This window comes from Lygodium microphyllum, chromosome 14 (genome assembly GCF_053477565.2).
Source record: "Lygodium microphyllum isolate KBCC chromosome 14, Lygodium_microphyllum_v1.1.10, whole genome shotgun sequence".
NCBI lineage: Eukaryota > Viridiplantae > Streptophyta > Polypodiopsida > Schizaeales > Lygodiaceae > Lygodium > Lygodium microphyllum.
In genome coordinates, this window is record NC_141148.1 from 48,583,216 (window position 1) to 48,727,394 (window position 144,179).

The 144,179-nt window shown below is 40.5% G+C and overlaps 1 protein-coding gene across 1 annotated transcript; it reads left to right on the forward strand.

The window, feature by feature from the left end:
* The first annotated feature begins 25,207 nt into the window (after positions 1 to 25,207).
* LOC148025580 (cytochrome c oxidase assembly factor HCC1-like) lies at positions 25,208 to 112,522 on the forward strand. The gene is made up of 9 exons (XM_087692792.1): positions 25,208 to 25,391; positions 31,539 to 31,653; positions 31,820 to 31,881; positions 87,240 to 87,419; positions 107,807 to 107,897; positions 111,018 to 111,221; positions 111,304 to 111,393; positions 111,483 to 111,615; positions 111,695 to 112,522. Exons 1-9 carry the CDS (start codon positions 25,350 to 25,352, stop codon positions 111,801 to 111,803), a joined length of 1,026 nt encoding a protein of 341 aa, XP_087548918.1. The 5' UTR covers positions 25,208 to 25,349; the 3' UTR covers positions 111,804 to 112,522.
* Positions 112,523 to 144,179: the final 31,657 nt, after the last annotated feature.

A 144,179-nucleotide genomic window follows, 5' to 3' on the forward strand; every position in this document is an offset into this window, starting at 1 on the left:
GGCTATGGTAGTGTGTCATGAACCTCCTCATGCAACAGAAACTGAGTCTCTAGCAAATTTATATGTATGTACAGCCAACAGTATGGGTTGTTATAAGTCTCTTTCGGCCATGACTAAGGCTGACAGAAAATATTTATGTCATGTAAAAAGGGAGCTAAAAACTTATGACATGATGGCTGAAAATGAAGATATTTCGGGCATTTTTTTGGACTAATTACTACTGACACATTGGTTGAAATATATGCAGCTACTCATGCAGAAAATCAGGCTGACAATCAGTCCATAGAAGTATATACATTGGATTTTTATCAAACAATTCAATGAACAGGAAGACAATGATTTACTCAACAAGGTTGAAGCACAAGGGGAGACAAAATACAAGACAATGGATAAGAAAGTCAAACCTTTGGCAGTCCCACTGCCTCCTAAAAGTGAAGGGCTCACTGATAGGGCAGCAAATCAGCCAAGTCTTCATGATCCTTCCAACATTGGTCACAAGTTCACATCTGAAAGTATAAAAGATCTCAAAATAGGTGAAAATTCTTTCCTTTCGCCGGTTGAAAAACACTCTTTTATGCAAATGCTAATGAAACATGGAAAAGCTTTTGCTTTTCAACCAAGTGAAATAGGTTGTGTGGATCCAAATATTGTGGTTCCTATGGTCATTTTTACAGTCCCACATGTGCCTTGGAACCTCAACCCCATTCCCGTTCCAAGGGCACATCTGCCCAAATTATTGGAACTTCTAAATGAGAAGATCAAAATGAAGATTTTAGAACCTTCTTTAGCACCTTACTCAAACCAATGGTTTACTGTGCCTAAGAAAAATGGATCTTTATGATTCATTCAAGATCTACAGCCTATCAATCATGTCACAATCTGAAATGTTGGTTTGGGTCCAATTGTTGATGAGTTTGCTGAAGCTTTTGCAGGTAGAGAAATTTATTCTATGGGAGACCTATACTCAGGATATGACCAATTTCAGCTTTCATTAGAAAGCCAAGACATTACCACAATGAAGACGCGTCTTGGATTGATCCACATGTGCACTCTACCACAAGGTGCAATAAACTCTGTGGTCCATATGATGAATGCCATGCACAAAGTCTTGAGGGACTTTATTCCACAACTTACTCTTCCATTTCTTAATGATGTACCTATCAAGGGATGTGAAGTCAATGAAAAGAATGAGGAGCTTGACAAATATGGTTGCAAGACATTTGTAGTTAACCATATTCAAGATTGTGACAGGATTTTGACAAGGCTAGAAGAGGTACATCTTACCCTTTCTGGAGCTAAGTCGATTTATTGAGTAGAAGAAGTCCTAATGGTCGATCATCTATGTGGCCCCTATGGACGCAAACCTTCTCCAATCAAGATAGATGTCATCAGGCAGAATGCAAGAAAAATGCACAAATGTTTTAGAGGTGAGAAGAGTGTGTATTCTATCTCATATGGATACCACATTTTTCTCATGTAATCGAAAATCTTTATCAATTATTAAGAAAAGGCCAAAGATTCTCTTGGAATAAAGAGCATACTCTCACTATGCGTAAATTAAAGAAGCTATTATTTTCAGCCCCCACTCTCAAAAGGGCTGACTATTCAAATAGTTAACCCATCATCCTTACTATGGATACAAGTCCCATTTGGATAGGATGGGTTGTTGGCCAAGAGGACCTTGAAGGTAACAAGTATCCAATTCTTTTTGGAGCAAAAGTTCTCAAAAACGTCAAAGAAGGTATGCACAAGTAAAAAGGGAATTGTGGGGAGTTATAACAACATTAAAGTGTGATCATGAATATTTTATAGGTGCTTCCGTAGTGGTAGAAACTGATTGTCTTCCACTCTTGGGCATGATTTTCAACTGCTCTATACCCGACATTGCTATGCTAAGATGGATTGCATATATTAAGTCACTCAACCCCGAATTAAAGCATATTGCAAGAAAGGCAAATCCAGTTGCTGACATGCTATCACGTGCAAGATATGACAATGAAGAAGAGCTGATGGAAGAAGATGAAGCTAAAGAATCTACACTTTCTGAATTTCATTCCATGGCTACTAAAAATACATTTTCAGTTATTGCATATACTGGCCCAAAGCTGAAAACAACATGATGGTCAACTAGAAGCCAGCATGCTCATTGCATTGCTCAAGTTCTAGTTCATTTCCTTGAAGAATATTATGACGAAGATTTTGGCTAAAGATCGGCCAATATTTGAGCACAATGAAGAAGAAGGAGACTTGGACTGATGAGGAGTTCAAACATATCAAGAGGAAAGCTCATGGCTTTTTTCTTAAAGAAGGACATCTATGGAAGCACGCAAAGAAGAAGAAAGGAGCGCTTGTCCGAGTTTTAGGTAACAAAAGATTGCAACAACAAGTAATGAAGGAATTTCATGAAAGCCTATGGACTGGCCATAGAGGCATATGGGGAACCTTTAGTAAAGTCAAAGAAAACTATTGGTGGCAAAACATGTATCGAGACATAGCACATTTTGTTGAAACCTGTTATGTGTGTCAAATGTATTCTATGGTCAAGCATCAAGATGGGTTACAACCAACTTATCCTTTGTCTATACATTATAGATGGGTTATTGATCTTGTAACCATGCCTATAGGAATATGGAATATGTGGTATTTAGTTCTTGCAAGAGAGGATCTAACCAATCAAGTTGAAGGCAAATCCTTAACAACCAAATCCACTCAAGCTATTTGTCATTTTTTACTTAAAGAAGTGTTTTGTAGATATGGTTGTGTGGGGAAAGTAACTGCAGATAGAGGAGAGTTGGATGCTGATGAGGCAGGCAACTTCTTTGCTCAATTGGGTATTAAGTTGGCTTTAACTTCATCCTACAACCCTGAAGGCAATGGAAAGAGTGAGAGAGGCCATCAATCTATTCTCAAAGCTCTAGCAAAGTCTTGTAGAGGAAGTACAAAGCAGAATGAATACTGGCTACCTTTTGCATTATGGGCTAACCGGACTACTCACAGTTCAGTGACTGGCTATATGCCAGCTGAACTTATGCATGGACAACAACCAATTATGCCAATTGAAGAATCTATTCTCACATGGAGTCTTCTACCTTGGGAGAAAGGCATCGATAGAGAAGAGTTGCTGACTTTGCTCATATGGTAGCTAGAAAGAAGGCCTGAAGATGTTCAAGCAGCTATTGAGAAGCTAAAGACAGCAAGACTAAAGAACAAAAGAATATTTGATAAGTGACATCGACTTCGGCCAAGAGTAATTCAAGAAAATGATTCGGTGCTTGTCTATGACAGCAGCCTAGACAATCAATACAGTGCTTCTAGGAAGATGGTAAAGCGTTGGTTTGGCCCATATGTGGTAAAGGTCGTTCATGTTAATGCCACATATTCATTGGCTGAATTGTATGGAAGCATGAAGATACCCATAGCTGGAAAAAGAATCAAGCTCTTCAAACAAAGAGAAAGTTCAACATATGAGCTAGAAGACTTGAATATAATTCAAGAGCATGAAGACATAGAGGAAGAAGAAGAGGCAGAAGATGAAGACATTGACATGGCAGAAGATACTTCTTCTAACACTGCAAATCCGCAAGACTTTGGCACATGCTAGAGGATGTGCAGGTTAGGAGGGGGTGAATGTCGTGCCGTTATGTGCACACCGTGTAAAAAAAAATCTAGAGTGTGGCTTTCTTTTAGATTTAGAGAGCCAATGCCATTTTAGACATTAGTATTAGTGTCCATGGTTCAAAATATTAGATTTTTTTGGACAAGGTTTTAGTCAATTTTTGATATTCTAGATATTATTCTTGTAAAAATCCATAAAACTATAGGTAACTTCTAGATTAGGAGGACATGTAAAAGAAAGCATGTAGCTTTCAGCCAATTTGAGAGGATTTTATGTAAAAAAATAGATTAGAAAAATCGCGCAACGCGCGATCGCTGTTTTCAGCCAGTGAACAGCACTCTGAAAGTGGGAGATGAAGAAGGAGTGATCTAACAGGATTCTGGTCAGGTGTCCTCCTATTTAACCCCCTTTCAGAGTCATTGGAAGCATCAGATTGGCGATCTGAGCAACATAGAGGAAGGTATTATTTTGTACACGTTTTTTACTATTAGAGTTATATTTTCTCATAATGCTGAAAGAAACTGACAGGCTTCATCTCTGTTAGTATTATTATATATTTTCTGATTCTTTTTGTGAGTATTGTTCTACATCTTCAATCTCTTTGAACCCCTTCTCTTCCATCTACTCCTCTCCTTGAATCTACCTACACCTTGATGTCTATTATCTATCCCTCAAATCAAATGGGAATCTATTAGTGTGGACTTTGTAGTTGGGTTACCTTCAGTTCAATAAGGGTATAACTCAATCTTAGTGATTGTGGATATATTGAAAAAAGTTGTGCATCTTATGCCAGTCAAGACCAACTACAAGGCTACAAATAATTGCAAGGCTCTTTATTAAGGAGATCTTCAAGCTTCATGGACTTCCAAAAAGGATCATCAGTGACCTTGATTCTCTTTTCACTTCCCATTTCAATAAGAGCTTATTTGAGGCCATTAGAACACAACTTTTTTAAAGTATAGCTTACCATCTCCAAATTGATGGTCAAATAGAGTTGGTAAATCAAGTCGTTAAAGACTTAGAGCATATTGTTGCAAAGAACTTAAGTAATGGATACATTATTTACCCTTGGTAGAATTTTCTTACTATGCATCCTATCATCAAAGCATTCAGATGACTCCATTTCAAGTATTGTATGGAAAACTTTGTCTTACACCACTCAACTTTTTCGATCCTACCCTAAAGGTGGAATCTTCTAAAAATATGTTAGAAGAAATGGATGAGCAAGTTAAAATCATAAGATAAGATATCCAAGCTACCAAAGGATTAGCAAAAAGTATATGTTGATCTACAAAGGCAATAGTGGATTTTCAAGGGAGGAGACATGGTCTTTGTCCATGTTGGCCCTAGGAAGAGTTCTTTTTTTTTGGAAGATTTTAAGAAGCTAAGACGAAGGTATTGCGATCCATACAAGGTTATCAAGTGTCCCAAACCCAATGCATACAAGCTATAACTCTTTGAACACTTGAAAGTTCACAATGCATTTCATGTTAGCCTATTGAAAGGTTATATAGTCAATCTTGATCGTGTTCTTGATGATCAACAAGTTGTAATTCCAAGCCAAGCAGTCCTTGAGTTTTAGCCTTATAGGATACTTGATGTAAAAGAGAGAACCATGAGAAGTAGGATCCTTAGCAAGCACCTCATCTAGTGGAAAGAATATCTTGAAGAGGATGCCACATACTGACAAGGAAGCACTATGTGTGCAATATCCCCAGTTTTTTCAAGATGAGGATATCTCAATTTCTCCAAGGGGAAGAGGATCTAGTATCTTAGGTTCCCCTCACTCCTTGTGTGTGAATGGGGCTTTGAGGGGGGGAGGGGATTCACAAGAGAAGGGGAAAAAAAAAACTCACTATTTAACTATTTTTGTTGCATTGCCATCCACCTAATTGTCATTTCCAATTGCTTCCATGCACCGACCACATGCCACAAGGCATCTTGGCCCCCCCCCCCACTCATTACACGATGTGACTGGCACCTCTTGCTATGTGATCACACGCATGACATGTTTGATGATTACAAGATAATGAGGAGGATGGGAAATATCTCCCCCCCCCCCCCCCCCCCCCCCTTCCCCCCCTCTAAGAATATAAAAAGCCTTATTCTTAAGGCCATTGACATTGATTATTGGGGATTGTAATGCTAGAGAGAGAGAGAGAGAGAGAGAGAGAGAGAGAGAGAGAGAGAGAGAGAGAGACCTCTTGGTTGTCCATTTTCCCATTAAGACAATAAAGATAGTCACCCCTCCACAACCCCCTCTTAGTTTTTGAAAGAAAGAAAGAGATAGTTCAAACCCATTGACCTCCATCATCACACAAAGGAAAAGGTTAGAAGGACAAGTTACAAGTACAAATCTAAAGGTTTCACTTAGACAAGTGCTCAAAACCTTGGAAGCTCAATTCATTGATAACTTTACACTCTTCTTGATTTTTATATAAGAATAACCATCTCTCATCACCCTATTATCATACCCTTTTACATTGGGACTCTACACATCAAATAGTAACACCTTTTGCTAAAAGATTGGGGAGTAAAGCTTGGATGAGGAGATTTTTATGTGGAGTTGAAGCATCAAAGGAGCATACAAGGAGTTGAGGCCTCAAAGAGTGGATATCATGGCACCCAAGAGACATAGAAAAAAAGTGGGATGAGAAGTAGTGCATGAAAACGATGCCCATATTGCACCAAATCGAACTCAGGTGCCCTTCCTTACATTTTAAGGATAACTTTGATATGATGGAAAGGATAAAAATACATCCATTTCATGGTTTAGATTAAGAGACTAAGGGTGATATTAATGCTTGGGAAGTATTTACTTTATCCTTAGTATGATTTGAAGTGTAAACTCATACTTAAAACACTATTACTTGTAAATGCATCTCCTAAGGGCAAGGACTATAAGTGCTTTTAAGTATTGAGTTTCCTAGAATTTTTTTATTCTTAGTGTAGAAAGTAGTGATGTGAAATGTTTCTTAAGGAATGCATGATTGGATTGTTATGTATAATGTGTTATGGAATTGCACTCTTTAGAGGAATGTGTCAATAAATTCATTATCCCTTTGTGTGGATAGTCAAAAGTGACTAGTTGATTGTTGTATGGAAAAGAATTGCTATTCCTAGTTGGATATAAGCTAGTTTTTACAATTGAATTAGAGGGAAAGAGGGCATTTTAAATAGCATTCACTAATGATGAGATTAGTGAATAGGCCAATGAGACACTGCCATGTGTGGTCGCACGTAACATTTGATTCTCTATTAATTCGGCCTAATTTCTTCTAAGACCCCAGTAAAAAGTGAAAAAGAACCTCTAAACTTATCCTAACAAGGCAATTCCAACTAAGTAGTTTGTCCTTGACAATGACTTTTTTGGGGGGTCATTTTTCTTGCTTTTAGCCCATGGATGTGACCTTTTGAAAAGTGTACTTTAAAGTTTCCTGAAGATGATAAAAGTAGATTACTTTTAATTATAAGTCAAAGCAATATATTATTTAGAAGTTTTGTAGTTCTTGTCTTTTTATATGTATTTATCTTGTAGCTATCACTATTTTATTGTCCCAACTTCTCTAAACTTTGTTTTGCAATATTCCTATTCTATCTCAACCTCCTTTCTGGTCAATACATTAGTATTTTTCTTTCATGGTTTCTTCTCTTAGTGCTTCTTTAAGATAGGGATCTAACTCCATACATGCATGTATGTGCTACAATACAAGAGAGGATAATCTGTGGTATCCATCAACACACAAGCTACAATATTGGATAACAATGCTTCCATCTTGTAAAGGTACTCACAAGATTAAGAAACTAAAAAGCAAAAATGTGAGCTTTTATTGGAAAGGAAAAATTCTAGTGTTCAAAATAGAGGATAAAAAATGGTATGCAAGGATTCAACATGTGTATACTACGAAGGATCTACACTTAGCACCTTCCATGCAACAATAATTCCCAATATAACATTATCTTCTTGAAGGACTTTTTAATTTAGTTAATATGGTTATTTTAGATATTGGAGAGTAAGTTTTAGTTTGCACAGATGTATTTACATCAACAAGCATGGAATGGTAGCCATTAGAATCCTTGATAAGTACATATTATGTAATGCATGTTGAAATAGGAAACCTTATTTTCCCCAATCGCCCATCCTCCTTTTTCATTGATTTGTTTCTTTGTAAATGTTTGGAGGTACTTGGTTATACCTTGTCATACAACATTCCAAAGTAAACCCTACATCTTTCTTTCTAGTATGGGAGGTGGAAGAAGATAAAATGTGCACGGATACCTTTAGAATCTGATGAAAGCAATGATAACTTTAGAGTGACTCAACCATGGTTTGTGTATGTGGTCAGTGAGTGACCTATCTTACTTCATAGTCATGTATTAGACTTAGTGATTCTCTGCATCATGGAATAATGAAGGAATGAGGCTACACTGCTCTTTGTTCTTGATGGCTCCATCCTGTGTCTATCTCTCTCCCTCTCTTTGAACATGGTATCGGAGTAGGCTTTGCAAAGAGTGAGAGTTGGGGAGCTTGGCCCCACCTTTAGCCTATGGAAAAAAACCTTGAAGACATTGGTAGCCATGGTTCTTCCTTCTTGAGGTGAGCATTCATTCCCAACCTACATTAGGTTTGTTTATGCCTGTTCTAAGGATTATGGAGGCTTAGTTGAGCACCATGGAGTGCATTGTTGAGATCATATAGCTCAAGGGGATCACTAACATTCTCTATAGCAAACACATAGACTACACTTGTCTCTCAGGCTAATTTAGACAGCTCATTGGCATTGTTTTTGGTACTCTTGGCATCATTTGGTCAAATTCAAATATCTCTTGGATCCCTTGGCATTGCTTATCTTCCTTCCCGGCATCGATAATTGGGATTAGGCATTGGATTTGAGTTCCCCATTAACTATCAAAATAGGGTAGGTTTTATATGATACATACAAAGACAACATATATCTCACTCCTAAAAGCTCATTGGAGCTCATATTGATGTCTACTCATGCTTGGACACTTGGGGATGTTGTGTGGGATGTCTTGACGATAGTTTGCTCAGTTTAGAGAAAGTTTATTATTGGTTATAGCAGGCTCTTGCTGATTAATGTATGTGAAAAGACTATCTTCCATGTTTACATGATATTTATGCTACCATTGATGCCCTTGTGGATATGTCTCAATCCCCAAATGATACGGCAAAGGTTGTAAGATGTCTTGCAAGGTTATGGAGCTAAAATAATTTAGTTAATGCATAGATTTTACTACTAATTACTCCAAGGTTGAACCTATTTTGGTTGGAAAGATATATGCCTATAGTACTTGACTGCATTTCAGACACTTTGAGTGATGAATCGATGTATGTCAAGGTTGTTATGAGCTGCGAATATACTTGAATCATTGAAGAGTTTGTTTGGTGAGAAAAATCTAGTGAAAATTGTTTAAAAGACCTTTGGTTTATGTCTTTTTGAACAAGTGAATGCATGTTTACAGTGGGCTGAAATTGAAGTACAACCAACTTACTTGCTTCTACATATCTTGAGTAGTTGATGCTTGTTGAAATCTTGCTTGTGAAATATTTGTAGTTGCAGTTAGCAAACTATGATAGATCCTTACAGCTTGTTGAAGGCATTGCTATTACCTAAGTGGATAGCCCTTTTACTATTTTGAGTTGAGTACAATATCATGGCAAATGCAACATGTACTAACAATATTACTTAGATTGTGGGGGAAAAATTGGACAATAAGAATTTGGCCTTATGGAAGTTTAGAATGCAAAACTTCCTAATTAGAAGAGGTTATTGGAACTTAGGTACTGAAGATGAAGTTGAATCGAGATTTCCAGATGGAAATTCTACTCCTGAGAGCAGTAGAGAGCTCATAAATAGTGGATGAAAAGAGCAAGTAAAGTTCCACATTGGTTCTCATTACGCAAATTAGATGCTATGACCATGTAGAACACTGACTGTCGGTCTCAAAAAAATATTGGGAAAATTCTAATGAAAATTTATGGGAATATAACATATGCAAGAAAAATTTATCTTAAGCACTAGTTTAATAACATGGCTAGAAATGGTAGAAGCATATAGGCTTATGCCACTTTAAAACCATTGTTAATTAGGTTACTTCCATTTGATTGAACGTCAAGGATGATGATATGATTGCAGTTACCTTCAATGGTTTGGGCAAAGAAGACAAGGAATTTATTAATACATCTATTTTTGTAAGATCAGAAGCCCCTGGATGAGCTGCTTGCATTATTGCTGCATGAAGAAGTCAAGTTGGGCTTGAATACAAGATCTAGTACCAGGGGGGTCCACCTATAAGAAATCATCTATATAACGTTGTCAAGTATTCTTTTGAAAATTGAAAACCCCTAGTCAAGTTGTAGTTAGGTTTGATTTTTGCTAACTTAGTTGTTTGTGTGACTGTTTGCTTTGTTATTTTGTAGTTGGATTTTTTGTGTTTGTCAAGCTTAGGTTTTGTTTTTGTCATTTTTCTTGGTTGTTGAGTGTGGAAACTTGATACCCTTGCACTACAAGGCTATAGAGGCATAGCGACGATGCTTTTTGACACAAATTAGCGGCATCGCTATGCGATGCAAATAACGATGCAAATACTGACACAAATAGCGATGGTATTGAGACGAAAAAATGCAGGCCAAAACGCCAGCACATTATTTTGCGCAAATGAATGAAAGAGAGAGTGAAAGGGAGAGCGAACTCCATCTTGAATTTGAGAGGGAGAGGGAGAGAAAGAGAGAAAGAGAGAGAATGAAAGCTTCTCACCATCGCTGTCGCTGTTTGCGAAGAAGAGGAGGGAGTGTATGGAGGGCGAACAGGAGCCGCCATCACAAAGAGGAGCCACCAAATCCATCCTCGGGCCTTTGTGGTGAGTACATTGTTCCCTCTTGCTTTGTTTTTGTTTTTCTTCCTTTTCTTTTACTTTTTTTGCTAAAAATCATGTGTATTGAGAGAGAAAGAGAGGAAATGAGAGAGGGAGAGGAAGAGAGAAAAGGAAAGAAGGAATGAGAGAGAGAGGGAGAAAAAATTAAATATAATAGGGAAAGAGAGAAAGAGAGGGAGAGGGAGGAATGGAGGGAGAGAGAGAGGAACGGAGAGGTTATTATTATTGTTGTTGTTTTTTTATTTCTTCTTCTTTTTTCTTGTTTGTTGTGGTAGTGGTAATAGTAGCGATAGTTGTTGTTTAATTTCTTATTTTCTTGTTTGTTGTTATTGTGGTAGTCGTAGTCGTAGTAGTGGTAGTGGTAGTGGTAGTGATAGTAGTAGTAGTTGTTGTTTAATTTCTTCTTTTCTTATTTGTTGATGTTGTGGTAGTCGTAGTCATAGTCGTGTTTGTAGTTGTCGTAGTCATGGTTGTAGTAGTAGTACTAGTAGTAGTAATAGTAGTTTTCTTATTTGTAGTAGTAGTAGTTTTTTTCTTTTCTTGTTTATTGTTGTTTAGTTTTCTTGTTTGTTTGTAGTAGTAGTAGTCGTAGTAGTAGTAGTATTTTCTTCTTTTCTTGTTTGTAGTAGTAGTAGTAGTAGTAGTGAGTATATCTACCCTTTGTGAGGATTCTACGCAACTTACAAGAGGCACCCAAAAGGCATCAAGGCACGAGTTCTAATTCTTCTAAGTATGCATCTAGGTGAACTATTTGAGAAAAATTAAAGTTTGTGAAAACCATTATTGAAATACCTCTTTTTTTTGCTAATAGATGAGTCAACGAGCTTTATTTGATATGCTTGGAAAGGGAAAACAAAAGATAGGTATATAAATATAAATATAAATATATTTGATAGGTTATATAAATATAGATATATATGATAATAAATATACATATGGATATAGTTATATCAAACACTGCCTCCATTGACTCGACGAGCTCCGAGTTTTCATGCTTGTTTCTCCCCACACAAGATAATTACCAAGATCTTCTATCTCATGGTGATGAGTCACGAGTCATAATTGTCCATATTTCCCCAATTCCATATTTATAAGGATTGCAAAGTGTGGTATGAGCTGGCTTCCACTTGTGCTGAGTGGGTATCAAATTTATAAGGATTCATAAGTCCAACTAAGGGATCATATACCTTTCCAACTATGTTGCCATATCATGTGGCAAGATCCCCTAGCTCCTTTTCCTCCAATGCAGCCAATTGCTCATTTAACATGCTTGCTCTTGATACTTCAAGCTTGCAATTGATAGTCTGAGTGATCTACACCTATAAAAGCACAATGGTTAACCAAGAGTCATGGATCAACATCACATTACCATACCATCATTCTATTCCAAATTCAACCAACACAACACCATATCCACACCCTAGAGAAGCAAGTGACCCATCATTTACATTATATACAAGCTTTCCTAAGTATCGTTGCATAAGTGGATACCATGGATCGACCCCTCTTGAAAACCTATTTCTGATGTTGTTACATTAATCAGCTCATCATAATGTATGGAAGCCATGAGTGCATGTGTGATTAAACTATTGAAAAAACACTTCACTATTATATTAAATGTTGAATCACACTGCAAAAAAGATAGCAAATATAAAACCTACTAGTTCATTTGTTGGAGACTTGAAAAAAGTGCAATCTCACTAACCCTTGTGGGGTTAATGAGAGTGCCGAGCACCCTACAATGCTTTGCTCTTGTATTCACAAAGCTCACTGCCAATTGTAGCCATGCAAGCAACAAACTTGTGATTCCCCTCCTAAACATAAAGCATCTTTCCTAATAGTAAGTGAAGCTCATTCTTGGATCTTATCTCTCTCTCAAACTCTCCAATGATTTGATGTCAAATGGCATCCCAACTCCCCATGACATTGTCATCCACCATGGTCATTTTATTATCGCAAATGCACAGTAATACAATGAAAGTACATTTTTCTGGAACATACCCCTCCTTGATAAATGCATGCTTCAAACTTGCAAATACACCCCAGGGTGGTTACAAATCCAAATCAACGGGCAAACATTATTAAAACTGATATAAATGCAAACACAAACATGAGATATCATCTCATAGCCCCCTAACATGAGCATAAGGGATCAACTTGCATAATGGTATCGATGGGCAATGAAAATAACTCAATAATCAAATCATTTTCATGATGTCCTCCCCTCTATCCATGTAAAGCTTAACATCATTCGTCAGATTGTCTAACAAGCCAACCTCAGCTGTTAGAAAACCTAAGGCACTATCTACATGTTACCTTCATCTAAGCACCTTCATTTTCATTATCATATGCCTTCTCATTTGCCTCATAGTCAATATGTTGAATCTCAACCTCATGGCCCAAATCATGCATCTCAACATGTTGCAATAAGACCTCCACCATACTGATTTGGTCGGTTATCTCATCTGACAAAGCCACATTCTTCCCTCTCTTGTGATCACATGTTTATTCGACCTTGGTGGAGGGGCTATATCATTAACAAATCCATTACACGTGAAAAGGAAGATTAGAACTATGCCTGAAAAGAATTGAAATCATGAAAGGAGGAGTCTGAGCCCCTCTACATGGACGGTCTAAATTTGACCAATTTTCTTGTTATTTTTCTACAATTTATCATGCCAAGAACAAAGTCCCAAAAAATCTTAACCCATAGTAATTTTCCTAGAATTTTTCTCACACCTTTTTCCCTCCAAATCGGCACCCGAAAATGGCATAAAGTTGGCCTTTAAGTCTTAAACCAAGCTAGTTCACTCTCGACAATGTGAATAGATCAATCCGTGAACTACTTTCACAAAAAACTAGTTCAGTCCCTTGCAGTGTGAACATAAGGCTTCCAAATAGCTAGTTCACTTCTTCTTAATGTGAACACAAATCTGAACCAGTTCATTGAAGTAACAATGTAAAAGGAGATTTGGTTTGGGGGTTAGTTAGCCCTTTACCTAAGCTTTTAAAAAGCTTAGTTATGATTTTTTTCTAGGATGACGACATTGTTTTGAACAGTGCATAATCGGTCAAGTCTCATATGTGCACTAACTTTGTTTGATTTCATCGTCAACATCCTCTTGTACATGATGATTAGATTGAAGCTTTAAGCATTTTCTTCTATGAGCAATGACAAGCAATTTTAAAAAACAATCAACTCTCTCTTCTTTGCTTTGTCTCTATCAAAACCCCTACTTTTTTTGATAAGCAAACCCTATGGTTTTTCTATAAGTAGGCCCTGAGCTTCTCTTCAGCAACAAGCATGTCCCTTGATTAAGCTAGGCATGAGCTTAAGCAACCCCTTTGCTTTTGACAATCAAAACATGAGCTGATATGTACCTAAAAACCCATTAACCTTGCTACCATACATCATTTCTAGCCTCCTTTGGCTTCCCAATACATTCAAAGAAGAGCACCAATGCCTGAAATTCAAGCCCCAATCACTCTACAATCCGATGTACTTGCTTTGATTACATTAGTCGAAGATTAGTACTTGATTTAATGGCGGACATCAAGCTTTTAACTCAATGTAGACCTCGATTTGACACATCCTTGATCCAAGCTTTTGATCTCGCACTTTGCTCTAATACCAAATGACAATAATAGAAAAGGATCCGCAAAGGAGGAAGCAAAGACAAGAGAAATTGAGGCCCAATATTTTTTCTTCTTCATCATCTTCATTTTCTTCTTCTTTCATCTTCATTTTTGTTATTCGTTCATGCTCAACTGATTATACCACAAGTATCCTCTAAAGAGATAGATACCTTTTGACATTTTAGGACTCTTCACACATAGTCTACTTTATTTGTGTATACATAGGCTATAACTTATCATATGCTTTATTTCTCACTAGAAGATGAGAAACAAAAGATGGAGAAGCACACACACACACACACACACACAGAGTTAATTAATTGATTGATTTATTAGCATTAAAGTAATTGATTAATTATTAAGTACTGATTATCATTGGTATGCAGTTAGTTTTAACATGATATTAACAAATGTTATACTTAGAATTAATGTAGTTTACTCATTCGGTTTTGTCTCATCATTCTAAGATCACAAAAATTATGAAACAACAAAGAGACATGTGCCAACTCTTTGACATGTTGCTTGTATAGCATATTTATGTGTTTTAGTTATAAGTCAATTCTTACCCAAAAAAGAGTGAAATGTGAAAGCCACTACATCTCAATCTTTGACCAAGTACCTTTTTGGTTTTTAGTTTTATGTTTTGCAAAGTACTCTTCATCAAGATGTCTCAAGTTGTACTATAAATTTCCAGCCAAATGTGATATAGCTTCAAATACTTGTGAGTATTATTCATCTCATGTATTTTTTAAAAGACACATATTCATTTTAGACCACTCATAATATTTATAAAATATTTTATATTCAACTATTATTTTTCACTAATAAAAAGTAAAGCACGCACTTTCAAAAATGTTCAAAACCAACGACTTGGATAAAAAATACACAAAATACCACTACTTAAATCTAATTGCATGTGCCAACCTCGTTTTATAAAGTTTGATGTTGTCCCTGTTTTCTTGTATTTGCCCCTACTGGCACATATAACCATGTTATTTAGTATCCCTTGTTTATAAGCCGATTCAATTATGTGTTCCCTTCAGCTGTTCATAATTCTATTGAAGGTCCATAGTCTCTCTTTGTCTCCATTTTAGCTCAAACTAGACACATTTCATGCGCATGGCAGCTTATGCCGGGGCTTAGCTCTGGTGCACGCAGGTGTGCAGTGATTTTGGGTATCCCTTTCTTACAGCAACAAAAACTCGTGAATAATAGTAATATAAAATGGACCAGTTGGGGGTGTCATAGCTAACCCGACATTAGTGACGAGACACACTTAGAGAGAGAGAGAGAGAGTAGTTTTCCTGTGATCTTGGCTTTTTTTTTTTGGCATAGTGGCCAGCATGGAGACATAGTGTTTTCATACTCAAGGTCGAGATTTAGGCGCATCTTCACATTCTTGATTAATAGAGAGATAGAGATTGTGCTTTTTTTGGTGAGATCAAGTTCCAAGTACCATTCCACTACCATGGTAGTTGCCTTTCCTCTTAGTTTTTTTGTCGACATCCATGGTTTGAGTGTGAATTTCTTTCTCCATATGGTAGATTTAGGTTTTGGCTTTTGTCTTTTTTGTCTTCAACATTGACATGCTTTTCTTGTTGTATCTACTTTTGCATTATATCCATTCTTCTTTTGTCGAAGGGTGCTTGGGCAAGTGAAAATTTCCCTTGTGGGACGGTGCTATTGAAGTGAAATCCTACTTCATGAGTATGCCCCTTAATGCATTCATGTGCATAGCAGTTTGTTTTATGATTTGGGTGCTTGGAACAAATGACAACTTGCGATTATGGGCGTCCATCCAAGCAAAGTGTAGCATGATTCTCTTTGACCTCATTGAAGAGCAAAGCATTATGAGCTTCCGTTGCTCACCCAAGATTTCAAGCAACTGTCCCATTCCTTGCGGCAATTAACCTCCTTATTGTAGTTACCATCTATCCCTTTACCTTGTCATACTTGTACGTAGGCACCCTTGATTGTGATTTTATACTTTGGTTAACCAATGAGCCAAGTCAATCATTTATTAATAAAACATAATAAAATTTGTAAGTCCCATAGGAGTCGTTGCCTTTGCATCATTGAAGGCCCTTGCTGTGGAGATGTGCTAGGTTTTGCAAAAGAAAACATTGAGTCTATGACTACAATTGAAACATAGAGAACTCAAACACAAACGCAAAATACAAAAACCACAATTAGAGAGGAAGGAGAACTTTGAAGTGAATAAATGAATGTTGTAAATGAAGGGAATAGTGTATAAGATGCTCAAGGGAAGAATTGTCCAATGGTCGGTAGCTCTTGTGTGATTGAGTTGAGGGAGGTGTCGATGTGTGTTGTTTATCAGAGATGGATTGCGAGTGCTCTAACCATTAGTCAAAATAGAGGCTATGAAGAAAATTATTGAGAACGCAAAAATGACATGTTGTAGATGATGGTGTCAGCAAGTTGGGGCAAAATGCAGCATGTAGGAGGTGCCAAGCCAAAGAGCGATGGCCAAAGATGACCACTACAATAGGTTGAATGAGGGGCTTGATGAATAGAGGTTGCGAAGAACTAGGATAACCTGTAAAACAAGGGATGAACTAAGTGGCTAGGTAGCCTCCTATTTATAGATGTGGATCCTCCTAAAGTTGGGGTCCTTGCTTATGGGACATAGAACTTTGGTGATAAAATTTGAGTTTTGGAGTTGTTTCATAGCAACATGAAATGGCCAATTTTGGGTTTTCCATCCCCGATCCCCATCCCTATTGCCCATTCCATGCCTATTCCATGTGACTATATAGCCACATGGAATGGCAAATCATGGCATTCCCCGTTTCCATTTCCCATTCCTTGTTTCTATTTTCTGTTTCATGTTGCTATGGGCTATTTTAATGAGCTAATGAAGGTTTAATGTGCAATGCATCTTTTTTTGCTTAACATTTGGGCAATCCATTGTGTCACAGTTGGTTTGATGTCATGATTTCATTGGGTGAGCTCTTAGGCACCTTAAGTAAAGATATCCATCCCTGTGTGATCTTGATAGATCCATGTGTAGTTAAAATCAGCCTTCTAAAGCAATCTAAAGGGTGGTGATCATAAGTTAACTTGCATACATGAAATAAATTAGCAAATAAACAAAAGAAGCATTGAATAAGAAAGCTAGAATGCTCTTGCATGACAGATGATACACGATAGGCCCCAAAGGTTAGTGAACCCTTTCGGTTTTTCATTACTATTATTCAAAGCTTGTACAAATCACAAGTGAGTTGCTACCACAAACTAGTACTTTCCTGATGCTAGTGGTTCCCGTATGCCTTGCTCTTGAATCAACCCAAACTTGTCTCCAACGCAATGTCCTTGGTTGATCTCACCAACCTTGACCAAATGTGTAATAATTCTGTCCATTAACACTCTAACAAGTGTAATGCATAAGAATACATGACGTTTGTAGTCCAATGATATGCAATATTGACATTCAAGGTGCAAAGCTAATCCCACATTCTTGCACATTGCAAACTAGCTAGGCTATTGATTTTTTGGACATATCTACTATAGAGACTCTCTCCAAGATTTGGACAAAGACTATACATACTTTTCGTGGGAGATGGGAGAGAATACATGGCAGCTCGGAGACAATGAGGAAGAAGAGAGACGTTTTTCTTAAAACATGGAATTCTGGCATCTTTTTCCTCTTCCAAACCCACATGGTTTGGCATTATAGACCTCCTGACTGGCTATTCACTCAGTCTTTGTAATAGATTTTTCCTTGTTATATAATTATTGATATGGGAGTCCCTTATAGGGCTTCTTTGTAATTGGTTTTTGCCTTGGGACATTTTGTTCTAAGGTGTATCAATAAAAATTTTACTTTTCTCTTTAAAAAAACAATGTAAAAAACATGCAAATATCAGTTTCAAACCGTTCCAATGCTCCCTTAACTTTACATATCCAATTCATTATCAAACTTAGTAAATTTAGACCTATATTTTAGATTTCCATTGCTACCAAAGTAAACCAATATTCAATTAATGCCTGAAAATAAAGGACAATTGCTTTGATTTGTGCAATATGCATTCCATTAGGTATTGCCTTGCATTTTCCTAATTTTCCATGCATTTCCCATGATAGAATGGCTATATTTCTACAATTTCACATAGCACAAGTGAACAATGACCTTATCATCTTCAATGTTGGCCTCTAACCAACTATAAATTGTTCAAATATAAGCATGTACACTTTAGCTTGCCAACTCTTAAAATGGTAGCTAGTATTTGAGCCCAATTTCATGAAGCATTTACTTAAACAACTATAATGTATAGATTTCATGCAATCCCACACTGTTCCTCTAAAGATTAAAGGGATTTCTTACAATGAAATTATGAGAAAATTCTCATTCTTCATGTCAAAGTTATCCAGAAAGTGTGCTAGGCTTGAGATCTTAGAGGAGAAGAAAGAATCTTAGTTTGTAGTGTTCTAATAATTTGTTTTTTTGAGAATGATCAATTTATGTTTCATGACTGAAAATTTCATTTTTTGCAACAAAGACGAGAAGAATGGTAGTCTCCAAACTTGTGCCTTCTCAAATGAGAGAGGAGGTAGCCACAATTAACTTATTGAATGAGTAATCGATTGCTCCTTAATCCAATCTCATTTTTAATTAAGGGATATTTAATGACTTGGCCATTAATCATAAGTGAGTTACTCATTGGACCAAACTTAATCTCAAGCCTCAGGGCCTGCTTGAACTGAAGTGTCCTAAGTGAGTTGCTTACTAGATGAAACTTTCAAATGATTGTTAAATCTAAGGTGCAAACTTTTAATTAATGAAAGTTTCACATTGCCCGTTATTCTATTTGGTTTTTTCTTGTATCACATAGCTTATACACTTCTCCATTGCATGTTTCGGTGTCAAATCCTTCATTAGTACAGTGGTCATCGTGCAAAGGGCTAGGTATACTATAAGCGCAATGAAGAACGTGAGAATGACAATACTTTGAACTTAACCAACGCAATCAATTATCACTATGGAAATTAGAGAGAGAGAGAGAGAGAGAGAGAGAGAGAGAGAGAGAGAGAGAGAGAGAGAGAGAGAGAGAGAGAGAGAGAGAGAGAGAGAGAGAGAGAGAGAGAGAGGGAGAGGGAGAGGGAGAGGGAGAGGGAGAGGGAGAGGGAGAGGGAGAGGGAGAGGGAGAGGGAGAGGAGTCCACACCACATTGAGAGGGGAACCAATCCTTTACATGAATTTATTGAAACAAAACCACGGGCACCAAGTGTTTGAACCATATACAAAAGGGTGATTTGTTGCAATTTTGAAAATCAAGATTTTGAAACCCTAATTTTTGCTAACTCGAGCAACAAGCCGATTTTCTTCTTTAGTGCTTGGATTAGATCAAACTAAGTAGATAGTGCTTCTTGGATGAGAGATAGATAGGTGGATACAAAGCATATGGCTGAAACGTTTCACTTGGACATCTCGTCAATGACGACCAAAGTATAATTATAGAGTGTTCTGGCCATTGGCCACCCTTAAATAGAAAGATGAATATTTAATCATATTTTGAAACACTTAAATAATAAAAATCGCCTTTCAAAGTATATGAGCATCAAATTAATTTGGAATCATTGAGGCAATATGTCTTGATAACAATTGATATCACGGTAACCACGAAATGTTTCACCCCCGAAACGTTGTGTTTCACCTCCAAGAAGGTCCCAAGTGAAACACCAATTGAACTATATGCAAGATTTATATTTTTATAAATATTACTACTCATGAGTCACTTTATAGTATTCTATAGAAGTACTTGAGAATCATGGCATGCAAGTGTCCAATTCACACTTATAAACAACATTTAACAAACTACAATCACAAAGCTAAAGAGTCGAGAGTCGAGAGTCTAGACACTGATTTGATATGTTGATGAATTAATCAATTGATGAGTTCAAACTTCGTATGCACCATGGATTTAATTAATTGAAGGCCCAAAGATACAAATCATAAACAATAGTTTGAGACTCTGATAGTCATCAACATCAAATGACAACTCAAGATAAAAGTTTTAACTTCCAAGCCAACACTTGAGACTTTGAGAGTCTTTGAGAATGTAAAATCATGATCAAATACAAAATACAATGCATACATCTCTTAAAAAATGAATGGTTCAAAATCCCTAATTTCTAGTTCTCAGATCTTAAAAGCACTACTCTCTAGTACTCTCACTAGAACTGCCATCACTTTCATTGTCACACTTAGATGAACTTGGAGTTAATCTCAAAGGCTTTGGGCCTTTCTATGGATGGCGATGAAGAACATGAGAAGCAATTGCAATAGATGCCTCCATAACTTCACGATGCCAACGTGAAGAGGGTTGGGTCTGGTGTTGTCAGGTGTTTTTGTGACATCCTAAACTCAAGCTATCCTAAATAAGTTGAAAACTTCTTCTTGCTGAAGTGAAGTTGGCACAAATCAGCATGTAAATTATGTATAAGGGATCAGTTTTTTTTCTATATTGTCATGTTTGCTAAGAGTAAAGCCTTAAAGATTTGAAAGATGTTTAAATGTAGAAGACTCAAATCTAGAAGTAACGTGCTCCGATGATATTTCAATTGAAGAGTGTGAGAACATGCCTAAGTTCCTGAGTGTGAAAAGAGTATAAAAAACCATTGCTCTAAAGTGGTTATAAGGTACAAGGGAACGTTGAGGAAAAAGATGGAAGGAAAGTTTTTATGTAAGCTTAATGAAAAGCTTGAAAAGTCTAAAAAATATTGGCTGCATTTTTGGGAGAGAGATTATATATGTGAAGTTAATGAGGAGGGGCGGGGAGACAAATGACAGGATACGTATAAGATTGATTGTTTTTGGGGCTACAAGGGGTGAAGATTTGAAACCCAGGCCCTTGAGATGAGACGAAGAAAGGTAGCATGATTTCACAACATCAAAAGCATCATGGTTACTACATATCAATTTATGACTACAGCACATATGGAAGATAGAAAATGGTTGCAATGAAGCTGGCTTGTGTTTTGGCCATGAAGCTCAAGAGCTTGTATTATCATGATTGATGAAAGTGGCTGCTTCTCTCGGTGGCTCTTTGGTCTAATGAAGTAAACTAATGAGCTTCAGAAGGAGATTTTGAAGGGTATTTTTGTGTGTTATGCTTGCATGTTATAGGCTTGGAGTATCAACTCATTAAATATTGTAGGGATATTTGAATAGAGAAAAAGTTTGAATGAAATAGAGTACCATGATTTGGAGCCTCACCAAAATAATTTTCATGTTGAAGTATATTGAGTTTTGTTGAATTGGACATTCTTTGGAAAGAGATATTATTGCTATGTCAGTTGAGGCACTGCTTTGTTATGTAAGGTGGATTAGTTCTTAACTCAAGATCTTCAATTCAAATTGTACAAGTTTTGTTTTAAATAAACTTAAAAAAAAAACCAAGGGTGGCTAGGCGGTGGCATTGGGATTATTTGTGTCAATCTATATTGTATTTTGTAGCTTTGAGATTTCTAGCAAGATTGTTGTGGCCAGAGTTTGGAGCCACTAACCAATATCGATTCTCCTTTTCTCTTGTGTCTTTGGGTTGTGTGAGAGGGTTCTCCTCGATCACTGCTTGTGATATAGCGCCTCATCCTCTCAATTTCCTCATGGATGAAGTCATAGACATCATCTTTAAGGGCTTGGGGTTGCAACATAGCAACATCTGCTCCTCGCACAACAATCTTTCTAGGGTGAAGCTCAACTTGCCGATCCCTCACTATCCAATGCTTCTATTTTCTCAAGCGCTCGAAGGTTGGCATTTTTGTATATGCCAACTTATTCAATTGGCTAGTGCTAAGCCTACAAACACAAAGGGCATATATATAAATTAAAATGTTTAGGATACTTCGTAAGTCACTACCTTATTTTGAAGGTTTATATTTATCATTATCTATTGCAATCTTTGGTGTGGATATCACTTGTAATGCTCCAAAGACACTCTGCTGTTGCTATTGAAGAATTAATTGGTTGTGATAATACTTCCAAAGCCACCATTTGAAGGATTGGAGTTAAATCCCCAAACTTCTCCCACTAAGATATTGGAAGAGCAAGAGTATCATCATCCTTTGCTATTTGTCTTGCAAATTGTGTATTTGCATTCCCCCTATAAGTTAGGAGGTCATCCTCAATGCTAGTGTGCATAGCAAATGTTGGATACACTCTCTCCAAGTATTGTGTCCACCCCAACATTAATATGTAAAAAAAAATCTATTAATAACACTTGAAAATCTCGTGAGGCAAAATACAAAGTGCAAGGAGTTCTATAAAGAGTAGCTAAGTGTAAGTTTTAACATCAAGATTCACAAATACAATGGTTGTATGAAGTTTGAACAACCCATGCCGTGGGCTGCTTGACATAAATGTTGGATTTGTATATTGAGAGTCTTTTCTCCACATAGAGTGGAGAATATGTGCAACAAAATTAATGGGACACCAAAACCAATCCCATGTACTCTCGAAGATTCGAGTCATTCGAGAGACCTTGTACATATAGTCAATAGATGAAAGACTCACGAGTCAAGAATAATCTCAATTTTCAAACTTAAGAGGTAGTTTGCGACATATGTTATAGAATTAAAGAACAACTCATATTTCCTTGCTTGTTAATTGACAATACAATGCAATCATGGATAGCATTATGAAGCCTTTCCATAAACTCACACAGAAGGCCCATGGTAGCTCCTTTACTATCACACATTTGCAACATTGATACTATAGGAAATAATGCACATTCGAGTCCATCTGCATCTCTTCAAAACCCAATGTTATAGATTGTGTGCATAATATTTAAGGCATCCGGAGTAGAGCATTTTGACCAATCCAATCACTCCTGATCCACTACCGTACGTCTCAATGCATCCTTGCACTTGACTAACTTGAAATTAACCATGTGTTTGTTAAGGGAATATGATACTAAGTTGTAAGTTATAAATCATGATTGCAATTTGCAATTTGTAATGAGGATAAGACGCATAATCCAATTTCACATAGTTGCACAAAACTAAAAAAATATAGCAAAATCTTATTTTGGCTGGTCTTACAAGCTCCCATTGGCAATGATGTCTAAATAGGCTATGAACAAATGACTTTCGAAAAACAAAGTTAGTTAGCCCTAAAGCCTTCTCCACAATAGATCCAATCTATGGAATCAATCCAATGTCCCCCATCATCAAGTCAATGGAGTGGGTGTGCATGGTGTCTACACAATGTGTGGGTATTTGGCCTCCAAATGTAACAAACCTTTTGTATATAAATTTTTACCAAGACATATTGGCTTAATGATTCTAAATTATTTTTTGTGCTCATATACTTTGAAAGGTGATTTGTATAATTTAAGTGTTTCAAAATATGAATAAATGTTCATCTTTTTATGTAAGGGTGGCTAATGGCCATAACACCCTATAATTATACTTGGGTCGTCATTGATGAGATGCCCTAGAGAAATTAAAAGTTTAGTCGGGTGGTGAGATTGACCAGAAAGCTCATGTGACTAAGACTTTTATACTCAAATAGTCACATTGACTAGAAGCCCATATAATGAGTGGTTTTAGAAAGTGAAACTAGATGCTCATGATTAAAGAAACAAACTATGAACCGGTGAACCTATATAATGAAGCTATTCAAAAGTTAAATTTGCCAATTTCTTAAATTTAGAAGGTTACTATTTTTAAAAGTTTCTCAAATGGAAATTCTATTCACATCAAAGGCTATGGAATTTCGCAAGAAACAATTTTGTCTTCAAGAGCTATCTCAAATTCTTAATCATTTGAGAGATTGTTAGAGTAGAAGGTTTGGAAGCTTCTTTCTTTAGAAAAGTGACATATGGCATCTAAAAGAGAACATGAGTCATTTTGAAGAGATAAGTGTCTCTACACTTGTCATTTTCAATAAACACTAATAATTTGTAATCTCTACTTTTCACTTTTGAGCACCCAACCCCCACATTTATATATTGGAGGTCTCTATCTCTCTTCATTTGGAACAAGCTCTTATACTGAAATTTTAGCCGTGCATACTTTGTACTCTACTATCTCTCTCTCTCTTAACCAAGAAACACTTTCTACTTAGCTTGATCTAATCTAAGATAATTTGGAAAGAGTGCCAACATTGAACATCTACAAAATTTAAGAAACGAGAAACTTGTAGATAATCCCCAAACTAAATTATGCAAAATTGGGATAGAGTTTTCAGATTTGAGAATGTTTAGAGATACAATTTTTAAATTTGGGATACAATTTTCAGATTTGGAAATTCGGATCAACTTAAGATTTGGGGCAAACTTTCAAAGTCCAAATTTGGTTCAAATTTTGGCCTAATTTCTAAATTTCATAAATTCGAGGCTAATTTAGATAGAATTGGATCAACATTTAGGTTGGGCAACGTTTAAATTGGGGCAAAATATTCAAATTTGAGACTTGGGGACAAAATTTCAGCATTTGGGAAAGAAATTGATATGAAATTTCAGATTTGGTATAAAAATTTTCACATTTGGAGTAAATTCAAAGATTTGGAGCAAAATTTCTCAAATTTGGGGCAATTTAAAGTAGAATTTGGGCCAATAAATAAGATTGGGCAACATTCAAATTGGGGCAAAATGTTCAATTTTTAGACTTGGGAAAAGAATTAGGGCAACATTTCAACATTTGGGGATTTTTTTTTAAAATTTGAGGTTCAAGAAAAATTGGACATAATCATGTAGTCTTCGGGCAAAAATTCCTAGAATTGGAACAAAAATCGCCATTAGTATTAATGTGGTGACACTAGGGAATTAGCATTAATTAATTGATTAATATTAGTTCTAAACTAATGTGTGCTTAGGATCACTTGGGTGATAATTTGGCCTAGCCAATTTAATTGTTGAATTGTAAGATTATTTTTTGAGTTATAAATAGTTATTAAATAAATTTTCAAAAAATTACTTTAATAAAGCTATATAATGTAATTTAAAAAAAAAGACTATCACTTGTCAAAAACTTGCCCATGCAAGTTAACAACGTTTTTGGGAGAGTGGGAAAAACATATTGAGAGAGAGAGAGAGATCCTCTTACTGCTGCTAGCATCGACTCTGGGAGCCCAAACGCGCAGGTGATCGCCACGAAGTTCGATCCAAGAGTCAGCAGCTCTAGGCGTAAGTCCAGGAAGGCTCATTTTACCGCACCTTCAAGCGCGCGGCGTGTTTTGATGAGTGCACCGCTTTTCTCTACGCTGCGTAACAAGTATAATGTTCGTTCAGTGCCTGTGCGAAAGGATGATGAAGTTAAGGTTGTAAGAGGAACCTTTAAAGGTAGATAGACGCAAGTGGGTTATTCATGTGGAGCGTATCACTAGGGAGAAAGTAAATGGGGCTACTGTCAATATTGGTATTGACCCATCCAAAGTAGTCATTGTGAAATTGAAATTGGACAAGGACAGGAAAGTTCTTCTTGACAGAAAAGGAAAGGGGAGAACTGCAGAGAAAGGCAAGGGGAAATTTACAGCCGAGGATGTTGCTACTCCCCTTCAAGAAGTTGATTGAAGTGTAAACAGAGAGATGCCTGAAGTTAGTGACCGTGTCTGAGCTCAAATATCACAGTTATCCTATGCCACATGAAGACCTTATGAGTCCCACTGTTGTTTTTATAGGTTTTGACAACCTGGGGTTGTGGAATTGTCTTCATGAGCTGTACTACCTCTTTTTGCATTGTTTTTGCAAACTACATTCAGATGTTAGTCGAAATAGGAGCTGTATAACTCTTCTAGTTGAACTTCTAACTTAAGATGTGTCATGAGGGAGCTATACTTAAAGAAGAAGAAGAGAGATCCTCTTATTTGAAACACTGGATTTTTAATGGCTACATGGGATAGTTGCTTGAGCACTTCTTGTTAGGCTTTCCAATGAGCGGCAATCGATCCTTTGAGCAATTGATTAGTAATGTGCAATGGGTTGCTCAACAATATGATATTCATCATGCATTCCTTTGTAGATAGTGACCGCATGCGATGTAGGAACACCTAGCCTGGGTTTGGTCATTGCTTCTCAAGTCTCAGATGATGCGTTTCTGTCCCCATTGGCTACAAGATTGGTCGATCTTATTCAACAGTTCTAGTTTAGATCTTACCAGTAAGCGAAATTGATATCTCTAACTGAAAATTTGCAAGATGCCTCTTGTCAGACCCATAAATTCTTTCGAGGTTTGCACTCTTTACCTATGCACGAGAATATGGTTAGACTCTAGGTGCCGGAGGGCAACATGGTCATGGATCTGTAGACTATTGTTCAAATGTGCAGAAGCTATTTTCTAGATCTTCTTGGCTCATCTCAGACCCCTTCTGCACATATCTCTCATGCTAGTGTGGCTTTTTATCACTTGGTTAGGGATCTTGTTTCGCTTGATATCCATGATGCCTTGGAAAGTGACATCCATGAGGATGATGTGATGGATGTATTATTTCATTTACCCATGTGTAAAATTCTTGGTTGGGATGGCCTCACTAATGAGTTTTTTGATACTTATGCCACTAGTCTAGTGAAACCCTTGACGGCGGGCATGTGTTAGCAAGTTTGGGAAATATGATTTATTCCATCATCATGGAAGGAGGGAGTCATTAAATTGATTCCGAAAGTGCCTTCTCCCTTCATGTTGAAACATTGGAGACCCATGTCTCTAATGGGTCAATGCATAAAATCTTCTCCAAAGTCTTGGTCAATCACCTCCACAAGCGCCTTCTTGACATTGTGTATCCCAACCAATATGGATTCATCAAGGGTAGGAACATATTGCATAATCATCTCCACAAGTGTCTCCTTGACATTGTGCACCCCAACTAGTATGGATTCATCAATGGTCAGAACATATTGCATAATGTACTGAATGTACGGATGGGGATTGACTATGTCGAACATTCTAATCAGAAAGTGGTCCTATTGCATCTAGACTTGGAAAAGGTATTTGATTATCCAGATTGGTCCTTCATTGCAAAACTTATGCATATTATGGGATTTGGGCTGCGCATGTCCCAATTGATCTACATGATTAGTGTTGATGCATCCTTCTGAGTGCTAAATGGCGGTGTTATTGATCCCATTTCCCTTTATTGCTCGGTTAGACATGGCTGCCTGTTGAGTCCTTTGTTTTTTCCTTTGGCAACTCATCTGCCGGTCCTTACTATGTAATCTCATATGGTGGCCATTGGGTAGTTATTTGGTTTGTGCCTTCCTTTTGGACAACATTTTATTTCTCAGTCTTTGGCCAATGACACCTTCATGATCCTTAATGCAAAAAGGGATAATCTTTGTAAGGCACTGGATGTGTGGAATCTCTTTGGCCATGCTTTTGGTCTTTGTGTCAATTCTGCGAAGTCCTCTTGTGTTAGCTACAATGAATTTGATCTTTAGTCCTTGGGATGGCAGGGGTTGATCATACCTCGTCTCATGATTAAGGATCATCATTGGTTGGTCGATAAAGCGAATGTGACTTGGGGCATGCATAAATCTAAGGTTTGGTGGGAGATGACTGTGATGGAGGGTTGGCTAAATAAGACACCCTTTAAATTCAAGGTCTTTCTTTGGTGTGCTCTTTCGAAGCACCAAATATCGAATGGATGTTGCTTCTTTTGCATGACCATTGTGGAGTCCTCATATCATCGATTTATCTCTGGTCCTTTAGTCAAGAAAATTCGGACTTTCTTGTCAAATATTTGGAGAATTGTGGTTGGTCCATTGCTGTGCCCCTATGATTGGGTTTTTGCCCGCGGCCAAACCCACTGTAGCAACATATGAAGCTCATGTTGCATTTTCTCGGATTTTGGGGTTGTTGGTATAATTGGATTACGTGGGAATGCTTTTGTCTTTGACTTAGCTGCAGGTATTCAAGGACATATTGCTAGAATTAAGGGTCTCTTGCATTGGTAACTAGATGTTATTTAGTATGTTGATCTTCTTCTCAAGAGGATTTGGTACCTTGGCATATGGTAATCTTCTTTGGTCAATTACCAACTTTGTACCTTTTTCTGCATGATGGCCTAGAGTCATCTTGGAGCTTATAATCTTGTAATCTTGTACTTTTTCCGTAATTAATACAATTATCTATTACGGAAAAAAAAGGAGAGAGAGAGAGAAGGTTGCCATTGCTATTGTAGTAGGTCATTTCGAGCCACTAGGAGACCATCTAGGAGTTGATGATATGTTTAGAAGGGACTACATCAGGAGATGACAGCAATTTAAGGGTTGTTTGTCCCAAGCAACATCATATTGAGAATGTTCTATTAGTGGAGATAGCTTTCATGACTATCTAGATAGGAAAACAACTAGTTTCTTCCATTTTCTCATGATGGAAGTCTGTTATTTCTCTCCAACCTATTCTCATCCTTCCTTAGCAATTATTAACAAAATCAGCCATTGGAGGTGTAGATTTTGACTAATCTATGTCGTAAACCATAATTTACAAAAAAAAAGGGTTTGACAGCTACCTTGGGAAGCATGCTAAAAAAATTGACAGCCAATCCCCAAGCAAACTAAGGGGAAAATTGGTTTGAAGGCTTATTGGTCATTTATCATAGCAAGAGACAATTGGAGAGTAAAGGAGATTCAAGAAATCTCATTGTATTCCATCCAGATTGCAATTCGAGATAAAGAAATACCGCAAGGGCTACATGTTTTGGGGCCAATAGGCTGTCCATTTTCCAAGATTAAGTGGTAATATTTGCATTTTTAGTTTATGTGAATTCTATGCTTGTTGTAATTGTTGATTAATTAAGTCATTGCCACCCTCTTAAAGAATGAAGGTTGGTTGCATAGTTCCATTGCTGGGATACCATCAATTGCCTTGAGTAGGTGGGCCCAAGGCACTTGTTTGTGCAAGTTAATGAAGTTGCATATTGCTGAAATTGTGATGAGACGAGTCCATTTATAGTAAGCATATCATCATACAGTGATTTGGGTTCAAGTCATGATGATGCTTTACCATCGGAACTTACACAAAGCAATAGAGAAAATGCAATATCTAATCTTGGAATGGGGGCATAGCTTAGGCAGCAAGGAGAAAATGTGGACTTAGAGGAAGAAGAGGGTCCCTCTAAGCTACTAAACTTTGATGATTAGCAAGAAGATAAGAATTTGATGACAATCTCATAGGCCATTTGAGGAGAGCAAATGACATGTTTACACAATTGGCAAATGACATGTTTACACAATCTCATAGGGCGTTTGAGGAGAGCAAATGACATGTTTACACAATTGGCAAAGGATCCTCAATTTACTAGGTTTTCAAATTCTTCCAAGAGGGACAACAAGGGCAAAAAGAGGAAGTCATTCTCTAGAGCTTTGAGATAGCAAGATGGGCCAAAGAAAATGCCAAAACCCTTTCAAGATGCTCCCAATGTTGTCAATGAGCAAAAGCAACTAGTGCCATTGGGGCAATACACACCAATGCAAGGCCATCTTGGTAGTGCTAATGGAATTTGGATAGTAAGGCATGTATGCAAGTATGGGGTAGCCAAGATACTTTGGTGGTGGTACTATACTTTATGCTATGGTGGATCAAGGACCACATATGGAGATGCATGGTACAACTCCTTATGGTATACAGTAACCAATGCATGGAATGCAAGGTCGAATGTATTTAGGTATAGCAAGTAGAATGCAAAACCCCATGTATGGTAGTATTGGCATGATGCTTGGGACACAAAGTGGCATGTATGGTAATGCATTTGCACCCCATGGTATGTATGGGGCTCAAGGAATGAATGTAGGTTATACAAATGCTTCTTATGGTGCTGGTTGTGATGCAAAGGTAGCATGTGCACCCTTTTTGCAATAGCTGGTTTATGATAATTTGATTCCTAAGGGGGCAGCAAAGGACTATGATGAGGATGGAAAAGAGATGAAGTTTGAGGCCTTCAATTGTGCACAAGATAGGTTGGAAGCTTTGACTTTCATTCAACAATTTGATGTAGCTTATTCGGGAGGCATTTTCATTGAATTCTCTAAGTTCGAAAGGCAACCACTTTCTTAAAGGGGAATGCATTGAAGTGGTGGTCTGCACTTCTAATGCAAGGTAGAGCACCGCCAACATGGGTACAATTTAAGCAAATGTTTGCTTTTAATTGATTGACGAGTATCTTTGAAGTGGATATTATGACTGCTTGGAATAAGTTGGGTGCATAACAATGCAAAAATTTGAAGCAATACACTTAGAAGTTTTGGGATGCGTTGCTACCCATTACTTCTTATGAGCTGCCCCTCTTCATGAGCAAGTGTAGAAGTGTTGTTGTGGGCTGCCTAAAGGAATTTGGGATTTTTGCATAAAGGCCATTGCGACTAGCATGTCACAACTTGTAGAGACAACAAATATCCATTTCATGGGTGTTTGGGCATTTATTAGGCTTTGTACTTGGTACCTTGTGGGCAGTTGGGCAGTTTGTTTTGGTTCTAGTATATTTGTCTTGGGTTTCTACCTTGTCTCTATTTATACTCCACTCCTCCTCCATTCTTGTTCTATTGAATCACATCCATCTAAAGAGAGGGAGTTTGCAGGTACTGCTGGTCGCCACACATGCTGTTCACCTGTATAGTTTGTATGGTACATCTCTTGTATTGTGTTGTGGATTGCATTGCCGGTTCATTCCTTGTTTGAGTTCTTGTGTTCTTTGCAGTGTGCTTCTATGTTCTTTGTGTTCTTGCAGTCTATTGCAGCAATGTTTCAAACTTGCATTGGTGCCCCCTATTTTGACACATTCCTTGTGCATGCTATTCAACTCTTACCATACATGTGTGAAGTGGAAGGGACGAGTACAAACAAGGTTTTATTGCTCTTATGACCACAATTTGGTGGCACTTTTGAGGAATTACACTCATTTATTATGGTGGTGACAAACTTGAGTATTGCTACTTAAGGTTGATTACTTAGGCAAGCAGTGAATTTAAAGCTTATGTCATGTATCTGCTATTTTAAAAATGTTTTGTATAATATTGGATGACTTCTTTAATTAGGTCGGTTGAAGAAGTATTTAATACAGATCCACAAGCTTGCCATGGCTATGCCTCTCTAGTGTAGGTTTTGAGTTGGAGGAACTCCTAAGGGATTGTTCAAGTGCTTGCTGTAGGGAAGTAAGGACAAAAGAATCTTAACTATCAGTCTTTCTCCTAAATTTATTTTTACAAATTCATTTTACTTGGAGAATCATATGTTAGTTGGAAGCTTATCATCTGGGTTGCTGGTAAAATTGGTTCTCAATTTGAAAAAGTTATATTGCATTTCTCTTTGAATTAAAAAGGGCAGGTGTTATGATAATCTTATCATTTGTTGATAATAGTGTTCGTGTCTAGTAGATTCTTGAAAAGTAGAAATCTTCCTGACCAGTTAGATTTTAATAATATTTATGTTGCCATAGGAGCTTCCAGGAAATTTCACAGCCATGGCCATGGTTGCTTGTGCTTGTGGTGCCGGGGTTTCACAAAGAGTGCGTACCTTTGCTCGCACTCTAATGTCTGGCAACTCACATTCAGGTAGAGAGAGAGAGAGAGAGAGAGAGAGAGAGAGAGAGAGAGAGAGGTGTGATCATATGACTAATGATTAATCAAATGCAGAATGGCGGACTGAATTACAGCACTAGAGAGAGAGAGAGAGAGAGAGAGAGGTGTGATCATATGACTAATGATTAATCAAATGCAGAATGGCAGACTGAATTACAGCACTATTTGCAAGGGTTGGACTTGAATTGGAGGACAAGAGAGGTCAGTATAGGCGTTTATCAGAGTAAACAGATACATCGTTTTTGAGAAAACATTGCAAGACATTGTTGCCTTTAAAGAAAAATGGTTCTCCATTTCTGCTTCTTCAGATGAATCCCATGGGAGTCTATTAATTTGGTGAGCAAGGATCTAACATCTTTTAGTAGGGAAGTAAACAAAGTTGGAGAGCCCTGCCCTCAATAGGCGTTAGCATTTGGAAGAGTAAACTTGGATTTTCCCTTACAAGAATAGAAAAATAGAAATCATCATGCTTTCTCAACGCCTGACTTTTCTCTCCTTGCTATTTCTTGTTGTTCCTTCTTGTAACTTTCTGTGTGCGCACATGTGTGCATGCACTTATATACATATATGCATACTTCTCATCGAACAAATTAAACTACAAGGGTCATACATCCTCTCAAGACTGTATGAGCAACTGAATGTGTGTTTGCTTATTCATCTACGTGTCTTAAGAGCATTGTATCAGAAAAGATTCAATGTTCATCATAAGTGATGCTTGTACTATGATCAACATGTCTTTGTTAATAGCATATTCCATGTGGATATTTTCTGGTTGAGAGTGCCATCACTTTGTCATTGGAGAACATTAGGAGCTCTTGTTTTATCTGACAACAGCTTAGTGATTGTGGGTGCAACCTATATATGCATTCATATTTTGATCAGCATGCATTCATTACTGTGATCCAACATTTCTAGGAGTAGTATGTTTTTCATACATGTGAGCCCCATGATCCAGTGTGGGACATTTGGTGCCTTGACTTGTTTTTGTTTCATTTAGACAAAATTTGCCACCTTTCCATTTCAGGATTTCCAACCATCTTAGGGCAGCCACATCATGTTAGTGATTTAATTTACCTCTACATAGTGTCATGGAAGCACTTTGTCCTAGGTGGGCTAGAGACTTTCTTCCCCAGTTTCCAACTGAGATGCTGTGTGACCAGCAGGGCAGCATTATGACTCGTAAATGACATTGTGCTTCTGTTTTTGAACAGCATTTGGTGTTTCACCTCCTTGGCTCTGACTTGCTGATTCAATCAGTTTTATGCTGATATCTTTTGTGTTCCTTAGTTTTCTCTCTTTTTTTGGGAGCTTATTTTGTGGAATTAGTGAAAGGTTTGCTGATGTGTTTTCAAGGTTTATAAGGAGTTTTTACTGGATGCGCCATGGCCCAAGGATGGTAGTTGAGCAAGTAGCCATCAACAAATCCTAAGCTTGGAACCATAACTAGTCATATGTCAACTTTTGTATCCTGAACAGCTTGCTCTTTTGTGAATAGCAACTAGAAGTGACTAAAGATGCTCCATCAAAAGTAACTAAAGATGCTGAAGATAAAGAGGAATTGAGTGCCTTGTCTAAGGTAGAAGTGTTTTTGTGCAATGGGTACTCTTAACACAACTTACTCAAGCATCCTCAGTTTGCTGAATTTATGCAGGTTTTTCCTCTGCCTAAGAAGAAATCTAATCAGCCTAATAAAGTTCATGGGTAGCTGTCTTGACCAATGTGTCTCAATGGATAGACTTCAGGAATGCCTAACACACAAGGAGCTCCATTTTAGTGGTCCACTTATGGGCAAGGGGCTTAGTTCGCATGGGCAATGTAGTAACTTTCAGTGTGCCCATTATAGACAGCCAACTATTTCACAACCTTGGGTACATGGGGAGTACTTTGGTGTGGCATGGTATTCCATGCTAAGGCTGGAAATGCTTCAGGTAGTCATGGAAGGAACTAGGCTGCTGGTTTTAGCTTGCTATGCAAGGTTTTTAGGGGTATATGTTGGGATCTATGCAGCCCGGGATGCATAATGGTATGTATGGTGCTTAATTTGCATGGGCAAGGTAGTAATTTTCAATGTGCAAATTATGAACAGCCAACTATTTCACGACCTTGGGCACATCCAAGGTACTTTGGTAGCAGTTTGGTATTCCATGCTATGGCTGGGAATGCTCGGGGTAGTCATGGAATGAACTATGCTGCTGGTTTTCAGCTCACTGTGCAGTGTGCACAGCTTTGGGGGAGTATGTTTGGGTCCATGCAGCTGAAAATGCATAATGGTATTGTAGCATAGTTACCAGGAACGGGGAACGGGAACGGGAACGGGACCCCTGGAACGGGGGGAACGCCCAAAGTGAGGGAACGGGAATGGAGGGAACGGTATATATATATATATATATATATATATATATAGAGAGAGAGAGAGAGAGAGAGAGAGAGAGAGAGAGAGAGAGAGAGAGAGAGAGAGAGAGAGAGAGAGAGAGTCAACACTTGTCTTAGAATCTAGAGAGACAGATCATCCACAAATTATAATTCATGAAATTAGACTCTAGGGACATAATAATCAAGTTTCAACTTTCAACAATAATAAAGATTCAAAACATTGTAACCAGCAATGGATTGTCGCATTCATAATTCAACATTGTAATCAACAATGTTGCATAAGTCCAACTGGCAACAAGTGTGCATTGCAAAAACACAAAATATGCACTAAACAGTAAACTTTAAAGCCTAAATAGTAAAGATCCAAGTTACAAGAGCTCCAATTTCCAAGTCAATACTCTAAAGTTCCAAAAGGCCAGCTACTAAGTGCTCTGATTCATGGAAGATGACTCCACTGTGCCTGAATGCTCATCCTGCTGAACAACATCCTGCCCATCATCATCACCATCATCATCATCGTCATCTTTTTCTCAACATATAAAAGAATCAGCCTTTGCAACTGATGTACGAGCTAGCAAGCGAAGATTGGAGCTCACATAAACTAGGTCATTCGTCTTCATTGTACCAAGACGATTTCTCTTCTTTGAGTGAATGTGATTGAATGAGCTCCATAGTTGCTCCAAACAAGAAGAGCGAATTGTTTGGCTAAGAATACGAATAGCCAAACTCTGCAACTCTGGAGCTTCTGCCCCGTAGTCCTCCCACCATAAAGCAGCCCCAATATTTGTCCTGTCCTCTAGTGCATCCTCTGTACCAAACATCCCTAATGTTTGCCGATATACAGAGAGCTGATTTTTAATTTTGCGTTGCATTTCACGGCTAGGATAAAGCCTTGCAAGCAACGTGTTCCAAGCCTTGATCACCTCAAGGTCTCTTTCTTGCATCTTTCCTTGAAACTTAGGATCAAGCACATATGCTGCAGCATGCATAGGAGAGTCATACTCATTCCATCTGCTGATGTATAACTCCTTGATCTGCTCATACCTATCTGCATTTGGTTCCAAACTCTCCAACCTCTCAATCATGCGATCCATACCTTCATAGATCTTCCCAATGCATGGATCCATGCCATTTGCAAGCCTCAACATGTGCATAATAGGATCAACCATTTGGTTGGTGCGATTAACCTCATCCCAAAAATCTCTATCAGAAACATATGCATTACATAACACAGCAGTAGCAGTGGCAGCCCCAGTCCAATTTTCATACTCATCACTAGCAAATAGCTCCCTAATTGCACCTTTGCAATAGTGCAATCGACCAAGCATAAGAAAGTTATATGCAAATCGTGTATCCGAGTATTTAAGAAGTTCTTTGTCACTTCTCTTGCGAAACTCAGCATGCAAGTACTGATGATTACATATAAATGTGATAATCTTATTGCCTTTCGCAACAAGAGATGCAATCCATGGCAAGTCCCCAATATCCTTCAACAAGTTATTCAAGCAATCCGCCATGCATGGACTAAAGGTGATATGTGGATACATTGCCATTAAAATGTTTCCTGCTGCCCTGTTTGTAGGTTCACCATCTGCCACAAACTGCACTACATTTTCTGCCCCAATAGCCTGCACTGCCTCGCATCACTCGGATGCCAATACATCTACACTCTTTCCAGTCTCTAAAGCATCATGACTACCAATGAAGTATACATCTCCACGAGAATATGCAACAACACCATGTATGGACCTATGGCGTGTGTCACTCCATCCATCTGCTATCAATGTCACTTCATTTCTTGCCCATTGATTGCGAATATTTGCTGTTGCAATCTCTATGGCTACTTTCTCCTTTTGAAGCAATATAGTCCTGATAGTTTTTGATGAAGGGGGCTTATATGTGGGTCCATACTCTGCAATCTTTGTCACCATATTTAAAAAATAAGGTGACCTGGCTGATTTGAATGCAATATGGTCATGGTAAAAAAAGCGTGCCACTGCTGCATCTGTTTCCTCTTTTTTCTTTGGTTCCCATGAAGTGTGCAATAAACTCTGTTTAGCACCACGACCTGTTGCCATTGATGGCCCACGAGAAGGTTGCGTGGCCACTGATCCTGGTGGTCTTCTGCATGAAGCACCATGCCCTGCTGGTCTTGGAGTCCATGTTGTTGGATCCACTGCTATATTTGGCATCCTCCTGGCATGTGAATTCCCCATAGATGTGGCTATGCGGTCAAGTAACTCCTGCCTTTTCTCAATTGATACATTGGTGCAAAAACGCACCTCTTTCCCCTCCTCATGTAGAAAATGGGCTCTCACTTTATCAGCCCCACTAGTGCGAGCATAAGGGCAAAGTTTGCATTTCCAAGGGCGAGCCCCTCCACCTCTCAATGGCACCCCTGCATCTACCTCATCCCACCATGACCAAGTAGTGCTTCGACTTCGTCTAGTTGTTGATGAAGTACCTGCTGAGGATGATGAAGATCCCATAGATGTCAATGCTGCCATCTATATAAAAGTGACAAATAATCAGTAAAGTTCAATAAAATTGCAGAAATTTGCAGCCAAAATTTCAACATGTGTGTGTTAAATTTTTAGCAATGCTAAAAACGCCAGAACTTTGGTGCTACTTCAGCCTGCATTCCTTTTACTGAAAATGCCACAAATTTGGGGCATTCTAGCCTGCATTCCCTTGCTGAAAATGCCCCAAAATTTGGAGTATTTTCAGCTCCCAAACTTGGGGCATGACTGACTCAAAATGCCCCAATTTTGGGACATTCCAGCTTGCAATTCCTTGCTGAAAATGCCCCAAAATTTGGCGCATTTTCAGCTCCCAAATTTGGGACAATGACTGATTTAAAATGCCCCAAATTTGGGGGCTCTTTTAGATCCCGGGATGATGGATCCTAATGCCCCAAATTTGGGGACATTGCAGCCAAATTTAAGTCCCAAATTCTAGAATCCAATCCTTGAGAAAGGCCCAAATTTTGGGGCAACTACCAACAACTGACGTCTAACCCAAAATGCCCCAAATTTGGGGGAGAATCGAGATAATGATCCTCGAGATTTCACTTGATCGCGGGGAGGAGTCACGCCAGGCAAGAGAGGCGGGCCAGGCAGGTGGGAGAGGTAGACGAGTCCCGAGAGCAGGTGGGAGTAGGGCCTAGGCAGTGGGGGTAGGCGGGGCAAGCGAGATAGTCGGCGGGACAGTTGGAAGGGCAGGCGGAGCAGGCGAAGCGGGCGGGGACAGTCGGTAGGGCAGGCGGAGTGGGCGGGGACAGTCGGTAGGGCAGGCGGAGTGGGCGGACCAGGTACTCGGCGGGAGTGCAGCGGCGCAGGCGAGCGGGAGCAGTTGACGTAGAGCAGGCGAAATGGGCGACAGCGCGGGCAACAGACGGGCAGTTTGAGACGAGCAACAGCGCTGGCAACAGACGGGCGAAACGGGCGAAAGCGCGAAACGCCTACAATAAAGTTAAAACTTAAAAGTTAAAAATTAAAAAAAACTATTGTGCTGGAACAGCCATTCCAGACAGGGAACAGCCCTGGAATGGCCAGGGAACGGATTGGAACGGGAGGGAACGGGCCAGGAAACGGGTTGGAACGTTTCGCCAACGTTTCCTTGGCTCAAACCCCTCGGAACGCGTTAATCCGTTCCTATGTGCCGGAACGGGCGTTCCCTGTCTCTATGTATTGTAGCCTTAAAAGCATAATGGTATTTGTGGTGACATTAGCATGTGGCAAGGAATGCAAAGTGGGATGCTTTGAAATTGGGGATGCCCAGCAGGGCTTTTTGCCATGCAAGATATTGGGGCTGATTTTTGGAAACCCTGTATGGATATTGTAGTTATTGCAAATATTGGTATGGTACCATCTGGTGCACCACTTTTGTAGCCATGTGTTTATTATAATCTGATGTCTAAGGGAAACATAAAGAATACAAAGAAGGTGGGGCAGCAGTGCAAGTTGAGTCTCTTGGGGCACACAATAGGCTAAAAGCTTATGCAACATTGTTTGAGAAGCTTGAGGGATAGAAGGAGTTTTGGGAGCTTTGCTATCTGTACCTCATTTCATGCTGTTCCACTTTGAGAAGTATTGTTAGTGGTTATCTAAAGAGATATATGACTATTTCACAAAGACACCTTTATGTAGTATTGCCCAATTGATTGAAAATGGAACTAAAACTGATGCATAGTTGAAAGGCAAGGAAAGGGCAAGAAGACAGATGATAGCAAGGAAGAGAAGAAAGACAGTCAGCCTAAGAAGAGCAGTGTCAAAATTGAAGAGGTGAATGTAGTCACTCATGACAGTGATAGTGGGAGTGATGTACTCATGTCTCTTCACACTTTGGTGCACATGCTTTACTTGTAGATACAGATGAGGATATGCATACCTGGATTCTTGATTCGGGTGCTTCCTTTCATGTCACCCCTCATCGAGAGTGGTTCTCTGCCTATATAAGGGGTCGACATGGTGTTGTCCATCTTGGGGACAACTATGCATGTGACATTGCAGGTATTGGTAGTGTGCAGTTACAGTTTCAGCATGGCTCTGTCTTTACACTTCAGCATGACACGTACCTCAGCTCAAGAAGAGCTTGATTAGCACAAGGCAGCTAGATGATGATGGTTTTCATACCACCTTTGGTGATGGATAATGGAAGATCTGTAAGGGATCTAGAGTGATTGCCAGAGGTTGCATGAGTGATACTTTGTATCCACTTCATGTATCTAGTGTGGGTGACCATGTTGTTGCCGTGACCGAGCAGCCAAGCGTTTCTTTGTGGCATGGCCGGTTGGGACACGTGAGTCAAACACGAATGAAAGTGCTTTCTCGTTTGGGTTACTTGCCTTGTCTTCGTTATGCTGATTGTGAGCATTGTGATCATTGTATTTATGCTAAACATGCACAAACATCTCATAAAAAGTCTCTTTCTTTGAAATCTTCTCCTCTAGAGTTAGTACATTTGGATGTATATCAGATGATGCGAGGATTATCTTTAGGGGGGAAAGAAATATTTTGTCACTTTTGTCGATGATGCTACACGAAAGGTATGGGTTTATCCTATTCGTAGTAGCAAGGATGAAGTGCTCGACAAATTTAAAAAATTCTTGGCATTGGCTGAAAATCAGCATTGGCTGAAAATGAGACAGATAAGATACTTAAGTGTCTTTGCTCTGATAATGGTGGGGAATATGTGATAGCAAAGGGATCAAGAGGGAGCTCACTGCCCCACATAATTGTCAGAGTGTAGTGGTGCGGAAGCGTAGGACTGAGAAAGAGAGAACGCAGAGAGAGAGAGACAGTGGAAGATGAAGATCTGCTGTATAAAGTGTGCTGTATACAAAGATACGCAGATATGTAAACGGGCGCAGTGCGCTGGACTGCGTGTCTCCACCTCGACGATGCAACCTGCTGTTCACCTCGAAGTCCGCTGCAGTCTGCACTGTCTCCTGTCAGAAATCTGCGAACAGAGACGGAATCTGTACGTGCCACCAGTCTGTAATCTGCGAGCAGAAAAGTGCGGGAGACTGCTGAGAACCTCGGCTATAAATAGCCAGGAAACAGGGCGCTAGAAAAGACCTGTCGGCTGCATTAAATGCAGCCGACTGACAGGACAGGTCGGACTGCCATGTGGCAGTCCGACTGTGCAGTCCGACTGCACCTGGACAGAAACTGTCTGACTGCACTTGGACAGGGTCTCTGACTGCTAACACCCCCTCTCAGAGCCTGGGCGGGGCAGAAGCCCGAGGGATCTGGAATGTCTCCGAAGTAGAGCCTGGGGAAGTGCCTTCATAAACAAATCTGCAAGATTGTCCTCCGTCTTGCAGTACTCCACAGTGATGGTCTCATCCAGAAGCTTCTCTCTGATGAAGTGGTACTGGATCTCTATGTGCTTCGTCCAGGCATGAAAAACAGGATTCCGTGCCAAGGCAATGCAACTCTCATTGTCACATTGCAGCAAAGTAGGACGAGTTTGGGAGCAGCCAAGCTCCTCCAACAATCTCCGAAGCCACACAGCCTCACATGTGGTGGAAGACACAGCCTGATACTCCGCCTCAGTAGACGAAAGGGCTACCGTGGGCTGCTTCTTGCTACTCCATGAGATAACACCTGTACCCAAGGTAAAACAGTAATCTGTAGTAGACCGTCTGTGGTCCACATCACCGGCCCAATCCGAGTCGCTCCAACCTGCAAGTACAAGATCTGAATCATCTGTTCCTGCTAGATAATGAATCCCTAAATCAGACGTCCCCCTCAAATACCGAAGTATCCTTTGAGCAGCCTGCCAATGCACCATCTGAGGTTCACTCATGAACCCTGCCAAGAGCCCAACAACAAAACAAAGATCAACACGAGTGTTGAGGAGCCAAATCAATGATCCAATCAACTGACAATAGCGAGAAGCATCCGCCATAGGAGAAGCTGAATGGGAAGTGGCCTTCCAGTTCGGATCCATAGGAGTAGAAAGGGTCCGACAATCCTCTATCGCAAAAGAAACCAAGAGCTCCTGTACATATCTCCGCTGAGAGATGAAGATCCCCCTCTGAGACTGATAAATCTCATGGCCCAAAAAGAAATGGAGTAGATCCAAGTCCGTCATCTCGAACGTCTGATGTAAAGTTGACTTCATCTCTTGGACCTGCTGTGCATGATCACCTGTGACAATCAAATCATCAACATACAACACAAAAAGCACACAACCATCCTCGGAAGTGTGAACATAAAGCTGCGGATTGGCCTTAGAACGCCGATATCCCAACTGTGACTGAAGAAACGAATCAATCATCTCGTTCCATGCACGCGGAGCCTGCTTGAGGCCATACAAGGCCTTCTTCAACCTGTAGACTTTCCCATCTGAAGATCCAAAGCCAGGAGGCTGCTCAACATAGATCTTCTTCTTCAAATTACCATTGAGGAAGGCCGACTTCACATTCAACTAGTAAACAAGCCATCTCCTATGGCCAGCCAAGGCAAGAACAGCTCTAATGGTCGCCATATGAGCTGTGGGGGCAAAAATATCATGACAATCAATCCCTGGGCACTGTGCAAAACCTTTAGCAACAAGGCGAGCCTTGTGCTTGTCCAAAGAACCATTGCTAAGGTATTTGGTCTTGAAGACCCATTTGACGCCAATCACCTTCTTATGCGGGGGGCGTGGCACGAGTGACCAAGTACCATTCCTCTCAATAGCCTCCAACTCGGCTTCCATAGCTGTCTTCCATGGTGCGGACTGTAAAGCCTCCTTCACGGAGGTGGGCTCTCGATCCTGCATAACACGGGTCATCAAACAATAGTTAGAGCAAACAAGCTCTGTTGAATGTGCCTGGTGCCTCTGTGACCGCCGCAGACCATCCTGCGGTCCCCACTCCTCAGGGATCCCCTCGATCCCTGAATCACGGAGTGTGTCACGGGTCCAACGAGGAGGAGGCCGGACCTCCCCTCGTCGGTCTCCATCAACTGAAGACTCTGGGATATCCACCGGTGGTAAGTCCTTGGGGGTGACCGGTGGAACAGTAGACTCTGTGTCAGAAACAGAATCAGAATCAAAAGGCACGGGGTCCAAAGGAACTGTAGCGGGAGCCCAACACTCCCCTGGATCTCCAAGAATGGGATGCTTCTCACCCGTGGATATGGCCGAAACCTCCATAAACCGCACATCTCGACTAGTGTACACATCCCGCTTGACGGGATCATACAATTGATAGCCTTGGGACTGGGAGCTGTAGCCAACAAATACATGTCTTCGGGAAGTTGCTTCAAATTTATCAGGGTGAGCCTTGGGAATGTGAACATAGGCATCACACCCAAAGACCCTAAAGTAAGAAATATCAGGCTTAGTCCCAAAGTAAGCCTCAAAAGGTGTCATCTCATCAACGGCCGAAGTGGGGGATCGATTAAGGATGTGGACTGCAGTAGCCACAGCCTCGGCCCACGGAACCTGAGGGGTCTGTTGGTGCTCCATCATGGTGCGCGCCATCTCGATCACACTGCGGTTTTTCCGTTCAAGAATGCCATTTTCTTGAGGAGTGTTGGTAATAGCAAACTCCTGGTGAATATCTTTATCTGCACAAAAACGAGCAAACTCATTAGAAACAAATTTACCACCCTTGTCGGATCGCAAGGTCTTCAATCTCCGGCCGGATTGGTTCTCCTCAAAGAGAAGCCAATCCTTAAAGTGGGAGAAAGCTTCTGACTTCAATGCCAAGAAATAGGCCCATGTCATCCTGCTGTAGTCATCTACGATCAGCATGAAGTACGAGCTTCCACGCAAGGACTCGTTCCTCATAGGGCCACATAGATCCGTAGATACAAGCTCCATCGGTGAAGTAGACCGCCGCGAAGCTATGTGGGGAATGGCATCCCTATGCTGCTTTCCACGAATGCAGGAGACACATGGCTGCTGGCTCACCACTATATCCGGCAACCCTCGAACAAGCTGTCCACGTGACGCCCTCCGAAGATAATCATAGTTGAGGTGACCAAACCGAGCATGCCATAACTCTGACTGTGTCTGAGAGGTAAGAAGAAGAGTAGAGAGGGCGGTGGAAGACTTCAATTTATAGATGCCGTTCTCCTCATATCCGGATGATAGAACCTTCCATGACCCACGATCAAGGACTCGCACCGAATCATTGTCAAACTCCACCAAAAGTCCAAGGGAGCAAATCTTATGAACTGACAGAAGATGATACCCTAAACCTGGTACATGCAAGACCTTGGAGGTATGGGTACCACCACGTCCATCTGGAATAAGCTGCATCTTACCCCGTCCTGCAATAGACACTGAAGAGCTATCTCCAATGAGAACTTGCCCCCGCGAAGGTCGCAACTGGGCAACACCATCTGATGAAGGAGTCATGTGCCAGGAGGCACCACTGTCAACGATCCACTCTCAAGCCTGGGGAGCTGTCATCGCAGCATCAGAAGCATTCGGTGAAGAGTTCTCAATGACAGCTAGATGAAGAAATGCAGCTGATGAGGGTGCAGCCACCGCTCCGGAATCCTTCGTGTCCTTGTTGGTGTCCTTCTTGTCTTTGTCAGGGCAATCCTTCCAATGGCCAGTCTTTCCATAAATATGGCATGTGGATTCTGTCCTTGTCCTTGTCCTTCTTTGACTTGTTATCCCCCTTCTTCTTCTTTTGGTCCTTCCCCTTCTTTTGAGAGGCTTGACCTGTCAATGCCTCCGATTTGGAAGCATTCTGTGCCTTAAGTTGTTCCTCTTGGTCCAAGACCATAGAAACCAACTCTTCCCACCGAAGAGTGGATTCCCACCCCGAAGCAATAAGGGCGGAGTAGAAAGTACTGAATCGTGGCGGCAACTGGGACAAGAGTGTGATCGCCATGTCTTCGGAGGAAATCGGCTTCCCCGCATTCTGAACCTGCATCTGACGCTGTCTTAGCTTGTTGATGTGCTCTCGCAACGAAGAAGACTTGTTCTCGGACAAGGTTTGCATTTGAACCTCCAAAGAAACCCGCTTCATTAGGGTCATCCGGTTATATATCTGATCAAGTTCCAGCCATATCTCTCGAGCCACCGTCAAGTGCTCGATGTGAGCGATCACGGTTGTAGTACAAGATAGAAAAAGAAAGGAATGAATCCTGGCATTCAGTTTGTCCCAGTGAGATTGAGCCTTGGCCAACTCCGCACAAGCATCGGAAGAGAGTTTGGACTCATCTCTTACCGAGGGCCGGTCAATCTCCTCCTGTACAAGCTCCGCCAAATCATAGGACTTAAGGATGGCCAACATCATGACGCGCCAGATGCGGTAGTTGTCGCCATCGAGCTTTTGATCTGTAGGAAGAGCCGGTAAGCACCTTCTGGTCCATAATTGTCTGGAATTCCAAGTCAATCTCTGTAGACATCTTCACCTATAATGCCTTCACAAACGCAAAAGCAGCCCCCTCTGAGCGTGAAAACTCAGCCTGCTAGGGCTCTTTCGCCTCCTGAAACTTCTTCACCCGCCGGAGGCGATGAAAAAGCAAAACCTGCACTTGAAAGTTGAAAACTCAAACTTCTCGTCAACCAGCAGAAAGCAGCAGCAAATCCACCACCTGGACTCCTTTCCTGCGCGCCCATGCTCGCTTCAGTCTTGTTCCGAGGCGCAGCCCTCCTGCCTGCCCTCAAATGCTGAAAACGCAACCTTGTATCGTGATAGAAACTCCTCTTCAGGTTGGTTCTGCGCTCAGTCAGCCCTTCAACACTGCTCTGATACCATGTTAGAGTGCAGCAGTGCGGAAGCGTAGGACTGAGAAAGAGAGAACGGAGAGAGAGGAGAGAGAAAGAGACAGTGGAAGATGAAGATCTGCTGTATAAAGTGTGTTGTATACAAAGATATGCAGATATGTACACGGGCGCAGTGCGCTGGACTGCGTGTCTCCACCTCGACGATGCAACCTGCTGTTCACCTCGAAGTCCGCTGTAGTCTGCACTCTCCTGTCAGAAATCTGCGAACAGAGACGGAATCTGTGCGTGCCACCAGTCTGTAATCTGCGAGTAGAAAAGTGCGGGAGACTGCTGAAAACCTCGGCTATAAATAGCTAGGAAACAGGGCGCCAGAAAAGACCTGTCGGCTGCATTAAATGCAGCCGACTGACAGGACAGGTCGGACTGCCACGTGGCAGTCCTACTGCACTTGGACAGAAACTGTCCGACTGCACCTGGACAGGGTCTCTGACTGCTAACAATAATCCACCCCAAAATAGAGTTGCAGAGCGTATGAATCGGACCATACAGAATAAGGTCCCCATGGTTTTTGGACAGAGGCTGTTATGACAGACATACACTTGATTAATTGGTCACCAAACAAGTCTTTTGGGGTGGGGGGGGGGAGATTCCCCAAGAAGCGTGGTTGGGCAAGCCACCTTCATATGCTCACTTGAAAGTGTTTGGCTGTGAAGCTTTTGTGTACATTCGTAAAGAAAAATGCAGCAAACTTGAGCCAAAGTTTTGTAAATGCATTTTCCTAGGATATGGTGATGAGGGTGAAATGGGGTATAGACTGTGGGATCCCAAGAAAAGGAAAGTGGTACGCAGCAATGATGTTATTTTCCGGGAAGATCGCATGCATAAACAGCCTGAAAAGATCGAGGATGTCCATAAGGTTGTATTCCGAGAAGAAATACCTTTTGGACAGCAATATGTGCCCGTTGTACAGCAGCAAATACTTGCTGTAAATGAACCTATAAATGCCGAAAATAATGCTGGAAATGATCAGCCAGCTATTGCCCATGATAATGAGCCACACATGTGCAGGAACAGCCAGGACAGCAAGTTGTTAATACTGATTTGTAGGCTGAAATGCCAGGACAGCATGTTGATAATGGACATTTGCAGGAACAGCCAGCAAACAATGATCATTGGGTTAGGAGATCATCTAGGGCTACTAGACAACCTGATAGATTTGTTCCTGGTGCAAACAGTGTGGCTGATTATGTCATGTTGACCGACTGTGGTGAACCGACTTGCTTCAAGGAAGCAATGGACGGAAAGGGCAGCAAGAAATGGTATAAAGCCATGTTGTCAGAGATGGAATCTCTTGAGAAAAATGACACTTGGGACTTGGTGCAGTCGTCTAAAGGACAGAAAACACTTCCATGCAAATGATTTACAAGATGGTCACTTCTGGTTCCTCACCAAAGTACAAAGCAAGATTGGTTGCAAAGGGGTACAAGCAGGAGCAAAGAATTGACTTTGATGAGATTTTCTCTCCTGTAGTCAAGATGACTACATTGAGAACCATTTTGGGCTCGGTTGCAACTAAAGATATGGAGCTTATACAGATGGATGTAAAGACTGCATTATTATATGGTGATTTGCATGAAGACATATATATGCAGCAGCCTGGAGGGTTTGTTGAAAAAGGAAAATAAAAGATGGTATGTAAACTCAAAAGGAGTTTGTATGGACTGAAACAAGCACCAAGAGGATGGTATCATAAGTTTGATACATTCATGTAGTCTCAAGGCTTTCGTAGAAGTCAAGTGGGTCACTGCTTGTACACCAAGAAGGTAGCAGATGACAGCTTGATTATCTTGGTTTTGTATGTTGATGACATGCTGATTGCTGGCAGGGATACTTATACATTGGATTCACTGAAGCAAAGTCTTCATGGCAGCTTTGACATGAAGGATCTTGGTGATGCAAATCACATTCTTGGTATGGGAATGCTCAGAGATAGGTCAAAAGGATTGCTCTATCTATCTCAGCAGGAGTATATCTTCAAGGTTTTGCAGCGTTTCAATATGGAGGGGGGAAAAACGATTGGGGTTCCATTGCCTCCATATGTGAAATTGAATGCAGAGGACAGGCCTACATGTGATGATGAGAAGGCTGAAATGGCCAAGATACCATATGCTTCAGCTATTGGCAATTTGATGTATGCTATGGTTGCTACACGTCCTGACATTGCCTTTGCAGCGGGAGTGGTTAGCAGATACATGGCCAACCTTGGCAAGAAGCATTGGGATGCAGTGATAGGTATTATGAGATACCTCAAAGGCACAATGGAGTTGTGCATTTGCTTTGGAAAGCAGAAGGCATTTGTTGTTGATTTATGGATGCAAACTATGCTGGTCATGCGGATTGCAGAAAGTTCACTTCTAGGTATATGTTTACTTTCGCAGGAGGAGCAGTCTCTTGGATCTCCAGGCTACAAAAGTGTGTTGCATTGCCTACTACAGAGGTAGAGTATGTGGTTGCCATCGAGGCATGCAAGGAGGCTTTATGGCTTTCATGTCTAGTGGGAGAGCTTGGCATCACAGAGTTACTTGTTCCCCATTGTGATAGTTAGAGTGTTATCATGCTAGCATGGAATCCTGTCTTTCATGTAAAGATAAAGCACATACAAGTGAAGTACCACTTCATTAGAGATGTACTTGATAGCAAGAGCATTGACCTTGTCAAAGTGCATACAGATGATAATCCTGCAAACCTTCCTCATGAAGGGTCTTCCAACAGAGCGGTTTGGTCATTGCCAACAGATGATGGAAGTTAGATAGATATATGTATTTCAGTTTTGTACATACCTAGACTTAGCTGATTTTTTTCTCCTCTTAAGGCACATTGTCTTTAGGTGGGAGGTTGTTGGGAATAAAGACCCTCGTGCCTTTAAATGTGCTCAGGTGTGAACACGCCCTTAGCACTTGTACTTACACATATATATCTATCTAAAAACCTAAAGTGGTACACTCGTCATTGTATCCACAATCGTGTATACTCTCTGCTTTGCTCTCTCACACTCTCTCTGTCTCTCCGTGCCTAAGGAACACTTACTGTCTCGATCTTCATGCCTAACCCGTCACTACATGTAAGTGTAAATCAAGATCCATATGAGAATCTTGTGTCCACTCTTAAGTAATGTTTCAAGTCTCTCACTTAAAGATATTGAGCACTCTCTTCTTGATGAAGAGAATAAATAGAAGAACAAGAATGCAAAAGATGGTATTCCATCATCTAGGGAAAATCTCTTATACACCAAAGGAGCTGTTGGACCCAAAGGAAGAGGTCGAGGATTCAACACCGACAACAAAAATCGGATGACATGCCATTATTGTGGTAAGACCGGCCATATAGCCAGTGAATGCTTCTACAAGAAAAGAGCACAGCAGATGCAAAATGATCAGCACCAGAACCAATTCATGAATGAAGAAGAAGAAGATGCTTCAGCTACCATCAACAACTCTAACAGATTATTTTAAAGAAATTATCTTTCCCATAGTGGATTTATTGTTTCCCTTAGTGGATTTGCTTTGTAAAACAAAACCCTTACCAAAGATGTAAAGTTTCAAGCTTTAACTTGACTAGGCTGCCTATGAGCTCGTCTCCTAGGCCATGTTATCATGTAGGGGGGCAAAAGCCAGCAAGTGCAGGAACTCATCATTTGAGGGGGGTGTTGAGAAATAGACAAATGATGTATGCCCCAGGAAGAGATGTCCTGAATCCCATATGCACAACGAGGAGAGTGGAACAACCCTATAAAGCATTGTACTTGACTATCACTTTTATATGGAATGAATACAATATTATGATGCTTTGTACTTTCACTTAGAGTTTTTGTCATTGTCAGTCCATTACACAAGATTGTCTTTATGAGTCCAAGCTGCCATCTTGGAACCTAATTCGCTTGTGTAACAGTTAGTCTCTCTTTGTCTATGCCAACATGAGTCTTGTCTTCATCTTCCATCTTCCATAGCTCTTGCCATGCTCTAGATTCGCATTTCTAACAAGATCAATATCTCTCCTCTCCAACCAGCTGGTTACCTGATTTCTTATGCTGCCACTACTATGTTTGGGTTTCCAATAGGTTGCCATGTTGTTCAGGTCATCCTTCACTGCTCCAACCTTTACACTTGTTGGCAGACAACTTTTCCATGCAGATTGCAACCTGTTGCAGCATGTCAACTGCTGCATTTTGCTTAACAGGAGGGTGTGCAGCTGCTGGCGTCATCATCATTCACTCTCTCGCTGTCTGAGATCAGATATAGCCCTACGTTCAGCTGCTATACGAGCTGCTGAGCATCTCACATCCATGTACAGCAGTCAACTTCATCAATAACCTTGTATTTTATAGTTTGGAGGCGTGTACCTGCTGCTGTTTTTGCATTTCCCTCTCTAGAACAGTCGCCTGATTGCAGCCTCTTTATTGGAGAAGTTAGCTTGCTTTGCATTTTTAATCATTCTACAATAGGATTCTTCCCTATAACTGAACACCTGCTTATCAAAGATGATCTTCATCACCAATAGCTCCTGAGGACCGTGTTTCACTATGTTTACTGCTGTCCATCATCACCCGATGTTTTCTTCAACATCCAATTGTGTTTCACTCCATCCACAGAACATTTCATCCATAGTTTCTACTGTTTGTTCAACTCGGATAGTGTAGTCATCTTCGAGCTCTAATCGCCATCATCGAATCAACTCTGGTCACCTCAATACCATTCTCAGAGACGCAAAACTCAAGGTTCCTCCATTGTATAAGCGTTATACATGATTCATTAGTTCATTCACCTTTGTGTGACAATGTTGGCTGCACACACTTGGTGTTCCTCCTTGCAAACCCTACCATTTCTTTACACAAGAATCACACAACTACGAATCTCGCCTCCTCCATGCTTTTTGCAAGGCTGAGCTTCTAGACCACATTTTATTGGAAGCTGTCCACATCTATCTATAACTTTTAAATTGGAGCTTGAAGGTGGCAAGTACTTTGCAAGATTCTGTTTGAGCCTTTTTATGGCAAGAAGTCATCTATTTCCCATCTCCACATCTTCATTATCTTTTTTTTTTTGTAATAGGTATCTATATTAATTATGAAAATAGTACAAGATGACATGATTACAAGATGCAATATTTAGATGTTGTGCCTATTGGTACTTTTGATTACAAGCACAATGAGCTCGAATCTGATCTACTTACCCTTGTGGGTTACTCCTTCAAAGGTCTATTGTATATTTGATCCCTGAATGGAAGATCTTGGTTTGAGGAAATGTATTTTGATGAAAGCAATATTTTCCACTCTTTGCTGCACACACTAGGTTCATACCCTTTTCTTATGCCTTGTGAGCCTTCTCTTTCTGTTCTGAACCCACTGAAATGCTTGAGCACAGATAGAGAAATGAGAAGTGTACGACAAACACAGGGTATAATGTGGAACTCAAGATGTAGGGAACTCAGAAGAATGAATGAGTGAAGAATGCTGATATGCTCATTATACTTGCGGCATTTCTTAACCTGTATTGCAATTGGATGAAGTACACTGAGATTGCTCTAATCTCCTTCGCTTTCCAATGCCTCTCACTGTCGTAAAAGACCAACAAGCCTTCAAATCAACTTACCCCTTGGTTTTTCGCTCCTTGGATGGCAAATTGAACCCCTAATCCAATTGTGATTGGCTGGCCTCTTGAATTCTTTGAAGTCCCTAAATTTGAGCGACTGGGTTTTGTAGTGCTAGGCCTCCAATTTTTGAGCACACTTTCCAAGGTGATTGGTAAACCAAACCCTAATCTTTGTTGTAAATTAGGGTTTATATTAGAAATTCTTCAATTACACTCTCTTGGGATCGAATTAGGCTGAGCTCTCTTGAGTAAAGTTGTGAATTGGCTGAGAGAATAGAGATAAAGCTGAGGAGAGAGAAAATACAAAGTTTCATTGCCAGATTTGGCTGAAAATCAATGTTGCCGTGTTGTGAATGCTTGATAACCAGCAGCCCAACCCACTTTGAAGTGCAACCAGTAGTTGCCAGTCCTTGTTTGCGCCTATTGTCGCTTGATCTTGTGGGCCCTAATTATGCTGTCGCTTGTTGCAAATTGATTCTCTCAGCAGAAAGTTGCCCAAACAGTAGGTGGCTGCAGCCAAACTCCTCTCCTCTCAACTTGGCACAATTGAAATCAGCCTTCTCTCTCTTCTCCAATCCCCAAACAACCTTTTTCACACTTTGCATGTGAAGTTTTGCCAAGTAGCAGTCTTTCTTATCCAATTTTCAGCCAAATTAAATTACATTTTTGAATTTTAAATCTAAAAATTAGTTTAGTTACCAATTCTTACTCAGAAAATTAATTGTGCTAGCCAACAATCAAATTGCCCTTTGTCACCTAAGCAACCCTAAGCATTTATTAGCCCTTGAACTGGCATTAATTAATTATTTAATGCCTAGTTTTCAATGTCACCATTGACATTAATGGCTAATACAACACCTGAGGCCATAGTCTGTCACTAGATACTGCCTAGTATATGATCAATATATCTTATTACAATTTTTGCCTTTGATAGTGCAGCGAGTGACATCTCGAGGTCCTTAGCTTGTCATTGTGACTTAACTGACTTGCACAATGTGCACCTCACATTTGGCATTTGATTAATAACTAAATTAAATGCTAAGCAAATCATTAAAATTTACTTTCCCATGATAGACCTTCCCTTGAAATCCTTGCATTGCCCTAGATTGCATTGCAATGCACAAAAAGCAAAATAAATTGCACTGGAATTTTCCATAAGGCATCAGTAAAACAACTTTGGTTATTAGATTTATTTAAATCCTTGTGTAAACACATGTTATTGTGTGTAAAATTGTGTGTTTAGGTATGAACATCTTTTACACCACTTAGCATTTAATAAAGGTCAAAGGTATAGGTAGATACGTCATCCTATATATTTGGGCTTATCACCTACACTTTCATCACAAACTATCTCATCAATCTATTTAGCTTATTGTGTACTTGCAAGAGCTCTCTCTCTCTCTCTCTCTCTCTCTCTCTTTCTCTTTCCACCATGGAGCTTCACCCTCCGTAGCTTGCTAGTCCATCTTCATGAGCTCCTTACCCAATTGTGATATCGGAGCAGGTTGGAGTTGTCAGAGTGAAGCAATGCAGAAGTGAGAGAGAGAGAGAGAGAGAGAGAGAGAGAGAGAGAGAGAGAGAGAGAGAGAGAGAGAGAGAGAGAGAGAGAGAGAGAGAGAGAGAGTCAGTCAGTGAAGCGTAGAAAATTTGTAGTGAAGAATGTTGTGTAAGGATGCAGAACTATACACAGGTGCAAAGAGAATATCTGTGTATGTCTCCACCTCAAAGATCTCAATCTTTGTTAGCCTCCAGGGCATTCTCCATAGTCTGCAGTTCGAAATCTGTGAAAACAATTTTGGAGATTGTTGAAATTAGGGCCAATAAATAGGCCATGAAAAATGCAAAAAATAATGCAAGTCGGCTGCATTTAGTGTAGTCGACTGGACAATAGCTATCCGACTATAGCAAACTAGCCAACTGTGCCACGTGGAGACGCTCCTTCACGCCTGCTGTATGGATTGAATCCATGTGGACTGCCTAAAGAAACTGCTGCAAAACTGCTCAGATCTGAAACTATGTGTCTAGGGAATGCCGATCTCTAATATTCCCTCTTAGATCTTGGACATGGCAAAATGCTAAGGGATTTGGAGTGCGGTCGAAGTAAAGCTTAGGGAAGTGCCTTGATAAACAAATTGGGAAGATTGTCCTTTGTCTTGCAATAGACCAAGGAAATGGTCTCATCTAGGATCTTCTCCCGAAAGAAATGGTATTGGATCTCAATATACTTCGTCCGAGCATGAAACATAGGATTTCTGGCCAAGGCAATGCAACTCATTGTCACACTGTAGAACAACAGGACCTGTGTGTGGGCAGCCAAGCTCCTTCAAGAGTGTTCGATGCCGCACTGTCTCACATGTAGTAGAAGATGCCGCCCGATACTCGATGATCCATATCACAAGCCCAATGTGAATCACTCCAACCTGTAAATACAAAGTCGGTAGCAGCTGTACCAGCGGGATAATAGATCCCAAGGTCACGAGTCCCTCGTAGGAACCGCAAAATCCTCTGAGCAGCTTGCCAATGCACCTTCTTGGGTTCACTCATGAACGCGATCAACACACCTACAACATAACATAAGTCAACACAAGTATTAAGAAGCTAGATCAAGGAGCCAACCAATTGCCTATATCAAGTAGCATTCACCAAAGGAGAATCGGAATCAGCTATGGCCTTCCAATTCAGGTCCATAGGAGTTGTAAGAGACTTGCATCCCTCCATCTCACGCGTAGTCAAGAGCTCCTGTACATACCATTGCTAGGAAATAAAGATTCCCATTGGAGTCTGATAGATCTCATGACCTAGAAAGAAGTGAAGAAGTCCCATATTTGTCATCTCAAACTTCTCATGAAGTGATGCCTTGGTGCCTTGGTCTACTCGACCATTTGAGTATGGTCACTTGTCACAATCAAGTCGTCCACATAAAGGACAAACAACACACAACCTCCACTTGAGGTGTGTATATACAAGCGGGGTAGGCTTTGGAACGTTGACACCCTAATTTCTCCTGGAGGAATGAGTCAATCTTCTCATTCCAAGCACGGGGAGCTTGCTTAAGGCCATAGAGAGCCTTCCGCAACCTATACACCTTACCATCAGAAGAACTGAAGCCGGAAGGCTGCTCAACATAGATCTCCTCCTTCAACTCCCCATTCAAGAAGATAGACTTCACATCTAGTTGATAGACCGGCCATCTCCTATGGCTAGTCAAGGCAATAACTACGCAAATAGTGGCCATCCGAGTTGTAGGGGCAAAAGTATCATGGAAATCAATGCTAGGGCGTTGTGCAAAACCTTTAGCAATGAGGTGGGCCTTGTGCTGGTCCAATGTGCCATCACTGTGGCACTTGGTCTTGAAGACCCATTTGACTCCAATGATCTTCTTATGAAGAGACTTTGGCACGAGATACCAAGTGCCATTTCTCTCAATCAACTCCAGCTTTTGCTCCATCGCTTTCTGCTAATGATCATGCTATAAAGTCTTCTTCACACAAGTGGGCTCTTGATCTTACATAACATGAGTCATCAAATAATAATTAGTGTAAACAAGCTCAATGTGGTGTGCTTGGTTCCTTTGAGAATGCTGTGGGCCATCTTGCGGCTCCCACTCCTTAGGGACCCCCTTAGTCCCTGCATCACGAAGAGTGTCACGAGCCCAATGAGGAGGAGGTCACAGATCTCGTCTCGTCGCTCTCCATCTGCTGAAGTTTCGGGAAGATCCACCAACGGCGGGGGAGTAATCGGTGAATTCGGTGGCTAAGATCTAAGCTCCACATTTGAGGAAGAGTCCTCAATGTTGTGTCAAAGTGCAATGGAGTGTGAGATAGGAATGAGTAGGAACAGAACTGAGAGTGAGTGAAGGAATTGAAGATGAGTGTGTTACGGTACACAAAGAAAAAAATATAATCATATGTTAGGATACAAGTAAAGGGTGTGTTCATACCCATAAGTTTATACACATGGGGATTAATGGGAGTTTACACCTAACAACCTTCCACTTAAAGGCTCAAAGTGGTACCTTTAAGCTGTCCAGCTTCTACTAGTTGAATTCAATGCTCATACTGGGCCTTTGCAAGGCTTTTAGTGAGAACATTTGTAGGGTTATCTTGGGTTTTGACCATAGTGTAACAAGACCATCATCCAAGACCTGTCGAATGAAGTGATATCGAATATCTATGTGTTTGATACATGCATGAAACATGGCATTCTTAGCTAGTAGACTTTCTAGTGTTAAGATCTCCTACCATGTCCAAATCACAGAATCCCTGCAACTATAGTGTACCCTTTCCATAGCATATACACTTGTCTTGTGTACCTTTTAAGTATCTAAAGGTACATTTCACTGCTTTCCAATGTGATTTGCTAGGGTTAGACATGAATCTACTAACAACTCCCACTGTATGAGCAATATCAGGACGAGTTGCAACCATGGTGTACATCAAAGAACCACAAGCTGATGCATAAGGTATGCCCTTCATTGCAGTAGCAACTGCATCATCTTTTGGGCAATCAACTTTACTAAGCTTTGTATATGGTAGTAAAGGCACACCAAGAGGCTTAGTATCAGCCATATTAAATTTGTCAAGTACTTTGCTGATGTACTTGTCTTGTGAGAGAAACAAGTGCTACCCTCTATCTCTTTTAATGCATATGCCTAAAATGTGTTTAATTGCTCCCAACTCTTTCATTGAGAAGGCTGAACTCAGCTGCCTTTTAAGAGCATGTAGAGTACTCTTATGCTTTCCTGCAATCAACATGTCATCCACATATAAAACCGGCACAATAAGGCTTCCATCATCAGCCTTTTCAGTGCATAAGCAATGATTTGCGTGATTGCATTTGAATCCATGGCTGAGCATAAAAGTATCAAACTTTTTATACCATTGTCTAGGGGCTTGTTTCAGCCCATATAAGCTTCGTTTCAGCTTACAAACTAAATGCTCTTTTCGTGGAATAGCAAAACCTTCGGGCTGTTTCATGTATAGCTCTTCATCTAGGTCACCATGAAGAAAATAGTATTCACATCCATTAGAACCAACTCTAAATCCAAGGATGCAGTGAGAGCAAACAAACAGAGTGTAGTCATCTTCACCATCAGTGAAAAAACCTCCAAGAAGTCTATGCCTTTTGTGTATAGTCCTTAGCAACCAAACGTGCCTTGTATTTGGGCTTCTCGTCAATACCTTTCACCTTATAGACCCATTTATTAGGAATAGCTTTCCTATCCTTAGGCAAAGGTACAAGATCCCATGTGTTATTCTCATAGAGAGACTTCATATCTTCCTACATAGCAAGCTCCCACTTTCTCTTGTTTTCACATGATTGTGCCTCTCTAAATGTCAAAGGCTCATCTTTATCAATCAATTAAATGCAATCCAAAGATGATTGAAACCTTTGTGGCTGCCTTTTGACACATGTAGATCTTCTTACCCATTGATTTGTATTGATAGGCAATGGGCCTACATCCTTAGGTATGTGCACACCATCACTTGGTGGTTGATTTTCAGCATTTTCTTGCTGCTTAAGCATGTTTTTAGCATGTTCTTCTTACTGTTTCATTCCATCATGTGCATCTATTTGCTATCCATTATCTTTTGGCTATAGCGCCATAGGTTGCTGCTCATTTTCAGTATCAAAAGGGACAAAGTATTCAGTTAATAGTTGTTGAATGCTTGGCTGTTCATGCTGAAATTTGACCTTCTGTTTGTGAAGTTCACCATGTGTAGCATTTTTCAGCAACTTTGCCTCATTAAATACTAGGTCTCGGCTGCATACCATCTTTCTATCCTGAGGAAACCAAAGTCTATATTCCATCTCTCCCTCATCTCCATATCCCATGAAGATGCCCTTGATGGATTTCATGTCTAGTTTAGTTCTCTGATTTACAAGAATATGCACAAAGGCATCACAACCGAAGACACACAGATGGTCATATGAAGCAAGTTTGCCAGACCAAACCTCTTGAGGAATGCCATTTTTCAATGCACGTTTGGAAGAGCGATTGCACACATGAACTGCAGCTTAGAAGCCTCTCCCTAGAATTGTTGCGGGAGATTAGCTATGGACCAAACCTCTTCAGGAATGCCATTTTTCAATGCACGATTGGAAGAGCGATTGCACACATGAAATGCAGCTTAGGAGCCGCTCCCTAGAATTGTTGCGGGAGATTAGCTATGGATAATATGCATCTGACTCTCTCACAAAGTGTACAATTATATCTTTCAGCCACGCCATTTGATGCAATATTGTAAGGGGATATCAACTCTCTTTTAATGCGATGCATCTCACAAAACTTTTTAAATTCATTTGAAACATACTCTCCCCCATTATTTGTTCTTATAGCTTTTAACTTAAGCCCTTTTTGTGTGGTAACGAAAGCATGAAAACTTTTAAAAGCATCCAACACTTCCTTTTTGCATTTTAATACAAACATCCATAACGTTCTACTGAAATCAGCAATACAAGTGGCAAAGTATCGTGCACCCCCATGTGAAATAATCCCCATGTGAATTAACATGCATAGTGCACACATCAGAGTGTGCTAAGTCAAGAGCATCGGACTTCTTAATGACACCAGAGTAATAAGTCGACTTTACATGTTTTCCATATATGCAATCATTACAAAAGTCTAGACTAGAGTCTTTTACATCAAATCTCCTTAAAGAGGAGAAACCCTAAAGGCCTTTCTAGCTCATATGGCGAAGTCTTTTGTGCCAAAGATCCATTTGTGAATGAACTTTAGCCATAGCCAAAAACTTGCCAAGTAATGCTTTACAATGCAAATAATACAAAGTCTCCCTTTAGCTGTTTTTAACAATCAGCATAGAGCCATTGTGGATCTTCCAAGATCCACAATACCCCCTTGCATCAAGCTGCCCAATTGATAGTAGACTTTTCTTTATGCCAGGTACATATTTGACATCTTGCAAAATCAGCTCTTGGCCATTTTCAAGGGCCAAGTGAATGGTACCTACATCCTCTATTTCAATGCATAATTGTTGCCCAAGTGAACCTTGCCTAGGCAATTTGTAGTGTATTCAGAAAATGACTCGAAAGAGGGAGTAACATGAAAAGAGGCACTGTTGTCCACTATCCATGATTGAGACAGCCCATCATGAGTTGAAAGTAAGGCATCAATTACCTCTTTTCTGGTGATGTGCATATCACCTGGTACTGCCATAACATCTACATCATTACATGAGGCTGTAACAAGTATCTCTCTAGTGTCAGAGAGCTCTTCAATAGCTACACTAGATGCAAAATTTGCCTTTGTAACTTCTTTTGAGAGAGAGTTGTTATCATCTTTCTTATCATCCTTCTTTTTCTTTCCTTGTTGTTTATTTCTTTCTTGCTCTTTCTTATAGTAATGACAATTGGGATTTTTACACCTTTTACATCCACATTGATAGCAAGTAACATCTTGTTGTTTACCCTTGCTTTTACTCTTGCTTTTGCCTTTATTTCTTGCATTACCCCTCCTTTTTTGACCTGTCTCTAAGATGATAGGCTGAACCATTGCTTTCTCCATTGGACTTTTCTTTAATCTCCTCATTGAGAATAGAGCCCCTAACATCATCAAAGGTTAAAGCAGGGTTGCTGCTCAGTGAAACAACCAGAGACTCCCAACTATCAGGCAAAGTTATCAACAAGAAAATAGCCTTCAATTTATCATTGAAGGGCTGCAAACTAGAGTCCTGCAATTGACTCCAAATCCTTGTGAAAGCACTCAAATGCTCCGATGATGGCTTAGACTCATCCAACTCCATGTTTACAAGCTTGCACATGAGATGCACTTGATTTATTGGAGTTGTATTTTCAAAAGTGTCCATCAACTTTTCCATATGGCATAGGTTGTATCAAGACGCTTAATGTCTATAAGTATATCATCAGATACAACCATTTTAATGTATGCAATGGCCTTCTTGTCGAGTCTAGCCCCAATCGTCATTTGTCATAGTTGCAGGCTTGACTTCCAAAAGAGCATCATCACAATCCTTGAGAAACAAAATGCCTTGCATCCTATCCTTCCACAAGTCAAAGCCAATGCCATCAAACCTTTTGATTTCAAGAAGGGATTTAGTGTCAATATTGCTAGAAGCATTTGCAGCCATTTTTCAGCAATACACCCAAAAATCAATACTGTCATTTATGACAACAAACAATGAGCTGAATATTCAGTTAATATCAGCCCAAACTTTAAGACAATAAGAGCAAGATTCAGTCCAAGTACATGTGCAGCAGTAGGACAAATGACTTTTAGCAGTATAACTGAAATTTCAGCGTATAATCCATGCATACATCACTGCTAGGTGACTCTCACTTTAGCAATATCACCAAAAAATACATCTACAACAATCCTAGATTTGCATGTGATCACGAAGACTGCCGCAACATGACTATTCAGCAATACATCAACTCAATGGGAGCTGTGCAACATGTGTACTGCATATATATGTGACCAAGTCAACTTCCGATACACAAAAGCACCAAATTTCGTGCAATTTCTTCAAAATCTCACAAGTATAAATCTCACTGCTTATAGCACCAAGATTGCTTCAACAATTCCCAATGTACATTTCAAACATTAATTTTGCCAAAATTCTCAAATTTCAGTGAAAGCCCCAAAATTTCATTGATTAATTTTCTCCGATTGCATTAATACATGATTTCGAGAGCATAAAATGGGCAAAATTAGCAAAATTTGCCAAAATCTTGCAAGAGCCCCAAATTTCTCAGGTTTAAATGTGCACCAATGTAAGTAAATTTGACTTAGCTCTAAGCAAAATTTCACTGATGTAGGAAAAGCCCCAAAATTTTCAATGCCAATGTGCACAATTTTTGTAATTTCCGGGTCAAATTGTCCTGTTTTAAATCACGGTTCCTGAATTCGGAAAAAGCCCTAAAATTTTCAGCCAAGATGGCACACTGTGCTTGTGCACACAAACACTCGATAAAGAAAGAAAAGAAAAATTGCAGATTATATAAAAAATAGACCTATCAAATCGTTGACCAGTCCTGTCATTGTCAGTTACCTGCTGGTGGACATGCCTCCACGATGTGATGTATGTTGTGATCTGGCGTTGTTGTCCTGGCTTGCGTCGTCACTGGCCTGAAACATGACAGTTTGCTCGTTGCGAACTGTGCTGGTTGCCTTCTCCCCCACGTCGTCTGCCGTCTGTAGGACTACCCCATTACCTGTCGACTTGCGACACTTGTCGAATGCTACTTGTCCTGCAATCTGACACACTTGTTGACTGTTGCTTGCCCTACGACCTAACACACTCTTGGAAAGCGCGAACACTGTAACCAATGCTTTGATACTAGTTTGTTGTGTCAGAGTGCAATGGAGGGACAGACAGGAATGAGCAGGAGCAGAGTTGAGAGTGAGTGAGGGAATTGAAGATGAGTGTACCAGTGTATTATGGTGCACAAGGAATAAAAATGTATTTATATGTTAGGGTACAAATAAAGGGTGTGTTCACATCCATAAGTTTATACACGGGGATTAATGGGAGTTTACTCCCGAAGGGACACTACACCCAGTACTCAAGAGACACAGTCTTTAGAGGAACACTTGTTGGCGCCCAACTATCACCGAGATCTCCAAGAACAAGGTGTTTCTCACCCCCTTGGAGGTCATAACTTCCACGAACCGAACATCACGGCTCGTGTAAACATCCCACTTAATATGATCATATAATCGGTAGCCTTGATACTTTGAGCTATAGCCCATAAACACCTGTTGGAAAGTTGCTTCAAATTTGTTACGTTGTGTCTTCGGGATGTGAATATAGGCATCACACCCAAAACCTTGAAATAAGCAATATCTGGTTTAGACCCAAAGTATGCTTCATATGGAGTCATATCAATAACAATGGAAGTAGAACGATTAAGGATGTGAACTGTGGTAGCCACAACCTCAATCCATAGACACTGAGGTATCTGACGATGCTCCATCATGGTATGGGCTATCTCAATCACACTGCAATTCTTCTGCTCCAAGATCCTATTCTCTTGAAGGGTGTTTGTATTGGCAAACTCGTGGTGAATACCACGATCTGCACAAAAACGAGCAAGCTCATTAGAAAATAAATTCTCCACCCTTATCCGATTGCAAGGTCTTTAGCTTTCGACCTGATCAGTTCTCCTCAAAGAGCAACCAATCCTTAAAGTTGGAGAAAGCCTTCAACCTCAGCTTCAAGAAATAAGCCCATGTCATCCTGCTGTAATTATCCACAATTAGCATGAAATATAAGCTCCCTCAAAGGAACTCTGTCCTCATTGGTCCACAAAGATTGGTAGAAATAAGCTCCAAGGGTGTTGAAGACCGCCTCGAAGCCTTATTGGGAATAACATCATGAATCTGCTTCTTATTACAGATGCAGGAGACACAAGGCTGTTGGCTCATCACAATATCCGGTAAACCGCAAACAAGCTGTCCCTTGGATGCCTTCCGAAGGTAATCATAATTGAGGTGGCTAAACCGAGGATACCAAAGCTCGAATTGAGTTTGTGAGGTAAAAAGAAGAGAAGTCAAGGGAGAAGAAGACCGCAACTTATAGACTCCATTCAACTCCATTTTTCTCATAACTTGAAGAAAGAACCTGTCTCAATCCATGATCAAGAATCTGAAAAGAATCCTTATAAAATTTGACCAAGAGGCCAAGGGCACAAATCTTGTGTATTGAAAGTAGATGCTACCCCAAGGCTGGCACATAAAGTACCTCGGATGTATGGGCACCACCACGTCCATGTGGAATAAGGTGCATGTTTCCCCGTCCTTGAATAGGAATAGACGAACTATCACTAATGAGAATCTGGCCATGCGAAGATCGCAAATGAGCAACACTTGTTGAAGGAGTCATGTGCTGGGAGGCACCATTGTCAACAATTCACTTGTGAGTGTATAGGGTCGTTAACGCAGCATTAGAAGCCGTCAGGGGCGAATTCTCAACCATCTCTAAGTGGAGGAAAGCAGCTGATGAGGGAGTAGCTACCACTTCGGAATACTTTGAAGATTTTTCCTTCTTCTCCTTGTCGGGGCAATCGTTCTTCTAGTGACCTCTTTTGCCACAGATGTGACAAGTAGACTCCTTTTCTTTGTCCTTCTTAGATTTGTCCTCCTCCTTTTGGTCCTTCCCCTTCTTTTGAGAGGAGTGACCAACCAAGGCCTCAGATTTAAAAGCGTTGGTCCCTTTTAATTGCTCCTCTTGATCCAAGACCATAGGAACCAACTCTTCCCATCGAAGAGTCTCAGACCACCTTGGAGCAATCAAGGTGGAATAGAAACCATTGAAACGGGGCGATAACTGTGAAAGAAGAGTTACTGCGATGTATTTAGAAGCAATCATCTTCCCTACGTTTTGAACCTGCATCTGGAGCTACCTTAGCTTGTTGATGTGCTCCTGCATGGAAGATGACTTGTTGACACTCATGGTTCGCATCTACACTTCCAAAGAAACACGCTTCATGACGGTCATTCGATTGTACATTTGATCAAGCTCCAGCCATATCTTCCGGGCCACCATCAAATGCTCAATATGAGAGATAATGGCTGTAGTACATGAGAGAAATAAAATCAAGCGAATGCGAGCATTGAGTTTATCTCAATGTGCCTGGCCTTTGCCAACTCCACCTTAACCTCACTGGAAGAGAGTCGAGGCTCATCTTGCGAAGAAGGATGATGAATAGCCTCCGTAACAAGCTTCACCAAATCATAGGACTCCAGAATGGCAAGCATCATGACCTACAAGATGGGTCAATTCTCGCCATCGAGCTTTTGACCTGATGGAAGAGCCGGTAAGACAAGCACTTCTCGGTCCATGATCGCTTGAAACTCTGTCTCGGCCTCAGAAGACATCTTCACTGTCAATCCCTGGACAAAACACAAAAAGCGGCCCCCTCTAATTGTGAAAATACAGCTTGCTAGGGCTCTTGTTCACTCGTCTCGCTCCTCCACCTACTAGAGGCAATGAAAATGTAAAATTTGCACTGAAGCCCCGAAACACAGCCTTCTTCCTTCTCTAACAGCAAAAACCAACAGTAGCTTCAGCAAATCTTCTCCTTTCTCACATGCCCGTGCCCGCCTCAGCCTTGTTCTAATGTGCAGCCCTTCTGCTGGCACTTGAATGCTGAAAATGCAGCCTTGTGTCGTGCTGAAATCTCCTCTTCTGTTGAGTCCACTCTAGGTCGGTCCTTCAATGCTTTGATACCATGTCAAAGTGAAGCAATGTGGAAGCGAATGACCAAGACAAAGAGAGAGAGAGAGAGAGAGAGAGAGAGAGAGAGAGAGAGTGAAACACAAAATCTGCATTGAGGAATGCTGTGTAAGGATGCAGAAATATACACAGGTGCAAATAGAATATTTGTGTCTCTCCACCTTGAAGATCTCAGTCTCCATCAGGCCCGAGGGCAGTCTCCATGGTCAGCAGCCTGAAATATGTGAAAAAAACTGTTGAAGATTGTTGAAATTAGGGCCAATAAATAGGCCAGGAAAAATGCCAAAAATAATGCAGGTCGGCTGCATTCAATGCAGCCGACTGGACAGCAGCTGTCCCACTGCAGCAAACTGTCCGACTGTGCCACGTGGCACTTGTGCTTCTTGACGCCTGTTGTACAGACTGGATCCATGTGGACTACCTGGAGAAACTGCTGTAAAACTGCTCGGATCTGAAACTGTGTGTCTAGGGAATGCCAATCTCTAACAGAAGTGTCATCTCAGCTTCTTGTGTTGGCTCCTCTGTTCTACTTTTTGGCCTTCATTCTTCTCCTTGTCCATGTCACAAGAAGGAGAATGTCTACAGCCCACGTGTTCCTGCAACAATAGAAGAGGAAGAAGTGCCTCGTACCAGTTGCTAGTCAGAGTTGGGCTCGTCACCTTTGCTTGACATGTGTTTCTATGTCCAGCGGTTGCCCCTCGTTAGTTCAATTAGTTGGTGCTTCCGTAGGTGCCATTCGTGACTTGATGAGCCGTGCCCTAGCAATTTGCGTCACGTGTTGACCCCTCACATCTTGGCGCGCCACATCAACAATAGCTCCTGTCTTGTCAGATTCGATTTGTCCCATCACCAACATGGCTCGTTATCCAAATTTATGCTCAAAATAAAAGCTTCAACTTTAATTAATTAAATTGAAACATTGGCTTGTTAGGGGTAGTTCACATGAAATTAGGGATTCTTGATTCTTATCAAAATTTCCCGTCATTTATCCAATAAAAATTGGGGCTTTTTAAATTTGAGCTTGCTTTCTTCAAATTTCTTCATCAAAATTTGGTCCTTTTTCAATTTGAGTTCTCCCCATGGCATCTACCATCGGGATATCGAGATATGGCATCACAATTGAAAAATTATCAGGTGTCAACTTCTCCATTTGGAAGACAAAGATTTAGCTCATGCTTATGCTAGAAGGCACATGGAGAGTCGTCTCCACTAGCGAGCCAGAGCACGTTTGGGGCAATGCACAACTTCATCAAGAATGGCTCGAGAAGAACGAAAGCGCACTTGCCATTGTCAGGCTTGGCTTCTCTAACAACCTTCTTTATCACCTTGATCTTACAAAAATGGCAAAAGAGGTATGGGATAGCCCTCAAACCACATTTGGGGAGGATATTAATAATTCCAAATTATTTATAAAGGTGCAATTGTTTAGTATCTCCTACAATCCTTTGGAGACTCTTAAGTAGCATCTCAATCATTTAAGTCTTCTTTATCCACAATTTACCACTCTCAATAGCCGTTTAGATGATGATGATAGTCTATACTTCTTAATAGCTTGATGAAAGAAGTACAATTCCATGAAACTGTGACAATTGGTGGCCTACTATAGTGAAAGCAGTTGAGATTTTCTTTTATTGGCGAGCTTTGAGACGTGATGTAGACCACTTTGTTCACACATGCATTGTATGTCAAAAGGTCAAGTTTGACCGATGAAAGGTACGAGATGTGTTGTAGTCCTTGCCTATTCTTGATATGCGGTGGAAAAACATAGCCATGGATTTTATCTTTGATCTTCCTAGGACACCTACAAGGAATGATGGCATATGACTCATTATTTGCAGGTTAAGCAAATAGTCTCATTTCATTCCACTGAGGAAAAAGATAAGTGCAGAATACATGGCAAGATTGTTCATGTAGAACATCTTTAAATATCATGGCATGCCATAGTTTATTGTGAGTGACAAGGATCCTCACTTGATGAGTTTCGTTTGGAGAGGCATTTTTGGAATATGGGTATCATTCTAAAGTTCTCGTTTTCTTTTCATCCACAGATAGATGGGCAATCAGTGCATATTTTCACCAGAAAGGCACAGTTTGAGATCGTGGAATGGAGAAGAAAGTCCCACCTATTTTACATACAAAAGATAATATCTTTGAGGCTGACAAATATGTTGAGAGTTTGGATGAAGCTTATATTTCAGTAAATATAGCTCTCCAAAAGACCCGAGTAAAATAAAAAAAAGAGGTTGATTGTCACCGCATAGCTTGGCATTTGTAGACGGTTTGAAAAGCCAAGTTAAAGAAAACGAAGTGTAAAGAGCATCTTTTCGCTAAACTCAGCATGAGGTATTATGGGCCTTTCCAAGTGTTGCAAAGGATCAATGAGGTGGCTTACAAGTTGAAGCTACTTGATCATTTGAGAATTCACAATGCGTTTCATGTGAGTCTTTTTAGGTCTTTCCATAGTGATGTGCATGACAGTATTAGTGATGAGATGCATGCAAAGGTTGAGGAACTTTATGAAATCTTGGTTTGTGAGCACATATTGGTACAAAAGGAAAGGAAGGTCAAGGGTAAAGTCTCCCATCGCTATTTGGTGAAGTTTCGGAACTATGCACCTCTTGATGCAAAATGGATGGAGGAGGACGATTTCATAGAATCACCTCATTCGTTGCAACTTTACCTTGATGCTTTTCAGTTGGAGCCGAATGCAGGCTTAGTTGGAGTGGACTTCTTTCCCCTAGGCTCAACAGAGTGTAGATTTGGAGCATGTAAAGAAATACCCTAACGTAGAAACACAAACAAAAACTGTACAGCAAAGCACAAACTAATAAAGGAACACTGTTAGGGTTAGGGTAACTCAGAGACAATGAACATAGAAAATAAATGAAGTGATATGACTGCTGAATAAACAATGCTCATGCAATAAACACACTATGGAGTGAATGAATACTGAATCTTGAACTCCTGTATCTTGAGGATCAGGGCTGCAGGGGTAATGAGTTGGAGAGTGTCGTACTCCGAACGGACCCCGAATTGCAGCAAGGCAGCCTCTGGATGTCGAACACTAGCAAATGCAGCCAAGGAAGGTTGGATCTGATGTAGACGAAAGTGCAGGAGAGAGAAAGACTAAAAACGTAGGTGAGGAGAGAGACTAAAAACGCATGCTGCAAGAGAGAGAAAGACTAAAAACGTAGGTGAGGAGAGAGAAATACTAAAAACGTAGGATGTAGGAGAGAGAAAATAGCAAACGTAGGCAATGGAGAGAGAAAATATGCTGCGACAAGCTGAGGAGAGAAAAACAGCAACGATAGCAGGGAAAAGAGAGAAAACTGAGCAGGTTGCAGTTGGAGAGTGATCAACAACAGTCACTCTGTTGTAAATAGTTGCAAACTGCGAATGGAAGGTTGGAAATAGGTGCCAGACTATAGACGACAGCAAGGGACAGTTGAGACTATGATGTCTTCCGTGAAAGGGGTGTGGACAGCAAGCTGAAAACATCTGAAACCTGCAAAAACAAGATATTAAGATGAATGAAGGGCAATATACTTATTTATAGAAAGTTTGGGCCCTCCCAAGTGGGTTTGTGCTTATGGGACACGAACACTCTCTAGAAACGGATTTCTTTTAAATAAAAACGATTACGTCATTAATTAAGCATGTTTTGGGGCTGTTTAAGTGAAGCTAATGCATTTTTAGCTCAACACCTCCTCATAGGCTCAACAACGGTGCCACGCCAAACAAGCCATTTTTCTTTTCTTTTAACCCTAGGCGTCGTGTTACAAGGACGTGAAAATTTGATGCTTTGCTTATGTTTAATTGACATTTGATTAAGTGCTACGAGAATGAAAGCCAAACAAGCCGTTTTTCTTTTCTTTTAACCCTAGGTGTCCTGTTACGAGGACATGAAAATTTGATGCTTTGCTTATGTTTAATTGACATTTGATTAAAGGATTAATCAAATGTGCAATTAAAAGATGCACATGTGTTGCATATGTGAGGTGCAAGCTACTTTTTCACAGTTGAAGGCCGAAGGACCTTGTGAAAAGATGGGTGTCAAAGGCAAAAGTTGTAACAAGTTATACTTGTTAGATTCTAGGTGAATTTTGGTGTCAGTTTGCCCCTAGGATCATTAATTGGCCATTAAGTGTCAGTGGTGACACTAGGGACTAGGCATTAATTAATGGATTAATGCTTGTCCAAGGGTCAATTAATGCATGGGACCACTTTGGGTTGTAAATGGCCTAGCCAATTAATTTTTGGATGGGCAAGGTTAATTTTTTGGGCATGGATTATGGGCTAAGAAAGCTGCCACTTGGCAAAACTTTCCCATGCAAGTGGGGGAAAGGCTAAATAGGGCTGAAGGGAGAGGGAAATTTCGTTTTTTCATTTTGGAGCTGTTGGGAAGAGGTGTTGGACTATTGCTGCTAGCTTTTGGGGCCATTTCCTAGCCATTGGAGACCATTTTGGTGATGGAGATTGCATATTCTTGACCTTGGGAAGCTGGCAATTGCTGCTGATGCACCTTCTCCTGAAGATCACAGTCTCTGATGCTCCTATTGTTGTTGGTGCATCCGTTTGGGGCTTGTACTGCAGGGCAGCAAAACTGATTTTGATCAGTTCTTCTCGACAAATCTCAAAATTCTCTCTTTACAGCATTCTCTCATCTCCTTCAGCCTATGCTCAGCCATTCTCAACCATTCTCAGCCATTTAGAGGAGATTTCAGCCATTTTTGGTGGGCTGATCTGTAATTTCTGCAGTAAACCCTAATTTACAACAGAAATTAGGGTTTAGCAGCCACCTTGGGATTCATGCCAGAGACTGAATGCTCAAGGGACTGAAATCAGAAGCTGATAATTGAAGATTATCAAGGGATTTCAGGAGCCAGCCCATCCTGAATTGATTTGGGACAGCATTTGGCCAGCCAAGGGTTAAATTGGAGAAGTCTTGGGTGAATCAAGGGGCAAATGACCAAAAGGCTTGTTGGTCATTTACGACAGCAAGAGCAATTGGTTAGCAGGAGGAGATTGAAGAATCTCGAGTTGTACTCCTTCCAATTGAATGAAAGCTAAAGAAATACCGCAAGGGGCGGCAATTTTGGGGCCAATAGGGTGTCTATTGTCCAAGAATCTTATGGTAAAGTGTGTATTTCATTTTATGTGCATTTATTTATTGATGTAATTAACTCTTAAATCAGGTTATCATCACCCATTCCAAGAAGAAAGGCTGGTTACACGTCCTACCCCAAAGCAGCCAGAGCATCGGACAAAGGGTGCATGTCGGCTGCCTAGTGGCCTACTAAGACTACAAAGGCGATGGCTATCTTACCAAGGGAGCCCAAGTGATCACCCTAGAGAGGACAGGGCATTAGACAAAGATGCACGTTAGTTGCCCAGTGGCCTACCAAGCCCTACCAAGGCGGATGGAATCAACTATGGGCTTTTTTTTTGTTTGGGGGCTTTTTAGATTTGATAGCATTTAATGAGAATTGCAAATCAGTTTTCGTCCTATTGAGTATGCGCGCCCCAATATGGGAGAGTGATAAGGGATGGTCAGACCCAAGACCTTCACAAAATAAGCATACTATCTCTACCATTACTGGGTGTCGGTGAAGAAGGAAAATGGCTAAGGTGTGGATATAGCAAATAAGTGAAGCAAGTAAGACAGGCAAAGCAAGCAAGGAAGCTAGGAAAAAACTGTCTTGGAGATTGCCATGTGCAGTGCCATGAATATGGTGGATCCAGAGTCGACCACTCCAAAAGATTGAAAAGGGATAAATGCCCACAGATGTATGTTTACATAAATTGAATGCCAATGCATGAGATAATGCAAAGGGAGATGCAAGGTGTGGATATAGCAAATAAGTGAAGCAAGCAAGACAGGCAAAGCAAGCAAGCAAGCTAGGAAAAAACTGCCTTGGAGGCTACCATGTGCAATGCCATGAATATGGTGGATCCAGAGTTGACCACTCCGAAAGACTGAAAAGGGATAAATGCGCACAGATGCATGTTTACATGAATTGAATGCCAATGCATGAGATAATGCAAAGGGAGATGCAAGATGTCATGATCACGTAAAATGCTATACAAGAGTGCCACTTTGATAGTGCCCTTGTAGGGGAATTGTTCTCTTGCCCAAGCGCCCTTTTACAATCATATCATCCTAACAGTGCGGACGAAGTTACAATGTCCATAATACAATACAAAAGAATAAATCAATGTCTAAAAACTATAAGCATAATCACTGCCACTATCAAGAGAAGAAGCCGTCCCCTCTTAAACTGGAAGGGAAAGCAAAAGGGAAGCATCCTCTTCCCGTCAATTTGAAGAAGTAGGGGAGGGTGTACCCAAGCCGATCTTGGGTAGCAGGTATTGAAGAACCGGCCGGTTGACTGCTTTGGTCAAGATGTCTGTAAAATTATCTGATGAAGGCACAGACTCTAGGTGGATAGTGCCTAGCTCAACCTGCTCTTTGGAAAAGTGAAAGTGGACTCCCACATGCGGTGTTTGTGGTATGATGATTAGATGGCCCGCAAGGGCAATGGCACTTTGGTTGTTGCAGTAGACAACGGTGGAAGAGTCGCAAGGAAAATGAAGCGCCGCCAGTAAACTCCTCAGGTAGATGGCCTCGTTGGTGCCATTGAAGAGAGCCCTATACTTAGCCTCGGCTGTGGAAGCCGCCACCATCTCCTGTTTATGGCTAGACCAAGAAATGGGAGCTATGCCCAAGGAAAAGAGGTAGCTGCCATGGGAACGTCGGGTGTCACGATCTCCTGTCCAATCAGAGCTAGTGTATTCGTGTAAACATAAACCAGAACCATATGTGAGGCCATAAGAATAAGTACACCATAAATAATGCAACGCACAAAGATATGCAATCCAATGTAACATCCTAGGTACTGTGAAATACTAACTGAGTATGCTAACCGAGTAAGCTAAAGCTGGCCTAGTATGAATCAACCAAATATGTTTTCCTACAACAGATTGATAGGGGTGTGTATCGAAGGGCTTACCTAATGTATTCTTCGACAAGTGGACAGTAGGATCAAGAGGCGTGGCCACTGGTCAAAATACAGCCCCCAGATTGAACTACATCCATCCCCAAGAAATAAGGCAACAAACTAAGTCTGCCATCTCAAAGGTAGCACTAAGCTTTTTCTTAATTTTTGCGATGGTAGCAAAATTTGAGCTTGTGATGAATAAGGCATCAACGTACAACAGGATATAGTTGATCTCCTTTGCAGTAGATCGAATATATAAGTTCAGGTCATAAGGGGTAGATTGGTATCCATGAGTTTGTAAGAATTTATCCATCCTATGGAACCAAGACCGCGGTGCTTGCTTCAGCCCATAAAGAGCTTTCTGTAAGTGGAATACCTTATCTCGTGGGTTTCTAGAAGGAAAGCCCGGTGGCTGCTCCACATATACTTTCTCCTCAAGATAACCATTCAGGAAGGCACTCTTGACATCCATCTGATGTATTGGCCAACCGTGGTGAGCAGTAGTGTGAGAAGCAATTGGAAAGATGTCAACTGTGCAGTAGGGGCAAAGTTCTCTTCATAATCAATGCCATGCTTCTGTCGAAACCCTTGCACTACAAGGCGAGCCTTGTACTTACCTAAAGTCCCAGCAGCTTTTAGCTTAGTTCAAAAAATCCACTTTGTCCCGATGACTTTCTTGTGGCTCGAATAATCCACTAATATCGAAGTCTCATTTCGGTCAATACTCTCTAGCTCCTTCTCCATGGCCTCTCGCCATTGAGGGTGTTGAAGAGCCTCCTGCCATGTATCTAGCTCAGAATGTGCTATGTAATTAGTTGTAAACAACGATGCAAATAATACCTGAGGAGTAAGTTGGCAGATAGATCTTCTAGGTCCCTTCGGAGTGAAATCCGGTGTTAAGATCCTCGAATCTCGCATGGTCTGCGGCTACCAGTGAGGTAACGGGTCTCGCGGAGGGGATCTAGGAGCTGAAGAATTTGCAAGAATGTCAAGAGCGAGAAGTAGACCAGACTCAGTAGGCACGATTTTCGACGATGTGGAAGGAGAAATCGAATCAGAATCCAGTACAGAGGACTGTACGATATCCCTCTTGTCATGAGGACATGTATTTTTGAAACCTTACTTTACATGTGGATTAATTCTTAATCACATGATTAAGTAAATGTTGCACATGTGAGGTGCAACTGGGATTAAAGTAAATTTACGAGCCCGGGACCCGAAGAAATCATGGGATGTCAAAGGCAAAAGTTGCTATAAGTTATGCCGCACAGGTACTTGGTGGTATCTAGTGCTAGTTGTTGGCCTAGGTCATCCATTTGGCCATAAGTGTCAGTTGGTGACACTAGAGAAGTGACGTTTAATGGTACCTAACACCAATCTGATGGTCAAAGATGACGTAGAGACACTCGGGAATGGAAGTTGCTTAGCCAATTTAATTATTGGCCAGGCATATTATTTTTCATGGCATCGAAATAATTATTAGATTAATTTGTAGTATTTAAAGGCTGAAAATTAATATATAATTACAGAAAATGTTGGAAAAACCATTTGGGAAGGCTGCCACTTGTAAAAAATGCCCATGCAAGACTGAAAAACGCCTTTAGAGATTGGAGAGAGGCATTTTTATAAATTCAGCCTGGAAGAGAGAGGGAGGAGAGACTGTTGGTTTGATTTGGAGCCATTGGAGGACCTCTTAAGGCTGCCAAGGGTAGGAGAAGACTAATCAACAGCAGGAGATAGCATCTACAGTCTGCTAAGATAGGGCAGCAGTAGTAAATGATTGATTTGCTTCAGTTCTTTGCATCTACAAGTTGTTGTGGCAGGGCAGTAGCTGCATTTGACTGATTTCAGTCATTCTTCGCGACAGAACTCTGAATTTTCTCTCTCTACAGCTTTCCCTCTCATCTCCCAGCCATTTCATAGCCTTGCTTTGAAGATCTTAGCATTTGGACCCTTGGAGGTTGAGAAATTTTAGATTTCTCTGTTGTAAACCCTAATGTGCAGTATAAATTAGGGTTTAGCAGCAGCCTCGAGAAGCGTGCCAGAAATTGGAAGCTCCAAGACTTGGATTCAACAGGGCTAAAGCTGTACTCAAGTGGAGGGATCAACAAATAATTGAATTTGGGGCATTTTCCATCTCCATCAAAGCGGGTAAAGGCCAATTGATTGCCCGAATCAAGGGGCAAATTAGATTGAAGACTTGTTGGTGATTTTGAATAGCAAGGGGAGTTGGAATATCGAAAGGGGTTCCAATCTTAGGGCCAATTGGGTGTGCATTGTCTAAGATCAGTAGGTAAATTTGTATTTTCAGATTTGCATTTATTGTTTGTTGCTGAAATTAAGTTGTAATCAGGGATTTACCACCCCATCCACGGACGGAAGGCTGGTTTCATGGTTCCATTGCCGGGATACCATCAAGTCCTTTGAATTGGTGGGCCCGTGGTACATGATTGCAACTTGGGACTATTGCATTATTGCTGAAATTGTTCTCAGCAGTGAATTACAGCAAGCATATCTTCACATGGTGATACGGCATCAAGTGGAGAGGATGCATCACTCCTTGGTCAATCACGTGGTGAAGGGAGAAATGCAATGACTGATGTTGGGCATGGTTCTAAGCATGGACACGATGCTGAAAATGTGGGAAATGACCCAAATGTTGGCAGTTCAATGCAAAAAGAGGCTGATGACCAGCAAGGGGCTGAAGAATTTGATGATAGTTTCAGGGATCGGATGCGTACAGCAGCAAATCTTTTTGCTGAATTGGCAAAGGATCCCTAGTTTACTTGATTCTTGAATGCCCTAAAGAAGGACAGCAAAGGCAAAGAGAAGAAGACACCTTCTATAGCTTCGGGACAGCGACAAGAACCGAAGGAAATGCCTAAGCCTTCTTTAGAAGAGCCTAAAATGCTTGATGAGCACAAACAGTTGGTATCCATGGGCCGCAAGTGCGAATGCATGGCCAACTTGGTAGTTCCAATCCATGGGAACATGGGCAACAAGGCAATTATGCACATGCAAGCATGGGACAGCAAGGATACTTTGGTGGTGGTACCATTTTTCATGCTATGGTTGGACAGGCACCGCATATGGGAATGTATGGCACAAATCCCTATGGTATGCAGCAGCCAATGCATGGCTCACAACACCCAATGTATACTAGGTAATGCAAGTGGAATACCTAATCCCATGTATCGTAGCATAGGCATGATGCCTGGGGCACAAAGCGGGCCATATGGATACGTATCGGCAACCCTGGGGACTGTTGGAGCACAAGGATTTGGTGCTGGTCATGTAGGTGCTTTAGATAGTGCTGGTTTTTATGTAAATACAGCCAATGCACCCTTTTTGCAGCAGTCCATTTATGATAACTTGACTCCCATAGGCTTGCCGAAGGACTATGATGAAGGTGGCAAAAGCGTGAAGTTTGAGCCTTTCAGTGGTGCACAAGTTAGGCTGAAAGCACTTGTTTTTATTTAGCAGTTTGATTAGCCTATTCTGGAGGCAACTTCACAGAGGCATGTAAGATACGCAAGGCAGCCACATTTTTGAAGGGAAATGCATTGTAGTGGTGAATTACACTTCTTATTCAAGGAAAGTCACCTACCACTTGGGTCCAGTTCAAGCAAATGTTTGCTTCAAATTGGTTGACAAGTACCTTTGAAGTAGACATTATGATAGCTTGGAATTAGTTGAATTCCAAGATTGCAAGAACTTGGATTAGTATAATAAGAAGTTTTGAGATGCATTGTTGCAGGTTACTTGTTATCGCACAGTACTCCTCCATGAGCAGGTGGAGAAGTATATTTGTGGTTTGCCAAAGGGTATTCGGGATTTTTGCATTAAGTCCATTGTTTTCAGCATGTCTCAGCTTATAGAAACTGCTGCTACAGCCGACACATTGCTGCGTGGAGAGGATGCAGGATTCCACGATGATGATGCCAACTCACATGTCAAAGAGGCAAAGGTTGAGAAAAAGAGTAAATCTGAAAATAAAACTGAAAATCAGGGAAACTTTGAAAAATAGGGCTGGAAAGAGGAACATATCGCAAAGAAAGAGTGGGAAAAGTGATGCACTGTCATGTAAATCTCAGTTGTCGCCTGTCAATATGGTTTATCACACTGAGTTGGATGCCATGAAAGAGTAATATGTTGCTGATTCGAACTTTGCTAATGTTTATGATCAACTTTGCAATGCCCAAAGGCATGGACACTTTGTGCAAGAGATGGATTTTTGATGATGCATGGACAACTGTGTGTTACAAGTAGTTAAGGCCTAGAGTTATCACTAAAAGTCATGCTCCTCCGTATGCAAGACATAGAGGTATTGATGCCACGGTCAAGGCAGTGGAGCATTTCTTTTATTGGCCAGCTTTGAAGTATGATGTAGAATAGTTTGTTAAGACATGCATCGTATATTAGAAGATAAAGCATGATAGGCAAAAGATGCCGGGTTTATTGCAGCCCTTGCCTATTCCAGATAGGCCTTGGTAGAGTATTGCAATGGACTTTATTTTTGAGCTTGCTAAGACACCTACAGGGAATGATGGGATATGGACTATCATTTGCAGGTTTAGCAAACAAGTCCATTTTATTCCGGTGAGGAAGAAAATAAAGGCTGATCATATGGCACGATTGTTTTTGCAGCACATCTTTAAGTATCATGGTATGCCAGAGTCGATCATTAGTGATCGAGACCCCCAGATGACTAGTTTATTTTGGAAGGGGTTGTTTGAGAATATGGGTAACTACGTTGAAATTCTTATCATCCTTCCATCCGCAGACAGATGGTCAGAGAAAGCAAATTCCACAGTGTTAGATCTTTTGAGGTGCTATGTTTCAGACCACAAGACACAATGGGAGCAATATTTGCCCTTGGTTAAGTTTGCTTACAATAATACAGTACATAGTTCTACGGGCAAAGCTCCATTTGAGATGGTTGAGGGTGGCAAGAAGGTACCACCTATTCTGCAAACTAAGGATAAGATATTTGAGGTTGATCATTATGTGGAAAACTTGGATGTAGCCTATACAAAGATAAAATATGCACTTTAGAGATCGCAAGAAAAGCAAAAGAGGGTAGTTGATTGCCACAAACGTGCTTTGCAGTTTGCAGGGGTTGATTATGTATTGCTGCGTTTTGAAAAGGCAAGGTTGAAAAAGATGAAAGGAAGAGAAAGATTGTATCTGAAGTTGAGTATGAGATACTATGGGCCCTTCTAGGTGTTGGAGAAGATCAACAATGTAGCATATCGGCTGAAATTACCTCCACATTGGCGGATACACAAAGCCTTTCATGTTAGTTTGTTGAGGCCTTTTCATGGTGATGTGCCAGAGGATATGTCTGCTGAAATTCAGCCTCAGGTTGAGGAGCTAGATGAGATTTTGAATCTTGATACCTGAGGAGATTTTGGCACATAAGGAAATAAGGTCAAAGATAAAGTTTCCAGGAGATACTTGGTGAATTTCAGAATTATTCATCAATGGATGCCAAATGGATGGAAGAGGATGACTTGGCAGACCATCCTCGGTTGTTGCAGCTTTACCTAGATGCCTTTCAGTTAGAGCTGACTTTAGTTTGGGCTCCGTCAGGTTCAGTAGAGCAAGGGTCTGGAGTATTGCCTGATTCTCAAGGGGGAGATAGCACTTCTCCTCCCCAGTTATGGACAGCTCTCGTATATAGTGGATCTCGGATGTATTCAACATGCATCCAAGGTACTGCGCTGACAGTATGCTTGCTATGAGATCACTACTTAGTGTACTAGTTACTGTGAGATGTATGCAGATGAGTATGAGTTTCACCCGGGCATTGGAACTTTACTTTTGCATCAACTTATGATCAATTTAGCATGAATTTTGCCTCAATTTTGAGACAAAAATTTTAATTAGTTTTAGCTCAATTTGTGATAAGCTTGAGAACCGTTTATGGTCACTTTTTGGATCAGTTGTGCATCAGTTTTTGCATTGATTGCTGGTCAGTTTTTGCAATGAGTTTGTGATTAGTTTGGGGTCACATTTGCAACAGCTTGTAATTAGTTTTTAGATATCAGTTTATGGTTAGATTATGCTCAGTTTTCAATGATTTACATCTAGTTCCATGGACAGCTTGGTTATGCTATGCTATGGTTTGGTTTTGTTAGATGAGATGAGCTCATGGGAAATGGACACGTCACATGATAATGTGGCAATGTTTTTGAGATTTTTGGTAAGTTTTATGCTATGTTATGTTGGCTGGTAATTTTTTAGCATATGTTGGGTATAGGAATGGTCGAACAACAGTGCGCAATGTTGTGTTGACTATGATGCCCTATGGAAATTTCGGTATAGTTCTTTGCTTTTGATGCATTTGGCAGTGCAATCAAGGACGATTGCAAGGATTTCAAGGGGGAGGGTTGTCATGAGGACATGTATTTTTAAAACCTCACTTAACATGTGGATTAATTCTTAATCACATGATTAAGTAAATGTTGCACATGTGAGGTGCAACTGGGATTAAAGTAAATTTACGAGCCCGGGACCCGAAGAAATCATGGGATGTCAAAGGCAAAAGTTGCTATAAGTTATGCCGCACAGGTACTTGGTGGTATCTAGTGCTAGTTGTTGGCCTAGGTCATCCATTTGGCCATAAGTGTCAGTTGGTGACACTAGAGAAGTGACGTTTAATGGTACCTAACACCAATCTGATGGTCAAAGATGACGTAGAGACACTCGGGAATGGAAGTTGCTTAGCCAATTTAATTATTGGCCAGGCAGATTATTTTTCATGGCATCGAAATAATTATTAGATTAATTTGTAGTATTTAAAGACTGAAAATTAATATGTAATTATGGAAATTGATGGAAAAACCATTTGGGAAGGCTGCTACTTGTAAAAAATGCCCATGCAAGATTGAAAAACGTCTTTAGAGGCTGGAGAGAGGCATTTTTATAAATTTAGCTTGCAAGAGAAAGGGAGGAGAGGCTGCTAGTCTGATTTGCAGCCATTGGAGGACTTCCTAAGGCTGCCAAGGGTAGGAGAAGACCAATCAATAGCAGGAGACAACATCTTCAAGTTGTTGAGACAAGACAGCAGCAGTAAATGACTGATTTTCTTCAGTTCTTTGCATCTACAAGCTGTTGTGGCAGGGCAGCAGCTGCATTTGACTGATTTCAGTTATTCTTTGTGACAGAACTTTGAATTTTCTCTCTCTACAGCTTTCCCTCTTATCTCTCGGCCATTTCATAGCCTTGCTCCGAAGATCTTAGCTTTTGGACCCTTGGAGGTTGAGAAATTTTAGATTTCTATGCTATAAACCCTAATGTGCAGTAGAAATTAGGGTTTAGTTGTAGCCTCGAGAAGCGTGCCAGAAATTGGAAGCTCCAAGACTTGGATTCAATAGGGCTAATGTTGTTTTTAGCCTATTCAAGTGGAGGGACCAACAAATAATTGAATTTGGGGCATTTTCCATCTCCATCAAAGCGGGTGAAGGTCAATTGATTGCCCGAATCAAGGGGCAAATTAGATTAAAGACTTGTTGGTGATTTTGAACAGCAAGGGGAGTTGGAATACCGAAAGGGATTGAAAGAATCCCATTGTAAATCAACTTCTTTTTCAATAAAGCTATAGAAATACCGAAAGGGGCGCCAATTTTAGGGCCAATTGGGTGTGCATTGTCCATGATCAGTAGGTAAATTTGTATTTTCAGATTTGCATTTATTGTTTGTTGCTGTAATTAAGTTGTAATCAGGGATTTACCGCCCTATTCGAGGAGGAAGGCTAGTTTCATCTCTTGTAAAAAATGACGTCTCTCCGAATGATCACCTTATTTATCTGAGGATCAAACAAACGATAGGCTTTCGCTTCAGAGGAATATCCGACAAAAATAAGGAGATCAGCTTGGGGAGTGAGCTTTCCTATCTTATCATCAGGTGTGTTTGTGTATGTAGGCACAACACTTGAAGACTCTGAAGTGGAAAATAACAGGCCGAGAGGCAAAGAATACGAGGTCTTCTAAGGAAGAGCCACAGTTGGGTATCGATTGAGGATGTACACCTTAGAGTGCTAACAACCTCGACCCAAAGGCACTCAGGGAGCTCTATGGCGAACAACATAGAGGGTGCCATTTTCATGACTGACCGGTTCCTACGCTTTACGACTATCCACAAAGATTAACATGAATCAATCTAAGAGGTACCTCTGCACAATATGTGGATTGCTGAGAGAGGGATATGGTGCCGCTTCTCGAGCTGACACGCTTTAGAGACATCGTGAGCTAGCTTCAGGTGGGGAAGGTCCTCAACCAACTCATGGTACGACAACTCATAAAGAGAGTCATAACCAAGATGCCCTAAGCGAAAATGCCAAAGATGCTCATTGTTCGTAGGCTCTTGAGATGTGGCAAATGCTTGGAAGCTACGGAACATGAAGCCCTCGGTTGTCGGCTTGGTCAAAAAGCGTCATGTGGTATGGGCCATTAGGCTGTGTCTCACTGCGAGCAATCATTAAACCAGTCTGAGAGTTAAGGACCTTGACCGTGGTCGTTGTAAAGATAATTGCTCGCCCCAACCGGCAAAGCTGCTCAATAGATAACAAGTTTACCCCAAACTGAGGAACATGATATACATTGTCTAGTGAAGCCAGATTCGGACCCTTGTCAATGGCAAAACTGAGCGACCTTGAGCTTGAATCTTGACCGAGGAGTTGTTTCCTACGCGGACCTGTTCGGTTGCAGGGGCTTGGGTACGGAAGATGTCCTCTATAGGAGTCATGTGATGTGTAGCTCCATTGTCCACAATTCAAACAGGAGTGGAAGTGCTCGGTTGTGATGAGTGGGCCTCTGTGGAAACCTCGTCAAGAGACAACTTATGGATATAAATGAGACTCGCATCGGATATCTCTATGGAGAGGATGTGGGCCGTTTAGGCCAATCAGATAAGTCCTCTGGAGTTGAGAACATTGTCGATTGAGATAGTTGATTGGTGGCAATGTGAGTTTGAGCTTTAAACTGTCTCTTGCCATCACCTTGTCTCCCCTGCTAGGGGTTGCTCGACTGAGGGGTTGGAGTTTGAGACTCAGGTTTTGGTGATGTGCCTCTTGCCTTTGATCAACACTCCTCATCAAAATGGCTAGTCTTTTGACAATGTTGACAATGCCTGTTCTTTTTAGGTACATTTTGCCACCCTAGTTTGAGTTGTGACTGGGAGTTTCCTTGTGATTCCCTGGATTGATTTTTTTTAAAATTTTGATTGGAAGTTTAATTTTGTTTACCCTTCTCTTGTTGCCCCTTCCGAGAATGAGCAATAAGAGCCTCCTCTGAGGGATTATTCATATGAAATTGATTGAATAACCGTGCATAATGCAACAACTGACACTCAAATTCATAGAAAGTGGCATGGTAGGCTTTGAAACTATACCTTTCACAAAATTGAAGTATTTCCTAGGGAGTTTGTTTAGAAATAGTGTGACGTGATCGTCAGAGGACTTCGGAGTCCTCGTAGTGGAGAATTCGGTAAAAAGACGCCGATACTGAACCAACTTGACTTTCATGTCATCCCGGTCAGAGATTTTGGAATTTTGAAGCTCATGGTCAAGATTAATACGACAGGTCCTATCCTGAGCCGCATAGCGGTCAGTCAAGTGTGCCCATTGCTCTAACACTAAGTCAAAATGCTAAAGCTGAGAATGAAACTCAGTCAATAAGCCTTGTATTAGCTCGACAATAGCGGAGGCATTCCTAGCCTTCCATGAGCGGACGATCTCATTTGGAACAAGTGCGGCATCGGGTTGGGGTTCCAACCCTTGCACAAGATCCCATAGATTCTGTGAACAAGGACATGTCTCATTAAGTTCGACCAAGTGGTAAAGTTTATTAACCCGTTGAAACGAGTCTTGTCATTTAATGCATGCTTGGCTGAAGATGAGGTAGAATCATGAGGTGTCGGGAAAGTGGGGTAAGATGGATGAGTGGAATAAGATGGTGGTGGTGGTGGAGGGGTTTGATAAGGGGGAGGGGAAAGAGATCGATAGGTAGAAATGGGCTATGAATGTCCAATGAGTGCTGATTGAGGCGGAGGCACTGGAACATGAATGTTTTCATAAAGCGCTAGGACATGGAAGCCCTAGGGCACAACAGGATGACCAGAAAGTTTGCTAGGTAAGGCCATGGAGGCAAACTATGATACCAACTGATCCACACTTGAGAGAGATTGAGAGGGATACTCAGGATGCAATGATCTTGAAAGTGTGTGAGAAGAAGGTGCAGCACCACCTGGTTGAGGCTAGGATGAGGTCCTAAAAGGTGTGTTTATGTTTCGATAACCCCCCGGTATGATGTGCGGTGCAACATAAGGTGTTTGAAATGGGAATGTGAATGGTGTGAATGGAAGTGGAGAAGCAACAGAAGAAGATGGTGGGATGGGTGGGTTTTGAATTTGTGGAGTGAAAGGTGAAGATGCATTTTGTTCATTTTTTCCATTTAATGATTGAAAATGAAAAGATGATAATGAAGATGCACCATGTAATGAAGGAATAGGAACACCAAATTCATTCTGATTTTGAGAAGTAAACTAAAAAGAAGGAAGGGTAGAAGAGGAAATACCTGGCTTTTTCTTATAATCCCCATAATGTGTGTTAACATACAAGAATTGGTCCTTAAGAGAACCTTTTCCGTAGTCAACAGACTGTACTATTTCTTTCTCATGATTTCTACTAATATATTGCAAAATAGAAGAGATAAAAGATGAAGACACAAAAGACAAATCTAAAGTACCTTGCACCGGAGTAGACAAAAGAGGATGAAAGAATGGAATATACTTTAGATCTCTTTCTTCAACAGGGGGACCCATCCCTGATGGAGGTCTCGACAGCACTGCAACATCATCAGACTTACGCGCAAAATATGAAGAGAGAAAATCATGTATACCTTTATTGAGTAGCTTTTCTTGAAGGAAAATCCTTCGGTTAAGCTCCTCAATCTTCTTTTGTCTGTTAGCCATGATCATGTGATATTCTTCATCGGACAACTTACATAACTTTGTTTCTTCCTTGTGGTCAGAAGTGTCTTCCACCATGTTGGAACTTTGTGGAGCAAGCTAATCTGCCCACTCTCCCTTGGTTCTCGACATAGATGTTTCTGGAGACTGAACTGGTGGTGTTGTGTTCGAAGTCATCTGAATCTACTGTTGTTCTTGCTTCTGTGGAGAGCTTTCATATCAAGGCCTAGGTATCTCTCAGAAAACCTTGCTCTGATACCATGTAAAGAAATACCCTAACACAAAAACACAAATAGAAACCGTATGACAAACGAGAGATTGATAAAAGATCACAGTTAGGGTTAGGGTAACTCAGAGACAATGAACATAGAAAATAAATGAAGTGATATGATTGTTGAATAGGGTAATGAGTCGGAGAGCGTGTCGTACTCCGAACAGATCTTGAATCGTAGCAAAGGCAGCCTCCGGATGTCGAACACGAGCAAATGCAGCCAAGGAAGGCTGGACCTAATGTAGACGGCAATGTAGGAGAGAGAAAGAATAAAAACGTAGGTGAGGAGAGAGAAAGACTAAAAACGCAGGCTGCAAGAGAGAGAAAACAGCAAATGCAGGTAGTGGAGAGAGAAAATCTGCTGCGACAGATTGAGGAGAGATAAAACAGCAGCAACAACAGGGAGGAGAGAGAAAATTGAGCAGCCGACAGCTGGAGAGTGATCAACAACAGTTGCTCTACTGTAAATAGCTGCAAACTGCGAGTGGAAGGCTGGAAATAGGCGCCAGACTGTAGATGACAGCAAGGGACAGCTGAGACTGCGATGTCCTTCGTGAAAGGGGTGTGGACAGCAAGCTAGAAACTCCTGAAACTTGCAAAAACGAGATATTAAGATGAATGGAGGGGAGCATACTTATTTATAGAAAGTTTGGGCCCTCCCAAGTGGATTTCTACTTATGGGACACAGATACTCTCTAGGAAGGCATTTCTTTTAAATTAAAAAAATTACTTTATTAATTAAGCATGTTTTGGGGTTGTTTAAGTGAAGCTAATGCATTTTTAGCTCAACGGAGCATTGGATGATGCTCAAGAGGAGGCGGGTGGTGCTTCTACTTCCTTAGTATAGATATGCTTATATTTCTAGAGGCTGTTTGGAGATCTTTCAAATTCCACACAGGTACCTCTATGATTAGTCTACTAGACACTTGTGTTTCTACAGTTACGTTTGGTTATTTACTAGTGTAGGGAGTACCATTTTCATAGCTTGGATTTGTATAAATATGATTGGTTGTATACTAGTGTAGTAACTACCATCTGTTTTTAAAAAATGTACATTGCTAGAACATGATGGAATAGTAGCATGCTTGGTTACTTGAAACATGTATGAACAACACTACATTGATAATATGTAGTAATGATAGTATGCTTGATTGCTGGAAAACATGTACTGGTCATTTAGTATACTGTGTTGGATCTTAACTCGTGCAATCGAGGTTGCTTGCAATGTTTCAAGAGGGGGATATTGTCAAGAAATGACTGAGCAACTAGAGAGAGTAGGGTGTGTAGGGAGAAACACAGTGTGTGTACGGCAAACATTGAGAAGGGAGAAACTTAGATGAACAAGATGATGGACTAAAATAATGAAGTGAATTTGATACAAATGTGTCGTAGCATGAAGGAAGCCTTGGAGTAGGGAGATTGCCGGAGAAGCCTCCTAGTTTACAAATGCAGGGGCAGGGAGACTGCCATCGAAGAGGAGCCTTTGAATCTGCAACGCAGGGATGATGACTGGTGATGCCTGGAGTAGGGAGATTGCTGTCAAAGGGTGAGGAGCCTTTGAGTGTGTAGATGCAGGCTTAAAGACTAACACTAGTGGTTGGGAGTGACGTTGGAGGTGAAAGAAGAGCCAGAAACTGAAACACAAATGTAGTAGTCTCTGATGTTGACGCCTAGTGGAGGAGGAGATTACTAGTAGTGAAGGAGATCTTAGATATAGTAAACGCAAATGGGTGGAGTCTCCTAATTGCCAAACGCAAGGTGCAGGGGTTGGTAATCTATCACGAGGTGATGGAGGAGCTGCCCAAACAGCCAAACGCAAACTAATGAATCTGCTTGGAGGAGAAGCAGCTGACGCCCACTGTGTAGGAAGGTCGCTAGGTGAGGAGCAGGGTAGAAGATGACAAACGCAAGGAGTGCCACCCTCAGGATGTTGTCGCCATGACGAAGGGATGGTCGCCAGCTGCTGGAGATGGAGTCTTTGCCACCATAAATGCAGTTTTTTGGAGGAAGGTGATTGGGGCTTGATGAGGAGAGATGGAGATGATGGAAAGAGAGGGGAGAGAGATGGAGAGACGAAGGTCTTATGAACAAAAGAAGTGGTGAGTGAAGAATGAATGGGAGGTGCTGAATATATAGGTACGAATAGTCTCAAGTCTCACCCATTGAAGTCTCTTGAATGGTGCTCCGACACTCTCAGAAGACCCTAGAAAGCCTTTTTGAGGCTGAAAACTAAAACAGAAAATGGGAATGAAGAAGGAAAACTATATGGAATGATATGGTTTCTCAACATCCCCTCTCAAGCCCAAAAGGGAGTACAAACTAGGAGTGAGGTGTAGAGAAAAAGATCCACCTTGTAATCCGAGAATGCCACCTGAAAGGAGACATGTGAAGATACTTAGGAGACTGGATGAGTAGTAGAACCTAAAACACAACCTTTGATGAGAAGCCTATAGCTTTGGGACACAGTGTTAGAAGGAATACGAAGACCTAGTCATAAAGTCATTTCCGAAAATCCAAGGGCCCTGATTGAAGATAGAGCTGTTAGGAATTGGGTAGAAGGAGAGGAAAGGACTGCTCAAAAGAAAGCCATTCCTCGAAGGTAAATGGGAGTGGGGGAAGAACGGCAAGAGTAGTAGGATTCCCCTCTGAAATGGGAGGAGTAGGAGCCTCCTTTGAAGTCGAAAAAGAAATAGATGCCCCCTTTGAGGGCAAAGAAAAAGAATCCCTCTCTGTATCCCGCTTTGAGAGAGAGAGAGGACTTCAACTCATGGATCATGGACTCCTAGGTGTTTGATGATGAAGTACTGCGAGTCGTGTTGAAGAAGGTATTTGGGCTCGGAAGGAGAAGAAGCTGGAGAGCGCCCAGAGGTGTCTTTTTGAACTTGAGTAGAAGAGGGTGGGATAGAAGGAGGCTCAGGTAAGCCAAGGTTGGGAAAGAGTTGCAGACGCTAAATGGAGTGGACTGTGGATGAGACGTGGGCCATGGTGGCCAGTGGATCTGAAAATGGGTGGGAAAAAACCTCTATACAGTGTGGTGGTCTCAGGAGGACTTATTGCCTTGTGTCTTTAAGTCTCTGTTTGCTCGTGAGGACTTAATGCAGGTCGGATGTGGCTTATTGCCTTGAGCATAGTAAGTCGATAGGTAATGTAGAATAATCTCTGTGGCCCAGAAAGGAGAGGTAACACAAGGAGTGCCTGGTGGAAGATACATATACTTTGGTGGGGTAGGGAGCAAAGGTCGATGTCGACAATCTTCGGGGGTGTGACCATTGGTGGAAGATGCATATACTTTGGTGGGGTAGGGAGCAAAGGTCGATGTCGACAATCTTTGGGGGTGTGACCATTCTTGTTGTAGTAGAAGCATCCAAGAGATGGGCTATTTGTCGATGGAGACACCATGGTATCAGAGTAGCAATCTATAAAAAGGGGAGGGTGGGAGGAGAGAAGAAAGATATCTCCTAGTGATGTAGTGAAAGTAGAGTAATACTTAGATGTTGATGCTGAATCTGCAACCTATCTTTGCCTTTATTGATGCGAAGGATCTTCGCGGCTCATTGAGCACCTCTAGCTCTAATACCATGTCAAGAAATGAGTGAACAACCAGAGAGAGAGTAAGGTTTGCAGGAAGAAACACAAAGCGTGTACGGCAAATACTAAGAGGGAAGAGAAACTCAGATGAACAAGATGATGAAAGACTAAAACAATGAAGTGAATCTAATACAAGGGTGCCATAGCACGAAGGATGCCCTGGAGTAAGGAGATTACTAAAGAAGCCTTTGAGTCTACAAATGTAGGGATGATGAGGTGTCGCTTGGAGCAAGGAGACTGCCGTCGAAGAGGAGCCTTTGAATCCACAATGCAAGGATGATGACTAGTGATACTTGGATTAGGGAGATTGCCGTTGGAGGGTAAGGAGTCTTTGAGTTTGCAAACAGAGTCCTGAAGATTGACGCGAGCTCTTGGGAGTGACACCGGAGATGAAGGAAGAGCCAGAAACTAAAAACGTTAATGTAGTAATCTATGATGTCGACTCCTCGTGGAGGAGGAGATCACTAACAGAGAAGGAGATGCTAGATACTGTAAATTGGGTGAAGCCTTTTGATAATCTGTTGCCATGTGATGGAGGAACCGTCCAGACAGCCAAACAAAAATTGATGAAGCCGGCTTGGAGGAGAAAAAACTGACACTCACTATGTAGGAAGGTCGCCAGGTGAGGAGCAGGGCAGAAGACGACAAACGCAATGAGTGCCACCCTTAGGATGTTGTTGCCATGATAAAGGGATTGTCATCAGTTGGAGATGGAGCCTCTGCCACCATAAATGCAGATCTCTTGAGAGGAAGATGACTGATACTTGATGAGTAGAGATGGAGATGATGGTAAGAGAGAGGAGAGAGAGATGGAGAGACTAAGGTCCGATGAACAAAAGAAGTGGTGAGTGAAAAATGAATGGGAGGTGCTGAATATATAGCCATGAACAGTCTCAAGTCTTGCCCATTGATGTCTCAAACGATGCTCAGACACTGTTAGAAGACCTTAGAAAGCCGTTTTAGGGCTAGAAAGTGAAACAAAAAATGAGAATGAAGAAGGGAAACTATATGGAATGATGTGGTTTCATAATAGATATGTCTCCAAAATGATAAACAAACTTAATGATATAATTAAACTTCACGAAGATTTTTAATTAAAATGAATTTTAATTGTGGTACCCCTAGCTCTTGGCATGGTGAGCATTGCAACAGTGAAGGATTTTACATTGGGACACGAGATGGATAAGTGTGTGGCCATGTGGTACATGGCCAAGGCTAAAGAAACAAGGTGCAACGTGAAACTTTCATTAAATTAAAAGTTTGCATCTTAGAATTGAATTACATTGAAAGCTAAGTTATTAGGACATTTAAGTTATTAAGCAAGCCTTGAGCTAAAGTTTTGCCTAATGAACAACTCACTTATGATTAATGACTAAGTCATTAATTAGCCCTTAATTAAAAATGTGATATGATTAAGGAGCAACAACTTACTCATTTGGAAAGCTCATCTTGGCTATTTGGGGCTTTTTCTCTCTCATTTGGAGAAAACCAAATTTGGAGACAGCCACTGTTCTCTTTCTGCTATAGAAAATTGCAAGTGTAAGCTATGGAATGAGCTTACAACATAGATGGAGTATGGATAGCAGCCAATGTTTTTCCTCTTGGCATGGGGATTCCATTGGGCAGCCTTGTAACTCCATATAAAGCAAGGTATGGTGCTATTTTTGAGCTAAAATCAGAAAAATGGGTTATGACAGCACTATGGATTGAGATCCTTTCTTCTTCTTCGAGATCTCAAGCCTAATGCACTTCCTGGGCAATTTTGTTGCGAAGAAAGTGACATTCTTACAATTTCATTGTGAGAAACCCCCTTTGGTTGTGACAGGAACAGTGTGGGACTTGATGGGAACTATGCAGGAGAGTTATCTTATCAAAATGCTTTGTGAAATTGGGTTCAATTGTTTGGCAGGCTGAAGTGTTCATTCGTAGTTATGAACACTCTACAGTTGGTTGGAGGTCAGTTGTGAAGGTGTCAACGCCATTGTGCACCCGTGGATCGGTTATGTCGCGAGAAATAGCTGAAATACAACTAATTTCGAGCATATTTTAGTAATCTAAAGAAATACGAAAAGGGGTGCCAAGCATTGAGGCCAACAAGGGTCAATATGTGGTGTAGGAGCACTCTAGCTACAGTTGCGTGTGGAGTTTTCTTGCTGAATTTACTGTTAAGTTGAAGTAAGTGTTTGTTAAAATATGGTTTACTACCCTTTGGGCTTTCAACGGATGGTTTCACTATGTGACCGGATGGCAAAGAGGTGACCTTTGTGGGTCTAGTTTTTGGGTTGGATAGAGTAGTTAAGCTGGTAATAACTTGAGGCACATTGCGTGTAATTGTGCGGTGTGGGAGCTATCAAGGACTTCTATTTTGGGGTCAAGTGGTAGTACCCCTGGCTCAATTGTAAGGGAATAATTCCTAGACGGCTAGGAAAGGTTCATTATATGGTAGGTTGGATAGGCTAACCTGATTGCTTTCTTGGGCTATAAAAGGAAGACCCCTTCAAAGCCATCATCAATCCATCTTTCACTTAATCAGAGTTCTTCCAACTAGCCATAAGCTTTTCACCTATCATGTATCTAGATTGCCATCTAAACTTCATTGTGGAAGCCCATGGGTGGATAGAGCTATCTATGTATCAGCTTGGTTGGGATTAATGAAGTTTCTGTTCTTCTTTTATTTGCTATGTACTGTCTATTCCTTGCTTAAATTCCATAAGCTGTGCCATGTAATTTTTACAAGTTGCAGTAACGACACACTTGCTATTTGTAGTGTCTTCTACTATACTGCCATTATTGAACAGCCAAGACTACCTCTTCGAGCATGCTTGATCTTTGTGCATCACATAGCTGTGACTTGAGTTGCGGATTCCTGTGTCGTTTGCATCAAGCCTTCACTTCTGCTCCAGTTCCTCTTTCAGTTGGCTCCTGTTCTATCACATTGTACATTGCTTAGGTTCTCGTAATTTTTCATCATAGTTGTACTTTTTCTTGATCATACAGATCATCATCTCTTTAGGAAGTTTTGATATTGAAAGGTTGGACCTTTTCCCTTTTCTAAAAGGCATGGTTTATCCTATACTAGATGTTGTTGTGTCCGAATATCCTATTTGCCCTGAATGCAAGTGCATTCTTTTTAAATATATTCTAGGATTTTTGAATTCTATAAATGAAACATTAATGCAGCCTAGTGGCTTTTAGTTGATATTCCAAAGGATCGCCTTGTATATGTCTTGCTCTCTTTTTTTGAATCTTAAATTCAGTTTAAGGAGTGCTTTACAGGCTAGCCCAGGATTGAAAACATATGTTGCTGCAGGATCTGCAAAGAAGTTTGGCTCGTCTCCAGTTTAGTTCAAGGTTCCATGGCTCAAATAGGTCTTTGGAAGCAAATGTTGCCAAGGGCAAGGACAGTACTAATTCAGCAGAACAAAGTGGTGATCAAAATTCAGAAAACATTCATGGACCACCCCCTGAAGCCAGGACTGTGAGAGGAAGTGTAAGTGCTTTGATTATCAGATTATTGTTGAGCACTTTTTTGCAGATGCTTTTTTCATAGGAAAATAAAGTGAAACTACACACATTGCCTTTTTCTGGGTTTACTTTCTACTGTTTTCAAACATTGTCAACAGTTCTTCTGCGAACCTATTTCTGAAGTGCTGCCAATTCAAATTCGTACTTTATTTTCTGCTTTGTGTGATGATGTATGTGTCCAGGAGGGCTGTTTGGAGGGCTTAGTTAGGCCAATGGCATGTGATTGGCCATTGACAGCATATATACCACAATTTAAAGGGCCAACCAGAGAGAGAGAGAGAGAGAACACGTACCTTTTTTTCGTAATTAATACAATTACCTTTTATGAAAAAAAAAAGAGAGAGAGAACACAAGACATTGAACAAAGAGTGGGTAGCAGTCCCACACTCAAAAGATGCAAGTACTAGAATGATAGAATGAAAGTACAATAGGTCTTAAGTAAGTTGGAGTTAAACGAACTTTAGAAGTTGTGACAACTTGTTAACTTAGCTGTGTCCACACCACACACTAAAACATTGGGCACTCCTTGTAATTGATCAATTCTAACACCCCTTTGTAGTGCCAATGTGATGATTACAAGGAGTGAATCAATTACCAATAGGTAGCAAGCTCAAGGATTTTTGAAATTCCTCAAACTTTTCACATGATAGTGCCTTGGTGAAAATATTGCAACATTCTCTTGTATGGGGATGTAGATCATGCTTATCTCCCCTGCATGTGATCTCTCTTTGACATAGTGATAATGTATCTCAATTTGTTTCGTATGAGCATGAAACATTGGATTTCATGCTATTGCAATAACACTCTGACTGTCAGAAAGAATAGGAGTGGATCCCTTCAAATGAACATGAAGATCAGCCAATACACAAACACATTCAAGTGTTGTTGTGAAAGCTGCTCTGTATTCAGCTTCAAAAGATGTAATTCTGCAACTTTGGATTCATGGAAACCTAGAACTAAATCTTTTGATTGAATTAAGATCAACTTTGAAGATTTACATGTCCAATACATTTGTGCCATATTTCAATGTCTAAAAGCACATCTTTGGAATTAGGATATGTAGTAGAACTAATAGCAAGGATTCTAGCATCCAAAGTAAACATGTAGGCGACTCTTTTTCCTTTTGCAACCAACTTGCACTATTATCAAAATCTTAAATAAAACAACCCTTTGCATTAAATCTAACCTGCAACCCTTGCTTTAATATTTGACCAACACACACCAAACTCTTTGTTATGATGGCACATCTAAAACATCTAACAATACTTTATTTGACTATTATGCAAGAATAATGAAAATTTTCTAATATATAAAATCAAAGTATAGGAATTATCACCTGTCTCTATATAACCTAGACTTTATAAATATTGCATTCCTCTAAACCATTTAGCATGGCTACTCAAGTAATTAGATACACTTGCATCACCGTACCATATATCATCATGTATCACATTTTCTATAACAACATTCATCATATGCTGCATGATAAACACATGCGATAAGTTGCGATTTGAAAGGAAATTCAATTCTATTATTATATTCGTCTCATGAACTTGAGATGCATATGGGCTAAAATTCGATATGAAAGTGATATGTGTTATATTTTAGGGCTACAAGCCCAAAGTTTTAGAATGTGTGGCTATCATAATGCATAATTTAGTTATCTAGACGCAAAACTATTGGGGATAAAAGCGCCTTTGCCTAGCCACCCATGTATTACTACACTGACAGTATCCGCCATTGCACACTGCAAGTGGTGGGTACCCATCACCGTCACTTTATTTTTTATTCTTTTAGTGACAATTTGAATAAAAGAAGGCCCGATCACACATTGGGATTGTTGGAGTTCCCATTTGGTCTCTCTCTCTTTCTTCCTCTTGCTTTTCCGCCATAGCTCTTCCACGCAGGCTTTAATCCTTCTCACCTTTCAAGTGGTATTAGAGCATGAGGCTGATGACTAGCAAGAGGCTGAAGAATTCAATGATAGCTTCAAGAATTGGATGCGAACAACATCAAAACTCTTTACTGAATTGGCAAAAGGATCCCTAGTTTGCTCAATTCTTGAGCGCTCCAAGGAAGGACAGCAAAGGCAAAGAGTTGAAGGCCTCTTCTAAAGCTTTGGGATAGCCAGAAGAATTGAAGAAGATACCTAAGCCTTCTTTAGAAGAGCCCGAAAAGCTTAATGAGAACAAACATAGTTAATACCCATGGGACAACAAGTGCAAATGCATGGTCAACTTGGTAGTACCAATCCATGGGAGTATGGGCAGCAAGGTATTCATGTAAATGTAAGCATGGGGCAGCAAGGATACTTTGGTGGAGGTACCATTTTTCATGCTATGGTTGGATAGGCACTGCCTATCCAATACGGGAATGCACGGCACAAATCCCTATGGTATGTAGCAACCAATGCATGGCTCACAACACTCAATGTGTTTGGGTAATGTAAGAGGAATGCATAATCCCATGTATGGCAGCATAGGCATGATGCCTGGGGCACAAAGTGGGACTATTGAAGCACAAGGATTTGGTGCTGGTCATGTAGTGCATCTGATAGTGTTGGTTTTCATGTAAATACAACAAATGCATTCTTTTTGCAGCAGCCTATTTATGATAATTTGACACCCATAGGATTGCCAAATGCACTTACTTTTATTCTTGACACCCATAGGATTGCCAAATTCACTTACTTTTATTCAGTAGTTTGATGCAGCCTATTGTGGAGGCAACTTCACAGAGCCATCTAAGATATGCAAGGCATCGACATTTTTGAATGGAAATGCATTGTAGTGGTGGTCTACAGTTCTCATAGGGAAAGACACCCACCACTTGGGTCAAGTTCAAGCAAATGTTTGCTTCAAATTGGTTGACAAGTACCTTTGAAGTAGACATTATGATAGCATGAAATTAGTCGGATTCCAAGGATTGCAAGAACTTGGATCAATACAATAATAAGTTTTGGGATGCTTTGTTGCCTGTTATTTCTTATCGGTCAGTACCCCTCCATGAGCAGGTGGAGAAGTATGTTTGTGGTTTGCCAAAGGTTATAGGGAACTTTTACATAGAGTCCACTATTTCTAGCATGTCTCAGCTCATAGAAATTGCTATTACAAGTGATGCATTGCTGCGTGGAAAAGATGTAGTGTTCCAAGACATCGATGCCAAGTCACATGTTAAAGAGTCTAAGGCTGAGAAAAAGGGCAAATCTGAAATAAAGGCAAAATCAGGGCAGATTTGAAAATAGGGATGGTAAGAGAAACAGAGGGTTGAGAAAGAGTGGGAAAAATGATGCACAACATAAGGAATCGATGGTTGCAAATAAATCATTATTTGTGAATAGGAATGGCACATGGCAAGGAGCTGTCCTAACAGGCAGCAAGCTAAAAAAGATGATAACAAGGGAAAAAAAGGCAAAACCACTACCGGTTTAGTGTCTAATATAGTGGTAGATCAGCCCAATGATGATAATACTGAACTTTGTAGGACATGGGGCAAAATTAGAGATCAACATAAACAAGTCGCTCTCTACCCGTTACGTCGCAAGCTCCCCCCTCCCCCCCCCACCCCCCCCCCACCCCACCCGGTTCCGCCTGATCGCACCCGTCATAGCTCGACCTCGCTATCGTCAGCACTCGGTTTGCCAACTCGCCCCCTGCCCCAAATGGTTCGCAATTGTGTCCCCTCTACCCTGACATTTCAACCTGCCCTGCTGTCTTTCCCCTCTGTCTCGACATTTTGCCTTGTCCGCCCCGACATTTCACCTCCCCCCCGACATTTCGCCTCCACCCCGCCATTTCGCCATGCCTGCTATCTTTCCCCTCCACCCTGACATCTCACCCAGTCCCGATCAAAGGATTCGGCCCTGTCCTTTTCGCCCCAATAGTTTCGGTCGCCCTAGCCCCCCGTCCTTCCCCCCTCGCCATTGTTCCCACCACCCTCCAACTGTTCCCTCTATTTGCAGCAACTTTCCCCCCTCAGGTAGCATCGCGACGTGATAGGTAGTTCTCTTAGAAGGAATGCGCAATGGAAACCTTTGGTCAGATGCCGGCGCACTCAGCGAGTGCCCCCAGTGAAACAGCTTGTGCATCGTCCTCTCTGAGGAGCAGCTCTTAGCCGTTTGAGCTAAGGAGCTGGAGCTAAAAGAAACACTGATTTATGGTCAGGTAGTAGGACATTTCCCAGCCAGGGCTAAGCTTCAGGACTAGCTTCACTCCATGCTGCGTATCGGCACATCGCGGATCGTGGAGGCGGTTCTAATGGGCCAAGGAATCTTCATGGTCCGGCTTAGTTTGGCAGACGCAACTCGTGAGTTACTTGCCAGCTCACCATATGCGTCCACGAAGGGGGTTATATACATGGTCCTTTGGTACAGTGGCTTTACTGTGGAGGCATTTGCACTCCACAACAGATTTCTGCGGGACCTGGTCACCCTTCTTTTCCCCAGCTTGGCGATAGAGTATCGCCAGTTGGTGGAAGATTTTGGTCGGCTCTTCGGCACTGTCCTTTCCGCGTCTTTCGTGGATGCAATGACAACAACAGGAGTCCAAAATGTACGGGTGGCAGTGAAAGAGGTCAAGAATATCCCACAGCTCCTAGAGATTGAGGCGGATGGGCACTCCTTTAGGCACCAGGTCATTGTGACTAGGCAACCAAGGCAGTGCCTATGCTGCCACGACTTTGGGCATTAGGCAGCAGTGTGCACGCGTTTTGGAGCCAAGGAGGCTCTGCTGACATGCCCGTAGGTGGACATCGACAGCTTTACATGAGTCCAGAGACGACAGAGAGGGAGATGGCGAGGGGGGGCACAGCCAGCCCCTCAGACCCAGCCTCCTCAGCAGGGAGCGGGGGGGCGAGCAATGCCCCCTCTGCAGAGCACTCCACAGTCTGCCTTGCCCGTTCCACCCGATAGGACCACAACCCTCCACATCCACCACTCGCGCCACGGACTACCTCACTTGAGATTCCACAGTCCCCACACCCATCCCCCCCCACACCCCATGATCCCCCCCCCCCCCCCCCACCCACACACACACACACACCCGTCATGCACCTCCGTCCATCCCGCCATCCCTCGATTTTCTCTCCTCCCCACCACCTCTCCTATCGAGCACCCCCCCCTAATCCGCACCCGGTTCAGGTGATCCCCCCTAGATTCACCTCCCCCCCTCCCACAGGAGGTGAGGAGCCACACACGTCTACATCCTCTTCGCACCAGCAGTTCCCCCTCTCCCACACAGCCACCAGCTCATCCGCCTTATTTCTAACAATCAGAGTGCTATTGTAGTAGCATGAAATCTTGTGTTTCATGCGAGCATGAAACACATTGAGGTGCATTACCATTATGTTAGAGAGAGATGCTATGTAGGGGAGATTAGCTTGATGTATGTACCCACATAGGAAAAAGTTGTAATGTTGTAGACATTTTCACCAAAGCGTTACCATGCAAGAAGTTTGAGGTTTTTTGAAAGTCCTTGAACTTATTACCCTTTGGTTATTGATCATCCTTGTACTTCATCACATTGGGACTATAGAGGTGTGTTAGAATTTGCTAATTCTAGGCAATGCCCATGTAATTTGTGTGATGTGGACACTTTAATAAGTGTCAATGTAGTGTGTGTGTACCTAGTGCCCATGTAATTTGTGTGGTGTGGACACTTTAATAAGTGTCAATGCAGTGTGTGTGTGTACCTAGTGCCCTTTGACATTAAAGGAGTGACACTAGGGACTAGAGTAGGTTAGCCTAACTAAAGTTGGTTAGATCAACCCATGACCTAACTTAGTGTTGTACTTTCACTCTATCTTTTGATTCAGCAAGTACAAACTACCCTCTTGCTTCAACTCCCTCACTATCATTGTCTCATTTCTCTCTCCTCCATAATTGGTGCATTTTCTCATAGTATGTTAGGATGGGTATTGCACAAATAGATGAGACAACCAAGTGGCTGTAAATAGCAACATTTGATAAATCACTACCATGATGTATTGAAAGCTTCAGCCGTGTTTCCATAGGTGTGCTCATAGATTTACAATATTGCATGTTAAACCTTTCTAGCAATTTCTAAACATATAGTGACTGAGACACAACAATACCAGGCTGATTTTGGGTGAATTGAATCCTCTAAAAATAGTGAATCAACCCTATATTTGACATATCAAAAGTAGACTGCAATTTTTTTCTTGTTTGGTCATGTGAGCAGTAGATCATCTAAGTAAAGAATGATGATGATCAAATTCCTGCCTTCCTTCTTGATGTAGAGGGTGGGTTTAGTTGGGCTATTTTGGAATCCTTGTGCGGTCAAAAATGCTCTAATACCAATTGTTGAGAGAGAGAGAGAGAGAGAGAGAGAGAGAGAGAGAGAGAGAGAGCGGGGAAGGGGGGGGGGGGGGGGAGAGACCGGGGAAAAAAAAAGAGAGATTGAACACAAGACAGTGAGCAAGAGTGGGCAGTAGTCCCACACTCAAAAGATGCAAGTACTAGGATGATAGAATGAAAGTACAATTGGGCTTTAAGTAAGTTGGACTAACTCAACTAGAGTCAAACTAACTCTAGAAGTAGTGATATAACTTATTAACTTAGTTGTGTCCACACCACACACTAAAACATTGGGCAGTGCCCATAATTGACTAATTCTTAGAATCTATGCATCATGGAGGTCACCACCTGATTTTTGTTAAGGTGATGTATTTTTTTCCTTGTAGTTTCTCAATTTGAAGTCAGATCTACTTTTTTTTAGTCCAACCAGTGCATATGCTAATTTTCTTGTATGTTTAGCAAGTAGAGTGATGATTGGCTGCATCTTCCTACTCCTTAAGGTTGCATTTTCAGTTCCGCATTGAATATGGCAACCTATTGGTGTGATTGCATTATCAACTCAGCTTAATCCAAGTGTCTACTGAATCCAATTCTATCTCAACAAACCGGTGTTAAAAAGTTAGTGAGAAAGGAGTTGAGTTGAGGGATTTGATGATGAAGAGATGGAAGATAATGAGTTGATGCCTCTATCCAGCTTTGGGCCTTTCTTCAGCTGCACAAAAAATTGATAATATGTGTACACATATGTATGTATGAATGAATGCATGTGTGCGCGGACATGCACGTTTGTGCTACAACTTCCATCTTGGATTTCAGAGCATTCTTTTTCTTTGGGCATGCATGCTGGGAGCTGTTCCCGAAGGCTCCTTGCTTGCAGCTCATAAGATTGCTCCAGCTATTTGTCATAGGTGTGCAGCTTTTTAAGAGTTGCATGGGCTAGAAAATGACATAAAACTTGATTGGAAGAAGAAATGCATGCTCTAGAATGAGATACCTACTCTCCACACATTTTCTAGACTTGTCATTGCTCTCAAGAACTCATTCAGAGAGTGTTTGATTCTCTTAGGCTTTACTCCCCCATTTTAAAATTGGCATGTTTTTTTGGCTTTTTGATGCATTCTTGTCTAGATTAAAGTTCCATGCTAGGAAGCATTCAAACAACACCATCAGCTTTGGAAGGGGGTAAAACTACAGCAACGTAGCTATTCCTTGCTGCCTTGGCTTTGCAACACATGAAACTAGCCTTTCTTCTTGAAAGGGTGATAAATAACCCGACTAAAAGTTAATTACAGTAAGCATAGAATTCACCCAAATTGGAATGCAATGTTACCACTTAATTTTGGACATTGGACACCCAATTGACCCCAAAAGTGCCCCCCCTTGTGGTATTTCTTTAACTTGTATTGCTAAAGGTTGAAGAAGATTGGGATCTAGCCTAATCTACTTCAATCTTCAACACATCTTGCTATCCATAGCAGCCAGCTAGCAAGCCTTCAAACCAATTTTCCCATGGGTTTACTTAGAGATTAGCCTTCGATTTGCTTCTTGGAAGACATCGGGCCCAAACTTAATGTTGGTTGGCTAGCCTCTTGAAATTCTTTGAAATCTCCATATTTCACCTATTGAATTTTAACTACTAAGCCTTGGATTCTAAGCGCTCTTCTCAAGGTGACTAGTAGATCCTAAGTTCTATTCTAAATTAGGATCTAGTAGTAGAAATTCTTCACTTGTATCTTGGGACTAAATTTGACTGAGATCTCTTGAGGGAAGTTGTGAATTGTATGAGAGAAAGTGAGAAAGTTGAAGAGAGAAATAAAGTTTCATTCCCAAAATTGGTTGAAATTTGATATTGCCTCACTGTGAATGGTTGATTGACTGTAGCTCACTATCAATAGGAGCCCCACATGCAGTCGCCTACCCTTGTGGGTGCCAAAATTGTTGTCTCGTATTTGCAAATAGTCTACAAGGTCTATCACTTGTCTCCAATGGCCTTTTAATCAGCTGGAGTCAGCTCTTTGACAATCTCCAATAGCTAGGCTAATCACAAGTGGTTGGATCTCTCTCTCTCTCAAAAAAAAAAAAACCTCTAAATGTTAGAATGAGGCTCCACCAGCCTCTAATAGTCTTTCCCTCACTTGCATGGGTAAAATTTTCCAAGTTGTAGCCTTCTAAATGCAATTTTCAGCCCAATTAATTTAATTTTTAAAAAATTATTTGAAAAATAATTTAATTGTTAATTTTTGTGCAAAAAATTAACTATACTAGCCAAAAATTAAATTGACAATGCCAATTTGTCGTCCAAGTGATTGAAAGCATTTTATATTAGCCCTTAATTAATTAATGCTTAGTTTCTAATGTTGATATTAATGACTGATAAAATCTTTCAAGCCAAAATTTGCCACCATGTACCACCTAGTATCTCTCAAGGATAAATTTTGCCTTTGACAGTTATTTACTAACTTCGTTGTACTTCTATCACTTGCAAATTTACATTTCTTACTGTCCACGTATTCCATATATGCCTTGCAAATATACATCATATCTAAGTGTACATTCCATGTATTTCATCTAAGCCCTTACGGGTTGTCTCCCAAAAATTATCGATTTGTGAATGCTCGTCAAATCTTGTCCCAAACTAAGGAAATCAAGGAGAGGATGTTGACTACTCTGTCCAAGAGGTTAAAGCTTGCTTTGATGCCAATTGTTGAATTTAGGTTGCGAGAATGCAAGTACAGCTTGAAGAAGAAGTTTGAGAGAGCACAACTCAAAGTATATTAAAAGGTATCGATAGAGAAGATTTTATAAGACTAAGTATGCCCTAAAAGTGAATAGGCATATTTACAGGGCCAGAAAAAAGAACCTTCCTAAGACAAAAAAAATACCTTGGTGGTCCTAAATGTGTTTACACATATCACTACTAAGAATGACAAATGGGTTTAATAATTTAATTAAAAAGAACTCTAATTTTGGTACCCTAGCTCTTGATATAACAATCATTCTAGTAGAAGTGAAAGATTTATCATGAGGACATGCTATGGACAAGTGTGCGAGCTATGATGTACAAGGATAGAGCAAAAGCAACAAGGTGCAACGTGAACTTTCATTAAATTGAAAGTGCACCTCAGAATTGAGTTACATTGAAAGTTTCACCCCATGAGGAACTCACTTCTAGCACTTAGTTATTAAGCAAGCCCTATGCTTAAGCTTGGCCAAGTGAGTAGCTTACTTATGATTAATGACTAACTCATTAATTAGCCCTTAATGAAAAATGTGATTTGATTAAAAGGCAATTGATTATTCACTTGGAAACTTAATATTGGTTATTTGGGGCACTTTTTCTCTCTTATTTTTGGAGCAGCTGAAGTTTGAAGAGCTATAGCAGTAAAAGAAGATGCATGCTTGTTGATATGTCACGATGAATAGCAAGAGATTGAGAGTTTGTTGCAACCATCCCAAGGTACTAGGCAACCAAAAGTTGGTCCCATATAGGGATACAAAAAAAGTGGGGTAAGTGGGCGGAGCACTATATGACTAGCTATGTAATTGAGTAATGATAATACTAATGACTAGCTCCATCCAGTTAGGATTGGTATGGATATAATACCATATATTCTTGATGAGATAGTGCGAGTAGCATTTGGATTGATCCCTTAGCTTTGTCATGTATACTGCTCATATCACTTGCAAAAAATACAATCTCTCTTTGGTGTAGTCTCAGTGTGTGATACCTTTGCACCCACGATTGGTGTGCCGCTTTGATCTTAACTCTTTGGAGTCTGGATTGTTACTCCTCTTTATGTAGGTGCAATGTATGCGATCATTGTGAGGAAAAAATCTGAGTTGTGAATATTTATCCCCTCTCTATAGGGTGCTTGACTAGACGATTGATGTGTGGAGTCGTTGGATCTCAAGTAGGAATTGGCCCAATTGTTGTTGATTTGGGGACTCCATGACTAGTCTGAGGGAGATATCTCCTCTTAATACTATGGGCTATCTTGTCTAGACTTTATTGTAGGTCTCACATCTGCAAATGTAGTGCTCCTCACTCTCTATCTCCTCTCGGCAAAGTTTGCAAACCCCCTTGGCTCTAGAGACATGGGTTTCTTTATTTGTTTTTTCTTGAGCTGATGAGAGGAGACCTTGAGCTGGGAGATGGCTACTCACATTTCATGTGGTATGTATATGTCTAAGTAATGAGGTCTCTCAATGAAACCATTTACCAATCCTCATAAGGTGGTCCATGTAGTAGGACATTTTCGGGGAAAGGGGTTGTTGGGGTGAGATCCATGTATATTGTATGTGCAACTAATAGAGATTGTGTTGCATGGCCATGCTCCTCTGTGAGAGGAGGCGGGGGATGGGTTAGATCACATGTTCAAGGTTGGTTGTGGAGAGAGAGAGAGAGAGAGGGAGAGGGTTTACGAAAAAAAAAAGAGAGAGAGGGGTAGGTAGTATGCTAGAGTAGATGAAGAGAATACTGAGATATTAATAATGAAGATGATGTTGAGTTGGAGATTGAGTGATGGATAGACAAGAGATGATGATGAGCAAGCAGGAGGACTCAAGAGGCATCAAAACAAAAAAACTCGTCTAAAACAAAGGGAAAAAAATCAAATAAGACCTTGTCAGAGAAATCCTATCTTGTCCCATCCATCTTGGATTTATTGTTAGGAGCACTTCCATCACATTTTGTGTTCCTATCCATCGCTTTGCGAGTCACCTAGAAGTGATGCTACACAAATTGCCACACGTTTTGTGATACAAATGTTACCAGGACAATGTTCCAAGGGTTTGTCCCATCAATCACTTGTGACTTTGCTCCACCTTAAGCAATTGTCACAAGGACACAAAATTTATTACTTTGCTTAGCATTTGATTAAAAATCAATCAAATGTACTCATGTGACTTGCACATGTGAGATGCAAGTTAATTATTCCACAGTGCGGGATCCAAGACCTTGAAATATAAGTTGATGCCAAAGGAAAAAGTTGTAAAAAGTTATGTTTAAGAGATACTCGATAGCACCCAAAGTTAAATTTTAGCCTAGATTAATTTATTGGCCACTAATGTCAATTGGGTGACATAAGAGACTAGGCATTAGTTAATTAATTAATGCCGGTCTAAGGGTTAATAATTATTAAGGGATACTCGGAAGATAAATTTTTCTAGCTAATTTAATTATTGACTTGTAAAATTATTTTTTTGGATAATAAAATAATTATTAACTTAATTTTTAACAGTGCTAGAAAATGGGATTTGAAGGTTGTCACTTGGCAAAACTTACTCGTGCAAGTGGGAAAAACGTTTTTGGAGGCTGATGGAAGTCTATTCTAGCATTGTGAGAGAGGATATTATTAGAGAGCAAGAAGATGTTGCTGATATCATTTGCAACCACCAAGAACCAATCCTACAAGAAGCAATAGCAGTTTTGAGCTCTCTAAGTGCAAGTGGTAGCAGCATTTTTGGTGGTTCTAAGTTGTAGGTGAGAGCTCCTATGGTTGTTTGAGCAGGGTACTCAATCTTTTCTCTCTATAGCATTCTCTCTCATCCTACAGCCATCTCTCGAGTTATCTTGGCAAAATCCAATCATTTGAGTCATTAGAGGTGGATATATTGGAAAATCTCCACTGTAAACTCTAATTTACAGTAGAACTTAGGGTTTGACAACCACCTCAAGATACGTGCTCAAAATTGAAGGCCTAATACTTAAATTCCAATAGTTGAAATTGAAGAATTTAAGTTAGATTCAAAAGGTTAGCGAACCAATATTTGATTTGAAGCTAAATTTGTAGTAAGAGACACTTGGATTAGTGGATGAGATTGAAGAATTTCATTGTACTCCATCCATTTGTAATACAAGTTAAAGAAATGCAGCAAGTGGCGCTAAGTTTTGGGGCCAATAGGTTGTCAAATATCCAAGATTAAGTGGTAATATTTACATTTTTAGTTTATGCGAATTTTACACTTTCTATAATTAGTGTTAAATTAGGTCAGTACCACCCTATTAGAGGAGGGACGGCTGGTAGTAAGGTTTCATTACCGGGATACCATGAACTCCCTTGTCTTGTTCGGCCGGTGGCACCTAATTGAAGGTTAGAAGCTTTGCTCTAGTACTGAAACTGTATCTAGTTGAGCATTACAAGAATGTCTCTTCAGATAGTGAGATGAAATCAAGTAGGGATGATGCCTCTTAATCTAAAAAATTCACAAAGTGTTGGGGGAAATGCAATGCCTGATCTTGGACAAGGCACGCAACGTATACAGCAAGCTGATAATGTTAATTTAGACCAAAATGTGGGTCTCTCTAGGTCTTTAGAAGCTGATGGCTTGCAAGAGGGAGAGGAATTTTATGACCAATTTAAAGACTTGTTGAGGATAGTAGTTGAAGTGCTTGTGCAATTGGCAAAAGATCCTTGGTTTATGTGCTTTTTGAACCCCTTAAGGGAGAATAACAAAGGCAAGAAGAGAAAATCATCTTCAAGAGCTTTGGGACAGCAAGATCCAGTGAAGGATGAGCCAATATAGCAACATGATCTTCCAAATGTGGGTGATGAGCATAAGCAAATGATGCCAGTGGGGCAATTGATGCATATGCAAGGGTAACTTGGGAGTTCCAATCCAATGTTTTTTGGATAGCAAGGCATGTGTATAATGATGGGGCACCCAGGGTGCTTTGGTGGTGGCACTAGTTTCCATGTTATGGTGGGTCAAGGATCCGAGCAGGATGGTTCGAAGTTTTTATGTCTTAAAAGAAAAGTGTCCAGACTGTATACGAGGATGTATGGCACGACTCCTTATGGTATGTAGCAATCAATGCATGGTTTGCAAGGCTCAATGTATCTGGATATAGCAATGTTGACATGATGTTGGGGCACAAAGTGGCTAGTTTGGCAATGCATATATATAGACTATTGTGTTTGGGACTCGTGGTATTAATACTAGTCGTACAAATGTTCCATATAGTGCTGGTCATGAAGAAAAATGCAACTAGCAATGCATGTAATGTATGGGAAAATGTATCTTGGTATGGTTGGTAGTATGCAAATTCCCATGCAGAGTTAGATTGCAATAGTCCAAAGTACCTAATCAAGAATGTTTCCTAATGCATCTGGTGCTCCTAGCATGTCAAGTACACATGAGGGGCTAGTCAACTGGATGCAATGTTTTATATTAGTTAAGCTAGAATTGTGGCAATGTGAAAGTATAAAGCATCGCAATGCTTATGAGGGAAAAAAGACCTAGAAACTAGTAGGTAAGTAAAGTTAGAGGTAATGTTTCCATGTGCTTCTTCATGAAGCTTTAACATTGTTTTACCTATGAAAGAATGTAACTAGATGGGGGAAGGTGACATTATCCTCAGTGATACACTTTACCTGAATGTGTTTCAGTTAGAGCCAATTTTGGATCAGGCTCAGTTAAGCATGGAAGGTCCAGAGTATTATCTTATGCTCAAGGGGGAGGTTGTATCTCCACTCCCCTAGTAATGGAAAGCTCGGTTATATAGTGGATCTTGGATGTACTTGGTTTGCATCCAAGGTATGGTACACTAATAGTGTATGGTTTGCAACTAGGTTCTGGAAATACACATTTGTTAGGTTGCTAGCATGCATGGAATACATGGAATGTACATTTGGATGTGATACACATTTGCAAGGCATGTATGAAATATATGGATGGTATGTGATGTACATCTCTAGGTTATGCAAAGCAAGTATGATTGCATAAGTTACATGTGGTTTGTAGCTAATGCATATTTTACATGACTATCATGTGGTACATCATTTCTATGAGATATTGTTTATGCTCAATTTATGCATTACAATACCTTAATGGTCATAACAATATTGTGTTTTGGCATATGCATGCATCCCTTATGGTTTTGACAATGGTTATGATTCATGTGTGTGGATTGTAACTAGTTTAGTTTAAGTTACTAGAATTTCATATGCAGAGGGCATGAGTATGGTTAAGTAATAGGTGCACATGTTGTTTGACTACGATGCTAGCATATATTTCCAATAGTGGCAATCAATGCTTTGGGACATAGCAGTGCAAGTGAGGAAGATTGCAAGGATTTCAAGGGGTGTTCTATCATGAGGACTTGAAATTTTATGGCTTTGCTTAGCATTTGATTAAAAGTTAATCAAATGTGCTTATGTGACTTACAGATGTGAGATGCAAGTTATGTCCTAGAATATCAGTTAATTTCAAAGACAAAAGTTGTATTTGACAAGTACTAGGTGATACTTGGTGTCAAATTTTGGCCTAGACCAATTTATTGGCCACTAATATCAATGGTGACATTAGAGACTAGGCATTAGTTAATTAATTAATGTTGGTCTAGGGACTAATAACTACTTAGGAATACTTTGAAGACAATTGACGTAGCCAATTTAATTATTGACTAGTGAAATTATTATTTTTGGTACTATAATTATTATTAAATTTAATTAAAAATTATTTAATAAGTTGGATAATGCTGAAAAATGGGATTAGAAGGCTGTCACTTGGCAAAACGTACCCATACAAGTGGAAAAAACGTTTTTGGGAGTTGGTGGAAGTCTGTTCCAGCCATTGTGAGAGAGAATGAGATTGTTAACGAGCAAGAAGATACTACTGATGTGATTTGTAGCCGCTAGGGACCAATCCTATAATAGGCAAGAGCAATTTAGAGCGCTCCAAGTGCAAGTGATTGTAGTTTTCTAGTGGTCCTAAGTTGTAGGTGACAGCTTCCATAGCTATTTAAGTAGACACTAACAGTTTTTCAGCCTTTCTCGTGATGAAACTTTGAAATTTCTCTCTGCATCATTCTCTCTCATCCTACATCCATCTCTTAAGTATCTTAGCAAAATCCAACCATTTGAGTCATCAAAGGTGGAGATATTGGAAAATCTTTGTTGTAAACCCTAATTTACAGTAGAAATTAGGGTTTTATGGCTACCTTGAGATGCATGCTAAGAATTGAAGGTGTAGCTAGGACTTGGATTCTAACAGCTGAAATTGAGGAATTTTAGGGAAATTCAAGAGGCCGGCTAGCCAATAAGCCTTACATGATGATCATGCAATGCAACTTTTCCATGGTACCATGAGACTTATATAAGCTGAGAATCTATGCATTAATCTTGCATTGTGTAAAATGGGTTTCTTTGCGACTTCATGTGTTGTTGGCATTTGGCTTTGTGGTAAAGGTGCTTAGAGTGGCACTACTTATCTTGTATACGGCCGTGTAGGGGTTACCTCTTTTCGGTATCTTTAAAGAATTCCTAGGGATTTTGTGAGGGCTTGTGGTCTTTGGTGTTGCTGAAACCCGCCTTCGTCCTTGGCTAGGGTGGTACTAACTTGATTTAACACTAATTAAAGAAAGTATAAAATTCACATAAATTGAAAATGCAAATGTTACTACTTAATCTTGGACATCGGACAACCCATTGGCCCCAAAACTTGGCATCCCTTGCTGTATTTCTGTAACTTGTATTACAAATGGATTGAGATTCTTTGACCTCGTCCATTAATCCAAGTGCCTCCTGCTATTATAAACGATTAACTAGATTCCAAACCAATTTGCCCCTTGGTTGGCTTGGAGGCCACCTTGCTCCTTGAAATACGAATTCAGTTCAAAATCGCCGGGACATTTCGCATCTATTGCATCAACTTTGCAGACCTCATTTCTCTATATCAGCTATGGATTTGATCTTTCCATTACTCATTATGATTGCTGCGTCTTCATTTGTTGCTCCAGTTCTATATACAACTAGTCAATCTCAGCTTGCTGCAAGTAGTCAGCCCATTCCTGCCAGCAATTATTGCTTTTAGCCTTGGGCAGATTTTATCATACAAAAGAATACACAGGGAGGCTTCTTCGGTGCAACAGTCTACCCCTAACACACAATGTTTATGATGCTCTTTTAGATGATTTTGAACAAAGTTGTTAGGGCTAGGTGGATTCTTTGCCTCTTCACAAGTTGAAGATTGCTCTTCCTAGTATTTTGGCATTGTAAGGTGATTCTCTAACACAATAGTGATTGTTTTCTTCCTTGGCAAAGTACCCATTGTTCAAGAAGTGGGGCAGTGGGTTTAAATTATTTTGGGGACTTTGTATGCGCAAAAAGTTGCTTTTGCTCAACATGGCCTTTTTGATGTGTTTCTTAGAGATGCTTTGCAAAAACAGATTATTCTTGAAAAATCCCCTTTGATGTTTGGCCATATGCTGGCTCATTTGCTTTACTAGTAAGATTCAAATCTTATGCTCATTGATTTTTTCCTAGTCAGATTGAAACCCTAGTCTTCCCCCTTTTTCCAAATGCAAATTTGGACACTTTGAACTAATTGGAAGCTATTGAACTTTTCTACTTTTGAGGCCATTGGCTCTACACTAATGTCTTTTTGATAACCTTGTAACTAAAGGAGTGGATAGACCTTAGACAAAACCATTCGTCTTTTGATTGGGGCTTATAGGTCATGATCTTTTCAATGAGTGCTTTTGAACTTTCTGCAGTGTTCAGACTATTCATATATTGATTGGCAATAATAATATTTTTCCACAAAAAGTGTCTGTGTAATGGTCTTGAGTTTTGCAATTATCCCAAATTACTTCCACGCTGTTGTTTTGTATGGATGTTCGTTGAGACTACTCCAAATGATGAAATGTTTCATGTTTTTCTCCTCCCATGTGCAGCTTTTGGGCTCCACATTTTGCAAATTTTGGTGATCCTGCCATTTACTTACACATACATATATATGCACATGCATGCATGTCCCATCATAGTCCCATCCTGTTCCCGTATTGTCCTAGTCTTGTCTCCATGTTTGAGCCCTTCTCATGTTGACAAGGGATGGCAATTCTTGTCTCCATACCCATTCTTATCCTCGGCCCCAAAACCCATACCACACACACACACACACGCACACGCACACACAGATACCATGCATGTATGTGTGTATGTATGCATGCATGTGCACATATGCACATAGACATAGATACCATGCATGCATGTATATTGGGGGGGGGGGGGGGGGGGGGGGGGGGGAGAGGAGGAGGAGGAGAGAGGGAGGGAGATGAAATAAAATGAAATGATTTATTAATGTCAGCAAAAGGCCAAAATGACCTACAAGACCATGAGTTGCAACTATCTATAGAGTGATACAACTGTCTAGAAAAGAAACAGTAAGTAAAAGCTAAAAGCTAAAAACCAAAAGCCACAAGAAAAATCCTAATCGATAATGTGATAGGTGGTGAAGGTACTGAGATTCCTAGAAGTTGGGGTACAAGACATGACACAGGTGTGAGTGTAGGATGGCGTGTGCAAAGGAGTAGGTCCACTTTTAGTAGACCTGATAAACATGGTTAAAAAGATAGGCGACAGAGAAATGAAAAAAAACAGCGACAAAAAAATAAAAGGTCAAGGAGCACATAAAGCAGCCATGCAGGTACTAATAGGTAGTCATGACAACGATGAACTGTGGATGTGATTGCAGTTACAGTACAGATTGGATGTGCAATTGTAACAGAAAAGGCAGGTTATTGAAAAGACAGGTGATGGGAGTAAAATAAATTATGGAAAGACACGCAATGGGTGGTGGCATGGCAATGGCAGAAGCCAATATGGATGATATTGAGGAGAAGAAAATGAGGCCCACTTGGCTGGGGCACAGGCAACAGGCTTGGTTGGAGGGGGGGTGTATTATTTTCTACAAGAGGCCAAAATGTGAGATGAAAGATAGATAGATTTGGAACCAGGGAACTGTCATGTATCTTGAGCCAAGAAACATGACCAAAAAAGCATCTAGATAGGAACAGTGGATACCTGGAAAGAAGGAATCCAGAGATGTGATATACCACTAGATCTGGCAAGGAAGCAATTGATATGACAAGCTGGGAGGGAATAAGAGGATGTCATTTGATGATGTCCTGCATGGATCTGCCTAGCATAAATAAGACAAATGTTGAGGCTGGGCTGTTTCATTGTGTTCTAGTATTATTTGCATCCTCTAGTGGTATTTGAAGTGGGGATATGGACAAGTGGCCCGTGGGCATTACACTGCATCTCTCTCTAGCTGTATGCTCTCTCCATGGGGTACCCACAAGTCTAGCTGAGGTTTGGTCTGAGTGTCCAAGTTGGCTGTAGTTGTGAAAAGTTTGTAAGAGTGGTCGATGGTGCTTGCGTCTGGAGTGTAGGAGGTGCTCTCTATGTTGGTGGATCTCCAAGAGGAAGAGTCCAAGGCATGCTGGTTTGGAATATCCATCACCCTAGATAGTGGTCCAAATTCCTCATCCTTCTTGGACCAGCAGTGGAGGTGCCCTCTGATTAGTTACCTGCATATGTAATGCTACTAATTCTCTAGCTCGAGCTGCAGAATTGGCAAATCCAGTCTTCAGGGAGGAGGGAATCTGCTCCATAGCAATCAATCTCTATTCACTATTCACCGCTGGTGTGAAGCTGTTTGATGGCTGTGCATGTAATCCCCCCACCCAAACAATCACCTCCCAGTGGGACCTCATCAGGGAGGAGGGGATCTGCTCCATAGCACTCAATCTCTATTCACTATTCACTGCTGGTGTTAAGCTGAATTTGCTCCTTAGCAATCAGTCTCTATTCACTGCTGGTGTGAAGCTGTTTGATGGTCGTGCATATAATCCCCCCACCCAAACAATCACATTCCGGTGGGACCTAGTAGTACTCATGTTCAATTCATGTCTTTTAGGTGTATCTGCGCTTGATTGTGAGCCTTAGTCTGTGGCATACAGGTGGCACTATCTATTGTCTGCCATCCTCATTTTATTGAGGTGTCAGACAGTTTTGTTTGGCTGTCGATGTGGCATTTTTCCCGGTCAACTAGTTTTATGCCTACTAGTCCGACCATCATTAATCATTGGACTAGTTTCCCCCCATTTCCATGCATATTGGGTGGCAATTCTGGGCTGTAGCCTGTCGCAGCCATTCATTCATAATCATGTCCAGTGGTTTCTCTCTCCTCTCATCAGGAAAATTCTTCCTTCCTGCTGTTCTCTGGTGCCTTCACTGTCCAGTCCTTCCAACACTCACAGGGGCTAGTCCAGACTCCATCATATGCAGTTCTTCATTTCCTGCAGCATATTGACATTGTGACTCTACTGCTGTGTTTCTTGGACTGCTGCTCTCTCTCTCTCTCTCTCTCTCTCTCTCTCTCTCTCTCTCTCTGTGTGTGTGTGTGTGTCCTGATTGTGACCTCATTGCATGGAGGTTCTTCAGCAATAGCCTAATGGGTTTGTGACCAGCAGACCATCATCCCCTTTGTAGTGCTTTCGGTGGATTTGAAGACGGTGGAACATTAGGATAGACAGCCTACTCCTATTCCTTCTTCCTCTCCCTCTATGAGAACATCCCTTTGCCTTTCGCATGTTGCACCATCCATACATGTGCTTGTCCTTCAAAACTTCCTGATGCCCAGAAGCTCGATGGAAGGTATGACAGAAGTAGATAAACAAAGGCAGACTATTTTTTCTCAACGTTGAGAATTGTTGAAGATCAAAGGGACACCTCAAAAGATTTTCTGGGTCTTCCAAGGTGGCTCTTGGAGCCTTGAAGACCATGAGAAGCCAAGCCTCATCATACTTCTGAGTGATGAAGAAGCTGAATGGAGAGCTACTTAAATTATATATATTTTTTCTTTTTATTTTTGACATGACAAGTGATTTTTCCATTGCTCGCTTTCTTGTATGCTCATTGTGAAGATTACCAGAGCTGATTCTTGTTGCTACATTTCAAGTAGCTATACTTCCCAATTTTTGGTTCAGATTACAATGACAAAGTGCCCATGTCCAGATATAAGTTGTTTGTGGACAAATTTTAGTAAGTTGATATTTTCTTGTAATTTCTTAGATGCTAGTCATAATGTTCTAACTGTCTCATATTACTTGTGCAATCTTCCTTATCAAAACCTTCTCTTCTCTTCTCATTTAAAACTCCAAACCGCATAACGGTGTGGTTATATTCTGCTGATTTTGAATTCAATGCTCTCTAATCCTGATGTCTATATCCTTGATGTTTGATTTTTTGCAGCCTGTGTCATGGTTAAGCTTTGGCCTTTTAATAGCAACTGGGGCAGGGCTAATTTTTTACTATGATCAAGAAAAGAAAAGACGCATTGAAGGTAGTTTACATCAAAATTGTCCAGAGCATTCTAGAATGATTGTGTATTTCCATAATTTTGTAAACATGATTATTGTCCATATATGATCTTTTTAATGGAAGCTATAGTAACATGAGACAGGAACAGGAATGAGGATGGGGACATGAATTGCCATCCCCTATCACCATGAGAGGGGGCTCTAACATGGGGACAAGACTGGAATGGCACAATGACAGTTTGGCATTGGGATGGGAAGCTGGAAAATGGTCGGTCCATGTTACTATGACGGAAGCCTTTTGCAGCTCTATTGATTAGCCTAAAGAATGCATGACTATTACTGGCCAACATTAAAAGTGATTATCAAATCTTGAATTTATCCAGAGCATTGTTGAACCGTTTTGTATTTCCATTGCTATTTTGTGAACATCATTATTGTCTATATACGATTTTTGCATTGGAGCCTTTTGCAGCTGTATTGATTAGCCTAATGTTAAAATTATACCAAAACTTGAATTTTCGTATTTCAAAAATGTTGCTCAAATCAATTTTAGGAGAGTTGTCCTGGAGAACAAAGCGGGCAAGGGAAAGGAGAAGGTTGGATCTTCCAAACATGGCCGCTTGACAGAGGCACCCCCATCTTTGTCAAGCAAAGAGATCTGATACCATTGTACTACTTTGGTAACACCACCATAGAGATTGTGTTTGTTTACCTGTGTAATGTAGAGGATCTTACATTGGTACTTCAGATCTGAAGTCTTGGTTGATGACTAGTGGAGTCACTAGCCATATGACCTATCACAGGTTTTCGTTTAAGATATTTGGGGGAGAGGGGGATTAGTCATCAAATGTGATGAGTGTCAAGTGAGTTGGAAGTATCTCTACTTCTAGATTGATAGGGCCACTAGTTAGTTTTTGAGGTATGTTTTGAATTTGTGTTTTAATCTCCTCTATCCGTGCTATTAGTTTTTGAGGTATGTTTCGAATTTCTGTTTTAATCTCCTCTATTGGTGCTGTTGCACTAGATACCATGATTGTCTTGACCAGCCTAGATGTTTGAGTTGAGGATGAGCCTGAAAACCTCATAAGATGTTTGATAGGAAGGTCGATTGTACATGCTTACGACACTTGCAGTGAGGACACCCTCCAAGCCTATGGCAATCCCTGATATATAACCACTGGTACTATGAGGCCTTGTGACATGCTAGCTATGCTCATCCAATTGAAGGGCTACTAGATCTTGGCGTGTGCGTACCAATACCTTATTTCAATTGCAGATGAGGCATGCAACATATAGATCCTTTCAGAAGAAGAGTACTTGTGGAGCTCCTATTCTTGAGCTTGTCCACATGGATTTATGTGACCCTATACATGCTCCATCTTGAAGCAAGCATGTTGATCATCGATGACTTCTCCAAATATGTCTAGGCAGTCTTCTTGACCAAAGACATTTCAGGGCTTGTGCAAAGTATGACGGAGATATTTATTACTCGTAAGGTCAGAACAATGAGAAATCCATGGTGATGAGTTTATATCTTGAGCTTATTAGCATTGCTGCAGAGAATCTGTACTCAAAGCTTGTTTTTACAAAATACATATACCGCTTCCCTTTAGGCTGAATTAGTCCTTGCAAGCCTCTCAATATAGCTGCTTTCTGTATAATGACAGGATCCAGACTGTATGGTTCTGTATGGGATCCAAGTGATCTGCCTGTTCCAACAAGAGTGACCTTCGTAGGGTCTAAAAATTTGTCCCTTGTTTTACCATTTTTTAAGCAAATGTAGGCTATTTGGATGGGGTATTTGAAGTTTCAGCCCCCTCTTAATCAAGACTTCTCAAAGGTGCATTCTCAAGCTCTTAAGCACTCAACTGTAGGCTCTTTCACTAGAGTCTACTTTACCTCTACCCCTACCCCACCTCCTCTTCATCTCCCCCTTGTACAAGAAATGTATACTGTGTTACTATGCTCTGTAGCATGCCAGTATGAATACTGAAAACATTGTATGAATTGTACTGACTAAAAATCATACTGACTACCATGCCTCCCACTATGCTTTTGACCACAGAATTCCAAGTGAGACTCCACCAGCTAATGCAAGAGCTAGAAAGGCTAAATGAGAAGAATGTGGAGGGGTGATGTACCACATGTTAGCCAAACTAAAAAGCAATGCTGTACTCCAGTACAAAATCTTCATTCTAATGCTCAAAGAAGGTGGCAATCTGCTTCTCTGCTTGGGTATCTTTTCCTATGTGATGGCCAAGATACTTTGGCATAGTACCTCTTGAGAATTCATTGGAACTCATGGACTTGCCCCTATCTTGGGTGGGTGAATTCCTAAGCCTAAGTCTTCAAGATTTGTGCTGGCTGGTAACCTTGTCTTCTACAACAAACCCCTCAAGTTGTTGCATGTAAATATCCTCATAGAAGTCCACATGTAAGAAAACAATGTTTACATCCATCCGAACCAACTCCATATTCTCTCTAGCAACCAAAGCAAAAACCTTATGAAGGGTGGTCATCTTGACCACTAGTGAGAGGACTTCATTAAAGTTAATCCCCTTCTCCCGGCCACCAATCTTGCCTTATACTTAGGCAATGCATCAGATGGAGATACCTCCAGCTTGCAGACCCACTTGCATTGTAATGCATGTTTGCCCTTAGGTAGGTAGACTAACTTCTATCTAGCATTCTTTTCCAAAGAATCCATCTTTGACTGCATAGCCCTCTGCCACTTATGACTATCACCCCTAGTCATAGCATTAGCATAATAAGAAGACTCACCATAATCTGTGACCATGACATAGTAGACCTTTTGAGCCGCCTCATTGTAGAAAGAGGAAGTGGAATTTGTCACATTGTGTCCCAGCATGGAGTTCAGTCACTGGTTTTGGCTCACATGAGCAAATGGAGGGAGTCGCAAGAAAGATGATGCCTAATGCAGATGCTGACACACATTCCAAAGCAAACAAGTCCACTTAATGCACTGATGCTGCTAGGTGATCATCTTCACATTACTATCTAGTTTGGAATTGGAACTCTTCTGCTACTTTGATGTGTGTTGAACGAATGACTGTTGAACTTGTAACTGTTCATGCTGTGACGTTCATGTGTCTCTGTGCAACCAGACTCTCTTTTTGCAACAGGAATTCAACAGGGATCAAGGCCTGGCCCTGGTGTGGGTAAAGCAGCGATTGGAGGGCCCTTTCAGCTTATCAACCATGAAGGAAAAGAGGTTACAGAGAAGGACTTCAAGGGTAAATGGAATCTTGTATACTTTGGCTTCACACATTGTCCAGATATATGCCCAGTTGAGTTACAGAAGATGGTTGAGGCTGTAGATTTGATAGGTAACTATATTTGACATTTCTTAAAATGCATGTTACCTGTGTTGAACTGTCAAAAATTTCTGATTGTTCTTTGATTTATTAGAGAGAAAGGAAGGCATTCCTATTACTCCAGTGTTTATCAGTGTTGACCCTGAGCGGGACAACGTTGAACAGCTTCGCGAGTATGTCAAAGGTTTGTTGATCTTCTAATTTATGCAGGTAAGAATTCTCTATGTTTAGACACTTGGATTTCAAGGGATTGATTTCTGCATGGGTCTGCAGAATTTCATCCCAAGCTGGTGGGTCTGACAGGTGGTGTTGATGATATCAAGCAAGTTGCTCGAGAATACAGGGTTTACTACATGAAGACTGAAGAAGAGGGATCAGATTATTTAGTTGACCATTCAATTATAATGTACCATTGAGTTTAATTCTACCGCCCTTACTAATTTCAGAGTACAATTCTTGATTGCAATGGTTTCTTTTGACTGCAGGTATTTAATGGATCCAAACATGGAGTTTGTGAAATTTTTTGGGAAGAATTATGATGTGAATGGTCTGGCTACTGGTATTGTGGAGGAGATAAAGAGATACAAAACATAGCCTTTTGCCAGCAGCCATTTTAGCTGTGCAATATCATACGTGCAGTGTAAAGACTTGCATGGGAGAACCCTGTCAATTTTGAGAGCTCAACATACTGTGTCCTCTTGCAAGGAGGAGTTTTGGGAACTTTCTTGATGATTCATAAGATGGGAATTTTCCAACCAAGGAATGGCCACTGTTTGGGTAAAGAAACACCATCAGGCAGATAACTTGATGGTATGAATAAAGGTTGAGAAACTGTACACTACTTTGACGGCAGAACAGCAGAATGATGAACCCAGAAATTCAGAAATTAAGATGGTGAACATACCTTTTCAGGTGTTCTTACATGTTTTGTTTGGCTCCCCTTAGGAACCCCAGTTCTGTGATTCCACACTGATTCCAAGCAACTAGCAGACTTTTCTGCGTTCATATAAATCATTGCTTGAATTAATGAGCATCGATTAACTTATTAATTTGAACATGCTGAATCCACTCTTATATGTATCTTAATGCAACAGATCTCATAGATCAATTAAAGGATGCAAATGGAAGGTGTAAGATTGCTCACACTTCAGACTATTCCATCTTGTTGATTTAGATTAAATGATAGAAATGGCATACTAGCCAAACTCCAGCTACTTCAATTTGCAACTTGTCACATGCCCACTCCAAGGTATGCAAGTATGCACATGCAAGTACACATAAATTATAAAGTATGATGCATTCAGTACTTCTCTTAGAGCTTATATGTAAGGTTGTGTCTACAGATGGAGTTTAGAGAAACAGCCTATCTTTTGCATCTCTTTTGCTGAAAAAGGCATTTTGGTGAAAAGAGTTTGCATACATGGTTCTGGGTCATGGTTGCCATACATCAAATTCAATGCACTTATGGATGTTTTGAATGTAAAGGTTCTTGATTCACAATGTCTAGTTGGTACATCCACAAATGTAAGGTTCTTGATTCACAAGGTTTGGTTGGTACATCCACAAATGTGAATAGTTTTATGTTTCACTGTTATGATGGTTTTGGTAGCATTGCCAATACTCCATAAATCTAAATGTCTTGGTGTATGAGAAGCTTGGAAAGGTCTTGAAATAATATTTGCTTATATATTTTTGTGCTAGTTTTGAGATACAGACTTTTAATTTCTCTAAAGGGAGGTGAAGATTTTACATATAAGAGAGACTACAAATCTATGATGTTAGATGACTTGCCATGCAAGTGCAAAATCTAATTCATTAAAATTTGTATTTGCTATGTATACCTTGTTAAGAAGAGTGCTAGGATTTGCAATGAGGACACACAGAGTGTACGACCACGACAAAAACACAAAGATACAAACACAAACACAGAGGGCAAAACTTAAACCCTAAACGCAAAACAAAACTCAAACACAAACAAAAGAAGGGAGAGAGAGAACATAACTTTGAAGTGAATGAATGCTGCAAATGAATGTAAGAGTGTACAGTGTGCTCAAGGGCGGAGCAATGTCGGAGTGTGATGTCCATCGAATACAGATCCCAAGTCTGTGACCACCAGTCGGAGTGTAGGAGTGTTGAATAGTGAATGGCAGCAGGTTGGTCACCAAAATGCAGTAGTCTGGAGGCTGGAAATTGGTAAACGCAGCAATGTACCACCGATCAGGGGCTAGAAAATGTGCACAGTCTATTGTAAACAGCAGGTTGAAACGATATCTGAGAGTGTCAAAGCTTGCAATGCTGAAAACACAGGCTGACTGACCTTGGAGATGATGGACAGCAGGCTGAATAGTAGTCTGGGATAGTTTGGAGTAGTCTCCAGCAGTTGAGAGCTGTCACCTACAGCAATGGACAGGCTGAAGATGATGTGGTTGCAGTCGATGATGGTTGGACAATAGATGGAGACACGCTGCAGGCTAAAAACTGGGTGCCAACAATAGCAGAGGGTGTGTGGGCTAGTGTAATCTACAAAACAAGGATAATAGCTAAATGGGGATAGCATGTCTATTTATAGATGTAGAAGGGCGTCCCAAAAATTAGGGTTTTTACTAAACTTTTTCCAATCGCTCCTCGTTTTAGGGTTTCCATTGAAAAACCGCTCCCCGTCTTAGGGTTTTACTCTGAAAGAGCATTTTTAGTACGTTTTGGGGATGTTTAAGAGGCTAACCAGCAAGTAGTGCATATTTTAGCTCAATATCTCCTCTCAGACTTAAAGCTGAGCCAAAAGGTTAGGCCAGCCATGGTGATGTTTATGTACCCAAAGACGTCCCATCCCCAAGCAGCCAAGGTATCAGACAAAGGGTGTACGTCGGTTGCCCAGTGGCCTACCAAGACTACAGAGGCAATGATTATCTTACCAAGGGAATCCAAAGTCACCTCAGAGAGGACAGGGTATCAGACAAAGGGTGCACGTCGGTTGCCCAATGGCCTACCAAGTCCTATAAAGGTGGATGGAACCACATTGAACTTTGTGTTTTGTTTTTTTTTTTAAATAAGTGGTAAATTTTATGGGATGCGGTCGATTGAGGAATAGTGACCCAGAAGACGGAAGTAGGGAGGATACACCCAACACATTACAAAACAATACAAGCTAACATATTTACTCAGGGTGTCGATGACGAGGAAAAGTAGGTGATGAGGTATCCATGTGATGAAGAAGGATGGTGGTGTGGTAACAACAGCCGCCGATGGAAATAGCTTAGGATCCACGCAAGTGGTGCTCTACACAATGAGATGCAAAGTATGCTACATGCTGAAGAATGCTTATGCAGCAGGTGTCACTTAGACAGTGTTTCTCATGGAAAATTTGTTCACTTGCCCAAGCGCCCTAGTATAAAGATGAAATCATACAATGCAAAGGGTAAGGTACAACAGGGGGGAGAAGTCGATGTCGAAGACAAAGTGCTGAAGCTTGTAGAATACTAAGAAGAGTAGGAATCCCCTCTCAACTTGGATGTAGATGCCGAAGAAGGAAGAGGAGCTTGATGTTGGTCTTCATGTGGTGCCGAGAATCATAAGGAATGAAGAGAAGGAAGCATCCTAGTTGGAAGAGCTAGGTAGAAGTCACCGCCATGATAGCATCAAGAGAGATGCTGCACGACCCGCCTCAAGAGGGGAAGCCTCCATGCTGGTAGAAGAGCAAAATTCCAAGGATGATGAAACCATGAAGGAACGGTGCACATCCCAAGTCTGTAGCCCATGTAGGACTGGGCAAACCTGCATGTTAGCCCTACACTGAAAACAAAACCTGCAAAGGAGATAAAAGTCTGCAATCACAAAGGTCAGTAGTGAGATGCTCCAAAAAACAAAACAAAACAAAAATGAAAAGCTAACCGAAGGAACAAGTGCAAATATGCAAATGTGTATGTATGTGTGAGTAAATGCAGCGGAAGACTTAAAATGTAGAGACAAAAATCGTATGGGTCCGACTCTAAGAGTGCGAAAATGAATGCTAGATTGACCTAGGGTATCTGAAAGGACCTAGAGACATGCTAGTTTAAGAAGGTGGCCACCATCGCGTACGTCCAATAGCAGGGCATTCCTAAGGGAACGTCTGACGAGGTAGGGAGGAATGTGAGATAGATGCATGAAGTGCAACAAGATTAGAATCGGTAGACCAATCAACCAATCCTTCGGGAGTAGAGAAGGATGGCCGCTGAGGTTGTGCGGGTGCCACATGTCCAGCAGTTGTTGTGGGGGCTGGAGGAGCAGATGGGGCGCCAACGGAAGGCGTAGCCCCACTGGACTGTGAAGTCGCAGCGGTCTGCTGAGGCTTTTTAGGCGGAAGACCTTGGGCCTTGGAGCGACACTCCTTGTCCACATGGCCTGTTCTCTGGCAGTGTGTGCAAAACTGGTTTTTCTTAGGGAGTTACTGCCAGGTAGGTCTTGATTCTTTGGTTCCATTGGAGGAAGAGGAGTCGCCCTTTGATTGGCTTGTCTTTGCATCTAGCGAGTTCTTGCCACTGGTGGTTTTCCCTCCCGAAGAAGAAGCAACCAACCCCCTCTACTTTGAATAAGGCTGTGGTGAGGATTTCTTGTGGACTTGATCATGTAGCCTTGCGTGACACAAGAACTGGCACTCAAACTCGTAGAAGGTTAGCAATCGAGGTTGGGAGATGATGTGTTGAATGAAATTGAAGTATTTTGCGGGCAACTTATTCAAGAAGAATGTAACCTGATCGTCATTTGACTTTGGAGAGCCAGTAGTGGTGAACTCGGCAAGTAACTGCTTATAGTTAGCCAGCTTGACTTTCAGATCATCCCCTTCCTTAAGAGAGAACTCTTGAAGCTCAAAGTCGAGATTGATGCGCCGAGTACAATCACGAGCCGCATAGCGGTCGAGAAGGTGACTCCAACACTCTGACGTGAGCGGGAAGTGCTACAACTGAGAGTGAAACTCAGGAAGCAATCCCTACATCAGCTCCACATTGGCTATAGCATTGCAGACTCTCCATTGACAAATGTAGTCAAGGTGAGCTAGTCGAGGGTCCGTCATAGGCTCTAGACCAATGACGAGGTCCCAAAGACCTTGAGACTCAAGCACTTGTTGCATGAAATTCGACCAAGTAGTAAAATTTGAACCGTTAAAATGTGTCTTATCCGTGAAGGCATTCTTGGCCGTTGCAACAGGAGTGGTAGTGCTCGGAGATGGATAGTGTGAAAAACTGTAGTGGGGGTAGGATGGGGGAATAGAGTACACTTGGGAATGGGCCCAAGAGTGCCCACTAGGCATGCGGGTAGTGTGCAAGGTGGATCCATAGGTAGGGATGGGCTGACTAGGCATGGGCATGGTAGCCACATGAGGAACCCAAGGAGGTGGGATCGGAACACGGGGAGCAGAAGATGGGAATCCTTGTGTAGGTGTAACCCAAGGAGAGTGTGAAGACGCCCCATAAGCTGAGGATGGAAACCCCTGCGTATGAGTGGTCATGGGAGATGTGAAGCTGGGGATAGTGAGGGGGATGCCCATCACAGTCGACCTAGGAGTGATGGGTGTGCTCATTTGCTGAAAGGTGAGAGGTACTGTGTTAAAGGGTGGCATTCCCCTTAATGAAGTACCATGGTGCAAAGAGGTAGAGAATGGGGTGGAGAAGGAAAAGGTGCTAAGAGCAGAGATGGTAGATCCAACCCCTAGGGTGTGTGATGTAGATGTGGAGTATAATCCGAGATTTTGAAAAGATGATGAGAGATGATCAAGGTGTGATATAGAAGAGGGTGGATGGGAGGAAAGTGAGAAGTGTGTGTAATATGCTCAAATGAAACAGAAGCTGTAGATGTACATGAATTTTGTCTGCTTCATGAGCCCCCTCTATTGAAGTTCACATACACAAAGCCATCCGAATCCTGTATCTCAAAAGAAGAAACATGCGAGGGTTTTGATTCATGCAACACAAAAGAATTGTATAAACCTGACACTGGACCTGGTGGAGATGATGAAGATGGATTGCCAGACGTTTCGAATGCCGTATGTCCTCCATGATCGAAGAGGTGGCCAGCCTCACCAACCGGTCCGAATGTGGTAGCAAAACTAGTAGGAGGGGTGTAAATATCACTGTACTTGTTGCGATAGTACTCCTCAAAGTCCTCTATCATGTTAGTGAAATCTGGTGAAGGTGGAGTGTCGTCCTCCTCACCGAGTCCATAATGCCATCTCAAGGCCTCCAATGATGGAGAAGCCTGATAAGACATCATAGGAACTGGAGAAGAAGGTGTCTGGGACATTGTGATTCGGTTACGAGTCGTATTGTGTACCTCGCACAAAGACTAGCTCTCCACAATATCCGTAGGATACTCTTTACAAGAGCACCGGCTCTGATACCATGTTAAGAAGAGTGCTAGGGTTTGCATTGAGGACACGCAGAGTGTACGACCACGACAGAAACACAAAGACACATACACAGACACAAAGAGCAAAACTCAAACCCTAAACACAAAACTCAAATCTCAAACATAAACAGAAGAAGTGAGAGAGAGAACATAACTGTGAAGTGAATGAATGATGTAAATGAATGTAAGAGTATACAGTGTGCTCAAGGGTAGAGCAATGTCGGAGTGTGACGTCCACCAAAGACGGATCCCAAGTCTGTGACCACTACTCAGAGTGTAGGAGTGCTGAATAGTGAATGGCAGCAGGCTGGTCACCAAAACGCAGCAGTCTGGAGGCTAGAAACTCATAAACGTAGCAGTGTGCCACCGATCGGGAGCTGAAAACTATGCACAGTTTACTATAAACAGCAAGCTGAAACAGTGTTTGAGAGTATCATGGCCTGCAATGCTGAAAACGCAAGCTGGCTGACCCTGGAGATGATGGACAGCAGGCTGAACAACAGTCTGGGATAGTTTGGAGCAGTCGCCAGCAGCTGAGAGCTGTTGCCTACAACAATGGACAGGCTGAAGATGTGGCTGGACAGCAAATGGAGGCGGGATGTAGGCTGGAAATTGGGCGCCAACAGTAGCAGAGGGTGTGTGGACTGGTGTAACCTGCAAAACAAGGATAATAGATGAATGGGGGCAACTTGTCTATTTATAGATGTGGAAGGACGCCCCAAAAATTAGGGTTTCCACTAAGCTTTCTCGAACCGCTCCCCATTTTAGGGTTTCCACTGAACTCTCTTGAACCGCTCCCCGTTTTAGGGTTTTACTCTAAAAGAGCATTTTTAGTGTGTTCTGGGGTTGTTTAAGAGGCTAATCAGCAAGTAATGCATATTTTAGCTCAACATACCTACCCCCCTCCCCCAAAAAAAAAAGAAAAAAGAAAAAGTACACATTCTTGGTGTAACCTTTTTTTTTTTTTTGAAAATGTGTGCAATATTGTTTTAATAGTTAATGGCTCAAAACGAAGGTCAGAAGAGTGAAGAGAATGATTTTGGCTTAGAAAATAGTGTTGCAACCACTCTATTTTTCTCTAATCCAAAGCAAGGCTTTAAGTATCCTTTGGGGTCCTACAAAGCAGTGTACTATTACCCCTACTATACAGTATTTTACTACTTGGGGCTATTCAAGTATTGTCAACACATGAGGCTAAGTATGTGTGCACCCAATTGTAAAAAGTGAGGATCGCTCATAATATGATTGAGGAAGGACATGTCTTTGCTTGGACTTGTATTCTTGTTACTTTGCTAAGCATTTGGTACCATAGGAATAAATGCGACTAATAGTTGGTAAATAAGATTGTTCAACATTTGAGCATATTCAATAATAAAATTTAAATATATTTAGATGTTACATGTTTGCTCGTTTAGCTCATGCGTTAAAGTAATAATATTATCTTTGAAGATAATAGCTTCAAGAAAAATTGAAAGTTGGTACATAATATTTTGAAATATTTAATAAATGTAAGATGTCTTATGCATGAGATATTTAGAACTAGGAAGGGAACTTTAAAAAGGGGTCTTCTTCTAAAGGCTTTCCAAAGATAATATGAAATGGTACAACCATGCACTTAGATGTTACTTTTTTAGCATATGCATTAAAGTAAGTGTTTTCTTTGAATGACTTTTTATGAAGTACTATATTTGCATTTGTGTGTCTTATGAGGTTGCTAAGTTTAAATAATTAGCAAACTATGAAACTTTTAAAAAATAAGTAGTTTCATGTGAGAAAAATAACAAAGTTTATTATTATGGCTCAATTTTAATAGATTTTGAGATCTTGCGTTTCATTAAATATCTTAAATTTGAGCTGTATGAAATCATATGCCTCAATCAAGCTTTAATGTCTAGATTTTAAGACATTGCTAAATGCAATTATCTGATTATTTGGGAGCAAAGCTATCCAATAATAATAGAATAATGAACTTTCGAAAAGTAAGATTCATGCAATGAATAATTCTTAAAAACTCGAGATATATTTTATTTTGACAAATTATATAGTTTGAGTATTTCAATATAAAAAATGTTGTAAATATCTTATCATGCTTAATGACACAAGAGATTTCAAAATAAAAACGCATGAATCCTTATACTTGTGGTAAATAAATAATCTAGAAAAATGTCTCTCTAGTCATTATAGTTAAATGTTTGATTTATATATAACAAATTGTTTGGAGCCTATAATGGGTTGATATTTTGCCGATCAACATAAAAAGCACAACACCTTGACAATTAAAAGGATTTATGGTAGAGACCATGAAGTATTGATGTTGATTTTCCTTGATTATGTATTGTTTGGACAAATTCTCTTTAATATGAGACTAACATTATTGAAAGACTACAACCACAATCTTAACAATTTGAAAGTTTTATCACATGTTAATGTGTGGAGTACATAGATTTTACATGTGTATCCTTATATGACACATTTGCATCCTATGTAATAAGTGTCAATAATGCTTAGAGTTCATGCATACATCCTTGTGTATCCACAAGGTCTCCCAAGTTTATCTAAAAGGTAAGCCAACCAAAACCAATTCTTTAAGCTTTTATTGTTCTTATAATATAGATAATGTTCTGAAGATAGCTTTACATTTGAAAAAAAAAAAGAGAATCTATCCTTTTTACAAATTTTACCTTTCACATAAGCTATTTAGTACTTGAATCTAATATATTATCATTTTTATCCTTCTTAAGCATAAATTAAACTATAAAAAATATGTAGCATTAGTGGGATCTTTCAAGACATTTTAGTTTGAAAACTTTATTTCTATGATTATCTTGAAAGAAGACATTATAGCTTTAGCTACATATTGATTTCTAAAACTCACTCTTATAAATTTTAAGACTCAAAATATTTTTGAAAAGTAGTCAGCATAATATTGATTGGACTATACGCGTGCAATTGTCTTTTCATGATCCAAAATATTATGTATATGTTTCATTGGTTAAGACAGATACATCATCATTCATTTGGTTAACCATTTTTCATTATGGGTTTTTAGCATTTTTATATTTGAATATTCATCTCTCATGAAAGATTGTTTTAAAGTACAAAGAGCTTTATAAGTTTTAATAATTGATATTACAAATCAATGACAAGCATGAAAAACATTTTAAGAGATTATGAATGCTTCATTATGTATCACAACACACTTCTCAAACATGGATCTTAGCTACTAAAACCCCATGAGATAAATAAGGATTGAAGGATGACTTTTGTTGTTAATTAACTAAACGCTATGTGCACAATCATCATTCACAAATATCAAGTTTGCAAACATATCTTATATATAAATTTTCTTTATCATATTACATTAATATGAATAAATTTTCTAGGATGGCGCATTCTCTTTTTTGTGATAGATTCATTATTCCTCACAGGGTTATTAGTCATCTACATTGTTTTTCTCTCTGATTATGAAGTTTCTCATGCTTTTGAATAGCAGGGTCTTCCTTGGTTGTAAAACACATCAATTTTATACAAGTTTCTCAATATTTTTTCCTCAAAATAATATGCTCATGCATTAAACGTAAAGATAACTATAGAATTCGTTTTGTGCAACTTGGTTGGAGCCAAAGTTGAAGGCATAACACATGTACCTATGGAGAACCTAAAAAATAAGCCTTAACGCTAATCTTTTTCAAGATGGACAAAAGATCTTTTTTGAGCTTTGAAACTTTGGCCATCAAGACCTTTTTCTTCACACCTCTAAAGATGGCTTGATTTCTAAACCTTGCAAACATAATTAGCAACACAAACCTAATGAGGTTCATAGCATTCAATGTTTTATCATAAAATGATCCTTGATCCCCAAAGAGAGATTTTCATTATTTGTTTCTACCTCCCCTAACCACTTTTTAACACAATTTCAAACAAGCATTCCCAAAAGAGGTTCTAAATAGTTTTGTATTGCCTCTTGCAAAAGGGGCAAAGAGGGGATAGGGATACTTATTAATCATTCTATATCTTGTGGGCATTGTAAACATCAGGATCTTCCACAAAAGGAGATTATGATGGTTGATGGAGTGGCTCTCCACACACTCACCTCACTCTATGCTTCCATTTCCTCAATATCAAAAGGGGAAGTAATCTTTCCATGTAAACTAGGCTTATAAGAGAAATTGCTAGTAGTCCCACCAAAGTCCTTGTTCTTACCATTCTGGAGCACTTTTCTAATGGGTGTGACTTACCATTCTAAAGTACTTTTCCAATCTGTGTGACTAGAACGTGCACAAGTGGCTATCAATTGTCACGAAAATCATTGGCCAATGAGATCTCTTCTAGGGTGTAAAGGGGCCAATAAAATGATGCCATCCAAAAGCAAATTTCACCTCACCCCAATTGGCATTCATTTTTTAAATGCCTCCTTAAGGCCTAATATTAAGTCATCCCAAGGTTCTTTTAACCTCTAAGCTAATCACATGCCTTGAACTACTACAAGTACATATCCAATAGTAAAGGTGAATTATTGAGAAGATGTCAAAGATGGCAATGAAGGTGACCATTGTGCATTTGAACATGCACGCACATGCACGTGCGTGTGTGTGTGCGTGTGCGTGTGCGTGTGCGTGTGCGTGTGCGTGTGCGTGTGCGTGTGCGTGTGCGTGTGCGTGTGTGTGTGTGTGTGTGTGTGTGTGTGTGTGTGTGTGTGTGTGTGTGTGTGTGTGTGTGTGTGTACACATTCCACTCCTCGAGGCTTCAAACATAAAAAGCTATAAAGATACATTAAGGACTATATTCAACGAGCTCTAAGACTAAAAGTTTTCCCTTGAATCAAAGTTGACAATTTTGCAAAATGAAACAACTTTTTTAGGCACTTACAAATTTTTGTATATTACATATAAGCTTAATATGAGTCAAAACAATTAAAACAATGAACCCTTGAGTGTCACTTTATTGACCCCTCATTGTCACTCTTTTGTGAAACCTTCATGTACAACTAGGTCTACTTGATAAAAAATATCAAAATGCCTTTTTTTTAAAGCTCCATATTATATATATAGTTTGACTATTTAGAACTATTTATGTAACTCACTTGGAAAAGAAAACCATAATGGGGAATTACTAGATGGCACTCTATTAGCCCCTTTACCTTATTGGAGTATACATTTAAGTCAATCCTTTTATTTACTATTGAATTCCTACACAATCTAGTAAATGTTGTGTAGGGATTGTGTGCCTAGGTCCTACACATCAATCCACCCTCAAAGACCCTTTGCATGTATGTTTTCATAAACTTTTTCATATTTTGGGATACAAACAAGGGATGCTTGTATAGAATGGAGAACCCCACATGGTATATAAAAGAGAAGTCCTCCCTCCTATTCTAAGCACCTTTCCACCTGGCATCTCATAGAACCTACCTTCAAGCTTTCACAAGCACATGAGCTACCTCTAATTGAGGAATTGCGGCCATCAAATATCCATGTCCTAATAGATCCTCCCACCTCAATCTTCGTCAAGCTCCACCTTTAATGGTTGCCCCCAAGTTCTAGTGGAGTTGGTCATGGTCTAGTTTTTTTTCTTTTTTCCAAAAAAGAAATGTCTATCTATAAGATCTCAATGAAAAGCCCGAATTAGAATGCAAAGTATAAGGAACTTGATGAAAAGTAACTAAATACATCAGAAATACAATTTTTGTGTGGACAACCAATCTAATGGGTTGTAATGCCAAACCATACGAGGGGCAGTATGGAACAAAGTTTCTAAATCCCATGTCTACAAGAAAGCCTCTCTTCTCTTCCTCATCCTCTCAAAGCTACCATGCATCCTCTCCCATCTCCCAAGGAGAGGTTGAATTATCTTTGTTCAAATCCTCAACAATAGAAGGCCAATAGCATGATTGCATCTCACAATTAAAACATACTAGGCTATGATACTGGAAATCAACTCCCATCTATGGCAGTGTCCCTTGGTCCACTGCACATGCGAGTAATCAAGAGTTTAGTGGGAATCCTACTAAGATGTTGTCCAATGATGAGAAAGCAATAGGTCCCTTGAATATCCTCATAGCCACACACCAAGTATGTATCTGTGACCCATGCTACAACCCCCTGGGTTGCAACCATGATCTATGATGTGTTATGAAATATCATCTTAAGGGCTCTTCTCTAAACCTCGTGGGCTCTAGGGCAGTCCCATAGGCAATGTCTCTATGTTTCCTCTTGCTTGTCACATCTTGCGCATGCTTCTAGGTCCCTACCATATCCAAGCCACATGATACTAATTGCTAGGCTCTTGTGAGCTACAAGCCATAGAAAGAGAGAGATCTTCCTAGGCCTAAAGCTATCATGTAGCCTCCTTCAAAATTCATATAGGGACTTATATGAGATTCCCTCTCTTTGCCAATGGGGGTGGTTGTTGTTGTACTTTGATCCTACTCATATGTATTCTCCTCTCCAGCCTAGTAGTGTAGCAAAAGAAAGTCATGTCATAAGGTTTGTAGATCCATCTACATCCATTCTCCTAGATTCCACTATAATCTCTATAGAGGTCTCCTTTGGTAAGCCCAAAATCTCCATCCATCTATTAGGCATGTGTCTGGGTCTGGGTCAATGTGACACTTCCTCTTAAAGTGAGAAAGTGGCCACTTTCTCCAAATAGGTGGCTGGTTTTGGGTCAATGTGCCACTTGCTCTTGAAGTATTTGGAGCATCCAATGCATGTTGTTTGATCAAGCTCCTCTCATTAGAGGTGGCCATCCTCCTCAACCATAAAAGTAAATGTCCTATCTCTACTAATCATCGCAAAGACTACTAAAATAATGTCCCTCTAAAAAAGGAATTTATCCAAGTTTGAGAGATACTCATCGTTGTTCACCAATCTAGTGTAATTCATTTTGTCATGCCTCAATCATAACTTTGGCTCCCTTAAGGCCCTTTAATCTTTGTATGAGCCTCTTATGGTAACTCTTGGAATGCAACTCAAACTCACACTAATACAACAATCTGTAAAGAGAATGTTCCCCATGATATGTTCTTTATCCAAGAGTGTGGCCTGAGTCTAATCTTAATTAGGGATTGAAGAGAAGAAGTTGCCTTCTCTTCTCTTTGGATATAGTGGGTGGTAGCTGGTGAAGCCCTAATAATATTGATCTCCATGCTCTAATAGTGGTAGCCATGAATCAGACCTTAAAGCTCCTCCCTAAGTCACTAGTTCTGATCTCTCGATAGATCCAATGGATGTTATGCTACCACGGTCCTCCTTGTGCAAGTGACATAGCCTATCACCTCTCTATCAGAAGTTTCTTCCGAGGCTCCTCACTTGGAAGCTAGCCTCTAACAATGAGCTTAGCCATCAAGACTTTTCTTTGGCTATTTGGTTCTATGATCCCAACCCTCCTCTAGATCTAGACTGTATGATGACATTCCAAGCAATCTTTGCTTTGTCTTGGCTCCCAAATCCTTTAAACTATATTAAATTCCTCATAAGACACTTCACCTAGCAAATGCCTGACATGGAGAATGCCCAACATGAAGTGATGCACCATATAGTTGCAAGAAGAACCTGGTTGGCAACCATTACTCTCCCTACTAATGAGAGTCTCACTAAGCTCCAATAAAGAAGCTTCTATCTTATGCTCAAGGGAAGAGATGCGAGTTGTTACTCGAAGGTAATGTCAATCCCCACATGGCATCCAAGATATCCTCCCATGAGTAACCCAAGTGAGATCCTCATGCAATCACCACTCCCTAGTGTCACATATCCAAAATCCATAAGACGTGCCAATTAATTAAGGCTCTTGCTACTCTCATAAATATCTCCATGGCCATTACAAAGGCCCTTAAGTTACTCTCATCCCCATCTAGATAGATTTGTGTGTCATCCACAAACTCCATATCAAGAAGCTCCCCAAACTCTAGGATAAGTAACTCGATGCCTCTGATACCTATAGACATGTCTCTCAAGAAGGAGCTTGTGGCCTTTGCTAGAAATAAGGGCTAGTGGTGGGTAGCTCTGCCTAACAAATCTCTAAATGCAATCTATATTCTCGTGCCCCACCGATCATAACCTACATGTGTGCTAAGGGGAGCGAAGAGTCACTATTCCTTGGATTCAGTGGTCTAGAAATCCCATCCTCAACATCATGCCCTCTAAGAACTCCCAATTGATGCAGTCGTATGCCTTATTAAAGTTGAGAAGGAGCACAATAAGGCCTTGGTTCCAAAACTATGGACTCACAGAAAATGAAGATGTCCAAGATGCTATACTCTTGGACAAAACCTATCTGTGTGGGTGTATAATATCTAGCATCAATGGGACTAATCTAAGGCTTATCGCCTTTGCGAGGATCTTATAAGTAGTTCCAAGCAAAGTAAATAGTCTCCATTATGTGATCTCTAGTCTTTCTTCACTTTCTTTGGTTATGAGGTTAATCAATCACTTGAAAAGGCTCTTTGACATAACCCCTAATGTCATGATCTTCTAGAAAGCTAAGATGCAGCCTGCACTGATAAGATTCTAGTAGCCCAAAAAAAAAGAATTATCTAGTTGGACACTTGCTTGAGGGTGGTGCTAGAAGTACCTTCTCCAACTCCTCCTTTATAAAATGGGCCATCAGATATCTACTCATCTAGTTTATAATCACCTTTTTGGAGCTCTACCATATTAAATTAGTATCCTTCTCATAGCTTCGGGGGCCTAAGAGTGGGAAGTTGTGTAAGATTGTGTAGCCACGTCTTGCCTCCAAAGAGCCTTGTGCAATGGATCCTTATGCTCTCTTGAGTCTCCTAATACCCTTTTTAGAGTGTTTTGGCCATGTGGTGCAAAAAAAAACTCTGTTGTGACTATGTCACCAAACTCAGTCTAGAGGGAAGCTCTTGTGTGAAACCTATACTTTGCTCTGGCTTCCTTCATATCATCAATCTTTGTTGTGACAATGTGCATCCTCTCAGCCATCCATCTACACCTTAGATGTCTCTCCTCTCCCCTATGGGGTAGGGCAACCAATGATGCTCTAGTACTTCTCTCATTATCTAAAAGGTCCTCTCTCCTCCTCGTGACCTCCCCCTTGAAGAAGGAACTAATCTCCTAGAAGCTCTCATTCAAATCACTAGTTGCTCAACCCATTGACAAGAGTCTAGATCTGCAAATCTATATGCTTGACTCTCTCTAATATGATCCTTGTATAACAAGTGATTTGGCATCCTAAGAAGCCCAATCATTTACATAAATTCAGTTGATCTTAGAGAAAGTATTGGCTCCTAATGCCCTATCTCTCCGAGAGGACTAGAGTGAGCTAGTGAACCTACCAAACTCTATTGTGAACCATGGATCATAGCCTCTAATTTGAAATAAGAGATCCTCCTAGGCATCCGGCTCTACTCCTCCAATAGTTTATGTGGATATGCCTCTACTACCCTAATGTTCTGAGGAAGGGAATGTAAGGACCTTGTGGAATGATAACTAGAGACAATGGGTATCTATGTGGGCCTTCCAAGGCTGCATCAGCAAAAGTCCTCTCTCTCTCTATATGACCTAGCTAAATTTGTTGCTAATCTTAGAAATGTATGAAATGAAGTACTCATTGATGCCAAGAAAAGAGATCATGATGGTAGTGCCCTCTTTGAGTGATGAGTAGTCTTGACTGTTAATCCATGCATCTACTTAGGTGAGTTGAATTGGAGCCTAAAGCACCCCTTCCTTAGGGATACCACTCATGTGACCCTAGCTAGGGTGATGATAAGAGCCGATTGGATGGAGTCCTTAAGAATGCAAATGCACAGATGATCTACAACCAATTTGCAAGCCAAAGAAGCTACCTCAAGGGTTGTCACTCTATCCTTGAGTGCTAGCTCAGTGTCGAAGCAAAGCAAATCTGTGTGGGAAGGCATCGGCTAAGTGTTTGCAAGGGGCTATAGTAGAGCCCCCTAGTGGTGGCGGGGGGCTAGCTCCATTCTCATGAGATGTGCTCACTCCACATGATTGTGGTGTTAGCTTTGACTGGTTGATTGATGCAAAGCTCTCCTACAGGAATTTTGGTGCTTGAGGGGGATGTACCAAAGTAGTAGGGGATGGGGGAGATGGATGCACCTTGGGTGAGGAATTAAATGAGGATTGCAAGGGTGGATGTAGAAGTTGAAGATGCATCCATGTGTGTAACATGGGTGTGGCATGGACAAAAGGGAGTACCTAGGGAAGTGGTAGTGGGGAGGGAGGTTGTGATGAGGGCAAGATGGTGGGGGTTGAGGTAGCACTGGTTGACTTCACTAGCTAGGATGGTAGCGACCAAGGTTGTTGTGTGGTGGATCGCTAGCCAACATGGCTATTGTGGTAGGCAAGTAATAGGTGGAAGGTAGGCACATGGAGTTTTGATGGGCAAACATGACTATGTCCCAATTTTGTGGTGGTATGTTGGTATTGGCGAGCAATGGTGCGCAAGTTTGTGGTGTAGCTATGCAAGTGAAATGGAAAGCTGAGAAGGATTGAAGTTTTCTTGAAAGAGCTATGGCGAGAGAGCAAGAGCAGGAAAGAGAGAGACACAAAATGGGAACTCCAACTGTCACAATGTGTGACAGGGCCTTCCTTTATTCAAACTGTCACTAAAAGAATAAAGAATAAAGTGAGGATGACAAGCGCCCGCCACTTGCAGTGTGCAGTAGGGTGGGTACTGTCAGTGTAGTAATATACAGGCGGCTAGGCAGAGGCACCTTTACCCCCAACAACCTCCCACTGAAAGGCGAATCTACCCTAGTGAGGAGTGAAAAGAAAAAGAAAAGACAGTACGATGTACACATGTACAATAGGATGAGAAAAAATGTCATCCCATCCAATGCCCATCAATCTCGTGAGGAAGGCAAAGCACTCAGTAGTGAGGCTTTTCATGAGCAGATCTGCAGGATTTTTGTCAGTGGAGATCTTGACAAGGTCAACAGACTTGTCCTCCATGACCCCATGTATGAAGTGATACCTCACCTCAATGTGTTTTGTCTTCGCATGGAAGACCAGATTCTTGGCTAGCTAAATAGCACTCATAGAATCCAAATGCAGCATAAGTATGGCATCAATCCCAAGGTCATGAACCAAATGGCCTAACCATATGGCCTCCTTGCATGCCTCAGTGGTTGCAACATACTCGGTCTCTGTGGTAGATAGAGTTGTACACTTCTAAACCTTGGACATCCAACCTCCAGCATAGGTGAATACATAGCCAGAAGTGGACTTCCTACTATCTGCATGTCCTCCATAATCGGAGTTTGTGTACTCCACAACTCCTGTATCCTGGTTGCCATAGCAAATGCACATATTTGTTGTGCCCTTCAGGTACCTCATGATACCCTTCACAGCATCCCAATGGTTCCTGCCAGGTGTAGCCATGTAGCATGCCACAACACAAATTGCAAAGGCAATATCTAGATAAATGGCTATCATGGCATACATCAAACTGCCCATGGCTGATGCATAAGGGATCTTGGCCATCTCGGCCCTTTGCTCATCTTTTTCGGACAATCGGCCTATGAGACCTTCACATAAGAAGGTAATGGACAACCAATAGGCTTCACGTCTTGCATGCGGAAATGCTCAAGGACTTTATGAATGTACTCCCTCTATGAGAGATAGAGTATTCCCTGATGTATGTCGCGCTTAATGAACATACCAAGAATGTGAGAGGCCTATCCCAAATCCTTCATCTCAAAGCTCTTCTTCTTTTGCTGAGATTTAAGAGCATCCAACTCATCATGAGCTTTCCTTGCTATCAGCATATCATCCACATCACATCCACATAAAGTACCAAAATAAGTAATGAGCCATCGCAAGCTTTGTTTGTGTAAAGACACAGATCCATAGCACTCCTGTTGTAGCCCTGTGACTGCATAAAGGCATCGAACTTATGATACTATTCCCTAGGTGCCTACTTCAAGCCATAAAGACTTTTATTCAACTTGCACACTAGGTGCTCCCTGCCAGATTCTGCAAAGCCCTTAGGTTGCTCCATTTATATCTCATCATGCAAATCCCCATGCAAGAATGCAATATTGACATCCATCGAATACATGTCCAAGTCAAGTTGCGCGACTAAGGCAAAAACCAAGAGTAGGGTGTCATCTTGACCAAGGAGAAAAGACTTCACCATCAAAGTCAACTCCATGCTTCTATTTAAAATCCCTAGTAACAAGTATTGCCTTATAAGCTAGCTTGGGGTTTCCAGGGGTACTTTTCAGCTTGTACACCCATTTGTACGATAAAGCCTTCTTGTCCTTAGGCAATGCAACCAAATCCCAAGTCATATTCTTATACAGGGAGTCCATCTTAGACTGCATACTCTCTCTGAAGAGTGACTATCACCCCTACGCTCTCATGCATCTGTACTACCCAAGACATAATGCATCGAGGGCTCAAATCTATCAGGTGGACGTCTAGCTCTAGTAGACTGCGGCAGGCTCTGCTACATGTCCATCATCCTATCCAACACCATGACCATGTGTACCAGCTACTATTGTAGGTTGTCCAACTGGTTGTGCAGGAGCACGTGGCTCCTCCTGGAATATAACCCTGCGTATCTCTACCACCTTCTTAGGTTGCCGATGCATCTTGTCTTCATGGAAGACTACATCATGGTCTGTGGATGACTTTTCGCACCTGCGAATCCCAAAGGCAGTAACCCATCTCACCTGCATCTCCATAGCCAAGGAAAATGCATTTAACACTCTTAGGATCCAGCTTACTACGCCTTACTACGCTTGTCCTTGGGCACATGGCAGAATGCCTCACATCTAAAGACACATAGATGTGCATAAGATGTAGGTTTCCCAGTCTATACCTCCTCTACAACCTAGAAATCCAAACCACTGGAAGGTGATCTATTTATGATATGCACAGTTGTACTAACTGCCTCAGCCCAAAAGCTCTATGGTAGGCCTGCATGGCTAAGCATACTGCATACACACTCCTGGATGATTCGATTCATCCGCTCATCCATACCATTCTGGGGTGGGGTATAGGGGGCAATTGATTGACGTTTAATACCCCTCTTGTCACATAGTTTCTCAAAGGCACATGACACATATTCTCCCCCATTTTCAGTCCTGAGGCATTTCAGCCTATACCCAGTCTGGTTCTCAACCAATGCAAGCCATTTTTGAAACATAGCCAAGACATCTGACTTAAGCTTAATGGGATAGCTAGCCTAGACTTTACGCAAAAAATCTTAATATAAATGTCACGAAATACTTGGCACCACCCATAGATTGATAGGGCACGGACCCATAGACATCTGAATGTACCAATGCCAAGGGCTCACTCATGCGTGTCCTGCCAGACTCCTTAGCGTATTCCTAGTCTTTCTGCCATAAAGACAATGCTCGCATGAATCAAAACATGTATAGTCAAGGGGCGGTCATTACTACAAACCAGAAAGCATTTTCATTCCCTTCAAGGACATATGGCCCAAACAGGCATGCCAAAGAGATATATGTGGGATGGAACCCATAGACAAAACATGATCAACAGAGGATCCATCAACTACGACAGGATAGAGGTTGCTAGCCTTGGCACCTCTAGCAAGCATAGGTCTGCCACGTGTGATCTTCTAGGCAGAATCTCTAAAAGAGACATGAAACCCAGCATCATCAAGTTGCCCCTATGTGTGAGTGCAGGTACATGATGTACATCCTGTAACAGAAAAGTAATGCCAATAGAGAACTGTAGCCGTACATCCCCAATGCCAACAATAGCAAGTGACCTCTCATCACCCAAGCGCACTGGTGCGGTAGGAGTGAAACCACTCACGGCATGGTGTAACATGAAATGAAGCACCAGAATCCAAAAGCTAGCATTGCACATACATAGAGTGAACCTCGGTCAAAAACCTCGGTCAACGGCGTAGCATCACAAGAACTAGTTGCAAGTATGTACTCCCCATCGGAGTCATCAGTCTGCATGACATTTATCTCCTCAATTTTCACACTGGATTTTGTAGGCATAATGGTGTGATAAGAGGACTTTTCTTGTACTTTGTCTTTCCCCTTCTCTTTACGCTTCGAATTGCACAACTCATGTCATTGTGGGCATATGACCCTTCTTGCCGCAATGGTGATATGTCACATTAGCATTTCTCCCATGAGACTTGCTATGCGACTTACCACACAACTTAGAAGACCTAGACTTCTGCAAGTCTCTACCACAGCCATTCCCACGGTCATTCTTTTCATTACCATCTCTGCCTCTAACAGTCAAAGCATGCGACACACGAGAGGCATCCAAGTTCTTACAGTTAATCTCTTCCTGCAAAAGAGCACTCTCTACATCAGGCAAGTTCAAAGTAGTAGCAGGAGCACATAAGGCAGTGCGGAATACATCCCATGACTCACTCTGAGTCCCAAGAAAAAACAATGGAGTAACCTCATCATTGAAGGTAATGCCTTGCGAAATCAAGTTCTTGAGAATAACATGGAATAGGCTCAAATGAGCAAACATCGTCATATTCTCCTTCATGCGCAAGTCCATAACTTGCAATACATTTGACTTGCTAGACTTTTCTTGTCATAGAGGTTCTTGATCTTATCCCAAATTTTCCAAGCACTCTATGCTTCCTCAACCACATTGTAATGCACCTGTTTAGTGAGAGACAAGATGAGGGTGGACTTGCATAACTCATCAAGCTCCATCCATTCGTCATTCCATACCTAAGATCTAACTTTGTTCAACATTGAAACCCACGAAGGCTAGGATGAGGTCAATGAGGAATCCTGCTCTCCATGCAACCTTAATGGTTTTATATGCGATTTCTGCACCAAAACCTGCCAAACTTGGCTCTTCCAATAGGCATAAATTTAACATGAAAAATACAACCCAATCCATGCATAACTGTTTGCTGTAATAAGTTACAGCCAGGTACAATGAGAGCAAATTGTAGGCAAAATGAATGCACCAAGTCAACCACTGACTGTCAAAGTATAACCAACATCAAGCAGGCATAAATCAGCATGTGATAGTCATATAAACATTGAGCAAACACCTAAGCATGCCAAATGAATTCGTCAGTAAGCCTGCACACCCCCTTTGTAATAGGGCAAAGTGTACACAACACTAGCAGAACTTGACACAAATAGGTGTATGCTCAAGGAATGCAAAGCCCAAATCAGCCCAAGTACATCTGTGAGGACCACGACATATCAACCATGCAACATCCAAGTGAAGATCCTAGTCTCAAGTGTCCAAATGCTCAAGTAGCGTAAACCCACCTGCTGTATGTTGATCAAGCATATCAAGATGCTCCCACCAGCACAAAAGTCGTAAATGTCAAGGAAGAAATATCGAAAAAAGCATATAAGAGTGCAACATTGACAAGTGTCTAAGATCAAGCATCAATGAGACATCCTGAGCATATAGGCTCCATAGCATCCATAGACATCAAGTACATCTAAACTGTAACTCTAACAAGCCAAGAAATAGCCAAAGTAAGCTCTAGGCAATCAAATGGCAAGCCCAAGTAAGCCGCAGTAGTAATCAACTCCAAGACAATGTAACTAACATGTATAGAGATGGCATAAGCCAAGCATGTCAAGACCGATCAGACATAAGCAAAGTACATGCCATAAGTACATCAAAGATGGAGATCCAAATGCTATGTACTTATGGAGAATTGAGATTTACTAATCCAAATGCCATAAGTACATCAAAGATTGAGAATTGAGATTAGTAAATCACATCAAGTCTCAATGCCAAGGCTCGGGATCAAATGCCAAGCATAAACTGAGTGTATAGTGCCCAAATGAGGTTGCCAATGACTGGGGATGAGCTGGAAGCCAAGGCTCAGAATCAAATGCCAAGCATAAACCAAGTGTATAGTGCCCAAATGAGGCTACCAATGACTGGGATGAGCTCAATGCCAAGGCTCAGGATCAAATGCAAATTATAAGCCAAGTGTATAGTGCCCAAATGAGGCTGCCAATGACTGGGATGAGCTCAATGCCAAGGCTTGGGATCAAATGCCAAGCATAAACCAAGTGTATAGTGCCCAAATGAGATTGCCAATGACTGGGATGAGCTGGAGGAGATCAAACAACTAATCACGTGCTATAAATGCACTAAGCAGAATGACACAAATATGCATGGGCTACCTGTAGGGGGGTTGGGGCTCCATGAGCTATATGGTGGTTGCCAAGGGACCAAAGAAGGCCACAAATCAAGCTAGGTAAGCAACCAAGCTCTCCAATGGCTGCCACAAGCTCAAACCCTACTGTGAACCTGTGAGCTCAATGAAACCCTGAAACAAATGAAGAAATAACTCTAATGAAATGCCTTGAGGGTGCCCAAAGGGGTCGGGTAGAAGCCAGGGAGTAACGGGAGCTCGAGAGAGTCGATTATGGCTACTAGGAAGGAGACCCAATAAGTGTAGGTAATCAATAGGAAGCTAAAGGAGTCATGAACCAAGCTCGAGTAGTCATAAATCCATGCTCTGATACTAGTTGAAAGGTGAGAAGGATCGAAGCTTGCTTGAAAGAGCTATGGCGGGAGAGCAAGAGCAAGAAAGAGAGAGACACACAAAATGGGAACTCCAACAGTCACAATGTGTGACCGGGCCTTCCTTTATTCAAACTATCACTAAAAGAATAAAGAATAAAGTGACAATGATGGGCACTCGCCACCTGCAGTGTATAGTGACGGGTACTATCAATGTAGTAACACACAGGTGGCTAGGAAGAGGTGCCTTTACCCCCAACAGAAATGTGACAGGTAGGTTAGTTATGCAGGAAACATGATAGCCAAGTCAAATGTGAAGTTGTGCAGGTTAGGGCCAATGTCATCAAGGCTGTTGAGGTAATGTAGAGTTGGTCATGATAGCAAATCAATGGTTCACATGTCTTGTTAGGATCTTTTTGTTATTCATTGACTTGTTTTTGCTAGGGATGTGCTTGAAGGAGAGGGGCTACTTTGAGCAAGAGGTCATTGCTTTGTCTCCCCTTTCACACCTTACACATGTGGAGTACATAGTGAGTTCGAACAATGGAATCAACAAACGATGCATGATCCCTTTTGTGAGGAAAGTTTCAACTATCCTGAAATACAAACTCATGAATATAAACTAAATGATGACATAGGATTGGATTATGTGAAAGCTCTACTTGCAAGAAACGGTTGCAAAAAAATCATCTTTTAAGTTGGTTACTCTTACAATTGTAAACGATTTTGAAAATTTTCAGCAAAGCACTCATTGGAGAGTAGTGCAAAACTCTTTGGAGACTTTTGTGCATTCGATGGAAAAAATCAATGGCATTGGATCTCTTGGGAGACAATGATTGTAGATAAAAGAGATGGAATACTTGATCTCAAGAACATGGTGGACAAGGCCAGGAACTTGTCTCGTCTCTTGCCTTTGGCTTACACCACATAAAACCAACAAGATTCATAAACTTAATATACAAAGAGTGGGGGGATAGTAAAAAAGATAAAGGTTTAAATAATAATAGACAAAAATTAAAAGCGAGATCCTATTATGATAAACATTGGTGTCTATGCTTGGTTGCAAGCATCAAATCGAATACAATAAAGAAAAGAAGTAATATATCAATCCATTTTTTAAGAAGGGAAGAGAATGTACCTTGATTAAGCTCACTACACCCAGGGTAGGATTAAGATAGAAGCGAATAGTTATCGTGGATTAAAGGGGATTAGGAATTAGTGAAACGAAGTTGAAGAGCTATCTTGAGATATTTGTGTACATAATTCAAAATTTAGAAGAAAAATCATCAGAATTGAATAAGTTACCACATATACAACATGCAAGGGAAAGTCATAAAAGTAACTAGAAATATAACTATTTTGAATAATCATATGATGTTTGGAAGCAAAATGGCTATACATGGCATAAAACAGTTGCCATAGTAGCTACATACAAAAAGATTTAGTTATCCATGAAGAAAATGAAAGGGTTAACTACCCACTCTACATATAAGAGGAATATAATGAGGAGAAGGATTGTGAGGCATGGTGGAGAAAGCTCACATCCATGAAGTAATGCCTGAGATTTCAATTAGAGATGTAGGGCTAAGAAGCCTCAAGATCTCATGAAAATGATGCATTTGTAGCCTATGAGAAGAGATTGTGAATACCATAGCAAAGCCAAAGAGAGGGGGAAGGGAGTGATGACACAAGACCAAGAGGCTAGGGATATATAACCTTCAATGTCATTGCAAATGGGGAGCCCATCACTCAAATATGAGGAAAAAAGGGGGTGAAAAATGAAAAGGACCATCATTTATAGAGGAAGGATATCTTAAAAGAGAGAGGGAACCCTAAAAGCAATCCAACATCCAAGCCACCTTGATTTCCATATCCGATCAAAAAAAGTGCTCAAGGGGGGAGGGGGAGACCATTTGCAGTAAAAGTTGCTGTTAAACCAATCAACAAAGTAAAACTTTCTATGCATATCAATCAAGTAACCAATAAGGATGTTCAAGCTATAGATTGAACCCACCATAAACCCATACATGTGGGGAGAACATGTGGTAGTACCCAAGAGACCACCACCCATTCAATGGTGGGGCCCTAAGGTATACTCCAAACCTATATCTTGACCATAAGTCATGAGAAGGCCATGATTAGTCTCCAAATATGAAATTTTTCAAAGCCATTGGAGGACAAACATTTGATAAGGAGCAATACATGTTGTTGCATGAGAGGAATCATTATTCACATATAAGATGGGTTCGATTTGGGATAAGATCACCTTGTTGCCCAAGATGAAGGTCTATTACCACAATGTTCTATGAATTTAATGCATTTGAAGGATCAGTGACCCTTTCATAATGAAGTAAATCTTGCCCTAGGCTTTTATAAAGACTTTGTAGCTACTTAGAATTAGGGATCATTATAAAAGGCAAGAATGTGCCATTATACCTACCTTTTTGCCAATCAATTGTAAATTTCCTTAAGGAGATTTGAGGGTCTTGTCCCACCTTTCATGGAAACACAAGATTTGATGGTCTCGTCCCACCTTTCATGGAGGTGCGTTTCCATGACCAGCATGCATGTGTATCATGTAATCCATTGTAAGATTCTTCTTATTCTTGGCTATGGCTTCCCTTTACCATGAGTGGCTCAATAAGAAACATCTGTGGTCTTTTGAGTATCTTGTATTTTCTTAGATTTAGTAATAGATTTCTTTTGAGGTAGAATCCTCCATTTCAATTGGTATTAGAGCTTTGATTTGATCCTAGTTGATGACTTTCATGCCATATTCAAGTCATAGATATGGAACAAGTATAATCTAGTCACAATTTAGTTACATGACATAATCATGACTAGTAGCACTCCATCAATTAAATGTAACTAATCTTAGAGCTATTTGAGGGAGACATAGAAGAAAATAATGGAGGTTTGACACCATTTTCAAGCTATCTTGAAGAAGATTTTGGACAAATGAAGGCAATTGGAGTTGGAGATTGTTAAAACCCCTTGTACTTTTCAGGACATGGTTTTTTTCTCTTTCTTTTCAAGTTTTCCTTCAAGATTTCATGGAGGAACTATACTCTAATATCGTCTCTTTCCTTTTGGAAGCATGAATCATTGTTGCCAATACTTGCATTTGAGTATTTTTCTCTTGCTAAGCTTCCAACTTATCATACATAATCTAGCACTTGAAGGATGATGGATAACAATAGTTACTTTAGCACAAAAAGTGGTAAAAAATGTACTGAAAACTAGGGTGTTTTTCTTATCATTAGGTTTAGTGCTTGACTTGTAGCATTCTAGAGTTTCATTCTAACATAATGATTCATCATTGCTCCAGTATTCGCTCTTCTTGAAGCCTTGCTCCTTCAGTTGACATCATCCTTTTCAGAGCCTTATTTGGACAACAATGGGGGAGCCATATGAGCTTTGAAGAAGCTTTGAGATTACTCATTTCTTGATCTCAAGCATTCTTACATCACCTATTGTGAAGATCACTACCAATAAAGCTTCAAGTATGGAAGATTGTATGCCTTTCTTGCAATGGGACACACATAGTTAGCTTTAACGAAGCTTCAAAGTTTGTTCTAGAGGCTTCATTTCTTAGCCTTGGTCTCTTCCTTATCAAGCATTGTTGGAGATACATTGAAGATTACAACATTGGAGCAATATTGAAGATTCCTTGGGCAAGATTGATATATAGAGCTAGAGATTTGGGAAAAACCACATGTTCAACCCCAATCTTTTCAATAGAGCTTTCTAATCCATCTTGGAGTGTTGAAGGTTATATTGAAGCTTCTTTTGGAGAGAAATCATCCATTCATCAACAACTGGGCATATCATTTTTATCAATCAGTAATTGAGCTTAAAGAGTGAGTTATTTCTCTCTAATTTCTTCCTAATCTTTGTATAATCCACTTGTTGAGCCAATTCCTTGTTGAAAAGAGAGATAAGCATTGTCTAAACATTCATTTCCCATTGAAATTGCATTAATTGGTCACAATGGTCAAAGCCTAGGCTCAATGTCAGTGAAATCCTTCTCTAACTAATTTTAGTAATCTCTAATCCTTCCCAAACACATATTGAATGCATTAGATTGATTCTAACATTGACATTTGATTTTTCCCTATTTCGATTGACTGAAAAAATACTAAAAGGATAAATGTAATAGGACAATCGGTGAGACACTTATATAGTCAAGATAAATCCATATTCCCTTTTATCCCATTTAAGCCATTCCATTTGGAAAGCTCGTTCCATCATTTCCATTTCTTTCTTGAAAATCGAAATGACATTTCAATTCCTACCATTGTTTGATTAGAGTAGAATACTCTTTCCATATCAATCATTCCAATTGAGAAAAAAGCTTGATGATGGATGAGGTAATAAGACAAAAGAGAGATGACCCTCCCTTACTACTTAGGACTTCAAAGGGGTACACAACTAGGCCCATGGAGGAGCTTTGCACACCCCCCAATGTTCCTAAGCTCATGTAGGGAGCCTTGACTTCCATTATACTCCTCACCATAGGTACTTGAGTGAAGCATTGAAGTTTGAAGTTTTCTTGAAGATTCGAGGCAATTGAAGATAGTTGTAGGGAAATTATAGGGTTAAATAGGGATTTTACAGCTCAATCCATACAGGGCATTTGTAGATGCAACAAGATCCTTATAGGTTTCTTAAGGTTTATAGGGCATACAAGGTAAACCAATACATGTTTCTCAAGGTGTATATGACATACAAGGTAAAACAAGGACTAAACACAATTCCCATAGGTCCAAACATGTTGCTATCTTGTTCATGATAGGTTTAGAAAAGTGGCTACAAAATTTATCGGAGTGATTCTAATGGAAATTTTCATTATTTAATTTGAAGAGGGCTTTGTACCCTATAATCTGAACTAAAAAAGTTACAACCATTTAGGACTTGCATGCATATTATGTTGAACCAAATTATTCCAATGTTGGCCAAGATGTTGTGGGTATTAGTACAACAAATGGAGAACAATGTTTTTTTAGAGTCCCAAATGTCAATGAATAAAGGGTTGACGATAATATTTCTCATGGTTGTGAATATGTCCAACTCTCCGATGATGTTAAGCACATGAACAATGGTATTCTTCAGCTCAAAAACACTATGGGATCCAAGTTTGATTAGTTAATAGTAGCCAAAAAAAGCATGGGGTCAAAGTCAATTAATAGTGGCCAACCAAAGAATGGGATCAAAGCTTGATCAATTAATGATAGCAATCAGCATATTAAGTGAGAAATTGGGTTGGACCTCAACTCCCAATGGACCTACCATGAATAATCAATCAAATCATATTAATGTCAGCTCTACATTTGAAGTAGGAAGACCATCAAGGTCAAAGATACATTTCAACACAAACTACCCATAGTGGGATATCTCTTTTATGCTTTGGACGCTTCCAAAGAAAGCCGTTCTTTAGAAAATAGCCATATGCCTTTCTTTTTTCCTCTTGAACTCTTCATATGCCCACCCTTCCCTTCTTGACAAGGTAGTCAAATGTTTCTCAATCTATAATCATTCTCCTTCATATAACTCCTCTAAAAAAGCTTCTAACAAAGAGACAAAACATTCATGATCAAGTATTATTCTTGCAATTTCAAACTCTTCATCATCTAGCATCATGTCCTCTTCATCTTCACACCTTTCTCTTGACAACATATAAGCCATCACTGGGTTATTGTTTCCTACTGTATATTGAAATTCAGAATTCATGAATTTAATGTGGGCAATTCACCATAGAGCATAACAATGTCAGGAGTGGAACAATTAATGATCATCCTAAGAAGAGGTAAACAATCTATTTCCACAACAACTAGTGCTCCAATAGAATACTCCTCATCACATTTCAAAGCTATAACCACTCTCCAAAATTCTCATTCAATGGATACATTCTTTGTCTTTCATTCAACATTTTAACCCCAAAATGTGAATGCATACATGTTTTCTTCTTCTTCATCCTACCCAATAGCACAAATCATCCTTATAGGGCTCACCAATTGTGATAATAATGGGGCTTCCACTTTCATAATCAACTTTCCTTAATGTAGATGCAATCCTCAATGATATCTTTAGCTTCCTCACAGTCTTTGTGTGCATTCTATCCCACTGAAATTTCTATTTTTTTCTCAATAACTTATAAAGAGTATGAGAAATATACAAAAAGTGAAAAATATAGACAAGATAAAACACGTAGGCTCCCAAAAATTTACTCACCTCTAAAATTGATAAGAAAGTCTCAACCATCTTGTCAATAGCATTCACTTTTACTAGAGTTGGTCGTCTACCATATGGACCACACACGTGACCTACAATCAAAACCTCATTTACCCCAAATATTGACTTTTTCCCTAAAAGAGTAAGACTCGCCTCTTCCAATCTAGTCAAGATCTTTTCATAGTTAGCAATATGATTTGCACCAAACCTCTCACGTATGTGTTTATCCAATTCGTCATCTTTACCCTCTATTGTAAACCCTTTTATCAACATGTCATCTAGAAAAGGCATATAAGATGTGGTATGTAATCCTGCAACACTTTACTCATTGCATCCATCATGTGAGCAATAGAATTTGTTGTCCCCTATGGTAGAGTGTAGTGTACATCTGTACTAACCTTAATGGTGTTTTCATAACAGTGAGATCCCTGCTTTCTATTTCCAATTAGAGCTCATCATAACTAGGATATTAGTCACCCAAAGATTTTAACAAAGTAGAATAAATATATTTTTGGTCTTAATCCTACCCTATCTTCAAAGGTTGGAGGTACGCAACCTACAATGGTGCATGAATCCATTTAACTTGCTGGATGTTATAGCCAAAAGTATAGAAGGGATATGATACATTTTTAGTCTGAAACAATGAAGGTTACTCAATCAAATCAATCCATAAAAATGGGAAATAATTTCAGCTAGCAAAAAGAGGGTTTAGACCTATTGTTGACGAAAAAAACAACGTTAAAACCATTAATTTTGGTGCCAAATATTCTTCCAATAGTGCTCAAGGAAAGCATCTATCCAATGACAAGTTGCAGGAAATGCATTCCAAGGGATTGTGTTTCAAGTGTGGAGATAAGTGGGCACCTTATTACACAGAGAAATGTATGGATGATTTGGATGAAGACTCACATGAGGGGAACCTTCTTCAAGTTGAAGCCACTCCTATTTATGAAGAGGTGCTAGAATGTGAAGAGGACTCCCATGATGACTTTTATAATCCTATGGATGGGTTTCCTTTTGATCCAAGTGTGTTTTACATAGATGATCCTTTGGAAGAAAAATGTTTTCCTATGATATGTTCTATGTCCCATGATGCATGGTGTAGTAGCAAAGGGGAGAATACACTAAGGCTCAAAGGGACAATAAATGACAAGATTTCTCATATTCTGATTGATATGGACAACACACATAGTTTTGTAAATACCAAGTCTCTTGATGGGCTGAAGTTGACTCCATAAGAAATGAACTTTTCATTGAGAGTACAAGTGGCTAATAGTACACATTAGAAAATGCAAATGCTCACTTAGAAGGGGAAATACATCATTCTTCATAACAATGACAAGAAAAATGTAGAACTAATTAATTTTAAGAGGCTTAAAAAGGAAATCAATGCTATGTATTGTCTATCCACCCTACTCCTCTCCAAGAGATAGATGAGAATCGGTAAGCTTCTTTATCCAAAGAGAAGGATCCATGCTTATGCAAGCTTTTGGAAGAGTACAATGATTTATTTTAGCCTCCTTCTTCATTACCATCTAAGTAGGAAGTAGATCATCCTATAGATTTGGCATCCAATATCAAGCCCATCAATAAGACACCTTATAGATTGTCCAATCATGAGAGAGAAGAGGTTGATAAACAGGTTAAAAAGTTACTAGAAATGGGTTTCATTCAACCAAATCAATCACCATTCACTTCTTTGGTGTTTCTAGTCAAGAAGAAGGATGGATCTTCTAGGATGTGCATTGACTATAGAGATCTTAACAAGAGCATTAAGAATCAGTATTCAACTCCCCACATTGATGACCTTTTGGATGAGTTGAAGGATAGCAAAGTCATTAAAAAGATTGATTTGAGATCCAGGTATAATAAACTAGGGATGCAAGAGTGGGATGAGTACAAAACAACATTTTGAACTAAAAGAGATCTCTATCATTTCCTAGTGATGTCATTTGAGCTTTCAAATATACTTGCTACCGTTCAAGATTTGACGAATAAAATATTGCATCCTTTCTTGTTTAAAATAGTCCTTATCTTTTTAAATGATATTCTCATATAGAGCAAGAATAATGAAGACCATTTGAAGTATGTAAAGGAAGTCTTTGACACATTCAAGAAAACACAAGCTCTTTTCCAAAGAAAGTAACTGTACTTTTATGGCAAATGAGGTGGAATAATTGGGTTCCATAGTGGGCAAAGAGGGTATTGTGGTTTATCTTAAGAAAGTACAATGTGTTAAGGACTGGCCTATTCCAACTAACTCAATTTCTTTTAGGGGGTTTATTGGTCTATCCTTGTTCTATAGGTGCTTCATAAAGAATTATGTGCATGTAGTGGTAACTCTTACCAATCGGTTGAAGCATAAAGACTTCTTTTGGGATGCTACAACCAAACAAAGCTTTAATGAGCTAAAGTCTTAACTTATTTTAGTATCCATATATGCATGTCTTGCTTTTTCCAAGGAATTTACCATTCGAGTGGATGACCTAGCATCGGGTCATTTTGTACAAGACCGTGGAGTGATTGCTTATGAAAACCAGAAGCTTGATTATAAGGAACGATGACCTCATGTTTATGAGTAGGAGATGCTTGCTATACTTCATGATATTAAGAAAAGGCATCATTACCTTTATGGTAGCCATTTCAAGGTCCAAAGTGATCATTGAGTCTAGTAATATTTCCTTTCCCAATTTATCTCCAAAGTGAAGTTGGAAGCTAGCCACTCTATAGAGTTGTGATTTTGAGATCTCTTATATGGCTAGAAAAGATAATGTAGTGATTGATTCGCTTTCACACATGTGAGCATGCTCCATATCTTCTATATCCAATATTCATAAGGATTGGATATATGGTATCCAAGAGGAATACTTGGATGAACATGTAGCCACGCTTGTGTAAAAATTAGATCAAAATGAAGGAGATGATTTTCCAAACTTCAAGCAACACAATGGCCTCTTTGGGTGGTTCAAGGGTTGAGTTTATTTAATGCCTCGAAGTAAATTGAAGTAGAAAATTCTTCAAGAAATACATTCTTCACCATTGGTAGGTCATCTTGGATTGTTCAAAACCTTTGATAAGCTACATAAGATCTTTTATTAGAAAGGACTTTGGAAAGATGTTAAAGAATATGTTTCCTGATGTCTTTTTTGTTAAAAAAATAAGGATTCCACTATTTTTCCCAATTCACTTTATCCTTTCCCCATTCTTCTAGCAAATGGACCGATATTAGCATGGACTTTATTATGGGTCTTCCTACCATCAGTAAGGATGAAATAGTATTTTTGTTGTGGTTAATCAGTTGACCAAATCAACCCATTTTATACTTACCAAAATCCAATATTAAACAAAGCAAGTGGCTGAGTAGTTCATCAATATGAATTTTTGAGCTTCATGGACTTCCATTAAAGATTGTGTTTGTCAATGATCCAAAATTCTAGGGGAAATTTTGAGAAATCTTGTTTACTCCTATGGGCATCACTTTAGATCCGAGTACCACTTATCATCCCTAAATAGATGGACAAACTGAGCAGGTTACCAAATGACGAAATCTATTTAAGGCATTTTTGTCATGATACTCAAACCTTTTAGGACCAATGGCTTCATCTTGCTAAGTTTTATTACAATAACATCTATCATGTGAGCATTGGCATGTCACCATTTGAAGCACTTTATGGCTATAGGCATATGTACCCCTAGGCATGTTTCATGATTATGTTAATCCTCAAGCTAAGGTTGAGTTAGAGAAAATGGAAGCACTCATGATTTAATGTAAAGAAAATATCCACAAGGCACAATATATCATGAAAGCTTATGCTGATGATAAATGAAGGCATACGAAATTTGAAGTGGGATATTGGGTATTTTTAAAGGTTCCCAAGTCTAGGTATGCTTCACTCAAGGGGGTACA

What these genes read in the sequence shown, in the direction of transcription:
- LOC148025580 (XM_087692792.1), top strand. Translation starts at nt 25,350, where the DNA reads ATGAGTGCACCGCTTTTCTCTACGCTGCGTAACAAGTATAAT. An exon ending in AAAGAAAAGACGCATTGAAG is followed by an intron (nt 107,898 to 111,017) that starts GTAGTTTACATC and finishes TTTTTGCAACAG; the next exon opens with GAATTCAACAGGGATCAAGG. An exon ending in GTTGACCATTCAATTATAAT is followed by an intron (nt 111,616 to 111,694) that starts GTACCATTGAGT and finishes TTTTGACTGCAG; the next exon opens with GTATTTAATGGATCCAAACA.